Genomic DNA, 144,179 nt, shown 5'->3' on the forward strand with positions numbered 1-144,179 from the left:
CTGCTTGTCAGTGAAGTGGACTGGCAGATCCAAACTGGCCTGTTGAGTGAGAGTTTGCTCGTCAGTGCAGAGATGTCCCAGCCAGAGTTGACGTCTGCCTTACACCAGATAATCCTGGGATAGGTTGCAGCTCCCCATACTACATACGTACTGGTGAAAGTCAGGTCTGGAACGTATTACATCTTTAATTTTAAACGGTGATGTTATATGCAAGATAACAAGACCTAGCAGCTGTGATTAGCTTATTATTAAATTATCTTATAAATGTCAGTTTTCTATAACAACTTTCAATAATCATACTTAAACCAAAGTGCTACACATCTTAGTAAAACACAACATTTAAAAAAAAAAAAAAGTATTTACGCTAAGAAGGAATTATGTCTGATACAGCAGACTTTGTTCTAAATAAAAAATGAGACATGCTCAGGTCACTTGCCACTCTCCAGTGGTCTCTTTAGTAAAAACTACATTGTTTCCATTGATTAATCTTTGACCACAAAGTGCAAAACAAAAGAAAGAAAGAAAGAAAGAAAGAAAGAAAGAAAGAAAGAAAGAAAGAAAGAAAGAAAGAAAGAAAGAAAGAAAGATGAAAATGTAAATGAAAAGTGAAAATGCATTTAATTTACAGTCATGTGAAAAAGTAAGGACACTCAATGAAAATTATTGATTTTTTTGACTTATTAAAACAGGCAAACGCTGGATCTTTATGCAAACAGTGCCTAAAGATAAAGGTGATATACCTGAACAAAAACCACAAGGAAATTGCACTTTTTTGATCAATTATTTAACAAAAATGTCAATAGATACAGTATAATGGACTACTGGAGAAAAGTAATTACACCCAAGGTCTTGCCCCTTTAGTAGAACTGCCCACCAGTATCTGACATCGACGTTGTGAAATATTTGACTGTTTCTTGATGCAAAATTTCTTCAAATGTCTGTGGCTTTTCCTGCATGTATTGTCCATTTCAAGTCTCCGCAGAACATTTCAAAGGGATTCAGATTAGAACTTTGACTAGGCTAGTACATAACTCCCCATTTCTTCTTTTTGAGCCATTCCTTGTTGGATTTGCCAGTGTACTTTGAACCATTATCATTCTGAAAGGTTCAGCTTCAGCTATCAGAAGGATGGCCGCATGTTCTGCTTAAGCACACTTTGATGTGATGTAAAATTTATTCTTAACTCAGTGACTGCTAGCTGCCCTTAGGCACCAAAGTGACCCCAAAACAATAACATTTCTACCACAGTGCTTACAGTTGGTATGAAGTTCTTTTTTCTTTTTTTTATAACATTTTATTCATTTTATTAAAATCAGATAACATTCCATACATGCAAGTCAGGTTTAACAAAACTAGGTTCAAAACAAATCGACCCCCACCCATGAGAAAGAGAGCTAGGTCAGCAGAGTAAAACTTTAATAATAGTAAAAATGAGGTTGTTCTGCCCCCTGCTCACTTTGCTCGCCAACCCCCCGGCCAGGTGCTACGTGCTAGTGACTTCACAGATCTGCTGCTTACGTACGGGGAAGAGGATGTACAATTAAACAGACTGTTATTTTCATAGGAATTGTTACATATGCATAATAGAACTAACTATTTTACATTACAGCGAGTAATTAACCATAGAAAAAATAGAGTAAAACCTAATAAATTGAAAGAAAATTAAGTTTCATGTTGCGTTAGAGGTATTTGTTGCGTTATATGTTTTCATTCTGTTTGGCTTTGAAATTAACATGCAAATACTTTTTAAACTTACACCTTTACTGTAAAACTTCAGTAAAAAAAATTGTTTGAATTAATGTTTTGTCAATATCACATTGAATTTTGATTCCGTGTTTGGGCTTACATTGTGACAACGCAACGTATAACTGCTGTGAGTGAATATAGTTTCTTTCTCTCTAATAAATAAACCGACTTTTTTGAATGGTTGTCCCTGTGATTTGTTAATTGTCATAGCAAAAGCTATTCTAACGTGCAATTGTAAACGTTTTAATATGAATGGCATATCAAGATCTCCTTTGCTGTCTAATGTTATCCACAGAAGATGTAGTACATTTCCTTTCTTGTCACCTGTTAAAATTTTACATGTCAGAATTGTTCGACCAATTTGGAATAAAACTAATCTTGTCCTATTGCATAGCCCACCACTCAGACATCAATTACGATACAGTACATCCTTTTTCAACAGTAATTCGCTGGTGGAAGACCGAACGGTGTTAACGGTTGTAGACATTTTACGGGATACTGTAAGTTGATGTTTTCATCTTCCGCATGATCACCATTAACTTTTTCAGCACAGTCTATTGATACACATTTAACTAATTTGCTGTGTAACCGATCAACAATTTTCGTGTTAATTTGTTTTTAACGATTCATCGTTTCTCAGTGCTAGGATTGGCCATGTACTCATTTCTTCTGTTGATAACCCTTTGGGATGAAATTCTTCAATAAGATTTGGACATAGTAAGTCTTCTTTTATTGGGAACTTAAAGTGAGGAAAATGTAAACATTTATAAGAGCTGAGAGAGCAGGAACTGTGTCTGATAAAAGCATTCACATGAATGAGAGGTGAAAGGAACGTGGTTGAAAATGTTTGAGAGGAAGGCGGGACTTAAAAAAATCTCTTGGCAATAGTCTCTTCTCAAGGTTCTCTTTTATAATAGAGAGATATGTAAGTAAATAAATTAATAAAAATAAATAGAATTAAAAAAAGAGGGGAGAGAATCCACTTCCTCAATTTAAATGCTTTTTCTCAAATATTATTGATCAGATCCTGCCAAGTTTTGAAAATGTTTTGTATAGATTCACTAAGTGAGAATTTAATTTTTTCCAATTTTAGATAATATACAGTGCATCCGGAAAGTATTCACTTTTTCCACCTTTTGTTATGTTACAGCCTTATTCCAAAATGGATTAAATTATTTTTTTTCCTCAGAATTCTACACACAACACCCCATAATGACAATGTGAAAAAAGTTTACTTGAGGTTTTTGCAAATTTATTAAAAATCAAAAAACTGAGAAATCACATGTACATAAGTATTCACAGCCTTTGCTCAATACTTTGTCGATGCACCTTTGGCAGAAATTTCAGCCTCAAGTCTTTTTGAATATGATGCCACAAGCTTGGCACACCTATCCTTGGCCAGTTTCGCCCATTCCTCTTTGCAGCACCTCTCAAGCTCCATCAGGTTGGATGGGAAGCGTCGGTGCACAGCCATTTTAAGATCTCTCCAGAGGTGTTCAATCGGATTCAAGTCTGGGCTCTGGCTGGGCCACTCAAGGACATTCACAGAGTTGTCCTGAAGCCACTCCTTTGATATCTTGGCTGTGTGCTTAGGGTCGTTGTCCTGCTGAAAGATGAACCGTCGCACCAGTCTGAGGTCAAGAGCGCTCTGGAGCAGGTTTTCATCCAGGATATCTCTATACATTGCTGCAGTCATCTTTCCCTTTATCCTGACTAGTCTCCCAGTCCCTGCCGCTGAAAAACATCCCCACAGCATGATGCTGCCACCACCATACTTCACTGTAGGGATGGTATTAGCCTGGTGATGAGCAGTGCCTGGTTTCCTCCAAAAGTGACGCCTGGCATTCACACCAAAGAGTTCAATCTTTGTCTCATCAGACCAGAGAATTTTCTTTCTCATAGTCTGAGAGTCCTTCAGGTGCCTTTTGGCAAACTCCAAGCGGGCTGCCATGTGCCTTTTACTAAGGAGTGGCTTCCGTCTGGCCACTCTACCATACAGGCCTGATTGGTGGATTGCTGCAGAGATGGTTGTCCTTCTGGAAGGTTCTCCTCTCTCCACAGAGGACCTCTGGAGCTCTGACAGAGTGACCATCGGGTTCTTGGTCACCTCCCTGACTAAAGCCCTTCTCCCCCAATCGCTCAGTTTAGATGGCCGGCCAGCTCTAGGAAGAGTCCTGGTGGTTTCGAACTTTTTCCACTTACGGATGATGGAGACCACTGCGCTCATTGAGACCTTCAAAGCAGCAGAAATTTTTCTGTAACCTTCCCCAGATTTGTGCCTCGAGACAATCCTGTCTCGGAGGTCTACAGACAATTCCTTTGACTTCATGCTTGGTTTGTGGTCTGACATAAACTGTCAACTGTGGGACCTTATATAGACAGGTGTGTGCCTTTCCAAATCATGTCCAATCAACTGAATTTACCACAGGTGAACTCCAATGAAGCTGCAGAAACATCTCAAGGATGATCAGGGGAAACAGGATCATCTATACAAGGATCATCTATGGTTTTTTTTTTTTTTGCCTTACATAATGCTGTTGTGCCCAGACCTTTTTCTGTGTCACTTTTCTCTATTACACTGTATAAGGTGAAACATCTACATTGCTGTGAAAAGGTTATTCCTCCCTTCTTTATTTCCTCCATTATTGCAAATTTTTTGACACTGAATGTTTTCAGATCTTTAACCAAAATGTGATAGTAGAAAAAGTTTACCAAAGTGAAGAAATAATACTGTTTTTAACTTATGCATTTTTATTTGAATGAATAAAGTTATCCAATACTTTTCAATGATATGTGAAAAAGTATTTGCCCTCTCGTACTTGCTGACTGGCTTAGCCACCTTTAACTGCAATGACTGCAAACAAACACATTGATATCAGCCATTTTCTCTGTTTTGAGGGAATTTTAGCCCACTCTTCCTTGAAGAACTGATTTAATACAAAAACACTGGTTGGTTTATAAGCATGAATTGCTTATTTCACATCCTAACATAGCATCTCTACAGAGTTTAGGTCTAGTCTTTGACTAGACAAGCCTTCCATTTAGCCATTCTGATGTGAATTTCCTTTTGTGTTTTAGTTTATCGTCTTGCTATGTAATGGTCATGGTTGGCTCCACACTTTTACTGACATCATTTAAATGTGGAACCATCGATAACGTGACCAGGATGAGCCATGCAAATAAGGACACATGCAGTTAGCAGAAGCTGATGTAAAAGTGACTAAATACTTTTATTAAACAAAAACTCAAATAGGGGCTCAAAACCCTGAGGTATAAAAATCAGTGTTCTTCCTAATAGATTAATAATCTATTACATCAGGTGATGTGCAGAGGTTAAAAGTAAAAAAATAAGAATACATAGATCCATAAAATGAGGTTAAAATCCATTAAAGCAAACACAAGCCACAGAGCTATTTTCTTTCAACCAATTCTTCCTCTTCTTACCCCACAAGGGTCTTGCAGACAGAAGAGACTTCACCCCGACAGGTACAGTTAACCCAGGTCCTCGCCGTCAGTCCTTCAGTATCCACAAGGCACCATGACAAGTCTTGTTCCCTTGTCACCCACTGCCACTCCTCAACCTTACACAGGGGCCCTCCTAAAGCCTTTGGTCACTCCTGCTCTCAGACCCCTCAGCAGGAGTGACCCTAGGCTCCATCCTGAGTGCTGACCACATGCTTCTTTTCTTGGGCTCACTTTCCTGACTGCCTAACTCCACTCCACTTCGCACCAGCTCCTCTCCTCATCCTGCCATTTCCTTTTTCCTTTTACTTTAACCTTCTATCCTTTCATCTTCTTGTTTATCCTTTTTCATTCCCTGCAGAGACTCCCCCCTATTTTCCTGTATCTAGGCACAAGTGCTGCAGTCACTGACTCTGAGGTGTGAATGAAGCACTTAACTGACCTGCTAGCATCTGCACATGAATGAGCGATTAGCCAAGCACAGCAATCAACCTCAGAGAGACACATGTATGTTTTCTCAGGTACCTGTGCCGTTTTGGAGCCTAAGTGTACCGAATTGTGCATTTCATTTTAAAACACACACCGTCACGAAACCCTCTTCATCACATGCTGCACTTCATCATCAGTTCACAAACAAAGGACTGGATGTTCTGTTCTACTCAATAATTAATCAGTGTAGGGCGAAAATCATGGTTGCATCAATGATGGCAAGTCATCCAGGTACCAAGACATCCCCACACCAGCACCATCATGTCTGAATATGTTATGTTCCTATTGTGGAGTGCCGTACTTGTGTCTTGTCAGACATAATGAGACTGCCATCACTAAAATGTTCCACTTTTATCTCATCTATTCATAGAATACTTTCTCAAAAAGCTCACACATGACCCAGATGCTTCCTTCCATGTGAGTGTTCTCCTTGGACAGAACTGTTTTCCCCTTTTGCTACCCTCCAATGAGGCCCATTTTTTCTCAGTGACCTTTGCTGAGTCAAGAGAAGTGTGCAATTGTTTGATGACCCTTTGTGACTGGATAGATGATTCTGTGTGCTCCTGAAGCCATTATGCTGGCGCAGTCCTCCTGACAATATTCACTGCTGTTCTAAGTGTTTTCTATTTGCAGGCTGAGCTGTGGGTTGGTGGAGTTGCAGAGCTTTAGAAATGGCCTTACAGCTCCTTTTAAACTGATATCTTCAGGAATTTCCTTTGATTGTGAAATTATGTGGTTGTTGAATCTTTCTGCTGGCAACTTGACTTTAACTGTAGGGTTCAAAAAGTCTGTTGATTTTAATTGTCCCTTTAACTGGGTTTATTTTAACCAGGGAATAAGAGTTACCAAAAATCAATGTTATGGATTAAATGTCAGAAAACAATATTAGCAAACTAAAGAAATGAACAGTCATGACCTACAGAAGGGTAGCATAACAGCCCAAAGGAGGTCAGCAGAGTAGAAGGCACCAGAAACCTACAGTATGTTCAAATCTCAATCAGGGCGCTGCCTGTGTTAAATTTTCACAATTTCCCTTTATCCTTCTATCCTTCCTTGCTGGTTAGACTAGCTGATGACTTTAAATTGTCCTAAAACTTGTGCTAGAAAATGCCTAGTGATGGACTTGTCATGTCCTCAAAACTATTGATACAGGCTCCATCCCTGTGACACTATTAAGACAGTTTTATATTAGGGAAATGGTTATTCCTTTATAAACCTCAACACCTTTGATGTCAATTAATTTAAAATTAGCATGGTGCGCAGGTATTTTATGTCTCATCATTTAAAAATATTACAAATTCAATATAACTGCAGAGTGGGCCAATCAATATTATAAAAATTAAAGTATTACTAGGGGGCTTTGCCCCCTGCTTGCTTCGCTTGCCAACCCTCCGGCCTGCACTACGTGCCAGCCATTTCACATCTCTGCCCCTCACGTATGTGGTTTTCACTTTCACCAAACAACAAATCCTTTAATTCTCGTAGATAAGACTCTTCATTGGGAAGAAACACTACTTTTCCCTGATGGCAACACGAATTAGATGATCTACAAGTCTCCGACTTAAAGCTTAAATCCAAACAATATATTCAATCTCTTTTTGCTGTTCCGTTATTTCACCGAGTAATAATTTCCGTTTGTTTGTGCTAATGCAATCTTTTCTATCATTTTTTTGAGACTTTCGAATTTTAATACTTACATTATCACTAACCTGCTCTGCATGTGTATTGCGCCAACGTTTTTTAATTCTTTTTGACGTTCTACTTTGTCATCTACTCTTTGTCTTTTATTTCCTCCACCAGGCGTGGTTAAATCTCTTGGCACAAAGTCTCATCAGAGACGTGAAAGTATCTCTCTGAAAAAGTCACGTCTTGTCCCAGGCTGAAAAGTCTCATCTCGTCCCAGGATTTTTTTATTATGATAGAGAGATATCTCATGTGGAGCAGTGATTAATGCTTCTGTCTTTCATCTTCAGGGTCTTAGTCAGGACAATGCCAATGTAGAGTTTCTTGTACATTCTCGCCATATTTTCATGTGTGTTATGATGATATGTGATGACTTGGAAATCCATCTGTGGTTCCTGCTTTGCACCACATGCTCCTTAAGACCCACGTTTGGATAGCCATGTTGCAAAATAAATGGAGGGTTTTCTTAACTGATTTTCCACCTATCCCTCAGCTTTCTAAACCTGTTTGAAACAACCTGAGTTGAAAAGATTAGGAGACAGAGGAATTGTATAGCACTCAAAAAAAGTTTCAAGTAGGTGGCTCTTGTGAAGATCATTTGTTTCTCAGCAGCCCAACCTGAGCCACCATTCTCAGCCATGCTCCAATGTTGCTTCTCAGTGTCACGCTGCTCCTCCTGTCTCCTGTCTCTAACCCAGAACCATTCTCCATATTGACATCTACTGTCTCCGCACATCCCTCTGCTTACTCATGGTCTGGGGCACTGTCCATTTCATGAGCCAATCCGTACCAGGACCCTCATAGAGACTGTCTGAATACCTTGTGTCAAGGTCTCAGCAATGTTTGTGCCTTAACTCAGAAGTGTTTTATGTGCAGGCCTCACATTTTATGCTCTGCATAGACTCCTGTTATGGGTGACTTCCCTACATGGCTCTGCCCATCTTGCCATTCCAAAGGCACCTTAGTAGCATCCTTTTTTTCAGACAAGCTATTTGATGTAGGTGTGCTGATGTTTCTGAATGTTCATTTCTGGCTTGACCCAAACTGAAGCAATCCCACTTCAGCTTCATCAAGGGGATACAATTCCTTTCAGCAATCAAAATCAATATTAATGCACATCCAGTTCTCAATTGTGGGTCATTTCTACCACTTTCCCCTCTTCTGACACCAACATAAACACCAGAAAGAGGTAGAAGAAAGAACAATGGATTATCATTCATCTAACCTTACTTCTCCATATGGCTTTGTGGTGAAGCGGGTCCACAGCTCATCTCAAAAAGGCCACTTTTTAAATAAATAGTCACTGCACTCGCAGCTTAGTGAGAGGGTGTGGTAGTGTGGCTGAAGCAGTTCCCGGGGGAATTTGTGATGTGGGCGGTCCTCACTTAAGTGCACAGGTGAGGAGTCGTTTGCATCCGTAATTGTTGCCGGGAGCTGCTGATTGCCACACCTGATCCACGTCCCCGGATCATGTAATAGAAGTGTGAGGGAGATAGAGGGGAGGAGAGAAAGAAAAAACGGATGGATTTTAAGAAGGAAGAAGGCAGGAAGCAGGGAGGAGAAAGCCGGTGTGTGAGCGAGTGAATGTGCTTTCTGTAGAGAGAGAAAGGCAGCTGGACAGTAAGCCCTCGTGGGGTGTTTGGCCGGCACCCCGGGAGCAGTCGGTAGTGGTCGCTCCCGCTGAGCGTTAGTGAGGAGCAGGATTGACCAGAAGGAGGATGGCTCGCTGCACAAGGCTGAAAAGGCAGCAGGAGTCGGGACTTAGGAAGTGAAAGCCCCAGTGTGAGCGCCCTGGTCGCTGGGGAGCCCAAGTCACGGTCTGGTGAAACCTACTAGAGCCAGGGATCGGAAAAGGCGAACAGACCAGCAGTAGTAGAAGGCAGAAAGAAGGTCAGCTGCAGGTAGGGTGGGAAAAGCAGGGGAGTCACCAGTAAAAAGGCACTGGGATCTGGTTTTAAAAGGACGGCTTCCAGCCATTATTTTAACCTTGTTGTTTTTAAAGGATTTTTTCTATCGTATTTTACCCTCCACCCTTTCACCTGTTTTTATTGGATTATTTATTTATGGAACTTTGATTTGAACACTGTTTTTGATTTGAAGATTTTAAATAAAAGCACTGTTGCACTTTTTGCACCATCCCCTTGCTTTGTTGTGCCTCACTGTCCAGCTCATCGGTGGCATTACTGACGTTGTCGGGTTCAAGAGCTCCCAGAAACCGGATGGGAGCATGGAGTGGAACCCGCATCATCACAGGCTCAAGCCCCTTCTGACATACCACTTGATACCTTAGGAGCTTCTTGCTGTCTCTCTGTGAGGTCTAGTCTGTGTAGATTACATGTTTATTATGATATTTGGTGGCAGTTAGTCAATTAATCAACACTGAACATGAAACTAGTTCATCATACACCCTATGAAACAACCAGTTTATAATCACACTTTATATGATTTACATTAAAAATGTATTTTTTAAATAATGAAAATTATATTTAGGTGAATTGTGGATAGACAGCCAAGACACACAGCATACACATTTAAGTGTCAATCCTCTTTTTTGAAGCCCTATCAAGTGCTGGTTCTATCCTTCTGTCTGATAGAATTTGTTTCTCCATGACTGACAATTAGACTGGGGAGCAGCCGGCCCATGACTTAGTCACTGTCTCTTTATTAAAAAAATGTGCATGTCGGCTTCACTGGCAATTTCAAATTGGCTCCAATCTTTGTGTGCACTATTTGTATTTTGCCAACTGTTTGACCCCCTGCTTTATGTCTTTCTGCTACCCTGCACTTCAGACCTCTGACTTAAAGGAACAAAAAGTAATCAGTGGTTCACTTGTTACCCATTATTTGTCTTCAGTCATAGTCATTCTGCATTTTTTCTGTTTATTTTTCATGTGTCCACTAGGTGGTGGAAAATCACTAAATATAGGCAATTGAAAATTAAACCCACGCCTACACAGACAAAATGTAATTTACTTAGAAAATGGATTCAGTTCATTTTGCAAAACATTTCTGCATCCATTTAAGAATTTTTAAAACTAATAGTGAGATCTGAAACATACTGCAGTAGCAATCAGGCAAGAACTCATGTAAATAGGGTGGGGTCAGCTACCTGATTGATGGTAAACGTTTAAGCCCATGGTATTCTAAACAGAACTTTCCAGGGGTTGGTCACCTCATGCCATGTAGTCCAGCAGGTAAGGAGGGGAGTCGGACTGGGTCTCCCATGGAGATGCAAGAAGCCGAGGGAGCCGAAGTACTGGAGTTCAGGTAAAGGAGGGACTATTAGCAGCAAAGTGGTTGGGGTGTTAGGTGTTCAGAGCTTTAATAATCAATGTACTAGAGATGGGATTGCAAAAACAGAATCAAAAAGCAGCATAAAAAATAGGTAAATGCAAAATGGAGTAGAATCTGTGACTGTTATCAGAGTATGTGAAGACGGGACAAGATGAGGTAACAGCACATGCTGATCTGGGTGTGTGTCTTGTGGTCAGCTGGTCTCCTTGACAGTTCAAACGGCATCTTTCCTTTTCAGCCACAGCCAGTGGCTGCTCCTTTCAGAGGTGTTGGCCAGTTCTTTGATTGCTTTTTTGTGGGCCTGCCCTCTGACACTTACCTCCCTGAGCAACTTTGCAGAGGAACCGACTACAAAGCCCTTGCAACCACCTCATCTGGGTGTACCTTCACACTTTACTCACTGTCTTCTACTTCCACTGCTAACACAGCTTCTGAGTAACACAGCTTCTTATGTTCATGAGCTTCATCGACTGCATCCTCCCATAGGACTGTTACTTTAATGGAGTTGGACCAGAGGACCACATATGGTCACAGGGTGGTTGTTGCAATCTCCGATGGGAAAATGAGTCTCTGACCTAGGTCCACCCACATTTCCCAGTCCCTTTCTACATTTAGTGGTCCTGACTCATGAGGTGAGGGGTTTATCTTTGGTTTTTCCCCTTCCTGGATGAAGGATGGAGGTTGATGTGGCGCTGTCTGGTTGAAAGGTATGGCATTCATGGTTACTCTCTTGCACACAAGTTTTGATGCCAAGCATTTTAACACTTGATTGTGTTGCCAAGTGTATCTGTCTTGTGTGAGGCTGGTCTTGCATCCAACCAAGAACTGCTTGAGGATTGCTGGAGCTGGACAAAAAAGGACAATCCTTATCCTCTCCCAGCCAGAAATTTAAGTTTGTGGGAGAGGGCGGGGAAGTCTCATGTAGCCTTAATGGTAAAACTAAGTCTATTTGACTCCATGCTCCACAGTTCATTCTATGTGAGTTTCCGTTTCTCAACACCCTCCCACCTTGGACCTCCTGGCTGCTTCTTCCTGTCAGTGCACCTCCTCTAATATCATGGTCCAGCATTCATTCAAGGTTGCCCTCTGCCAGTTGGGTGTTTTTGTTCCCAGGTCAAAGCCTCCTCTACCTTGTTGGATGTGGCCTACTATTTCTCGATGCTGAAGGGCAGATGTAGCATCCAGCACAGCTCCTGCTGGTGTCGATTCCTTCTCTGTTGTCAGGGTAGGCACAACTCCTCTAACTACCATGTCCCAAGATTCTGTGAGGAACACGTCAAGCCTTGCTTTAGCACACTTGTCCACTAGGCTAGAGATTGGCAATGAGTGGCCTCCATACCCATAGATTTTGATGCTGCTGAGGCACTTCGATAACTCAAACCATTTCCTTACATGTGAGTTCACCAGCCTCTCCAGTCACTTGGCATGCGATAGTGTGACCTCGTATATTGTCATTGGCGATATGAGTAGGGATAGCGACCCAAACTGAAAGCACCACAGCTTCATCTTCCCTGGTGGAGCGATATTCTTAATTTGCTTGAGGGTGTTGACTGTACCCTGCCTGAGTTGTACCAGCTGCTGGGTGTCTTTAATTTCTCCATTAAAACTTTCTCTTGATGGGCTTCTCCAGGATTGTTGGAATTGGTTCATTATTGATAAAGAATCATTCATTTGTGACTTGGCCTTTGACAATTGATATGCTTTGAGATTCTTTTCTTTTCTACACTCTTTCCTTCACTTCCCTTGGCAAGCATTGTCTTTCTCCACCCGACTCCATGAGTGTGATAAAGAGACCCCATTTTTTACTGGACTTGGAGGTACTTCCAGTGCCAGAACATTGATGGAAGGAAGCGCTTCCAAAGACTGCCAAAGTAGGGATAGTCTTTCCTTGCAGCTCCCACTAGCGGCACCCCTGGAATCCTGCGGGTGTGTGCATGAGTACATCAGTCCAGAAGCGCTGCCACCTAGCATATCAAGAGAGCATACAATGTTGAAAAGCCATCTCCACTGGTTCTTTCATTATAGAGGCCTCTCAGCCATGTGTGGGTCTTCTGTCCAACCACAACAGCATGGCAGTCCGTCCAGATTTGCATGTCATACCAGACTGAGACATGGAATAGGGGTACATCCTGACCAGGACGTGGGCCCATGTCTGTTGTCATCTCTCTTTCTCTCTCTATATATATATATACCTGTATGTATACTGTATATATTCCATATATATGTATGCATAAATAAACAAAACCACAGTGATCTACCAGGATTAATCATGGAAATGCATGGGTTAAATGAAATTGTGCAGTTCAGAACAAGTTATTTTTAACAGCTAGTTGCACCAGATAGTTGTCACATATTTGTCTAAATGCTCTGTCAGTCCTGTAGTGCTCAGCCTTCTGGGCAGTACGCCCTCTGCAGAATGCAATGGTACATTCCAATAAGACCTTACCCCGCCTACTGACATGATGTATATAACCTTATGAAGTGTTAGTTAGCTTAGTCCTCACTGTGACATAAACAGAAGGCAGGTGTGTACAGTCTGAGCAAATGCATGAGTGTGTTGGTGAGAGGTACTAAACAGAGCACAGATTCTCCATGATCTCAGTGCTGGAGCCCTTGAGGCCCTCAGATTTGTGGGACTTGATCTTTTGTAAGACTGGTTGTGTTTAATTGTCACAAAATAATGAAAGGAAGACAGTCTTCATCAAATGAATGGGTAAAGAGGCTATGAAATCAAATTTAGAAGTGAAAAATGAATGTGCTCCTGTAGCCATATCTTAATAGTTTTGTATAGAAATACTCTTTTTGCTGTCTTTTACTAACTTTATATAGATGACCCATACCTGTAGTCATCTTTTTGACAGACATCATCTGTTCAGCAAATTTCAGAACTTTTTTTTATCAAAAAAACACTTTTATAAAAAAAATAATAATTTTATTAAAAAACTATCAGAAAAAAAGTAGTCATGTTCCAAATGGAACCTGCAACCAAGTTTAGGAAATGTTAATGTATGGAAGCTGACCCTGGGCCATAACAAATTGCACACAATTGGTTGAATTGTTGAAATGTAATTGTAGCAAACTGCTTTCAGCAGGAAGAAGGCTTCCTTTAATTGTAGTTGTTAGATGGACAGAAATTGGCTAATCATAATGGTAAATTGATTTGAGAGAGTAAATCTCAAATGAATATCATCAAGAGGGTGTCTGCATTATGTTCTGCTTACTAGCACAGCCAACACTTTCTAATTAAAAAAAAAGAAATTACATGAATATGTAATACCAGTAAGAGCACACTGCACGAATACACTTAACAGTTAATCTCTTGCCGCTAATCATTTGAGGAAAACAAAGTACGATGGTGTGATGGCATAGTGTCTAGTGCTGCTGCCTTACCTTGGGAACCTGACTTCAAATCTTGTGGCCATTTCTTCTCATGTCAGGAAGCCTTTTTTGGCTAGTGAGTAGAATTTTACCTGTTGGTTGCATGTACCCAGAAATGGTCTGGCGTTCCCATCAAGCGTGATTCTGTTTTGTTTACTGTGAGCTTGTCTTCATCAAAGGAGGCTCAAAAATAGATGGTTACAATCCTGTATTTATATGTCATTGAGTTCATCCACAAGTAAGGCTGCTCTGAGTACATCTCTAAAGCCATGACCATTGTCCTGCTCCCATTTGAAAGTGAATATGAGGTCACTTCTCTTTGCCCAAACCCTTTATCCGGTAAAACAGGGTCCGACTGGCTTTTGCTACACTGAGATTTTTTTAACTCCTCTGCTCGATCAGCTGTTGGCTTGCTGCTGCTGTTTTGCCGCGTGATCTGCACTTCGCTCACCTACGCGCCGCTGTGAAGATCCTCCAGCCTGCTTTTTGTAGCATCGCTGGAGACTCAGCTAAGAAATTATGAAAAATTTAATCTGCATTGCAAGTAGGACATGACGCCGACAAGGGGATTTAGACCCTGATACCATCAAATCCTAGAAATGCCCCAGGCTTTGACACTTTAAAAATTATTTTATTATGATAGGAAGACTAGTTCTGCTGCGGTGGGTTGGCACCCTGCCCAGGATTGTTTCCTGCCTTGTGCCCTGTGTTGGCTGGGATTGGCTCCAGCAGACCCCCGTGACCCTGTGTTCGGATTCAGCGGGTTGGAAAATGGATGGATGGATGGACTAGTTCTGTGAGTTGTATTTACAGTAATTTGGTGCATATGGATTCATTTATCTTCATGTTCAGAAGCAGTTAGACTGGTTGCTCCATCAGTAGGAATTATTCTGTGGCACTGGTCTTTCTACAGCCAGGCTTTTAATTCAGTCTCTTCAACTGACTGATCACAAGACCCTGTTGATGTTATTTTAAAATCTCTTTATTGTATTTATTTGAGTCTGTTTCATCACATCGCCACCATTTCATTCTCCCCTAGAGATCATCAGCTTCTCTAAAGTGAACTCATTTTCTAATGTTTATGCAACTAAAAAGAATCTAGAGAGCAAGTCACAGAACAAAGGGCAGTACATGGGTAAGAGGAAAACTCGCCAAATAAAGCAATAAGATAAAGCTGCTGCTTACAGTCAAGTCTGCCCTGGGCTCTCCATAATGATGACTTGAATATCTGGCTGCCCCCTTGTGGATGAAATGTGGTAAGATGTGGATGTGTGAGCTTAAAAAAAAAAACTGCAAGCAGCTGCTTTGGCTGGTGACTGTTGCCTTGTACCCGATGCTGTTGGGATAGGCTCTGGATTTTTGCTAGCTTGAATTAGATTAAATGGCTTTGTGAATTGTATCTTTTTCATGAACACCAATTACATGTTATCTTTTTAGTTGTTTCTCTGATATTGCAGTTTCCATGTCAGCATATGTAATGGTACTAGCCACTAGGTAATAGAATACATTTAAAAATATTTGATATCTCTTGCTCAGTGTGTACCTTCAGAACCTTTTCTCCATATCCTTGTACATCTGAACCTCTCTTGATCGGTGCTCCCTCTGTCGAGCCTGCTCCTGTAAAGCCTGTTTCTCAGACACTGTCAGTTTGAGATGTTATGCGTGGCTCCTCTCTGCCTTTTTACTTGAAGGTGATTCTCAGTGTGGCTGCTATGCCTTTACTCCTCCTTGTGTGTCTCACACTCCCACTTCTTCTTCCAATCGTGTCACTAAAGCTAAACCGACCAATCACACCAAAGCCAAACTAACCAATCATGTTGTTCTGAGGGACTGGACATACACACGGAGCATAGTGTTTTATTATATGAGGTGAGACACAAAAATAACCGGATTGTTAAAAAAAAAATGATTAATGAATTACAGCATTCTAAACATTGTCACCTTCTATATACTCCCCCTCCTGATCTCTCCACCCCTCCATACATATCTTCCATAGATTGAAACAGAGCTGGAAGTCTTCTTGCTTGAGGCTCTTCAACAGGCTTGCCGTTTCTGTCTTCACTTCATCCATTAAAGAAAAATGTGCTCCTTTCAGGTCACTTTTGATTTTCAGGAACAAGTAAAAATCACAGAGAGCTAAATAGAGGGAATGGGGAGGATGATCGAGGACAGGAATGTTTTTAACAGTCAAAAATTGCTTTATGGAAAAAGAGAAAATTTGTGAGAAATTTGATGTTGATTCACTGTTCGATTTTTTCACCGGACATTATCACGCCAACTCGTGTAGTGATTGTTGTGCAAATACTGACTGGGTTATTCACAGGATATACCTAGCCGGTCAGCAGTTTGAGAGGGCGTGTAGGAAGAGATATAGTTCTATGATTCACATCCAGCCGACCTCCAGACAATTTTCCAGGAAAGTCCCAAGCCCAGTCCGGTTATTTTTGTGTCTCACCTTGTATAGGAGATGGCTTAATTTTAAGAAAAATCTAATGATACAGTGCCCAGTACCTGGCTGTGATGGGTTATGCAGTGATTGGGTGTGGAATACAGAATTATATTTAATGTGCATATAGATATAATAAACATTAAATGAAATGTCATTGGATGGTACTAGAAAACACTGGGTTTGACATTTCTGGGGCTGGCCAAGATACATTTTTAATGAAGAATATTCACTCCCTTGGAATTTTTCACATTTTCCTGTTAAAAACATTGGATCAAAGTGGATTGAATGTGTTTTTTGACACTGATCAAATAATAAAACTATTTAATGTCATAGTGGAAGTCATGGAATTGGATTAAAGAAAATATCCACATCACTGAATGTCCCTTCGACCCCAGTGAAATCAGTAAGAAATATATTGTATAGCATATTATACATACATACAGTATATGTGAGCCTTTAGTCTCTGTGCCAGTCAGACCAAAATGTAAAAGTGTGTTAAAGATCAACCTTCTTTTGGTACACCATGCAATATTTCCACCTTACTTCACTTGCACCCCCATTTACTTCTAGTCTACAGATTCTTCCATGTTCCATTTGAACATTGTTCCCAAATGTCTACAGAGTCACACCAGGGCTTATTTTATCCATTTCCCCAACTATTGTCCATTACATGGTTTCTCGCAGACAGTGATTATCCTAGCAGTAATGGTGACAAGGCACATGAGACAGCATTCAAACGCATAGCCACTCTCTCACGTTCACATCAACTCAGTTAGGAGACCCCATTTAAACTAACAGGCATGTGGTTGTGTTGTGGAGCAAAACAGGAGGAAAATAGCAGGTGCAAAGGGGGATGATGCAAAGGCCACTTGGATAGTGACTGGGGCAGGCACAGAACTCAGGTGCCAAGATCTCAGAGGTGTCTAGTGGATGACAAGCTGGGGTGAGGTGGGCAACTTGGTGAAAATGGTGTGCTATTAAGTTTGAGGATCTAAATTGTTCAATGTGCATAAACGGTGGACATCATCACACGTGGTTTTCTCTTTCCAAATTCTTGCCCTTACCCTGCCTTTACACAACCTTGTTTTGTGTGTGTATGTGTGTGTGTGTGCGTGTGTGTGTGTGTGTGTAAACCACACTAGTTGTCAAATATGGAGAACAATTACACTGTATTTTGCTCAAATGTGTGTTCAAAAATTCCTTAATGTAAGCATTAAACACATTTCAGAAATAACTGTAGATGCTATCTCTGAATGAAAAAAAGGTGAAAGCTTCAGCTAAAAATCTTATTTTTAATAAAATTACAGGCATTTGGATTGAATTTGATTTAGTAGGCTAGGTAGACTCTTATAGACCTGCTACCTAGGAGAACTGAGTCATTTTCAATATTCTTGTAAACTAGGGGGCTTTGCCCCCTGCTCGCTTTACTCGCCAACCCCTTTACCCCCCTGCTTGCGTTTCCCGCCTTATGTGAAGAGGGCTGCAGAACCAAGGACACATATCCGCTCCTCCAAAACCATGGTTAAATGATGATACAATGGGATACAAATACATTTTTTTTAACTCCTCTGCTCGATCAGCTGTTGGCTTGCTGCTGCTGTTTTGCCACGTGATCTGCACTTCACTCACTTACGCGCCGCTGTGAAGAAAGGGGCTGAATGCACTCCAAGGAGACGTGGCCACTCCTCCAAAACCCCTCTTAAACGGTGATACAATGGGAAGCAAATACATTTTTTTTAGCTCCTCTTTGCTCGATCAGCTGCTGGCTTGCTGCCATGCCGTGTGATCTGTACTTCGCTTGTATGCCAATACCCCCCCTCCCTCCCCCTGCCAATGCCATGCGCCGCTGTGAAGAGTGTGGCTGAATGCCCACCAAGGTGACGCGGTCCCTCCTCTGAAACCCCTCTTAAATGGTGATAGATTGGGAAACAAGTAACAGTTGTTTTTTTTTACCTCCCCTTTGCTCAGTCAGCTACTGGCTTGATGCTGGCTTGCTGCTGCTTCCGTTCCATGTGATCGGCATTTCGGGTGGCGCTTCAAATATTTAAAAGCCTGTACAGCACCTGTCCTTTTGTCCTCAAACACTATGCAATCTCTTTTTGCTTTTCCGTTATTTCACAGAGTAATATTTTCCGTTTGTTTGTGCTAATGTGATCTTTTCACTCATTTTTTTGAGACTTTTGAATTATCATACTTCCATTATCTCTAGCCTGCTCTGCATGTGACTTGCTTACAAAGGTTGTAAGTATGATGTGACGTGCCCGTCTCGCGGGATGTGAAAGTGTTTCTCTTCAAAAGATCACATCTCATCGCCGGAAAAAGTCTTGTCCCAAGATTTTTTTTTATATAATAGAGAGATGTATCCTCCAAGGGGTGATCCAGGGGCTGGGGTAACCCACAAAGCATCATGAGCAGCCTGGAAATGACACATGATCAATGATTGAGGGGTTTGGGGAACTGGTGACCCCCATGAAGCAACGGGGGCCGGCATGCTGCTGAGCAATGAAACACAGTCAACGAGCTGTGTCCCCTGATAACACCTGCAACTGCAATTCAAAAACAGATGTGCTACACAGTTTAAATTGCTGCGCTATTGTCAGGACCGGCAGCAGGAGAGATGGGCTGAGTGTAAGTAGCAGGTGTTGCTTCCAATTCAGTCCCTCTTGCCCCCCGACCCCGTCCCTGTCAAAAATGTCAATCAAACCTCAAAATCATTGACGTTTCATAATCGGGACTTACACAGAAATCAATATCAGACCTTGTTGTTCTCTCTGGGTTGTTGAGAGGTCCAAATTCCATTCTCTTAAAAAGGTTATTCACTTAAACAAACACACTACCCACAGGAAGGAACGCATTTCTGCAGCTCCTCCACAGGTGACAATTTTCTGAACAAAAGCTTAAGCTATAAAAATGTTATAGGCATTTGGATGGAATTTGATTTAGTGGAGTGAGTCAAAGTCCAAATCAAATGCATTCCAATTGGCATGCGAATGTTAAAAAAAAACTTCTTGAAAATACTAGAATACAAATGGAACTGGTGTTGAAGAAAATCTAATCAGATAATGGAAAGCTGTGACATGGGCTATCCTGGCATAGCAGGAGAGTTATTTCTGGAGGGAACAATGAAGAAGATTAGAAAGACCCCAGAAGTAGAAAAGCTCAGGGACAAGTTGAAGAACAAAAGATACAGTTGCGTCTAGCTATGACAGCAACATGATTTCAAGACCAAGACAGAAGCCCAGTCTTCTGAAGATATTGTCCTCTGGCTAGTAGTAAACATTTGGACCATTCATCTTTTGTGCTTCCAAGTCTGAACGTATCATCAGATGTAACACTGCCTGCAGTCAAATCTTTTGTGAAGATTGTGGTGATACTGCAGTCTATAGTTTTGCACAGTTGTGGTCATAGTGAAACTGTTTGGGTGTTATAATCAGGTTCTTTTTTCTGGCATTTTCTGAACTGTTATAGGATGTTTTTTTGAACCATCTTGTTTTAAATATTGGAGAACCCAATTCTACAATTTAATCTCTTTTTAAGAATGTCTGTCTTGAAATTAAAAATTGTTCAGGTTTTACCATGACACCATCAGATTGATCAGTGGTTCACAATCTATTCTATGCATTGTTCATCCATCCATTATCCAACCCGCTATATCCTAACTACAGGGTCACGGGGGTCTGCTGGAGCCAATTCCAGCCAACACAGGGCGCAAAGCAGGAAACAAACCCTGGGCAGGGCACCAGCCCACTGCAGTTCCATGCATTGTGCCCTTAGAAAATGTTTGATTTATGTTCGCACCCCAGTCAAAATTTCACATTTCAACCAGAAATTAACTCTAGGTGAACAGAAAGCATCAAGCGCTATGTGGAAAAGACACATAATCAGCAATTAAGGGGTTTGGGGGACTGGAGATGCCCATGAAGCAAAACATATTTTGATTTATGTTCGTATCCCCCACATTTAAATACAAATTGACCGATTGACCAAGTGCTTAATTGTTCATTTTTATTTTATTTTTTTAATTAAGAATGCATTTTGTGAACTAAATGCCTATACTTGCTGGTTTATATGTTTGTAATGGCACAGTGCTTATGTGAATCATGTAGTTTGCTTAACTGCTCAATTCACACTCCCTGTTATCAGTTATTTCCTCCTATTAAATATAAACTTAAAGAGTATTGAACTTGTTGAGAGGTTTACTTACCTCGGCAGGAACATTCACGTCTCTGGTGACTCTTCCTATGAAGTCAGTACACGGATTGGAAGAGCATGGGGGAGTCATGAGGTCACTGGAAAGGAGTGTGTGGCACTCTATGCAAAAGGACGAAGGTCTAAGTCTTTAGAGTCTTGGTGCTTCCTGTCTTGCTATATGGTTGCGAGACATGGACGCTATCCAGGGACCCGAGACGAAGACTGGACTCCTTTGGTACTGTGTCTCTTCAGAGAATCCTTGGGTACCGCTGGTTTGACTCTGTGTCAAATGAGCAGTTGCTCATGGAGTCCTGAATGAGGCACATTACCTGCATTGTGAGGGAGCGTCAGTTACGGCACTATGGCCATATGACGCAAATCCCCAAGGGTGGTCCGGCTCACAAGATACTCATTATTGAGGACCCAAGCGGCTAGACCAGGCCAAGGGAACGTCAACATAACACTTGGCTGCGGCAAATAGAGGATCATATCCAAATGGTGGGACTGGACTGCATGTCTGCCTGGGGGATTCCCAACCAGGATCCCGAACTGTTTCATTGTGTGGTGGGTGTGGAAACTCGCTGTATCAGTGCATTCTCCCTAACCTATTAACCTATAAATTTCTTTTAGGACATCTGGCTGTCATCCTTGTACTTATCAGTTGGTAGGTACATGGGTTTAGAGAGTAACTTGAAAGTAAAGTAATTAGTAATGTAATTTCTTTTTCCAAGAGTAATGAGCAAATGGTGCACTTTAGCTCAAATTACATTGACATTTAACTAGAGTATTCTAAGAAGTGTTAGGCTTCATTTTAAAAATAAGTTTTGAGTGTGTAAATGTGATAAATATGCATTATTATTATTATTATTATTGGGTTCCTATTCCAGCATACTTTTGTAATGAACACTTGCCATGATGGACTCTCAAAGGTTTCAATCATTATTTTAATTATATCTGCCATAAAGTAGCTTTTCACAAAAAAGTTGGTGGATTCTGCAACAACAAACAAGATGGATGGGCAGTGAGAGAGTTTAATAAGCTTCTTAGATTGATGCATGATACACCCAACAGTCACCTAACCTGCATAATCCAGTGCTTTGGCACAGGTCTATTCCAAAAGAAGCAAACTCTGAATGGGATGCCCATCTCACACTCACACATCCACATTTAGACTGAGCCACACTAGAGTCACCAATGAACTGAGCACAAGCATCTTTGGGATGTAGGATGAAAACCCACACAAATATGGGAGAACCTAATCTCAACAAAGATGACGTGACTGCTGTATTTAGTATTTGACTTAAGTATTTTCTAAATAAAGAAAATTAGTGGTTCCATCTTTAAGTAAGGTGTAGGTGTACTTTGGGTAGGTGAACACTATTTTGAAGTTATGAAGACTTCATTATGAATTTCATCAATCATTTCACTGCCTAACACCATTGCCTACAAGCTTCGATCAGGCAGAAAATGGAGCCATTTGCAAAATTCTAACAATTTTTATCTCAAAACTCAAGAGCAAATGTAACAAAACATATTAAGAGTTTAATCTTGGGGAACAAAAGGAAATTGAATTGATAATTGGCATAGGAAAATAAGGACAGTGGTGGAAGATGTTGATTTGAAGGTACATCCTTGGATGAAAATGCTAAGGCTCATTTGAAAGCTGGTATAAAGTAGATCTCACATAGATTTTAGAAAACATTTGTTCAGTAAGTACATTGTATGTGCATTGAAACAGTTAAGTACAGTTACAGAAGGAGGTATCATCTTGGAGGTCCGTCAGATCTCAACTCCGTATTATTTTGTTTAACTAAAATGGTGGACCTGTATTAATGCTTTCTAGGACTTACAAGGATCACAGGGCCACATCCAGCACATGGCCATGGCAATGGCATAGCCATCCAATGCCATATTAAGGCAAATCCCAATGGGAGCACTGAATTTGTGACTGTTGAAACAGGGGACATCAAAGGGCACCATCTTTAACAAGGTGAGCCTTATGCAAATGGATGTTGAAATGGCTAAGAGTGTAAATACATCACTGGTAAGGGGAAAACTTCAATGAGAAATGGACTGCGTGGCTAATAATACATAAAAATGGTGCTGTAATCTAAAGTGTGGTGTTCTTCCACCTCTGTTAATGTTTATTCTTTCCTGGAAAAGACATTTATACAGCTATCTGCATCATGGTTTGTATCTCCTACAGCTTCATCTTGTCACAGCCTCCAATTGCAAAGTTAAATGACCTCAGGTAGTATATGACAAAGTCAGAAATAATCTTCACAATCTGAGTAATTTCAGAACAATAATTACACATTGACCATATTTTCACAGTTGATTTGTTTATAATCAGTCTTTGGCTTTCTTTTTGTTTATTTCTGAACATTAGAACAATCTAGATGAGAACAGACCAATGAGCCCAACAAAGCTTGCCAGTCCAATCCCCTTAATTCCTCTAAACAAACATCAAATCTAGTCTTGAAAGTCCCTAAAATCTTACTGTCTACCACACTACTTGGTAGCTTATTCCAAGTGTCTAGGGTCCTCTGTGTAAAGAAAAACTTACTAATGTTTGTGTGAAATTTACCCTTAACAAGTCTCCAACTGTGTCCCCATGTTTTTGATGAACTCATTTTATAATAACTGTCTCGATCCACTATACTAATTCCCTTCATAATTTTAAACACTTCAATCATGTCACCTCTTAATCTTCTTCTGCTTAAACTGAAAAGGCTCATCTCTTTTAATCTTTCCTCATAATTCATCCCCTGTATCCCTGGAATCAGCCTAGTTGCTCTTCTCTGGACCTTTTCTAGTGCTGCTATGTCCTTTTTGTAGCCTGGAGACCAAAACTGCATGCAGTACTCAAGTTGAGGCAACTGAAGTCCTTAGGGGTGCACTAAAAGAAGGAAAGTTTGAATGAAATTTCCTTGCATGATTCGCTTGTGTTGATATAAATATGCATTGGCAAAAATGTCTATCGACCTCACTTTGAAATTTTTCATATTCTACTGGGTTTCCATTAGGACTTTCATTTGAGATTTTTCTTAACTGGCTAATGTTTTATCTCTGAAAAAAATAAAATGAACACAAAACCATGCAGATCTATCTAATTAACTTATAAAAAATAATTTAAAATGTCCGATTCTTAAATAATCCTTTGCTGTGACATACCTAAATAGCCTTGGGTGCAAGCGGTTTGTCTTTAGAACTTATTTAGTTAAAGGATGGAGACTTCCTGTGTGTCATTAATGTTTTCCATGGCTTCAGGTTATGCACACCCACATCTATGAGCCTTTTAGCTGAAACTGCTTTCTTTCATTCGTTTTAGCATTTGCCTTCAAAGCCTTCCAAAGGAAAAAAGTTCAAAGATGCCCTGCAGTTCAGATGACATCGGTGTCTATCTGTCAGCTCTGGAAGATGAGAACAGGACTCTGTGGGATCATCTTGCTTGGTACCAGAAGATCTTTGAGTTGAGGGGCCCTCGGCTGCTACATGAAGCTGAGCTGCTTGCATTCAAAGAGCAGCTGGAATTTCGGGTGGAACAAGAGAAGCAGGACTTGAAAGACGCGTATGAGGCCTGGATAAGTCAGATAGTCCAACACTATAGCAAGATGCTGCTGCAGAAGGAAAGGGAAATCCTCTGGGTCAAACTGGCAGGAGTGGATAAAGAGTTTATAAACGTAAGTGATGCCTGTGGACCACTGCTGGCTGGCCCACCACTTTTTTGTGCGTGTGTGATCTCACACTGAAAAGTGGGTAGCATACTTTCCAATTTAAACTTTTTTGTTTTTAATTGTACTTTGTTTAAAAATATACATTATTCATGGAAGACTTAAGGGCCTAAAACAGTTGAACTATATCTCTGTGGAAGCCATATTGCTTGCAAATTCATTGTTCATTTCCTACTACTGTGAGCCTTGCTCCTTCATTGATCCAGGGTTTGAATTTTTCACCCAGTCATTGTCGGCTGTAGTTTACATTTTCTTCCTGAGTGGGCTTTTCTTCTGCATCTCCAAAGACATGATGGGATCTTTGGCCCAGGATGGACTGTGTGATGGGCTTGGCCTGGATCCTGACTTGTGTTTGATGCTGCCATGATCTGTCTTTCACCCTGATAGATAGATAGATAGATAGATAGATAGATAGATAGATAGATAGATAGATAGATAGATAGATAGATAGATAGATGGTGGCACGGTGGCGCAGTGGGTAGCGCTGCTGCCTCGCAGTTGGGAGATCTGGGGACCTGGGTTCGCTTCCCGGGTCCTCCCTGCGTGGAGTTTGCATGTTCTCCCCGTGTGTGCGTGGGTTTCCTCCGGGCGCTCCGGTTTCCTCCCACATTCCAAAGACATGCAGGTTAGGTGGATTGGCGATTCTAAATTGGCCCTAGTGTGTGCTTGGTGTGTGGGTGTGTTTGTGTGTGTCCTGCGGTGGGTTGGCACCCTGCCCAGGATTGTTTCCTGCCTTGTGCCCTGTGTTGGCTGGGATTGGCTCCAGCAGACCCCCGTGACCCTGTGTTCGGATTCAGCGGGTTAGAAAATAGATAGATAGATAGATAGATAGATAGATAGATAGATAGATACTTTATTAATCCCAATGGGAAATTCACATTCTCCAGCAGCAGCATACTGATACAATAAATAATATTAAATTAAAGAACGATAATAATGCAGGTGAAAAACAGACAATAACTTTGTATAATGTTAAAAGTTAACGTTTACCCCCCCCGGGTGAAATTGAAGAGTCGCATATTTTGGGGGAGGAACAATCTCCTCAATCTGTCAGTGCAGCAGGATAGTGACAGCAGTCTGTCGCTGAAGCTGCTCTTCTGTCTGGAGATGACACTATTTAGTGGATGCAGTGGATTCTCCATAATTGATAGGAGCCTGCTGAGCGCCCTTCGCTCTGCCACAGATGTTACACTGTCGAGCTCCATGCCAACAATAGAGCCTGCCTTCCTCACCAGTTTGTCCAGGCGTGAGGCGTCTTTCCTCTTAATGCTGCCTCCCCAGCACACCACTGCGTAGAAGAGGGCGCTCGCCACAACTGTCTGATAGAATCTGCAGCATCTTATTGCAGATGTTGAAGGACGCCAGCCTTCTAAGGAAGTATAGTCGGCTCTGTCCTTTCTTGCACAGCGCATCAGTATTGGCAGTCCAGTCTAATTTATCATCCAGCTGCACTCCCAGATATTTATAGTTCTGCACCATCTGCACACAGTCACCTTTGATGATCACGGGGTCTATGAGGGGTCTGGGCCTCCTAAAATCCACCACCAGCTCCTTGGATTTGCTGGTGTTCAGTTGTAGGTGGTTTGAGTCGCACCATTTAACAAAGTCATTGATTAGGTCCCTATACTCATCCTCCAGCCCATTCCTGATGCAGCCCACGATAGCAGTGTCATCAGCGAACTTTTGTATGTGGCAGGACTCTGAGTTGTATTGGAAGTCTGATGTATATAGGCTGAACAGGACCGTAGAAAGTACAGTCCCTTGTGGCGCTCCTGTGTTGCTGACCACAATGTCAGAGGTGCAGTTCCCAAGACGCACATACTGAGGTCTGTCTTTAAGATAGTCTACGATCCATGCCACTAGGTATGAATCTAATCCCATCTCTGTCAGCTTGTCCCTAAGGAGCAGAGGTTGGATTGTGTTGAAGGCGCTAGAGAAGTCTAGAAACATAATTCTTACAGCACCACTGCCTCTGTCCAAGTGAGAGAGGGATCGGTGTAGCATATAGATGATGGCATCCTCCGCTCCCACCTTCTCCTGATATGCAAACTGCATAGGGTCAAGGGTGTGTTGAACCTGTGGCCTCAGGTGGTGAAGCAGCAGCCTCTCCATGGTCTTCATCACATGTGATGTCAGAGCAACAGGCCAAAAGTCATTCAGCTCACTAGGACGTGATACCTTTGGGACTGGGGTGATACAAGATGTTTTCCAAAGCCTCGGGACTCTCCCCTGTTCCAGGCTCAGGTTGAAGATGCGCTGTAGAGGACCCCCCAGTTCCGATGCACAGACCTTCAGCAGTCGTGGCGATACTCCATCTGGACCCGCTGCTTTGCTGGCACGAAGTCTCCTCAGCTCTCTGCTCACTTGCACTGTTGTAATTAAGGGTGGGGATGTTTCTCCTATGCTGGTATCAGCAGAAGGATGTGTGGAGGGTGCAGTACTCAGAGGTGAGAGTGAGAGTGGGTTAGGGTGGTCAAACCTGTTAAAGAAGTTGTTCATTTGGTTTGCTCTCTTCACGTCTCTCTCGATGGTGGTACCCCACTTTCAGCTGCAGCCAGTTATGATCTTCATCCCATCCCACACTTCCTTTATGCTGTTATTCTGCAACTTCTGCTCCAGCTTTCTCCTGTACTGCTCCTTCGCCGCCCTGAGCTGGACTCGGAGTTCCTTCTGCACGCGCTTGAGCTCATGCTGATCACCGTCTTTAAAAGCCCTTTTCTTCTGGTTCAAAAGGCCCTTGATGTCACTTGTAATCCATGGCTTGTTGTTAGCATAGCAGCGTACAGTTCTTACTGGAACTACAATGTCCATACAGAAGTTGATGTAGTCAGTAGTGCAGTCAACAACTTCCTCAATGTTCTCACTAAGAGATCCCTGCAGGATATCCCAGTCTGTAGTTGCAAAACATTCTCTAAGAGTATTCTCAGCCTCCGGGGTCCACTTCCTGAATGATCGTGTGGTTACAGGTAGGACTCTCACTTTTGGTTTATAGTGAGGCTGAAGCAGAACCAGGTTATAATCTGCTTTCCCAAGCGCAGACAGCGGGGTGGCGCTGTATGCGTCTTTAACGTTTGCATACAGTAAATCAATAGTCTTATTTCCCCGGGTGTTACAGTCCACATACTGGGAGAATGCAGGTATTGTTTTGTCCAGCGTCACATGGTTAAAGTCTCCAGCGATTAGCACAAGCGCCTCTGGGTGCTGCGTTTGTAACTTAGCAACAGCAGAATGGATGATGTCACTCACTGTCTCCACGTCCGCCCGAGGAGGAATGTATACAATAACAACAATGACGTGTCCAAACTCTCTGGGCAAGTAATAGGGACGCAAACTTACAGCCAACAGTTCGATGTCCCTGCAGCAAGTGGAGATTTTGACGTTAACATGTCCAGAGTTACACCACTGTGTATTAACATAGAGAGCGAGTCCTCCTCCTTTGTGCTTCCCACAGGTACTTGCATCTCTGTCCGCTCTAACTGTGCTAAACCCGGGTAGTTCCACATTAGCATCTGGGATGGTGTTAGTTAGCCAAGTTTCTCAAAAACACAACAAACTGCATTCTTTGTAGGTTCTGACATTTTTCACCAGCGCAGCCAGTTCGTCGATCTTATTTGAGATTGAGTTCACATTCCCCAGAATCACAGAAGGCACCGAAGGCTTAAAACGCCATTTTCTCGCAAGCCGCTTCATTTTTAGCTTAGTGCCCGCTCTGCTGCCACGATACCGCCTTCTTACCTCGTCGGGTAAATAGGGAACCACACCGGCATTGGCATTTGTTCTCAGCGCTCGAAGTTGAGTACTTGAATAGGCGAGTCTCGGCGTGTAAAAATCCATGCTTATGTTGTAAAAGTAAGTGTGTCCAGTGAACAAATCCACATAAAATAGAGTGATAGGAGTGATCAATAAATAAAAATAGAAAAATAAAAGTAGAAAAGTACACATACATATACAGTCATACACGGAGCTGCTGAAAAGGCTGCCACTCTCGGTGGCGCCGGATGTAAATGAACTGGATTAAGCAGGTTTGTCAATGTAGTGTGTCACAAACTCCACTCTGAGTCATAACAAGGTTTGGGGCAGCCACCCATATATTTGGTATCCTGGCTGCAAAGTTGCAAAAATGTAAACAGCACTGATGTGCACAAAACTGAGTCCAAAACAGAACTGAGGGAATAGGGAAAATGTGGAGGCTTTTAAAGGGGAAGACAGGAAGTGAGGTCAAAGGGGTCGGGCTCACAAGGGTCTTCAGCCATAGGCTCGAGTCCGGACGTGACATCACAGGGGCTGGAACCAGCAAGGTCTTCCTCCATAGGCTAAGACCCGGAAGTGACGTCAAGAGGGCCAGGTGGAATCGCCCGTGAATGGTCTGCAGGAAAGGGAGAAAAAGAGTCAGGGCACTCTGCCACATCCTGGTCTGATTCGGAATTGCCCTTACTCAAGCCCTTTAGCTGCCTCCCATGCACACGTGTGTGACAAGTGTTATGGTAAATCATATCAGTAAAACTCCCATTTTTCAAACTATTTGGGATTTACTAGCTTGTTCCAGCTTTTGCAGCTTTGCTTAAGCCGATAGACTAATGGACTTGACTATTATGCGTGTGGGGCGGCACGGTGGTGCAGTGGGTAGCGCTGCTGCCTCGCAGTTGGGAGATCTGGGAACCTGGGTTTGCTTCCCGGGTCCTCCCTGCGTGGAGGTTGCATGTTCTCCCCGTGTCTGCGTGGGTTTCCTCCCACAGTCCAAAGACATGCACGTTAGGTGGATTGGTGATTCTAAATTGGCCCTAGTGTGTGCTTGGTGTGTGGGTGTGTTTGTGTGTCCTGCGGTGGGTTGGCACCCTGCCCGGGATTGGTTCCTGCCTTGTGCCCTGTGTTGGCTGGGATTGGCTCCAGCAGACCCCCGTGACCCTGTGTTCGGATTCAGCGGTTTGGAAAATGGATGGATGGATTATGGGTGTGATAAACTGGACAAATATTTTTTTATGATATTAAGGCTCCCAGGAGGCACAATCACACCACACATCACTTGTTTACCCCAGGCATGTCAAACTCACTACCATTGGTGGGCCGCTTCTACTGCCATACGTGCGTCAGCGGGCCGTACTGTAACAAATACAGAGTTACTGTAGCTTTCTTTCCAATACTGAAAACTTTAAAAATGTAAAAAGTTTAAAGAAAAGCAATTTATTTCCATGCAGTCTCCATACAACAGTGTAGAATTAGATTCTTAACCTCTTAGCTAGGTCCTTATTATATTACTAGGCTCACCCGCCTTTTAAGGCGACCGACTTTTATCCTCAATGTGTGTGCGCTCCATGTGTACATCAGGCATGTAAGTGTAGGGAATGAGAACATCAAAGTGCCCATTCATAACATCTCCCGAAAACCTAAGTTTTTTTATCCCCTCGAGTGCCTGTCCAAACTTGGAGTGTAGGACTCCATAATAATATACTTGAAACTCATAGGGGAACAACTCTCCTGCTGCCATTAGCTCAGAAATGGTACCATAAGTTTGAGACTTTGACATTTCAGTGAGATACTGAAGCTCATTTGTATAAGAGATTCCTGACGGCATCATTGTAAATGGCTGAAACCTTGACCAATTACTTAACACATGTCATACAATGTCAGCCCAAATCTGTACCGCTAAAGACGGAGTTTCATGCACTAAATAAGCTATAGATGAGAATAAGCAAGCACCATCTCCCCTGATACTTACTACGCGGTGAGGCATTTGTACTCCATCAACATTAATTATTTCCAGAGACATAATTTTGTCTATTTTTCCAGCGCATCGCGCTCAAAAGCAAGGGAACGATGGGAGCACCAGACCTCTGCTCACATCGCGTCGCTTCGTACCGCAAGCCGCAAGCAGTAAGTCTGTGATAAGCGGAATACCGCTACCCTTTGCACTCACGGGACGGAAAAAACAATTCCGAATGCTTTTATATAGTGTCTTGATGATTGATATTCATTATATTATATTCATTGCTTATATAGGAGCCTTATAGTGTGAGATTTATTTCTTTTGTCCCGACTCTTGGCATCTCGTTAGTAACCAGTTCGTCAATATCAGGCTTGAAATCTTGTGCAGCTGCAACTTTTATGAGGGATGAAAGGTGCTCGACGGTAAGTCTTTAGCGATGTGGGGTTTTGGTGGCTTTCATTAACAAAAACAATTGATGCCAATTTATGGATCTGCACATACGAGGGTGGCAGGTAAGCATACAAGCCTGGCACACCAACTTCGTTGTATTTTGTCTTCAGAATAGAATCTGACTGCAGTTCAATCAACTCCATTTGGATATTCTCAGGCGCATTCTCAACGTTGTAAGAGAACAGCGCAATGCCCTTTTTGTGTGAACTGAAATCACGAAAATGCTCACTGAATTCATTGCTTAGTAATTCAAGTTGGAAAACAAATCCTCCAAAAATCAAGTTTTACTTTACTAAGTTTACTTCAAAGTTTATATTGTAAAATAAGCCGATATGCAAAAAGCCACCTGACCTACAATAATTTTACAAACTCCATCCATCCATCCATTTTCCAACCTGCTGAATCCGAACACAGGGTCACGGGGGTCTGCTGGAGCCAATCCCAGCCAACACAGGGCACAAGGCAGGAACCAATCCCGGGCAGGGTGCCAACCCACCGCAGGACACACACAAACACACCCACACACACACCAAGCATACACTAGGGCCAATTTAGAATCGCCAATCCACCTAACCAGCATGTCTTTGGACTGTGGGAGGAAACCGGAGCGCCCGGAGGAAACCCACGCAGACACGGGGAGAACATGCAAACTCCACGCAGGGAGGACCCAGGAAGCGAACCCAGGTCTCCCAACTGTGAGGCAGCAGCGCTACCCACTGCGCCACCGTACCCGCCTTTTACAAACTCAAAATCACAAAAATATGTTAATAAACAACTCACCAACTTCTCGCGTCCACTTCAGATCTTCAGCTGTAGTCTGCACTAATTGTTCGTTACAATACTAGCACAAAATTACATGAAACTAGAGCAAAAAAACGTGAAAATATGCGGGCTATTACTACTCGTGATGGTCAGTTCTGCCCAGTGGCCAGTCTCAGCAGCCCAGTCAGTAGTGTAGCCTTAGCAGGGGCGGCTCTAGGCTCGTGGCGGCCCTGGGCAGAGAAAGAATCGGTGGCCCCTTCGCCTGGCAATGTCAATACGGTATCTTATGCACGGCGGATGGCCACATCCGTTGCGGACACTGCATAGCTGTCTCGTGCTCATGAGACGCTTCTATATACGCGTGTCCGTAACTTGAAAACCAAGTGGCGGCCCATGATATTGTCATTACGGCAAAACATTATAATACTACATATAGCTTACTGCTCCGACTCTAGCGACATTTGTAAATACAGTGTACTAATTAACAAGAAACATGTTTTTCGGCCACATTGCCGTCAGCAGTGTCATTATTTTCTCTTTCTGTTTTATATTCAATATATATTGGCGTGGCCGTACCTGGGATTTGGCGGCACTGTTTGCACATGCCTAAGGCCACCCCTGCTGCAGTCTAGCACTTCAGTTGTGACGTTGCGGCTCATTAACTTTGGTCAAGGCTCGTGGCAATACTAGCAGATGACGTTTCCGGTACCGTAATGCCATGGGAAAACGCGCTTTTGTCAGAAGGCAGAAGTAAGAAAAGTCAATAAGTAACACCGAAGATGCAGAATGATTCAATCTCAAACGATAGTAATCATTTTGTACAAGTTCAGTGCTAACTAGGATCTGTCATGCGGGCCGCACAGATTTCTGTTGCGGGCCGCATGCGGCCCAGGGGCCGCGTGTTTGACATGCCTGGTTTACACCATCAGAACTGGGCCATGATGCACTGGACAGGTGTGTCCATTGGATTGGATTAGTGCAATCATTTGGAGAATCATTCTATTTTCATTTTTCTCTTGCTATCGCTAGTGGAGATTATGGACAGTCTAGAAATCTAGACCAGATGGTTGATGGTAATTGTCCTAGACTGAATGACAGGTTAATGAATGAACAGTGGAAGACTGACTGCTGGGACAATATGTTCCCCCAGTATACCACTGTGCTGTACCTGAAATGGGCCACTGGAGAGATCTCTACCTGCCCTTATCCCTCTGATCCATAAGTGCTTCTGAGGTGTGCCTGTGACATACTGGAAGCACTCAAGGGTCCGACTTAAAAGGAGTTCCTCCTCCTTGGTTGGATGTGTTGGAGCTGGGAGTGGAGTAGGATAAAGTGGAGTAGAGGAATAATTGTAATGTGAAGTAAAGCCTAACTGAGGAAAACAAAGAGATGTCCTGTTTCTTCCACAACATGAATGTAACGATGGACTGGAATAGACTGGTTTGAGAATGTTAAATTGTTATTATGTATATATGAAGCCATACTTATTATAACCTGTTTGGCCTAGTAGTGCAGAATTTGTTTAGTGGTGTTTCCCCACAGGTTCATAGCCCTTTGCTCAGAATTCAGTCCAGTTACTACCTGGGTGGTGTTTATATGCTTTGGCTTCCTCTCTGAGTTGCAATGTGAGTGTCTGTGTGTGCAAACAGCTTTTGTCCTGCCCAGTGCTCGGGATGTTATACCCAAAATATGCATGTTTGAAAAATGAATGAATGAATGAATTATAGCCTATCGATATTACAGTTTTAATTGATTTGACACATCCATCACCCCGAAAACAGCATTCTCACAACTGTGACAGCATTTCCCAAAACAGTTGCAGCACCACAGCTATGCAAAAGCTCTAAAACACTCAGAATGCTCACTATATGCACCAAAAAATGTACAAAGCTGGTCAGTCTAGTGACCAAATAGTTAAGCCACTTACAGTATGTCATTTACAGAGACTTATACCACAATATGCTTTTTCTGTTTATCCAAACTTGGCAATTGGAATACTGCTGTCATGACAAAGGTAAAACCAGTAAAATATAATGACATGTAACTGTAGAGCATATTTACACTATATACACATACCTTTATTTATCAAGTTACAATAACTATTGTAAACCTATACAGGAAATGGAAACTTTCTGTAAAAACAAATGTTTTTGAACTGTAGAAAGTATTCCACTCAAAAATATCCTGCAACTGAAGCAGACCCCCTCATGGGGCATCCATTCTTTCCTTGCCTTCAGCCTGCACAATTGGATACACATCACACCTTATAGTTTGTCTTTCGAGGCACAGGGTGAAAAATCTTTTAACATGTTGTACCTATCCATGACGAGCTTCAGATGTAACGTCTTCACAGCCAGTCCTCATTGCCTCTAGCAATGACATCTGATATGGAACTGGTTCTCGTACGCCTTTGCACCTCCATGTGGAAAAAAAAGTTGGGCTAAAGCAGGGTGAATATGGTGGCAGGAAACAAGTAGAACATCCTTGGATGGCCATCACACTAAGCTTTTATTTGAGTAGAGTGGTGAAATCTTACATTGTCCCGAACCACAACAACATTTAGCAGGCCTGGTGCAACCACTCCTCTCTCAATTTCAGGAATGAGAACATTGAATAACCCATCCAGAATAGCAGACGCTGATCTGTACTGAAGAGCCCAATAGCTGTCCCCCTCGCCCTCCATGTGTTCTTGGACCCCTTTCCACTCAACATGCCCTCTGTCCCTGTATGACAGGTTGATGATCTACACACTGCAGTAACACACAAAGGGGCAGTTTATATGCATGAGAGTAAATGAATCTGAGGATACAAACCTGTGACAGAGCCATGCTTTCAATTCTCTGACACGCATGAAACACAACTAGAAACATTTACTCTGTGCTTCTTCCCCCCAGCTTTGCCCTGTGCGGATTATGGAAAAGCTGCATGCTTGAACTGTTTTATATGCTGTCATAAACAGCAATGACCTTCTATTTTCAGTGTGACAGAGTTGGTTTTTGATGTGACCGATGATTGCTCTAACCGTTATGATGAGTTGATTGGACTCAAATGAGAAATGCATTACACAATAAAGAATTTTTAGAGTTGGCCAATATGAGCCTCAGCATTTGCAGTTTGTAAAACTCCAAAGAGAAATGGGACTGTGCTGTGACCACATGTGCAGTTGTTGTGAGGATTTGGTGACCAGTTGTGAGAATGCCGTATTTGGTGTGAGAAATGTGTCAAATCGATTGAGAAAAACTGTAAGACAGCAGTGCACTTAGCCAGCAGTAATAACTTCTTTTTGGACTGTGAGTGGATTTTCAACAGATCGTTGATTCTAGTCTTCTTGCTTGCATACGCTTTATATCCAACTAACATTTCGAACAGGGTGCCATCTATTTTTACGCATCATACAATTAAGCAAGCTCTGAGTCATTACAGCCTGGTTTGGGTCTTGACACTGGATTCACAGATCACATGGTGAGGATTGTGTCATATTTTAAGAATCTAGCACCATTTCAGTTCTTTCCCTTAAAAGTTTGCCACAGGCAGAATCCCACCATCAACATGTTTTAAAGCAGGCAAACCGGTCCAAATCCTTTACATTTTAAAGTTTTTTTTTTCTAAAGTGTCCACTGCAGTGGGGAGAAATGGTGGATTTAAAATGTCAATAATACAAAAACACTATTTATGATTAATTTGAGAGAGAGAGTGTGTGTGTGTGGCCAGATTTGAAGAGCGGTGCCATCTATGTTGTCTGGATCGTCTCTTGGTAAACACAGATTCGATGAGAAAACTTCAACAAACATTTGGATGGCTTCTTATTTTGCCAGAAGTTGGCAATGATTATTAAATAATAGTGCATGTAACAGCTCCAACGCTTATATAGTACACCGGATTTGGGTGTGAAGAACCCTTTTATGCTTAATTTGAATGGCACTAACTACAGTAATAGTTAAGTGCACTAAACTGTCTTTCAAGTCATTAGTCCCATAATTACTATTAGAAAACAGAATAATGTACACTGTGCTGCCCACTAGTTCTGCTGCCATGACAATCATTCCCAACCAACTTGTAGCTGGTCAAGGTTATGAGTGAGCTGGTGGCAATCCTGGCAGCATTTGGGTACAAAGCAGAAACAGAACGAATAAAACTACATTTTTAAACATTTGATATAATTTCACAAGGCCTTTGCAGCAGATGAAGGGTTAGGGTTGCGTAGGTCTATTTTGTACAATTTCAGCTAATAAAAGATTTGTATGGATCATTGGATGACTCAGCTTGGTCAGTTATTTGTTCCCACTAGCTGACGTGAAACTGGCAATGCTTTTCATTCACACATCCAATCAAAATGGATGACTGAAAAAGTTCAGAAATATGAGTTACTGAGCCAAAGCAGCAAGAATAAAATCAGGCAGTCTGTAATATGTGCATTACAGTGAAACTTGGAAGGCAAATATAAACAGGGTAAAAGATGGTTAAGACCTGCTGAAGGGGTAAGTCACCATGTTACATTCAATGATTGGAAAGTTTGACATATTGACCAACACGAATAAATAGATTTGGAGGAAGCTGCACGGGATGTTCTCAGAATGACCAGGGGTGTGTTTGCACGCTTCAAGCACCATGAATTTATACATATATACACCATGAATTTGACATTTATATGTCAAATGGAAATAGCTTGCAGGACTGGTCAGTCTCTGTGGTAGGGTACAGGCTGGGTCGGATATATGACACCCATCCAAGACCCTCATGTAACCAGACGTGCAGGTAAATATTACTCTGTACTGTGAACTAAAGAAAATTATAATTCAGAGTATGTAGCCACTGCTTGAAACAGTGGTGTTCACTTCATACTAAAAATTCAGACAGTTCTTATTGTGAAGTACAGCAGTCCAAGTGAGTGAATTTCCTATAATTCCACCTTCAATTACTTTAATTTAATTAAAGTTGAAGGAAAAATGTAATATTTCTACAAATATAAGCTAAATACAGTATATGCCTAATGACTTAGTCCTGCTTACTTGAAGTTACCCACACTATGTTGTGTGGTTCTATTTTTCTTTTACTTGTTTAAGACTACATAATGGCAAAACTTTCCTTTACTCTTTAAAAAGTGATGCAGTAATCCTAATTGATTCATAACTGAGGGCAAAGATGGTTCTTCCAGGTATTATAATATTTATCCTGCAAAGCCACAGTTGGGACCACTTTGGGACATCATTTAGTGCCCTTTAGAGAATGCACAGCACACTGCAAAGAGACCTGGCATGCGTATACAGCGCATCCGGAAAGTATTCATAGCACATCACCTTTTCCACATTTTGTTATGTTACAGCCTTATTCCAAAATGGATTAAATTCATTTTTTTCCTCAGAATTCTACACACAACACCCCATAATGACATTGTGAAAAAAATTTACTTGAGGTTTTTGCAAACTTATTAAAAATAAAAAAACTGAGTAATCACATGTATATAAGTATTCACAGCCTTTGCTCAATACTTTGTCGATGCACCTTTGGCAGCAATTACAGCCTCAAGTCTTTTTGAATATGATGCCACAAGCCTGGCACACCTATCCTTGGCCAGTTTCGCCCATTCCTCTTTGCAGTACCTCTCAAGCTCCATCAGGTTGGATGGGAAGCGTCGTTGCACAGCCATTTTAAGATCTCTCCAGAGATGTTCAATCGGTTTCAAGTCTGGGCTCTGGCTGGGCCACTCAAGGACATTCACAGAGTTGTCCTGAAGCTACTCCTTTGATATCTTGGCTGTGTGCTTAGGGTCGTTGTCCTGCTGAAAGATGAACCGTCGCCCCAGTCTGAGCGCTCTGGAGCAGGTTTTCATCCAGGATGTCTCTGTACATTGCTGCAGTCATCTTTCCCTTTATCCTGACTAGTCTCCCAGTTCCTGCTGCTGAAAACATCCCCACAGCATGATGCTGCCACCACCATGCTTCACTGTAGGGATGGTATTGGATTGGTGATGAGTGGTGCCTGGTTTCCTCCAAACGTGACGCCTGGCATTCACACCAAAGAGTTCAATCTTTGTCTCATCAGACCAGAGAATTTTCTTTCTCATGGTCTGAGAGTCCTTCAGGTGCCTTTTGGCAAACTCCAAGCGGGCTGCCATGTGCCTTTTACTAAGGAGTGGCTTCCGTCTGGCCTCTCTACCATACAGGCCTGATTGGTGGATTGCTGCAGAGATGGTTGTCCTTCTGGAAGGTTCTCCTCTCTCCACAGAGGACCTCTGGAGCTCTGACAGAGTGACCATCGGGTTCTTGGTCACCTCCCTGACTAAGGCCCTTCTCCTCCGATCACTCAGTTTAAATGGCTGGCCAGCTCTAGGAAGAGTCCTGATTGTTTCGAACTTCTTCCACTTACGGATGATGGAGGCCACTGTGCTCATTGAGACCTTCAAAGCAGCAGAAATTTTTCTGTAACCTTCCCTAGATTTGTGCCTCGAGACAATCCTGTCTCGGAGGTCTACAGACAATTCCTTTGACTTCATGCTTGGTTTGTGCTCTGACATGAACTGTCAACTGTGGGACCTTATATAGACAGGTGTGTGCCTTTCCAAATCATGTCCAATCAACTAAATTTACCACAGGTGGACTCCAATTAAGCTGCAGAAACATCTCAAGGATGATCAGGGGAAAGAGGATGCACCTGAGCTCAATTTTGAGCTTCATGGCAAAGGCTGTGAATACTTACTGTATGTATATGTGCTTTCTCAATTTTTTTATTTTTAATAAATTTGCAAAAACCTCAAGTAAACTTTTTTCACGTTGTCATTATGGGGTGTTGTGTGTAGAATTCTGAGGAAAAAAATGAATTTAATCCATTTTGGAATAAGGCTGTAACATAACAAAATGTGGAAAAAGTGATGCGCTGTGAATACTTTCCGGATGCACTGTATATGGCTACTTGGGATAATGCAACCCATGTATCAAAAAGGACTTGGGCAAACCTGCTTATTAATTAAAACATAGAAACTACTGTAATTTTTGTTAATTCAATATGCACACCAATAATTTCTTTAACTACATTGCTATTAACCCTGACCATCTATCTCTCAGGCTCAAAATTCTATGTAAAGACAGGTTTGTGTCTTGGATTAGGTTGTTTTCATCTGATGTAAAGTCCGAAAAAATGCTCTGGACAGTATTCTCTTGCCTTCTACTTGTTGTGTCAACAAACTGGCAGATAAAAATTTTGAGCAAAAACTTAAAGATACACAAACAAAACAAACAAAAAAAAAAAGTATAAAGCGAAACAAAACTGAAACCCAATACTACGGTCAATAAACAGGGTTAAGAGAACAAGAGGGTAAAAATAAAAAGTAAGAGCACAATGATAAACTTTGACAACTTCAGAGAGTTGGTATCTGCAGATCAGATAACAATTTGCACTCATAGCCATCCTTTTTGCTTTCTGTCCTCCCCCACCATAACCTATCATCTACTGGTGAAGAGAGAAACCTTTACATTCGTCAAAAATTCAGATCTCTGAGGACGGTCTAGAGCTAAAAATACAAAAAATCAAAACTTAAAGCCTGTTATGAGATGACGATGTGCTGATTAGTTTTTGAGCCAATAGAATGAGGCGCTCTGGAGGAACCCTCAAATACCGTAATTCTGCAATTAATTATGAATTCTTCTCCACAATTGCTATCATAATAACCTATTTTGTGATCAGAAAGATTCGTATCAGAGCTGTAAATAATTACTGAAATGTTATAGAATAGTTTGGGTAACTTGGTTCCTAGGGCGCAATGCCTATTGATGCTTACAACCGAATATTTATCTTGTCACATTGACTACACATGGGTCCTGACTTCAGAGGCCACACTCCTTGCAACACTGGAAGCAGATCCAACAATGGAAATAAACACTGGTGTAATTTAAGGACACAAATCAAACCAAATCATGACACTACTGGATAAAATAATATTATGCTGCAAGAAAATAATCAATACAGTAATCCCTCACTTATCGCGGGAGATAGGTTCCAAGGCCGACCGCAATAACTGAATTTCCGCGAAGTAGGGACACCATATTTATTTAATGTGTATTTGGACGTTTTTAAACCCTTCCTGTATTGTTTACAACCCACCCTTTACTCTATTAATAACAGGGACAACTGCTAAGCAATATGAAATCGGTAGATAAGTTTACACTTACTGTATAGCGAAGTACACGTAGCTATATATGACGTGATGATGGTGATGAATATGCTGCGCAGTAAAAATGATGACGATGATGGTGATAATCCCCTGAATGCAGTAGCAAGAGCACGTTAATGCTGAATGAGTGAGATGAGACTTCCTGGTTAATGCAGCACTCCGTCGCTGAGCCAATCAGCAGCACACAGGAACTTAACTACGTGCTCTGATTGGGTAGCTTCTCAGCCATCCGCCAATAGCATCTCTTGTATGAAATCAACTGGGCAAACCAACTGAGGAAGCAAATACCAGAAGTAAAAAGACCCATTGTCCGCAGAAACCCACGAAGCAGCGAAAAATCCGCGTTATATATTTAGATATGCTTACATATAAAATCCGCGAAGTCGTGAATCCACGAAAAGTGAACCGCGAAGTAGCGAGGAATTACTGTATTCATGAGTGGGGCGGAGCCTTCAACCAAAGTACAGTGGCGACTGTGTGGATCAGGAATTCAGACAGTCACCTTCTCATGTTCATGCAACAGAAAATAGATTAAAAACAAAAGTGTGCAAAGAAATATACTTCTACTGTCCTAATTGCAATGGCGGGCTGTGCATTGGTGACTGTTTCAAAACCTATCACACAAAGGACGTGTACTAAATCTGCATCAGTAGAGCAGTGGAGACTAGACGTACCTTTCCTACTGTATTTATGTTGACATTTTGATATTTGCATGTGTTTGGCTAGATTTTCTGGGAGTAAACATAACATTAAGGAGGTTGAAGAAACAAGTTTGACTCAATGATTAGCAGAGCTATCTTCACAGCTTCAGAAGACATTTGGCCAGTCACTATCTGTGTGGACTTTGCATTTGTGTCCATGTGGGTTTTCTGGGGGTTAACTGTGAGAATCAACTGGCCCTTGACGTCAATATGTCCATAACTAGCTTCTGTGAAGGACTGCCGTTAAATTTGGGGTTGTTTTCTGCTTTGCAGCTGTGATAACTTCTGTCCCAACTCCTATGAACCTGCACTAAAAAAAACTTTATATGTAAAAAAATTTAAATAAATATATTATTTGGAAGGGTGGCATGGTGGCGCAGTGGGTAGCGCTGCTGCCTCGCAGTTAGGAGACCTGAGTTCACTTTGCATGTTCTCCCCATGTTGGCGTGGGTTTCCTCCGGGTGCTCCGGTTTCCTCCCGCAGTCCGAAGACATGCAGGTTAGGTGCACTGGCGATCTTAAATTGTCCCTAGTGTGTGCTTGGTGTGTGGGTGTGTGCGCACCCTGCGGTGGGCTGGCGCCCTGTGTTGGCTGGGATTGGCTCCAGCAGACCCCTGTGACCCTGTCGTTAGGATATAGCGGCTTGGATAATGGATGGATATTATTTGGAAATTACATGTACAGTAAGACAGGTTCTACCAACCTAAATTCATAAAAGCCAATGTTTACTGTGTAAATCAAGAGGTGCTGGAGCTCACAGTGACTGCCTGGGGACAGAATGGGGGTGTGGCCACAACAGCTATTTGGGCATTTAAGGTTGGATTACGTCACCAGACTAATAAACACATGAAATCAATCCTGTTTAAATGTATGCTACTATGCAGAAATTATCATTTCACATGAACATTTTGGAAATATGAATTGTTCTGTGAAGCACACTTAGCCTTCTTCATCCTCCCACAGCAGCGTATACAATACTGAGCCAGAGTGAGCTTTTAATTTCTTTAGCTACACTGACCTTATAATTTATTTTGACTTGTGTGGTTTCCAGTGTCCTCAACAAAATGAACTTGGCTCCTTTTATAAAGTTTAATATTTAAACATTTTAAACATCAAATATTTTAAGTAGAGTTTGGGGTCATGGTGTGGCATTAAGAGTTCCTGGAACACGGAGGGATCGAAATCAGAGGTAGAGACACTGAGCGTTAAGCAAAAAATAAGTGCAGATAAAAGCAACTGCTTATTTTCAGATATCAACAATTCTTATTTCACTTTACAGATCAGAAGAAGGAGATCAAGGAAACCTACCAAGCATAACTGGACATATCAGGAGACAAGTAAGCATTTGGTGCCCTAGCTCAGCCACTGCCAGGCTGCTTTTCTGATGCCAGACAATGTTATTCATTATACAGAACTGTATCGATAAGCATCAGGGCACATTCAGCATTTTTACATTTAGAAATTACTGTTACATTCGTTTAGGACTCCTGGTGGAGCTCACACACCTTTAACTGCCCCTTGCTGCAGAATGTGTGGACATCAGCTGGGGGTTGGGTTAGGATGTGTGACCCCGCCTTTGTAGCATTATCCTCATTTGCATGGTTAGCTGTGGGTGGGTCAGAGTGAAGAAGACACAAATCTGACCTCACCCCACCCCGCTCACCAATGACAAGCAAGCTTCTCTCAAACTGCCAAACCAGTTAGTAATCCTTCATTTCTACCACTGTATGCCTTATCCCGTTTGTATCAATAGTGTTTGCTTTATGCTCATTTACGTTCCTCGTACAAACGCATTTGTATTTGCTCTGCATCTTCAGTTCATTTGAATCAGTTTTGTTTTTGTTTTGTTAAGGGCAGAAAACTTGCACAGAGAAGGCACAACTGTAAGTGGAACAATTTTTTTCTCTTGTATACTGTATTTAAAAGTGAATTACTGACACTTTTTCTAGCAAACCCGGTTTCTTGAAAGTAGTCTAACGAAGGTGTGGAATACCAAATTGACAAGTGTTTTTTTAATTCAGGAGAAACAGTTGAGGCGCCCTCTTTCTTTTACTTTCAGAAAACCTGCTGGGCAATAATTGCCTAATTTCCATTTTTATTTGTAGGGTTTTGATTGTGAGAGGTATTACAAAAATATTTTAGGAAGCAGTCTGTGTCTTCTGTATAATACAAGCAAAGTGCGTCTCAACATGACACATTGTGCACTATAAACAACGACATGATTTCATTTGGCAACTGGCGTAGCGATTATCTATATAAAATAGCTTTGTTCTATTTTTATCAAGCAGTGTAGCTAACTTTGGGACCTTTTGATTTTGAATTGATCATTTTTAAATGTTCATGGAACAGGAATTGACAAAACTATGTTGGAACGAGGAGCCAGCACTTGCTAAGCATGACTCTTCAGCAATGCTGAACTCACAGCCCAGGGTTCAAACCCCAGTCTTTCTGTGCAAACTTTCCATGTTATTCCCTGGCTTATGAAGGATTACTCTTTCTTAACAAATCTTTGACTGTTAAGGTAGCTGTGTGAATGTTAGAGCTGCTACCTCACAGTTAAGGATATGAATTTAATATCCAGCCATCGTCTTTGCATGTTCCACCTTTACTGGTGCACTTCAGAAGAGGATATCCACCTGAAGCTAAGAATGTTCAGGCCTGGCCAGTACTTCGATGGGGGACCGTCTAGGAAAAGCTTGGGTTGCTGCTGAAAGAGGTTATGGTGAGGCCAGCAGGGGGAACTTATCCTGTCGTTTGAATGGGGATCCTAATGTCCCACTGCAGTGAAGGAGACACTGTACTGTAAAAAATGGTGCTGTGCTTTGGATGAGATGTAAAATCAACGTCCTGACTCTCTGTAGTTATTAAAGATGCCTGAGCATCCTTCATAAAGATCCCGTTGTTCAGGCTAAATTGCCCTCCATGGCCTAGTTATTCTGGCCCCCTAAACATCTTCTTCTCTCCAATATGCTCTCTCTCTCTCCCACCCTTTCTCCCCGTAACAGGAAATATGTGGTGAGCACACTGGTGCAAAATGGCTGCCTTCGCATCATCTAGGTGGATGCCACGTTAGTGGTGGTTGAAGTGGCTCCACACTCACTATGTAAAACGTTTCGAGTTGTAAGAAAAGTGCTATATAAATCCCCATGTGTTAAAATTAATTGGGCACTTTACAATTGGATGAGACTGGTTGAGTATAGTCATATGCAGAAGATTGTTCTGTCATCCTGTTCAGAATTGGTATCTGGCTTGTGCCCTAAAATTCCTCTTCTGGTCAGTTTCATACATTGGGGTTACGTCTTGCACAGTACGCAAGTCACTAGATAGTAGCCTTTATAGCTCAACTCTTCATTACTGAAGCTTGATCCACAAGGATGATTCTGAATGCTGCCAGAACCGAAATGAATGGATAGATGGACACAGAAAGTAGTTTCTACTAAAGGTTCAACACGTCTCTATGCACTTGAAATACCATTTGGGCATTTTTGTTTCTGTATGTTAAATACTATATAAAAAGTGCAGGCCCTGGAGTGAGATGCTAAGTTCTTATAGTTATCAGAAATGGAAATTAAATGGAGACATAAGCAAAGCGTTTTAAAAATTTTGAAAGAAATAAATACAGTGGATACCGGCTGTTACTTTAAAATAAATTCTTTAACGAGAACACGGGGGTCACAAATTGAAACATATGGGTAAATTTCATATAAACAAGTATTTTCTTATACAAAGAGCCACAGACGTATGAAATAAATTACCAAGTTGGGCGGTAGAGAAGAACTTTAGGCACCTTCAAATCTCAACTTGATGCTATTTTAGATAATCTGTTGGGCTGAATGGCCTATTTTTATCACAATTGGTCTAATGTTCTAAATATTGTGCATTGGAATGTTTTGCGGAAATCAATTTTTCTCTAATATTTGAAGGTTTCTCTTCAATATTTATTGCAGGGAGAGCCTGACTGAAGAAGTAGCTGAACCCATATCCACATCAGGTGAAGACAACCTGAAATTACAGACAAACTTGTAGAATCATGAATCTCAAGGAAATATCCATAATAATGTAACAAATCATTAAAATGTAATGTCAGCCAACTTGCCCTTTTCTGCTGCCACTTGTGAATTCCCTCACTACATGCATTAACTGTTACCTCAAGTTTCCTAGGCTTTATTTCTAATCTGTACTTTAATTTAACAGGACTAAAAAAAGAAAAAAGCAACTGTGTGTGTGTATTTAATCACTGTGGTGGATTTTTTAAAAAATTCTTTTGTATTTTACTGTTCCAAAAATATGCATTACATCACAGGTATTACAGCATGACAAAAATAAATTTTAAACTAAATTACGATCTTTAAAAGCCTGTACAATCAGAAATATAATCAATTCCATTTATCTCTGAAACAATTACGATTTGTAATCATAAACTACACTAAAACCCCCACCCAAAACCGAGAGACAATTAATAACAAAAAGAGACCCACTGTGTTATACAACCTCTTAATGAAAACAAAAGAAGCTCAGCAGAGGTGGTAACAGGAGCCCAGCAGACTTGTTTTAACATAACATTTTATGAATTCTTGTCAAATTCTAAATAAATGCTGTACAGTTCCACTGGATAATATACAATATCTTTTCCCCTTTGAGATATCTGAGATTAGGATTCTTCCAATAAACCAGATTAGCCAATTTGCTAACAATGTCAGTTTACCAGTTTATAATCTAAGATCATCTAGAATAACCTCCAAACACTCCTTTAAGAGGATTTACAATGAACATATATGGTAGATAAGAAAAGATTGTTTCCAAAAATGCATTTAATTTTAAAACATATGCCCGAGCGAGGCTGAGGCCACCTGGCACTGTTCACAACTAGGGACAACCCTAGATAAATTTTAAATTATTTGAATTTCGAGAGGTATGTCCTGTATTTAATTTTCAGATTAATTACAGCAAGCTTTGCACAAATTGACAAAGAATGAATTTTAGAGTGGGATTATTGAAGATTGATAAGAGAGGTTCCTGTTCCAGAACGGCAGAATGTAGTTTAACTGTGAGTGATGTAAAAATAATTGATAAAGTCGAGAAATGCTGCCAAAATTTTTCTCATTACGAATTCAAATATTTCTAAGTGTGAGCACTGGTGGAGGGTTAGAGAAATTAAGCAAATTCTTTTTTTTACAAAATTCCTAATTTGTAAAAGGAAAAAGGAGTGTGTTGAACAAATCCCACACTTAACAACAAAGTTGATCAAAACATGCAAAAACATATTAATATAAAGATTTCTAAAACTGTAAGATACTCACTGTCTCCCATAATTCAGAAAAGGCCTGAATGCAGTTATCCTGTAATGGAGCAGCAGTGTCTTTTCCTTACAATGGTTTCCACATTGGATCCATATTTTAAGTGACTGAAGCACAATCTAATTATTAAGTAAACTGGTGAAAATTATTAATGACCAGAGCATGGAGAACATACAGAGAGGTTTTCTTATAAGAGTTTCTTTCCAGTTCCAACTAAACAAGTGCTTTATTCCTATCTTTGTTCCCTTTTTCATTGCCTCAAATTACAAATGCAGTAGAATAGCTGAAAGTCAGCTAGCGCCATCCCACCATCTTGGTTGGTTCTTTCCATGAAACTGCCAAAATTGTTTTTAAGGATCTTTAAGCTTCCTTGTAACTGTAATTACCAGACACTTGAACTATACTGAAACAGTCAGCAGAAAGCTTTCTAATACAGTATACTATTACATTCTAATGAGTTTACTGGAAAAAACAGATTAATTTTAAAACAATAAATCTTGCAAGTAATTTAACAAATTTATTAAGAAGGGCAGTTATTCATTTGCTGTCAGTAATGAACAGAACAGTATCATCTGCATAGAGGGATATTATTTTCACCAATCATTGTCTTATAGTTCCCTTAATTTCAAAATTTTGCTGAATACAAATGGCCAGTGGTTTCAAAGTAATGTAAGTCGCACTGGATGTAGTACACAGCCTTCTCAGGTTGCATGTTCTAATCTGAATTAATCTCAGTGTATACTGTACTGTTCTCCTCCACAGAAGCTTGCTTCTGGGCTGGAGTAAAGTAATTTGCTAAACAGTAAAAAAAAAAATCTTCATTATATTCTATTAAAATCTTCTGTCTAGAGATGCTACAATTTCTGGGACCTTAGTTGCTGAAGAGTGTACAGTACAGCACAAGACTAGTTTGGTCTTGTGATATTATTATAGGGAAGACTGTCAATTCTTTCAGCTATATCTTTGGTCAATACTTTGAAATCCTTATTCCAAAGGGTCTTAATTTTTAATTGAGAAGAGAAACTATCAACATCTGGCATAGGGGGTGGTGTAGGATATTGTTAGCTATGTTTGAAGAAGCAAACAATGACATTAACAAAGCAAGTTTAGCAGGCATATTTTTTTTTGTTTGTTTTTTTAAATTCTGCTGGTAAACTATCTGGACCTGTAGCTTTATTTCTTTGCAAGCAATTCAAAGCTTCCTGAATTTTAATGGGCCTCCTTGGTTTGTCCAGATCCTCTAAAAGAACCATGCTAAGATGTCCATCCATCCATTTTCCAACCCGCTGAATCCGAACACAGGGTCACGGGGGTCTGCTGGAGCCAATCCCAGCCAACACAGGGCACAAGGCAGGGAACCAATCCCGGGCAGGGTGCCAACCCACCGCAGGACACACACAAACACACCCACACACCAAGCACGCACTAGGGCCAATTTAGGATTGCCAATCCACCTAACCTGCATGTCTTTGGACTGTGGGAGGAAACCGGAGCACCCGGAGGAAACCCACGCAGACACGGGGAGAACATGCAAACTCCACGCAGGGTGGACCCGGGAAGCGAACCCGGGTCTCCTAACTGCGAGGCAGCAGCGCTACCACCGCGCCACCGTGCCGCCCATGCTAAGATGTGGTAATTCTAATTTATCAAGAAATGTACTATCATGAGCTTCTATTTCTTTACAGTCTGGCATCTACAAAGACTAAAATCTTGTTAGTTCTTTTCCCCATGCTCATAATTTGTGAATTTCCCCTTGGGATTAATCCATTTAGGTATGTATTTTTTTTTTGGTAAAATAAATAATATAAAATTGTCTCCTCAGATATATTTTCAACACATCTCAAAGTGTTCCTGCAGATGTGGGCTGAACTTGCATTAGCCTGCAATTCTTTTATAGTCAGGGCTCAACCCTCTTTCAACTCTACTTGTAACTAAAGAGACATTTACTGTATATCAAGATCCTTATATTCCAATAATGTAAAAGGTATTTATTAATTTCATTATTTTTTTTACTAAAGAAATTAAAGAATTTTAATAATAACTATAAATATAACACACATACTTCATCAAGTACAGCTTTTAATAGGTCAAAGACCCCCCATGGACAAAAAGAATTTGTTTTATTATATAATTACTTGATTACAATTTTTAACTCTAAAACATAAAAAATCAATAGTCTTAAATACTATAAAACATTGTAAAAGTAATAATTTTGAAAAACATCAAATAACAGTATAAATCTAAGAATTATTTTTAGAACATTATGATTAAAATATGTTCAATTTGTTAAAGTACACATTTTCACCTTTATTCTCGTGTTATTTTCATTCAAAATCACCACAAACCAGTTATTTCTCTAACAAAATCATAAAACAAAGGGGTTTTATGTAAGCAGATGAATACTTAAACTCAATTACAGTTTTGGTTACAGCTTGTGTTTTTTAATTAAACAATATTAATTCTTAGCAGAAAAAAAAACGCTGCACTGAAAAAAAAAAAACAGTCAGTAGTGTGAAGGACACATGGTTTGTTCTAGAATAAATAGAAACTTATGAATGAAGACAATGTTAGGTTTAAAACAGCCTGGAACCATTGGTGTTAAGACCTATCAATATACACAAAGACACAGGAAGAAAGATGAATTCTGTAGCAATACTACTTGAATCTGAAAAAATTGTGCAGGGTTATCATTTTTAATTACTGTTTTTTAATTACTGTACCAGTAAACATTGCAGAAGTTAATTTTAATGTAGGATTTTATTCTTATTACTATACAGTTACAGTATGTTCATGGTAGATAACTTATTATAAAATATTGAAATGAAAATAAACTGAACAATCTTTTAATAATTTTGTGCTCAAAAATTTAAATTTTGCACCTTCTCCCCCTTTGACTTTTCTGCTACTGCCTGGATGCATTCAATTGTATTTTTTGTTATTCATCAAAAAAAATAAAAAAATGTACTAAATAATGTCAAAGTGAATAAATATATTTTTTAAGCTAATCATTAAACAATAAATAAATGAGGGTATAAATGTCCATGTGCCTTGAACCATACTACTACTTCCCTATGTTTTGGGCAAATTCAGTTATTCCATATTTTCTGCTTTTTTAAAATTTAGACTATATTTTGCTCAGAGGTATTTTGGTGCCACAATCCTAAACTGAATTAAGCAGGTTTGAGAATGCCTTTAAAATTCCATATTGTAGAAAAATACCAAGTAAATAGTCTAATAACTAAGAGCTTCTCATAACCTTTGTATACAGGAATAGCTAAAATCAACAACAACAGTTTTCACTAAAAATACAAAATTCATATTTCAGTGATCATGTAACATACCATGCGACAAAATAATCCTTGTGCTTAAATAACATAAAATAAACTCACTTAAATGCTCTCTATATACAATTTATTTAATTTATAATTTTTTCACAAACTTTAAGGGAATTCTTTAAGGTAACTATTAAAAGAAAAAACTAATAATTACAAAACAAAAAAATCTAGCAGTGGGAAGGAATGTCTCTTATGATTAATGAATGGATGTAATGAAGAGCATTTGTTTCACCCATATTGTGGTATAATGTGCTTGCATTAAAATATCTGATTGAAAGAAACACTGGGATGATAAGTCTTTAAGTTTTAAGCACAGCATTTTAAATCACAAACTGGAACAGAAGCAATATAACTTTAACTGATTTTTTTAACACAAAAAAATTCCATAGAATTCTATTACATAACTGTATAAACCTTCATCGTGTATCACTAATAGCCAAACAATATTTCCTTAAATGATGTCTAGGCAGGTGGAACATAGATCTAACTTTTCACTTACATCCTTAGAATAATTTTTATAATCTTAACAAAATTAAAAGCAGACTGATTTTTACAAATTTTATTAGACTTAGCAATTAAACATTAAATGCATATATAAACAAAATGTTAGAAAATCAGGAAAGGATTTTATTTAAATATGAATGAAAAACCTAAACAGTTTACACAGTTTTGTCATGACAGTAGTGTACGGTTGTCAGAACTAACACCACTATTAAAAAAAAAAGCTATCAAATCTATGTAAAGAAAATTCTTACTTGAAGGCAAATGCTGACATTTGATTGTAAAAGAACAGTCTTTTTCTTTTTAACCACACACTAAAACAACAAGTGCACTTAACCTTGTTTATGTAATTGTGAACAGTTTTGTAAGGTTTCGTGTAAGATTTACAGGTATGTGAAGTGTTTAGGTTCCACTTTTCTCTTTCATCATGTCAGTTTCCTTGCAAAGAAAAGGAAGGAGTATCAGTGCATGAGTCATAAGTGCTGCATGTAACGCACCACAAGCAAAAAAGCAAAAACAGTAATAAAGAACCATACAAAGGCTGTTACAAACGTGCATGTAGTAACACTTAGAACTTTTAAATTACATTCAGATATTTCCTTACTTTTAATCTTAGCATTCAAATTCTAATTTTGTTATAATCTGATAGCCCTATAGTACAGCATTATCTCACATCTGCATACATTTTACCTTAGGAAAAGAAAATTACTTTTGAGATCTTTATTTATAAACCTAAAAATATCAGATAAATATCCACATACTTTTTTATAAAAAGTATGTGTGCATGTTGCAGGCTGACTGATATGAAGTTATTAAAATTGCTGTTTAATTCCTTTACTTGCTTGGCCTTCATTTCCAAAGAGCATCAATAGAGCTAATAGTACTTCACTGCTTTAAACAGAAATTACAAAAATAAACTGAGACCACTAAACTGACATTTTCACATGAATGGAATTGGAGCTCTGTCTTCTCCCTCAGTTGTATTGCGGAGTAGTATTTGTCAATTCTTTGCTTCAACTCAATGTTTTTCCAAAGTTTTTTTAGGTTTAGGTGAAAGCAAAAAATGAACATCTAATTAGCAAGTGTAGTGGTGTGAAGGGTAGTCTGAAGGTAGCAAATGCAGTTACTATAGGTAGTGTTTGACAGGGGTGCATTAAGCTGATGTTGTGTATGTAAATTTAGATATTAGCAATGGAGTCATTTTGGGGAAATCAGGAAAGTTCTTCTACTTAAATGCAGATGGAGGTGTACGTACAGTAGTGACTGCAATTGTATGAGATGTACAGAAATATTTCCAGCAGTTGTCTGCTATTCAGACAGGAGTCTCTCTTTCTCTCTCTAAAGAACAAAGTTTATGAAACTGTGTGAGGAGGAGTATGATCTACAGTAATTAGACATGGCCAGTGAAGCAAGGCTGAAAAGAATGGACATGAGAATGAAATGATGGATGTATGGAATGTCACAGAGTGAAAGAAAAATTAACACATCATTAAAAGAAAGACAACCAGCCAAACTGGGTAAACACAGAAAATGTCTATTAAACCAATGATGATTGAGAAACTCTTTGGCATCTCAAAGCTACTGGGTAATTAATGAATACATTACTAAATATGAACAATATAAAAATCTGATCAAATACACATCATGAAAATGTTTTATATTTTGTTCCTTTCAAAATGCCATTATTTTGAAGGATTAGTTTTTAAGGCCAAACTATGGTATCCAAAAATCCATTTGTGGTACTGTGTCTGTACCTGCTCATACATTTCCAAGTGTAATTGCTCTATAGCTTACTGCAATCTTTCACATAGTGCAATTAATTCTTTCTTTTTAGTTGTATTTTTGGAAGCAGCACCCTCTACCGTTGATTTATGTCAACTTCTATTTGCAACAAATACACCGCTGGCAACAAGCAAGAGATGTACCTCGACCCATGTAAATGATCCGAGTTAAAAAGAGCAATCAGGAAGAATGACCACCTGAAGAAATATCACTATTTACAGTCCCAGGGTAATGTAATTAGAAATGCTAGTTGTCACATAACAGCCCTGTAACAGCTTACAGTTCAAAAAGATATCAGTATGGTACAGCTTACATGTATTTAGTTGCAACAGGAATTCATGACATGCAATTTTCCTATTTCTGAATTAATCTGCACCATTGGATATACAGTAGGTAAGTAAATATACAGTAAATCAAAAAAGTAAGCACTGACATCTAATGTAGAAAATATATAAATATTTAAGAAAGTGCTTCCCCCACTTAAGATTTCAGTGCCTGAAGTAAATAAAAAAAATACAAAACAAAGCTGAAAGACAATTGCACAGAGGAGACAACTGGAAAAAAAAGTGTACAAGCCATACATAAAGTGCTTTTTGAACTCTTGATTAGTAAGGAATTAGGCAAATCTAACCTGAAATGTTTAAGCTGTTGTACTTAAGCTATACTCCCAAACTCCCTGACACACTTCTGAATTTGGCAATGTTAAAATATGAGTGGAATTAAAGGTCAAGTAAAGAATAAGGTGAATGCTCTTAGAAAATCCAGTATATTATCCCAAGATATCTTGTGCAAGAATTAAAACACCCTTTTCGATTTAGAGAAATGTATAAACTATAACAAAGTGTTAGCTCCATCCATCCTCCTTTTACAAAAGGGCAAACACACAAGTAAGACAAAAATGAAAAGTAAGTTGTCTTCCAGTGACTTTTCAGAATGACATTAACCTTAAATTAAATTTTGCTAGTGCATATTTACAGTATTATGGACATACATATTGTACACACACATGCATGCTGCGTATTATATACTGTAGAAGTAATAGAAGCATTATACTAAACAAAATGTTTAACAGCAGTCTATTAATCAAGTAACTTGAAAATATATATTTTAAAAAGTACATTTAAATTTAATTTGTATCAAACACTCTGTTTTCCAACAATCTGGGAGAAAGAAGATGATGTCCAAAACCTGCACACTGTCCTATACAGTAGAACTACCAGCTGATGTTGTTGCAGATAAAAGAAAATAACACATTATCATCAACTTAATAAAACCAATATGAAAAGACTTAATTGTGTACCTTAGTTTATTAAAATACATGAACTAATGAACAGATAACAGAATACAATTAAAACTTGTAATCCCATACTAATAAATTATGAAAAAAAATTGTGAATGTTTATAAAATGTGTAATAGAAGACAGGCAGAGAAAAGGCATTTTTTGTATTCACTATTTCACCACTATAGCTTACTATTTTGACTTCTGTGATGCTCCAGCACATAGAGAATATATCGAAGATTATGTTTTCTTTGTAAAAATAGTACAAAACATGTGCATCTGCAAGGGGCATTACATTCAGTTTGTCAAATTTTTTTTTAATGTAACACTATTAATATCATTATTAGTTGTTGACTATAAACCTTGGTCAGTACTATTATTGAAAATGTGTATCTGTACATAAACACTTAAAAGGAAAGTTATCATCAAGGAGAATTTAAAAATAACTTCTCAGAAAGTAAAAATTAAGTCTCTTGGATTTATTTTAGTTTGTGACACTTTTAAAAATTAAGTCCTCAACAAAAGAATGTTTCCTTTCAATGTTCCTTTAAGTAATGTGTGATAAAAACACTAACCCAGTGGTTCTTAACCTGGGTTCGATCGAACCTTAGGGGTTCGGTGAGTCAGTCTCAGGGGTTCTGCACCGGGAGGTCAAGACATGCACCCGACTCATATGATTCGTATGACACACCCTGCTTGGTCATCATTAGCTGTAGGTAATTACGCTACATTGTTCGGCCAATCGGTGCTGCAGGGAATTTGGTGCACTCAGTAGTCGACTTGTGACTGTAGTGATAGTATGTCGTGAGATTTCTTTCTTAATATTTTAATCCATACTAACTATGTCGAACAAAAAAAGAAAGTGGTTGGACGAATATGTACAACATGGATTCACATATATAACAGAACGTGATGGGAGTCAGCATCCTATCTGCATGATTTGTAATGCCAAGTTAAGCAATTCTAGTCTAGTACCGGCAAAACTAAAAGAACACTTCCTTAACCTACATGGAGATGGGGAATACAAGAACACAACACTTGCTGAATTCAAGATAAAGAGAGCCAGATTTGATGAAAAGGCCACTCTGCCTGCTCTCGGTTTTGTACCCATCAACGTCATAAAAACGAAGAAAAGGAACAGACTTTGTTGTGAAAATGACATGAGAGTGGCAACTGCCAAGGTGAAGCCACGCATTTCTGAACTGGTCTCTCAAAGGCAACAGCAGAAGTCACACTGATTTGCAGTAAATATTCATTATTATTGTAGCCTGGTGAAAATTAGGTGATGGGTGTGTGTTAAAATGATAAACATAGCATAATACAATAAGTTTATTATTGGAATACATAAGTTTAAAAATTAAAATCATTTCAGTGTGGTAGTATTAAAAAAGGTTATGTCCTTGTGAAAAGGTATGTAATTTGTTGTGAATTCATGCATTATATTGGTTTTGTTCTTTGAACTCAGTGATGTTAATACACGATTCATTTTGTAAACCAGTAAAACATATACCTATGTCTTGAATTTGAAAAAAATCATATTTTATTTTTCAATAAAGAAGGGTTCGGTGAATGTGCATATGAAACTGGTAGGGTTCAGTACCTCCAACAAGGTTAAGAACCACTGCACTAACCTAACTGAATAATAAGGCTGCTATTTTTATGTACGATATATGTCATGTGCTCACTTCTGCCTTAGTTATTTTCTTTTAAATAAAACTATTGAACAACTAAAACAACCTTGAAAGAGAAGAGCTATAGATTTAAATTCTGTTAGGTTTCCTAAAAATTTATACCATTTTATATTATAACTGATACCGCAAAGATCAATCACAATGAGAAATACACATATTTCAGATCCACTCCTAGATCTATAAAATTTTTTCAAACTGCAATGTTACTGCATATGCTGTATGACTAGAATGAATACAACCTCCATATTTGTATGTCTCCTGTCCAGCAAGTACCATGAAACACACTAGCTTATTAAAACATCCAAACATCCTGTATCAAAATATAATACTGTCAGGACTCTTATTGAAATTTTATTTTTTAGACATAAAATGTGCTTCCACCTTTGTTTAGATTATTTTGACATATTGATTTATACAAAGTGCATTACTTAAATTTTAATATGATTTTGATATTTTCAGATTTAACGTATTGGTTATCCATTAATTCACTTATTTTAAAAATATATAATTTAGTAAAACACTGGCTACAAATTCAGCCACATTAAATAATGGTACCTACCATGGTGGATAGTAAAGACAATTGATCAAATGAGTTTACAATGACGTATTTTAAAATTTCCCACATAAGACTTGTTTTTTTGCCTTAACAATTTAAAACAAAATATTTCAACTGTAGAAATTACCCATCACCCTTATTAAATAGCCTTGGTGCTAGTAAATCAGACAGCCTCATCCAACGGTTTCTGTTCCTCAGGGGTGTCAGGTACAACATTGCAAAGTTTGTCTGTCTTGTTCCCATTTGGAGTTTCTGGAGGAGAATTTCTGCGAAAATGCTTTATAATGGTGAAGGCAGCAGCTGCAAAGTAGCCCAGGCACAGTAGTGTGAAATAGCCAAAATAAACAAAAAACTGAAAAACAAAAAACAAAAAAAATTAATGTGTACAGAGAATTCTTTCCAAACACACTACCAATCATTCTCTTTTTTTGCCAGTACTAACAAGCATATTTTATTTATATAGTGTCTTTCAGTTATAGTACAGTTATTATGTTATAGTACAACTGTGGAAAAGTAGAGAAATAGAATAAACAGCTTGCTCACAAAATCAAAAATCTTGTTCTTCAAAGTCCAATAGCATTGTCAGTAGGCTATCTTTTCAAATGATCTTTTTAAAATTTACTCTGGAACTGTAACTTTTATTACAAGAATCATTTAACTGACATTGTTCTATTCTTGTTAGAAAAGTCACCCAAAAGTCTAATATAAACTTCAAATAAAACTGCCTCTATCTTCAAGTTCAAAACAGACTAACACTCCGTTTCAGGGAATATCTTTCTTCTACAAAAGACTTATAAATGAAACAGGTAACCCAGTATTTGTTTCTGTTATGAAGTACATTCCTTATTTATCCTTGGACACTTCTCTTACTGTAACACTTGGAATTATGAATCAGATTACCCCTAAATATGAGTCATGGCATATGAAATTGTTCAGTTTTACCTGTGGGTGCACAGCCAGGCCAAGCACACTCTTATCGGCAACTATGATGGTCATGATTGTCTTTAAGACGGTACTAAGGAAAGTGTTGACTCCAAAAACCAATGCACAGAGTTCCTTAGATAATGATGACGCAATCTGGAATCTTTAAACAAAGGGTAGTTTTCAATCAAATGCACAATACTTTCGGGAAAAACAACCAAACAGCTGAAATTTCATTTAACGCTTGTTTTTATGATATACGTCTCTGTTTTATTTTCATTATTGTGGAGGTATGAGTGAGTGTGCCCAATGCATTATTAGTTTGGTATCCAGGACAGATCTACACTTTGCTTCAAGTGCTAATCTGACTACTGTCACCTTTTATAAGGCAATATGATTTCTGGAATGTGGAGAACAAGGATCAGGAAACTGACTTATACAATTATTAGATAGTATTACAATTGCTGAAAATATTAAACACATTCTTAGTAATCTATCCTTATCTTGTAAATAACACAGTCCCGTTTTTTTTTTGTTAGCAAACACTGCCTTTGTGTACATATGTCCCATCATGACTTGAAGGGCATTAAGCACCTGCACATCAGGAAAGACACATGGATTTGCTAGTTGCATGGGAATAATGGGGAAAATATTAAAGCAACTGGCATTGGCAAGCCCTAAAACATTCAAAAGGTAACAAACACAAGCTTAAGTGTAAAATCCATGGCGCAATAATATCTCAATGATTTTTATGAATCTGGGCAACAGCTTTTCTGAAGTGTATCTACAATTCTCTCTCCTACTGTGGAGTTAGAAAATGCTGTCTTGCACCCCCTAACGTTCTCAGACGTATTAATTTCCCTACATACATTCTACTTCTTTGTTAGCTTAGCTGACCATGAGAAGAGCTTCAGCAAATATAAGACTCTCTACAGATAAGACTCTGTAAGATGAACAGCAAGTGCCTCACAATCCTGCATTTCAGTGTGGTTGAATATCAGAGATGGAAATAAGACAGCTAAGCACATTTCCAAGTTAAAACAAATCCCACTGATTAAGTGCATTGAAAGGATTTTAGTTGGATGAATGCTTTAAATTACAGATTACACTTTTATTCATAGTTCTATTTTTCAATTATACTTTGAACTTTAATTGATTTAATCATTCTTTTATTAATTTCATTTGCATGCATTTGATGAAATTTCTCTATTGTGTTACTGTAGTTGATAATGCATAAAAATCCAAATAAAAACAAACAAAAAGGAAAATTAAAAATGGGGAAAAAATAAAATGGAACTTGATGGAAAAAATTATTTAATGGGACCCTACCTTTAATAGAATAAGGAGATTTAGAAAAACGATGATTGGACCTTTTAAACATAAATCTAAATTACATGAGGATGCATTTTAAAATTATTAGTAGACTAATACATTTATTTAAAACTAATCTGACATGGAAAGCTCTAGGGCAGGGCCACTGCTATGTGTATGTAAGAGGGTGACTGTCCTCTTTAGACTGTGGAGAGTATGGGCTGCAACTGTTTAGCAAGGCATAATATATTGATTTGTCTATTTTAGAATCTAGTACACTAACATAAGTCACACTACAATACTGTTGCTCTTTGTGTCATAAATTTTACATTTTTATTTTCTGTTGTACAGTTTGAATATACTCATTTGATAATTTTGCACCTAATTACAAACAGTAATTTTACAAAATGTAATTTTAAAAGGCTGAATTCCTAAAAGCTTTACAAATAATGACAGTTGAAAAAAAGTAGTTACTATAGGAACCAACTTTGTAAAGATATAATTAACTTATTTTTTGTATTTGTCCTACTGTATGTGAAAGGATCCATCCATTTTATTTCCTTTTTGTTACATTACAGGTTGCAATACAAGGAAGAAGCTGACCCTGAGTTTAGGGTAACATTGTAGGCCTCAGTTAAGCAATCTGACAAGTTAAAGGGTTCCTACTGTGTGATTATACAATTATTAAAAATGTTAACATTTAAATACATAAAAAATATTTGCACACTAAACACCACAAACTTGAATGTTGAGCGGTTTTGAATAGTTTTACATCAACTTTTACAGGCACTAAAAAAAAACATTCATATACATCAAACAAGATCTTTGCACTGGAAAAGACAATACTAACTTGAAATCAATTCAGAATATCTGTTTTTTTACACATTCACAACTTATACTGATGTTAAAAGTACTCACATGGCAATAGGAACAAGAAACTGATAGAAACCTCGGAAAAGCACATAAGCAATATAGCACACCCAGATGTTGGATGTGGTGTTCATGAGCAGCAGGAGGCCGGCCTGGACGGTTGTAATAATGGCAATCACAAGCTCAGACCATAGAAACCAACGCATTTTTACATAACCAGCAGCAAAAGAAGTGATGGCACCTGAAAGGGGGCAATATTTAGGACAGCATGTTAATACACTTTGAATACACGTGTTAATACACTTTGAAAATAAAGCAGAATTCAGGTTTACAAGAACAAGTATAAAGAAAGCCAAAATTTCCTTCAGTACAAAATTACTTCACATATTTAAATAAATTCTTGTATGAATATTTTCTTTGTTAGCAAACAAACACACCTGCAAGCCCACACCGCTAGTAGCCTCCATGCTATAGATAATTTACTCACTGGTCTATGTGAGGATTGCACATCCTTCCTGTGTTCCACTTGGTTATCCCCCGTTACTGTGGTTTTCTCACACATCCCAAATCTGTGTTTATAGGTTAACTGTCATCTCTAAACCGAATCACTGCATGTGTGTGCATCTTGTCATTGAAACGTACACTATCAAGAGTTAATTCCTGCCTTATATTTAAGGGGTTGGCAGTGGCTCCATCTCTGTGGCCCCACAGTTGGTCAAGCATCCATTCATCCATCCATCCTCTTCCGCTTATCCGAAGTCGGGTGGCAGGGGCAGCAGCTTGAGCAGAGATGCCCAGACTTCCCTCTCTCCAGCCACTTCTTCTAGCTCTTCTGGGAGAATCCCAAGGCGTTCCCAGGCCAGCCGTGAGACATAATCCCTCCAGCGTGTCCTGGGTCTTCCCCGGGGCCTCCTCCCAGTTGGACGTGCCCGGAACACCTCACCAGGGAGTCGTCCAGGAGGCATCCTGATCAGATGCCCAAGCCACCTCATCTGACTCCTCTTGATACGGAGGAGCAGCGGCTCTACTCTGAGCCCCTCCCGGATGACTGAGCTTCTCACTCTATCTTTAAAGGGAGAGCCCAGACACCCTGCGGAGGAAACTCATTTCAGCCACTTGTATTCGTGACCTCGTTCTTTCGGTCACTACCCATAGCTCATGACCATAGGTGAGGGTTGGAACATAGATCGACTGGTAAATTGAGAGCTTTGCCTTACGGCTCAGCTCCTTTTTCACCACGACAGACCGATGCAGAGCCCGCATCACTGCGGATGCCGCACCAATCCGCCTGTCGATCTCCCGCTCCACTCTTCCCTCACTCGTGAAGAAGACCTTGAGATACTTGAACTCCTCCACTTGAGGCAGGATCTCGCTCCCAACCCTGAGAGGGCACTCCACCCTTTTCCGGCTGAGGACCATGGTCTCGGATTTGGAGGTGCTGATTCCCATCCCAGCCGCTTCACACTCAGCTGCGAACCGATCCAGAGAGAGCTGAAGATCACGGCCTGATGAAGCAAACAGGACAACATCATCTGCAAAAAGCAGTGACCCAAACCTGAGTCCACCAAACTGGACCCCCTCAACACCCTGGCTGCGCCTAGAAATTCTGTCCATAAAAGTTATGACCAGAATCGGTGACAAAGGGCAGCCCTGGCGGAGTCCAACTCTCACTGGAAACGGGTTCGACTTACTGCCGGCAAAGCAGACCAAGCTCTGACACCGGTTGTACAGGGACCGAACAGCCCTTATCTGGGGGTCCGGTACCCCATACTCCCAGAACACCCCCCACAGGATTCCCCTAGGGACATAGTCGAACGCCTTTTCCAAGTCCACAAAACACATGTAGACTGGTCGGGCAAAATCCCATGCACCCTCCAGGACTCTGCTAAGGGTGTAGAGCTGGTCCACTGTTCCGTGACCAGGACAAAAACCACACTGTTCCTCCTGAATCCGAGGTTTGACTATCCGACGGACCCTCCTCTCCAGAACCCCCGAATAGACTTTTCCAGGGAGGCTGAGGAGTGTGATCCCTCTGTAGTTGGAACACACCCTCCTGTCTCCCTTCTTAAAGAGGGGGACCACCACCCCGGTCTGCCAATCCAGAGGCACTGTCCCTGATGTCCATGCGATGTTGCAGAGACGTGTCAACCAAGACACCAAGACCTACAACATCCAGAGCCTTGAGGAACTCCAGGTGTATCTCACGGGGCCCTGCCACCAAGGAGTTTTTTGATCACCTCGGTGACCTCAGTCCCAGAGATGGGGGAGCCCACCTCCGAGTCCCCAGGCTCTGCTTCCTCATTGGAAGGAATGTTAGTGGGATTGAGGAGGTCTTCGAAGTACTCCCCCCACTGACCCACAACGTCCCGAGTCGAGGTCAGTAGCGCACCATCCCCACCATACACAGTGTTGACACTGCACTGCTTCCCCCTCCTGAGATGCCGGACGGTGGACCAGAATCTCCTTGAAGCCGTCCGAAAGTCATTCTCCATGGCCTCTCCAAACTCCTCCCATGCCCGAGTTTTTGCCTCAGCAACCACTAATGCCGCATTCTGCTTGGCCTGCCGGTACCTATTAGCTGCCTCCAGAGTCCCACAGGACAAAAGGGACCGGTATGACTCCTTCTTCAGCTTGACAGCATCCCTCACCGCTGGTGTTTACCAACGGGTTTGGGGATTGCCGCCACGACAGGCACCGACCACCTTACGGCCACAGCTCCGGTCAGCCGCCTCAACAATAGAGGCACGGAACACGGCCCATTTGGACTCAATGTCCCCCAACTCCCTCGGGACGTGGGAGTTGAAGCTACTTCTGACAGGGGGCTCTGCCAGACATTCTCAGCAGACCCTGACAACACGTTTGGGCCTACCAGGCCTGACCGGCATCCTTCCCCACCATCAAAGCCAACTCACCACCAGGTGGTGATCAGTTGACAGCTCCGCCCCTCTCTTCACCCGAGTGTCCAAGACATGTGGCCGCAAGTCCAATGACACGACCACAAAGTCGATCATCGAACTGAGGCCTAGAGTCAGATCGGGGGGGCCATTTCTCCCAATCACACCCTTCCATGTCTCACTGTCATTGCCCACGTGAGCATTGAAGTCTCCCAGCACCCCCTCCAGGGACTCCAAAAAGGGTGGGTGCTCCGAACTGCTGTTCGGTGTATACGCACAAACAACAGTTAGGACCCGTCCCCCCACCCGAAGGCGGAGGGAGGCTACCCTCTCGTCCACCGGGGTAAACCCCAATGTACAGGCTCCAAGTCGGGGGGCAATAAGTATGCCCACACCCGCTCGGAGCCTCTCACCGGGGGCAACTCCAGAGTGGTAGACAGTCCAGCCCCTCTCAAGGAGATTGGTTCCAGAGTCCAAGCTGTGCGTCGAGGTGAGCCCGACTATATCTAGCCGGAACCTCTCAACCTCACGCACTAGCTCAGGCTCCTTCCCCTTCAGAGAGGTGACATTCCACGTCCCAAGAGCCAGCTTTTGTAGCCGAGGATCGGAAGGTCAGCTTTTGTAGCCGAGGATCGGAAGGTCCCCGCCTTCAGCCACCACCCAACTCACACTGCACCCGACCTCCTTGGCCCCTAGGTGGGAAGGGGGACCCACGTTGCCTCTTCGGGCTGTGCCCGGCCGAGCCCCATGGGTGCAAGCCCGGCCACCAGGCGCTCGCCATCGAGCCCCACCTCCAGGCCTGGCTCCAGAGGGGTGGCCCCGGTGATCCGCGTCCGGGCAAGGGAAAACACCGTCCAAATTTTTTATTCATCATAGAAGGTCTTTTGAACAGTTGGTCAAGCATGTTAAGAAAATGAACAGACTTTTTGTCTTGCTATAAAGAACATTTTATGCACTAACAGAGATAGGAAAAGGCAAGACAGGTGGCGCAGTGGTAGTGCTGCTGCTTTGCAGTAAGGAGACTGTGGAAGATTGTGGGTTCGCTTCCCAGTTCCTCCCTGTGTGGATAGCGCTTTGAGTACTGAGAAAAGCACTATATAAATGTAATGAATTATTATTAAGACCTGGCAGAGTGTGCAAACTGCAAGCTGTATTTGAAAACTAAAACGTCCACAAAATATATGAATAAAAGAATGTATATTTATAGCATTTACTTTAATAATTTCATTGTAGTTTCATTGTAATTGTTGCCGATATCCCATTCCTACTTAAAAGTGGCACATAGCATGTCCTTTATGACTATCCTGTTCGGAAACCATTGCCTCAGAAACAGCTGTAGTTAGTGAACAGATGAGGGACCTAACTTTATTTTTAGACTATAGACCACAGAAAAGCTGAAAGAATGTGTACAAGGGCCACATTATAAATAGATAACATAGTTTAAAATGACCATTCATAGCTTGCTAAGTATTTACAAATCGTCTTTTCTCCATAAACTGCCACAATTTTTTTTTAATTTACTGTCCACTATGGTAATAAAGTTTAGGCCAATCAAGTTTATTAAGCTTGAAACACTGAATCACAATAATTAGAAAATCACAATGTAAATCAAATCAGCAACTAATATAATATTGAATCAGGAGGTCTCTGCTGATTCTTAGCCCTAACAATTAACCTCACATACACTTTTTGGGTTGTGAAAGATACAACAAAGTATAACTAAAGTTGTCTCAATTTTTACTTTCAAGTCGAAATGAACAAATTACAATATGCAAGCTTTCGATGCTGCCTAGGCCCCTAAATTAAGCTGTCTTGAAAGCTTGCATATTGTAATCTGTTCAGTTAGCCAAAAAAAAGGTGTCATTCATTTCAATGCATCCATTATTGCTAACATAATACAACATCCTACTACTACTTACAATCTTTCATTTTTATTCAACTAAGGAATTCATACATACTATTTCATCACCATTATCATCGGCAAATCCCTTTAGCATGTGCACGGTTGCAATTTTCCATGAAGCCATTATGTCGCTGTGTGAGCAACAGGAGGTCCATTTACTTTTTCTTGTCACCTACTACATCTTTGGTTTATGCTAGTGCCAGTCATCAGCTTCCAAGATCTTCCTCTACATGCTTTGTCCAAGTTTTCAATGTTAATGTGAGCCGATGATGTTGGTTCAGAACTTCCGTGGTACTCTGAATGGGAAACTATTTTCTCCCATACATCACACTTGGTTCAACCAGTGCCACTGTGGTCCATTGTGTTTTCTCTGGTATGATTGACAGCATATTTAGATTTGTTAGTTTGCATGTGGACTTGCAAATTCACTTCATAGACCTCTCGTCTGAAACATTTTTGACTCTTTATGTTGCTGATAAACATGCCACAAAGGAGGACTAAAAGGAGGATGTGCATTTTTCTTGAAATAGTAATGCTCGATTTACACTATGTAAATTAATGAAAATAGTTGCTAGAGGACCCTATACAAATTTGTACACTAGCAAAGACATGGTTTTCTAAACTTGCTCTCCAAAACTAAGTTGTTTAATTTCATGCAGTTGCTATAACAGCACAGCACTCAAATGTATTGATGTGAGCCATCTGTCGATTACAGCTTTGTCTTGTCTGTATTTATCACAATTAGTGTGCTTAAGTTTGGATGTCAGGGAGGATGCTGGAGGCCTCGTTTTCATTGTCTGTGAAAATCCTACTATTGTTGGCATACATGAGATCCTTGATAAACTGCTCTTCACTGGACACCATGTCTGCCATTAAAAACTTTGCTCATAACAAAGTCCACAACCAGTACTGAACAAGAGCTGTAATAACACACAACACTCTTGCACGCTTCTGTGTACTAGAATAATCCTCTGACAGCTCACCTTTGATGCACATTCTGGTACTTGAATCTTTGTGCATCTACTAGAAGATGTTTACAGTTTTTACCCAGGTTGTTCATCATATGTTTTTTGTTTCTCTATTTTCTGGAAGCACAGTTGGATATTCCTTATACTTGGCCCACAATTGATAATTTATCTATGGTGGTTTGACATGCTGCAGTTCAGGCACTGCTTGACTGTGAGTTTGTTGAAGGTATTCTCACAACAGACTTAATCACTGACTTGCTGAAAATTCTAATTTGCTGACTGACTTAAAGAAACTTATTTTTCCCATGTACCTAACACAGAGTTGTCACAATATCGTATACTAGATATGGTATTCATGACAATGGACTGCTTCCTCCATTTACATGGCAAGATCTTTCCAGTATGCTTTTTAATCTAATTTTGAGCATCATCTGTACCCAGTGTGCCATATTTGCCAGTTTGCATTGTTTGCACTGTTCGCCAAAGTCAAGGCACTAACCTGATATTCAACCTTGTCTTCATCTTTGTAGAGTGGAGTATACATTTTTGGCATACTTTTTCTGTTTTCAAATATTAAGTTGCCTCATGCTCATTGCTGGCAGGTTAAAACCCAAATGAAATTGGTGCCTGACTGCAGTGGGTGTCAAATGGCAGAGGCATTTTAGTGTAAATTGTATCCTTGCACCCGACAGATGATAATCAGATACACATCAGATATGCATTCTGCCGCACCCACTGAACATACGTCTTTGAGTGAGATAAAGAAACAAGTGTTGATTAACAGTTATTTTTATTATGTGAGTTGATGTTAAAATCAGTTGCTTCCTACAAGTAAATTCATTGCATGTATAAGTTAGAAGGCTCTGACAATTAGGATTTATCTCTCTAACTTGAAAATAACCAAGTACAGGCTTCCAGCCTTGCAAGTTCCCTTCAACATGGCCAATGAAATCACCAGCAATTAGATCCGATTCCAAGGCTGGCTGGAGCTAATCTTGTCTAGCTAGTCTATTGTTGCATATATGTACTGTAAATACATTTAAAGATGGCTAACGTGTCTGAAATTGGTTGGAAAGCCAGTACATTTTTTACATGCTTCACAATCTACTGCAAAGTCCTTTAATGTGTTTATCGTCACCAGAGTAGTACATGGTCACCCAATCATCCTTGCCAAGAATTTGAACTTGGATTGTTTTCAGTTAATCTTAACTACTCATAATGCAACATTCAAAATACTATTTCCTTCTGTGTAGCATATTCTCCGTGTCGAATGTTCTAGGTCACCTTACTGATTCGTTTACACTGGCCGCCTGCTCTTCTCTACTGCCAGACAAAACTCTTACCTCCGCTCCTCTCCCAACTCCAGCCTCAACCAAATGAGAAGCTGAGGTTCATTTTAAAGTCTGACCAATGAGTACCTGGTTTCCGAAGTGGTTTTGTGTCAGCCTGACCTCAATTAAATAATACAGCTGCTTCTTGACGGTTCCCCATAGTGGTCCCCTAAGTAATCTTCTGCCAGGGCAGTTTGCTCAGACTACAACTCCAGGCCAAACCTGTACGAGTCCCACCTGAGGCAGCAATTAGAGGTCTGTTGCCATCCAGCAGGCTGGGTAAATATGCTACCCCTATTTACTGCCTCCCTCCGCGCTCTCTCCATTTTGTTGGCCTCTCATCCATGAAAAGTACCACCCACTGTCCTGCCTCATGTATAACGGCGTGCGTAGAACTAACACTATAACATGGCGTAAGCACAAAAGCGGGAATGTGCGTACGCACAGAAAAATCCAGATGCAGGAATCTGTACGTACGCAAACTTCCACGTTCTTCCGATACATAAATCCCGATCAGCGTGAAAAGTAACGCACATGCACGCGCCTTCTGTCCCGCCACAACTCCTCCCAGAATTACACCTCTTTGAATATGCAAATCAATATAAATGGCCTTCTGTGAAAAGACAATGGGAAAAGCACGGGGGAAAATATAAGAATTTCATCGAATACCAAGTGGAGGCAAAGGAAAAACGTACTATTTGTTGGTTTAAACAGTGGTATAATCAACAAAAGGAAGTTGATCGAGTGACAGAGTGTCGGAGAAACTCGAAAGCTCAAGTTCACAAAGTCGCACAGTGCCCAAAATAAAAAAGAAATCACATATCAAAGTCGCCATGAAAAGGCGAGTCGTAGCCCACTGTCTGAGTGTCATATGAAAGCTTATTAGGGTACAGACAAAAAAAAATAGGCACACAGTGGGGAAAAAAGCAAGAAATGTCAACTTTAATGGCAATATAAACTACGTGATTAAAGTGGAAATTTCAAGATTAAAGTAGAACATCATAAACTTCATCTTAAAATCGTTTAATTTACTAGTTTCTCAAATCCCATTTTAACTAAAGTAGCACGTTAAATGCTTTGTTCTGTATTTGATCTTCTATGTGCTCTGTGTGTGAATCACTACCTGCTTCTTAAACGGGCTTTCTCTTTCTCCGACAGGACACATAATCCATTACATTCGTGATATTACAGCTCTCTGAATAATTAAAATACTGAGATGTATACGTGATATCTTTTTCATGATGATAGGAATGAAAGCATGTTATTAAACATGGGAACACGGTGGCGCAGTGCTTGTTCATGTCTCACGTAAGAGGCTTGCAGCGCTATGCGTGACCTTCAATGAAATAATTTACCACAGCAGTACTGTCTCTTTCAAACGTACTAACCTCCAATTCCTGTCCTTTTCTTTCTCCAAATACCCAATCGCCACACAATCAGCTATCGCGTCAGCGCAAGAATACAACGCAATGCAGGAACAATCCCTGAACTAGCTAGCGCTGCGGCACCGTGTCCTCACATGTTTAATTATTAACAATACTGATTATTTAAATGAAGTTAAAGTTTTATCTGTATAATAAAATCAACATATTTTGCTGCATTTCATCTTAAAAATGATATCGTCATCATATGTAAATACGCGCTTTATAAAGTGCCGCAGGTTGTGCAATATTATAACTGTAGTGCAAGTTTACAGTGAGGTAATTGTACTTATAAGTACAAACAGTTCTACAAGGAGCACTTGATGGACTGATTGAGTGCGTTTATAGTTCTTGGGATGAAACTTTTTTTAAACCGCGAAGTCCGTACAGGAAAGTCTCTGAAGTGTTTTGCCGTGGCAGAGGCAGCGTCTGCTTCATGCTGTGTACCGATAATTCTCTTTCCGATCAGCTGCTGCTGTGATTCCCCACTCAGATACAGTGATATAAATACTCCGAGTGGTGCAGTGAGAGTAATATGGAAAAAGATGATCTGCTGTGGCAACCCTTAACGGGAGCAACTGAAAGAAGAAGAAGATGCAGTGAGAGTTACAACGCTAAAGCAGTTATGGTATTTGGAATACTATGGCTATTCCCTGGACCATTATATTGCTGCAGGTTAATTACAATCAGATGCATTACACTAATAAACAATATGCAGTTAGTTTCAGTGTATTTATAAAGCCGCGTCAGGAATGTGGAGCTAAGAAAGAAAGGGTGACCACGCAGGAACAGTAGCACTGTTTTGACGCTGGGTGCCGCCAGTCTGCAAAACCGAGCGGAGAAATTGTGTACGCCATGGTATGAGGTACCATGGAAATGTGCGTGGCTTTACGCCAAGTTTAGGTTTTATACATCGCGACTTGAGCGTGGAAACGTTCGTACGCAACATTTCTGTGCGTACGCACCATTTATACATGAGGCCCCTGGAGAGGTTGGCAGACACAGTATAAACTATACTTGTTACACTTCAAAGAGTGAAAGATTTTGTTCAATCATTTACTATTCATTCACAAAAGGAAAATGTGAAATTCATTGGCCCTAAACATATCAGATAATGTGTTCTTGAGTTTACGTAATGGAAGTAATTTAAGGGATATACTGGACTACCAAAGGTGTGTTTTGTCTCCCCCTTCTGGGAATGATTTTCAAGAAGAGTTGCAGCTTTCAATCTTTTTGGATGATGCAGCTGAAAGAACTCTATAGAGTGTACTTATGTTTTTTTTTTTCTGAGGAATGTGAAGAAGTTCAAATGAAAATTCCAAATTAGAGTTGATGTTCCTAAATCCCCCCCCCCCCCCCCCATTCCCTTGTCTATTTAAATATCCTGACAATTTATTCCTTCTATACTTAATAAGGTTATCAAGGGTCAGGCACATCTTTAACTAGTTGTTGGGCTGTCATGTGCTCTTTTAACAACTAGCTCCCCCCCTTCCCCCCAAGAAGGGGAACTGTAGCCAGAATTTTACAGCAGGATGGATCATGTGGTTACTCTTGTCAGTTTAAAATTCCAGGTGTTTAAGTGGCACCCAATGTCATTTAAAAACAGGTAACGTCAGACAATCCATTCTAGATTTTAAAAATCAGCCTTGCTCTCTTCGACTACAGTGATGAAGCATGTCCCATTCTGGGAGGAGACTTAAAAAGCATTCAAGCACTTCACTGCAAGACAACCCATTATTGTAAACTGCCCACTACTTCCATCTGCACTTTACTGATAGCACCCTAAAATATATTTAAATACATGTAATGCTCTACATGTAGTACACACATCAAATTAAAATCACTGTTGATGTCACAAATACAAACACTCCAGAGATGTCAGATAAGAAACACAAAACAGCATTCCCTGAGCGATACTTCCACATTTAAAAAGGTAAAACCTTGTATTTAGTTGCCTTAACACTAGAATTACCAGAGCCTACGAAAAAACTCGTAAATCCGTCCCACCTTAAATCGCGTCTTAAAGCCATTCGCACATCTCCGCCAGAGTCTTTTGTCATCTAAATGTGATGATAAACAAAAGCTACTAGCAGCCAGCTATTCCATCCCCCCACCGACTTAGAATGAACTCCTAGCTCATGCCTTGCCTTGATTTGATTATTTGGGATTGAAGTGGAGTTTTACAGTGGAAATAATTCGAGCGTTATTTGGAATACACGCATTTCATGTGTGTTCCGTTTCTACAGTATAGTAGGCTGTGCAAACACATTTTTAAAACAGAAACGTTTTTCATATTCTAATAGTAAATGACAAAATGTAGGCATAAACTATATAACGTATGAAGCCTGAAGTCCATATATCAAAGAAACACTTTCACAAAAGGTACAAATAAGAGAACATGTGTGCTTTTCTTCAAAAATATAACTGCACAAAAAAAAAAGCCACGTTAGCATGCCACATTGACACTCTTTGTACTACTGCTGCGGTGGCGTAATGGTATCAGCTCCTGACTGGGGATCAGAGGGTGGCGAGTTCGATCCTGCACGGCTCCACTTCGAGAAGTAACCTGCTCTTATTCTTACAATTTTAGAATCTATAATAATAAAAGGCAAAGTCCTCACTGACTGACTGACTCACTCACTGACTGACTCATCACTAATTCTCCAACTTCCCGTGTAGGTGGAAGGCTGAAATTTGGCAGGCTCTTTCCTTACAGCTTACTTACAAAAGTTAGGCAGGTTTCATTTCGAAATTCAAAGCGTAATGGTCATAACTGGAACATATTTTTTGTCCATACACTGTAATGGAGGAGGCGGAGTCACGTATCGCGTCATCACGCCTCCTACGTAATCACGTGAACTAAAAACAAGGAAGAGATTTACAGCACGAGTCACACGCGGGAACGAAGGTAAATGACGTTAATTTTTGACTGTCTTTTAATACTGTGTAAGCATACATATTAACACATGTGCAATTAAACGTGTGCATTTACGGGGTGATTTCTCAGGCTTAAAAGCTCACCTTTTATCAAACGCGGGAACAAAGGTAACTGACGTTGTTCACTGTCTTTTAATACTGTGTAACCATACATATTAACACATGTCCAATTAAACGTGTGCATTTACGCGGTGATTTCTCAGGCTTAAAAGCTCGCCTTTTACTAAAAAGGTAAATGCAAAACTATTTTCAATCAGTTTATTGAAACGCTCCCGTTAAGGATTGCAATAACATATTCGCGAGATAAAACAACGAAGTAGGGGGAAATGGAGGAACAGCCGCAAACAGCGAAGAGCAAAAAATTTATTAAACAATTGAGAACGGAGCGAGTTAAGCATACAAGCATGTTCATAAGGGAAACAAAGCACGGTGTAAAACGTAAGTTTAAATTAAGTTTATAGAAACGCTCCCGCTGAGGATTGCAATAACATATTCGCGAGATAAAAGTTTAATGAGAAGACACGAGGTATAAACAAACCACACGCCGTGGCGCAACGTTAGGGGCAACAGTTTCAACCATTCTATGATCTGCTTCTCGCAACTGAAAGACGGCACATGGCGGATGTTAGCTGACTTGCTGACCGCAACGTTAGGGGCTTCAACTATGGCGCTGACGCCACATCTCAGTGCCAACACTTTGCAGACTGTACTTAAAAGACACGCCCTCCTCACTGGACAGTTAAAAACACCAATCAAACTAACGATGACATCAAGTATTACCCAATCAAAACTAGGAAAGGAGGCATCTTCATAAAATGCGTGTGGGATGATTTGCATGAGACGCTGCTTTAAAAAAAAAATGATAAAAAAAATACGGGATAAATCCCGTCCAGTATTGATTCAAAACGGGACGCGCAATTTCATTCTCAAACGCGGCACGATTCCCTATTTTAAAGGACGGGTGGCAACCCTACAGTGCCAGGTAACCACCCATACAATCACATTGTGATTCAGACTAGGAATGCAATGAATGTAATTACCCCGATCTACATACAAGGCGAAAGTCTTGCAACATTCAAAGATGATGGTTTGGGATAAGTACACCATACAACATAAAAGAGCTTATGAAGCCTTGAACCGAAAAAAGCAAGATCTCAGAGATCGTACAAAAAAAAATAGGAGGTAATGTCGTTTTACTCGCTGTACATTTTAGTCAAACATTACCAGTTATTCCACGAGGGAGAGCAGCAGATGAACTCAACGCGTGTTTAAAATCCATGCGTCTCCCACGCTCTGTTATATGTCGCGTGTTCTCGGGTAGGTGCACCAAAACATTTATACATTTAAGCATGTAATGGGCAAACAAAAAATGAGGTATACCCGAAGGCACTGCAGTAGTACTTAATGTAACTTTACTTCTTAAATTTTAATGTTTTACTGTTTAATAATTTATACGCTTCTTATATGTTGTTCAAATTCTTTTATCAAAATACCACTGACAGCGCAATGCACGATAACATGGAGTGAATACACCATACGCATCCGCCCACGGCTGCCCTGCTGTGCGCAGATAGGAGTTGATTCTACAATAAAATAAAATAAACATAAAAAGAGTAAAACAATCATCACCCATAAACCGTGTTTGTGTGTATATATGTGTATATATATATGTTGATATGTGGATGTGTATATGTATATATATATATATATGTACATATGTATATATATGTGTATATGTATATGTATATATATATGTTTATATGTGTGTGTGTGTATTTTATATATATAAAACACAGCAACACTCATAACAATGACAACACAATTACATTGACAATCATGTTACGTTATTTTTAAAATGTTTCCTTTTTTTTTCAAAACCTCTTTAACACACTACTTCTCCGCTGCGAAGCGCGGGTATTTTGCTAGTAACAACATAAACTTCATTTCAGTCTGTAACAGCCGGTGTAACTTATGATACTGGTAAAGGTTAGCTTTTTTTTTTTTTTTAATTCACTTTTCATTCTCGCAGTCGATGCATACTAACGCCCCCCCCCCCCCCAAAGGGTTCTGACACATAAACGTTGGCGAAGCTGCCTTCCTTCGTATCTCACCGTCACTTGACTTTCTTTTTATTCAGTGTTATTGAGTGTTCCTGCCAGTCCCCACATGTTGCTGTATGCTGTTTCTTTTGTACTCCAGGACATGCAGAGGAGAGAATGATTTCACATTATTTATGCTGTTTTCACATAAAGACTGCAGAATACTCGTGACTGCATTCTCGTACCAATGCACTTTTTCCATCACCTTTTCCTGTAAGAAGCAATGTACTCACTTCTCTCTATGCTGTGGTTTCTATTATACACCTGAAAGAGACAATATATGTGAAAACTTCATCGCACTAATGCAATATTATTTGAAAACGAACAGTGTCAGATCAGGTGTGAAAATTTTATGTGAGCTACGAAGAAGGCAGCTTCGGCAGCGTTTATGTGTCAGAACCCTTTTGGGGGGGGGGGGCGTTAGTATGCATCGACTGCGAGAATGAAAAGTGAATTAAAAAAAAAAAAAAAAGCTAACCTTTACCAGTATCATAAGTTACACCGGCTGTTACAGACTGAAATGAAATTTATGTTGTTATTCTAAAATTGTAAGAATAAGAGCAGGTTACTTCTCGAAGTGGAGCCGTGCGGGATCGAACTCGCCACCCTCTGATCCCCAGTCAGGAGCTGATACCATTACGCCACCGCAGCAGTAGTACAAAGAGTGTCAATGTGGCATGCTAACGCGGCTTTTTTTTTTGTGCAGTTATATTTTTGAAGAAAAGCGCAATTGTTCTCTTATTTGTACCTTTTGTGAAAGTGTTTCTTTGATATATGGACTTCAGGCTTCATACGTTATATAGTTTATGCCTACATTTTGTCATTTACTATTAGAATATGAAAAACGTTTCTGTTTTAAAAATGTGTTTGCACAGCCTACTATACTGTAGAAACGGAACACACATGAAATGCGTGTATTCCAAATAACGCTCGAATTATTTCCACTGTAAAACTCCACTTCAATCCCAAATAATCAAATCAAGGCAAGGCATGAGCTAGGAGTTCATTCTAAGTCGGTGGGGGGATGGAATAGCTGGCTGCTAGTAGCTTTTGTTTATCATCACATTTAGATGACAAAAGACTCTGGCGGAGATGTGCGAACGGCTTTAAGACGCGATTTAAGGTGGGACGGATTTACGAGTTTTTTCGTAGGCTCTGGTAATTCTAGTGTTAATCCACTTTCTGAACCGGTCTTTTCCATTATAAAGATGTGTTGACTAAAGCAACAGCAATATGAGTAAGGCAGGAATAAACATGAAATGGGTTGCTAGTCCTTCAATGGACATACTCCTGCACATCGCATTACTGGAGTAGAAGAGCAATAATTCCTAGAAAATCCAAGGATATACATTTGTAAAATATCAATAAATAAAGAACAACCTCAGACTTCCTGAACTTTTTTTATACAATTGATCATTTTTCACTATACTTTAAAAACTTACCTAGTAAAGTTGATGCAGCATCCACTCCTCCATTATAAACCTTCCTATTTTCAATGGCTGGGTACACTTCATTCCAAAGTATCTGAACATAATATATAATCAGGTAATAGCCAGTTGAATTTAGGATCCACCAAATTGACCACAGTCGTAACTGAGGTTTTCTAACTACATTCACAAGTTCCTTCAACATTTCAAATAAAGTAGAATTCTTCCAGGAAGCTGTTGTCCTGGAAGGGGAGGACACAAGGTTGTTGGAACCTTCCTTCTCTATTTCAGTAGGCAAAGCAATATTTTGCTCCAGTACTTTCCTGTTGAAGAACATGCTTCGCTTAGGCCAGGGTAAAAAAAGTGCCAATAGGAATGAAAAGACCACAAATCCCAATGATATCTTACTAAGATTGATATATGTGAATTCTCCAATGGACACAAACATCTGTCCCAGAACCGAGCTAGTGAAAACTCCCATCAAAACAGAGGAGCGGGAATAGCTTGCCACTCGCTGGTACAATGAAGGTGTGACGAGTGAAAAGATGTAGGAAGAGTAGGCCACCCGAGCTGCCATGGTAATTCCATAGAAGAACTCCATGAACTGCATTTCTAAAAGATTAGTGCCAAAGAGAAGGATTAACCATATGGAAATATGGCTGAGGCTCTGCAAAATTAGTACCGGTTTGTACCGAAGAAAGTCTGTGAGCAGAAAAACTGGAACCAAAACTGCCATGTAAGAGTATGATAATACAGGAGTAATCTCATTGGTTACCTGTAGTGAAACAAAAAAAAAAATGTAAACGTGTTGGATATTCTAAAACTACTATAGTACAAGTATCTGATCTGAAACACACAGAATTTAAAAAGTAATGCAAGACATCTGTGTTATGACTCAAAACAGCATAACAACAGCATTAATATTTCCTGAACAAAGTGCTGTTTTGTGAAGATAAATTCAAAGATGGCTATTTTGTAATAGATAACAGGTAATAAAGAAGCAAAGGTTAATTGTAATATGCAGCTAGAAAAACCAAAATTATGTTACTAAGTGGTCTCATATTAAAATTAACTAATCTTGTTACTTCAATTCAACTATCCATCCATCCATTATCCAACCCGCTGAATCCAAACACAGGGTCACGGGGGTCTGCTGGAGCCAATCCCAGCCAACACAGGGCACAAGGCAGGAACCAATCCCGGGCAGGGTGCCAACCCACCGCAGGACACACACAAACACACCCACACACCAAGCACACACTTGGGCCAATTTAGAATCACCAATCCACCTAACCTGTATGTCTTTGGACTGTGGGAGTCAATTCAACTAATTAAAACAATTTAATTGAAATAAAATTAAAGACCACTTTTTACTTCAGACCACCCAAAGACTAGGAGACAAATGTCGTCTTTTTACTATAAGCATTCTGGAGATGGTAAAAATCTAAGCATAAAGAACAGAAAAAAGGCTGGGAAAACTGGAGGGAACTTAGGAAAGTGGTTTAGATATTTCATTTTTAATACAGTATTATGATCATATTTTCACCACTGTAAACATTTAATGGCTTTGACATTTACATTTTGAATTGCACTTTCAGTTAAGACTTGACTGCTTTATGCCAAATAGAGAAACAAAATACAAAAGAAATAAATTACATTTTAGTAAAAGTGTCAATAGCAACTGGAAGTAATGAATAATACTAATATACACAACTTGAGCATTTCTTCCAAGATATGTACTCTATAATATTAACTGAAGAAGAAAAACATGATTAAGCAGCATTTTTTTCACTGGACATTTATATCTCAGGTATATGCATATGTACTAAATTTAATTTCATGCTCTTCTTTTAGACAAAGACTTCTATTAGTTCCTTATTCACTAAAAAAGACAAACCCAGTCTGATTTTAAACATTTCTAGTATTACACTGTTTATGACTAAATAGTTTTCTTTTTTTATTGACATGTTTTACAGAATATATTCCAATCTTGAATCACCAAGTTTCAATGTCTTAACAATCTTCAACTTTGATACTGCTCACAGTTAGTTATCTATATCTATTCAAGTTCAGAAAATTACTTTTTCTTTTATAGGGTCACAGGTAGCAGGATTATATGTCAACAGTATTTGGTCCAGGGGCGAGGTCAGTGTATGGACAGACACTCCCACAGACTCTCAATTTTCACTAATAGTTGAATAATCCATTACAACTTTGTAAGTTTAAGTGTGACAAAAACACATTGTAAAACATAGCATGGATGGATAGAATTCTATTTGTCTCCAGGGGAAATTTGTCTTTTTACAAAAGAGTTTCAAATAAACAAACAAACAAAATAAAACAAAACACACACACAATATGGTTTGAACACACACCCGAATTACCAAAAAGAAAGAAAACGTTTTACTTGGCTGTCACAGTTACAGTAAGGCATTATGCAGGCATATTGCGCTTGGTATATAGGAGCCCCAGAAACGTTTCTTGATACACTTCGGCTAAATGAGTCAAGAGAAGCATGAAGTCACAGAAAAAGCAGACAAACTTACTGATAAAATTCAGGTGTTTTCAATGACAAAGAAAGTGAAAAGGACTACAAAAATCAGAAAAAATTGGAATGGTCAGAATAAATTGCCATACCAACGGTGATATCTACAAAATAAAATGTAGTATAATGTGCAGATAGTAAGGCACTCATCTATATTCAGTTACCTTTCATGTAATGCTGATGGGGTTACCAAAAAAGTGCTAAGTGGAAAAAAAAATTTGAAGGCTGAAAACTAGAATTCAATAACTGCTTACATGCATCAACATTTTGTAGGCTAATTTAAACTAAACAGATTTAACTGAAAACAAACACATTTGGACTAGAGAAATAAAAATCTGGACTAAGCTACATGCATGTAGAAATAATGTGGCATTGGTGAAACCCACCTATTGCTCTCTTTTACCTTGCACAAGGTGAGCCAAAAAGAAGTACCACATTTCAAATGTTTATTCTACAAAAACGCAACAAGATAATATACATTTTATTATGACACAAGAAAGGGTATACAAAATAGATTTTTTTCAGTGTTTTAAAAATGATGTCTTCAAGATGGAGGCCATCATTAGAGATACACTCTTCAAGACGATTTCTGAACACTTTCGTGATTTGTTCAGCCACTTCAAGGGGAATAGCGTCGATTTCGTGGTGAATAGCGTCCTTGAGGGCTTCAAGGTTTGAGGTCAGTGTATATATACCTGTGACTTGAGATAGCTCCACAAGAAAAAACTGCACAGAGTGAGATCAGGCAAACGTGAAGGCCACCCAACATTGCAACAAGATCAGCTTCCCTGAAAACATCTCCAGCAAACCTTGCGTGAATCTCCACATCATATGAGCTGTTGGTCCATCCTGTTCAAACCAGGCATCCACCACATCCATTTCTTCCATTTGGGGCTGCAAAAAGTTCTGTAGCATTTCAATGTAACGTTTTTGAGTGACAGTGACCATTGCTACCCCCTCCTCAAAAAAGTAAGAGCCTACAATGCCAAATTCTGCAATGGTGCATCAAACTGTAACACGCTCACTGTGCAGGGGTCTCTGATGAAGTTCACGAAGGTTTGCTTCAGTCCAATAGCAAAAGTTTTACTTATTTACGCAACCATTCAAATGGAAATGTGCCTCGTTGGCTGCACATGACGATGACATCTTGATGAATGGTTTGCAGAATGTTTGTGCACAACTCTCTATGGCTCTCCCAGTCTCTATCAGTGAGCTCCTGCACTGCCATCATTTTATATGGATGAAAATTAAGGTCCTCATGCAAAATCTTCCTCAAAGACATGTTGGAAATTCCTAAGGCAGAAGCATGTTTGCGCACTATAACATCAAGGAGATGGCAAATTTGATGCCCTATCAGCTTGGATGTTTTCAGGTGTTTGTAAAGTCTGATGATGGCCTGGAGATTTTCTGTTCAAAATTATACCGGTCTGTATATTTAGCCACCCACTGAAGAATTGTTCTGGGACGTCACCGTTATGAGGAATGCTTAAGTGCGCTCAGAAGGTACGTTGCATAGTGATGATGGATTCGTTGTTTTTGAAGAACGCTTTGACAATGAAAGCATGGTGCACAATGGAACAACACATGTTGCAGACTGAAAACTACAAGGGTTCACCTATCAAAGGACCACCACCCAAACCCACTGGGCTGCCTCTTCCTCACATAATGACACTGAGAAATGTGGTACTTCATTTTGACTCACCTTGTATATACATCATGTACATAATCTTTAACTATATAATTTGTCAAGTGTCTTGAGTCACAGATCACATGATTTCTTACCACAGGGTGAGACAACCTGCTGATCATACAAGTGAAAAAATATTTAGCTACTAGCCAACCCGCGGCGTAGCATACGCCGCATAATTATTTATTGATGGGTGAACACTTCCTGAAAGACACAGTTGTCCAAATGGGGTGGGTTTGAGGATATGACTGTAAGTGAATGAAAAGATGGAACTCTGGAGAGAGCAACATACAATTGTCCGTGACTGAAAACTGGTTTTGGCAGATACAGGCATATCATTTTGAAAGTTTGGCCCTGTGCCTTATTAATTGTCATTGCAAAGGCCAATCTAACCAGAAATTGCTGGCAGGAGGTTTCTGAGAAGCATAATGACTGAACCAATTTTAATTTTGAGTTTATGCAGAGGCATGCCAGTGGGAGTAAGACTATTAAGAAATTCTTCGGGGAATGAAATTTGATCTGCAGGATCGTCTGTGACGATGGAGTCAATGCTGGTGAAAGTCACTTCGTCGGTAGGGATACGTTTCAGCACTTGTTCATTAAGTTGTAGCGAGTCTTCGTTGGTGACGCTTAATATAGCTCGCGTGCTGAGTTGTTCCAAAGTGACAGTTGAGAAGTCGATGTCACCATATAGTTGTTGAACGGGATCAGAAATAAAAGGAAAACAATGTGAAGGCAATGTCACAGGTGTTCCATTTTTCCCCGTCTCCAACATCGAGGAGCCATGGCGGGGCTCTGTAGTGCGTATCCCATGATGCTGGAGGAGGGTTAGAGTTGGCGGGCGGGGCGCTGCATTGCGTGCGTGCATATCCCATGGTCGAGCGACTTGGTGGATTATATACAGAAAAGCAGCCGGAACCGAAAAGATTAATGAAAAGTCAACGTGGCTCAGAGGTGCATGTGGACTGTAGCAGAGACGAAAGCAACTGAGGCGTTGTTTGGCGAGTGTGCCTGCCTCGAGAGCGAGGGTGGACTCAGGAGGAAGGTTAGAGTTGGCGGGCGGGGCTCTGTCGTGTGTATCCCATGGTCTTAGAGTTGGTGGGTGGGGCTCTGTGAGTTGGCAGGCGTGGCTCTGTCTTGCGTGTCATGGTCGGCTGCTTAGTGAATTTTTGGTGGGCGGGGTTCTGTGAGTTGGTGGGCGTGGTTCTGTCTTGCTTGCCATGGACTTGGTGAACTTTTATAATATATATATATATATATATATATATATATATATATATATATATATATATATATATAGATGAAAGCATTGGTTTCCTTTTGATTTGAATAAATGCCATTTTTAAACAGGTAGGATTTTTGCACTGTAGGTTGATTAAGATAGACCAGCTAACAACAGAAAGAGTCCCAAGTGGGGATTCAAGACATTTGCCATTTACTACACTTACATTACTAATAAACACAATCGAAAGTGTGCATCTTTGTGCTTTATTAAATGTGATTTTGTGCACTGTGAAACTGTACATGTTAAAGTCAACTATATAAAAACATTAACAATATATATATATATATATATATATATATATATATATTATATATATACATACATATACATATACACACACTACTAGTGAAACACAGAGACCTCAAGTCTCATCCATTTTTCCATCTTGTTTGTTTCTAAATTCTGTATCCTACACTGGATGCTCAGTAGATGGCAGTGCTGCTCTTCTACCTATTATGGCATTATTCATCACATCATCTGCAACTTGCTTAATGCTTACCAGATTGTTCTGGAGTTTTTTCCTTCTGCCATGTCACTTCACTTCCCGATCACTTATGAAACCCACGAGTACAGGTCAGTTTGCTGAGGTTGCAGGTGCCTAAAATTTTTTGAATTACCAGAATGTATCAGATCATATGCTTTCAATCAAGATCAAGGTGCTAGCCCAAGTAGTTTGTGTGTAATCATGCAACAGACAGGCGTTTTATATGTATAGATGAAAAAGGAGTACAACTTTTTTGTGTTAAGTAAGCCTAAATTTTTTTTAGTCTCTATAAAACCAAAGGAATTGATTTTGTCTTTAAAAAGTAACTGAACATGTAATGCTTACAATACAGAATGTGTGTCATAAAGTGACTATTGCTCAAATATTGTCTATGGTATAAAAAAAGTTTATCATTAACACAGCTACTGCAATATAGTCATTCCTTACAAATATTTGCTGTTCTCAGTTTCTTTAAAGAATAGGCATTTACCTACATGCACTTAACCTGTACTGCAAATACCATTCTTAAAGCTCACGAGACACATATAAAATGGAAAAGCATTTTGAATTATCCTTTATTTTTAACTCTGCCTGATCACAAGCCAGTTGAAAGGCAGTTTTACAAAACAGTAAACAAGCAGATAATAGTTTACAGAGGTATTATTTACAACCATTACCATCAATTACAGACATAAGAAGCAGTGTACAGAATATAGCAGCTGTTTAAATCTTATTCTCGCAAGCCAAACAAGTTGAACTGGAAATTAAAGGTTCAAGTTTTAACTCAAATCTCTTTCGCTTAGGACACAAAGTAAATGTAAAAGTGTCATGTTACAATTATACGTTTTATAATTTTGTGTGTAAATCATGTTCTTTTATGATTCTTATCAAGTGGCATGGGTCTTACTACAAAACTTTAATAAAAAAATAAAAATCATAATAATCAACTGATATATTTTATTGCAGATTTTCCTTTGAACATGTTACTATACAACCTAAGACGATATATTGAGAGGTTGTGTGACTATTTCATGTGCTCAAGAAAAGCACAAATTATAAAATCTAAATAACTTGTTAAATGTATTTACAATATAATTATATGGGTGGCACGGTGGCGCAGTGGGTAGCGCTGCTGCCTCGCAATTAGGAGACCTGGGTTTGCTTCCCAGGTCCTCCCTGCGTGGAGTTTGCATGTTCTCCCCGTGTCTGCGTGGGTTTCCTCCGGGCGCTCCGGTTTCCTCCCATAGTCCAAAGACATGCAGGTTAAGTGGATTGGAGATTCTAAATTGGCCCTAGTGTGTGCTTGTGTTTGTGTGTGTCCTGCAGTGAGTTGGTACCCTGCCCGGGATTGGTTCCTGCCTTGTGCCCTGTGTTGGCTGGGATTGGCTCCAGCAGACCCCCGTCACCCTGTGTTCGGATTCAGCGGGATGGAAAATGGATGCATGGATGGATGGATGGATATAATTATATAAGAGTGTGCTACAGATATCAAAAAGCAGTATAAATTTTCAAACGTACCAATATATGTGCCTTTACTTATACCTACCTGGTAAGAAGTTGTTACTGTAATAGAAAACAAGAATGGCAACAGGTATAAAATAAATAAAAATAGTAAAAACACAAAATAGTTGTTCTTTATTTCCCAAATTGCATTTTACTGCTGTGCAATATGCATTGTATTTAGCATAGACAGATAATACATACAAGATCAATGGAATATTGCAATGTGTTAAATCTCCATAACCACAGGTATATATAGTATAATTCATAGTAAATAATGCAAAGGGGGTGCTTAGACTTCAACCAGAAAACCATCTACTGTATATTCAGGCTTATATATCACACAGGAAATAAAAATGACGGAAATGGTACAAAAAACGACAAGATATTTACACGGTTTAAATGCTGCATTGCAGCACTTACATAATATTCTGCTTCAAGTACAACAATCTAGACAAAAAATTAAAAGCCTTGTGTTTGAATTAAAGTACAGATTAAAACTGGAAAAAAAGTTGCCACCAGTGTATTGTCATTATGCGGACAGCTGTCTAAAACTCGAGACCTTAATAATAATTATTTGCATTTATATAGCACTTTTCTTACTACTCAAAGCGCTCAGCAATTGCAGATTAAGGGCCTTGCTCAAGGTCCCAACAGAGCAGAGTCCCTATTGGCATTTACGCGATCCGAACCGGCAACCTTTCGATTTGTCAGTGCAGATCCCTAGCCTCAGAGCCACCACTCTGCCTTCACCATACTATTCCACTTGGAGCTTCAGGCCACATGTTGTGCATTACAAGACATTACTGAATAAAAAAAATGCATACGCACATCTGTGAGAACTCAAATACACTCCCTAAAAATGGTGGTACATTTTTCAATGCAAATCAATAGAAACTTGCACTAGCTACAATACCTGTTGTTGCCCCATTCACATTAAAGTATTTCTTGTAAGATTCCAGTAGCAGCTTACATCAGCTTAGAGAAAAACTCGCTCTTCCATGCAAAAGTGCTTCAATTGTGTGATGTTTTAATGCTTTTGTGCATGTAAAATGTATGTTTAACAGATATTAGGGGACTGCAGAAGGTACAGGTTTTCATTCAGGTAGTTTATTAGATAATAACCAGTTATGACTAATAATGGAGCAATTTTCTTTTGCATGAAATTTGTTTGCCTTGCTTTTAAAGATTAAAAATCCTTAACTGTTTTTTTTCATCCTTAACCTGCAGCCAAGAAATAATGAGCAAAGCAAGCTAGCAGATGAGCAGCTAGCTCAATCCTATGCGCACCCATGTCCACTGTACAAGATCAATAATAGAAAAATAAATGATTACAGAAATATTTCAGTTCTGGTCCACAAAACATTTTGATGGTGTTCTCTGAGAAACAAAATTAATATTTTTGGAAATTGTGTTATGGCAGAACGTTGGCACCAAGAACCCATATAATTTAATAGTTACACATAATGTGACTCTGCATCAGTGGATTTGCTACTCCTTTGGGACTGCTAATATGACCAGAGTCACTGAATTGATTCCTACTGCTTTGTTTCTGAATGCAGTATATATTTCATTTGACAAATTACAACCAATGTGTTTTTTAAGATTTTACCTTTGTTTATTATGTATATACAGATTTATCACAGTTAATGGATATTGAACTGCTTGTATCAACAGTCTTGTTAACTGTGAACAGACTTTAGAAGTCCATGACTATGCACGCACATGGTATTAAAGCAGCCCAGAAAAAAAATATAAAGTACATGTATAATGGTTCTGAATGACATACAGGAAATCATCAACATATTGACTGCTAATTAAAACCTGAAGCCCTTCACGATCGGAGTTAGACACCCCTGACTATTGCAAAGTCCACTTAATTTCCTTAGAATGTTAGCACAAGACTTTGACTCAAGCCATTCTAAAACTCTCATTTATTTATCATTCTGTTGTGGATTTTCTTTTGAGTTTTGGATGCAGATTTGCCCTTACTTCACTATTTTTGCAAGTGCCATGGAGATGAGATGATTTCTAACCGGTTTCTATACCATGTTTTTTCAAATGACTTTTCCCTGGTGTTCCCAAGTTCTAATGCTCCTCAACAATTATGGAAAAAGCTGCCTTTAGATATTTTGATGTAGACCTTGTTGAAGGCTTTTTTGAACAATTTGGGGTTAGTCTACTCGTGGAAGATTTCTAATTCTTGATTTTTCCTATCTGGAAATAACACCTTGCAATACTTAAAAATTCTATTGAAACTGCTTTACAATCCCCATTTTTCACATTGTCATCAGCCTCCTGTTCTAAGCTCTTTTGAGTTACTATTTGTATAAAATTGATACACAGGTTCCAATGTAATCAGTTTATTGGAAGAATAAAGAAAAAAAAAGTACTCCCTGAAAATTACAGTTTTTATTGAGCAAGTACAAATTGTAAACCCATACTATTATATTATAGCACCTTTCAAATAAGGATTAAATACTGTATTTATGTATATTAAAGCATACAATACTTTTTAGGCAATGTATTTACTCCTGGGAAAGCTGAATATATTCAAAAATGACATTTTTTAACGCACACAAAATTTAAACTTTATTTAAGTAACATCCTTCATATTTGACATCAACATTTTACATCAGAGGGCATGCAACCTCAAAGAATAAGTAGTGACTCTGGATGTTGTGATGGATGGTTGTGGTCCTTTCCCTGCCAGGAGACCAATAAACTGGAAGGACTGGGGGAGCAGATGTGCACAGGACACTGTCTCCCCCGGAGCGCTAGATGGCAGCCCCCAGTCTTGCAGTGGTACCTCAGATTCCCACAGGGCTTTCTGTCAGTTTGCTGCAGCCCTGCTGGGTTGGGTGGATGCCGCCTGGGGGAGCTGTGGGGGTGTCAGAGCCCTGCTACATTCAGCTTTCACCACACCTGGGAGTGATTCTAGATCCAGCTAATGAAACATCTTGAGCACTCCCAGGAGCAGAATAAAGGAGCTGCCTCACTTCACTTGGGGAGCCAGAATCGTGAGGAAGAGGACAAAGCTTGCCAGAGGAGGAGTGGAGGTGGAATGTGGAAGGGAAAAGGAAGAAAAGACTCTGCTGCATTGTGCTTAGGTGTGTGGGAACTGTGCTACTGTGGAGAGTGAAAGAAAAGTGCTTCCCCACTATAATAAAGGTGTGTGGTATGGCAAGACTTGTGTCTGCGTCTGTCTGTTTCGGGGCAGGAAGGCAGAAAAACATTTAAGAAGTGCTAAATTTGCAAAAAAAACTGGAGTGACTTTCACTAATGCTGAACCCATTTTTTTTTTTAACCCTGAATTATATGGTTACAGGGTACTGAAGGTAATTTAGGCTGCAGGGTGATGCATAACAGGAACCAAAACCACAATATCATCCTTGTTGCTTCCTGGCTGTGGTGGTATAGCCTTCCCATCAAGAAACTGAAATTTTCAAAAAAAAAAAAAAAAAAAAAAAGGATTTTCAGATTTTACTTAACACCTTAATGTAAAAAAAAGAAAAAAAAACTCTTTGTAAACAAAATATGATTATTTCTTTGTGCTTTAGGTACAGTAGAGTGAGTATATTCACTAAAATTTCTTTGCTAAAATCCTTAATTTTTGATCCTGTGATATAGCAGTTCTTAGTAATATATTAGATATATTTTTATCTATAATTCTAAATTGTACTATACTTGAGTATAACAAATGGTATACAGAAACAGGGGTGCAGGAATAGAAATTAAACAGTTAATCTGCAGCAACCATGGCTGCACAGAACTCTAAAATCTCCATTTTTATTTATTTTTTTTCTGCTCAAGACTTGCATGTTGCAGGTTTTGGGGTTTTATTTTTGTACATTTAACTTTATTCATTAGCAGACAAATGGCACCCTGCTCAGGTTTGGTTTCTGCCTTGCTCTTGTCCCAATGAAGTTGAATACTGGAATAAGAAAATTTTTGATTTTTAATTAATAATGGCTGCCTCACTTATGGCGATTTCCACAAACATCCTAAAGGTCAATTACCCTAAGTAAGAGTGAGAGTGTGTGTCAACAAGTGTGCCTCGCAAAAGGCTAGCACTATGCCCAAGACTGCTAGGATAGACACTGGTTAAACTTGATAAGCTGGTAAGTAAAATAAGTGCATAGATAGTTAACATGCAAATTGTGCTGCCATCAATGTTAAATGAAAGCAAACCTTTAAAAGTTAAAATAAAGTTTCTACATACACTAAAGCCATTTCTTTTAATAAGGTTATACTGTATTTATGAAATTGTTTTATTTCCTTTCACTTCATTTCCTTTAGTTATTTCAGCATAAGCTCACCATAAACATTTTTATGAAAATGGCTTACCACCTTTTCAGTTTAACATTGTAGAAGTTTTGCTGAACAGATAACAATGTTGAGCAACACTGTTAAAAGGACAAAATATTCTAACAATCAATGACCAAGTAAATGATTAATTTGATTAGTTGGCAGATTATACTGGATAACAATATTGAAAAAACAGGACCACTATGGACGTTTTGTAACATTCAGGAAAGGTATGATTATTCAATAAGAAATAAAATCAGCATATTAAAGGATAACATCCATCCCCATTATGTTAGCAAACAAAATATGTCACACAAAAAGCATTTTACTGTGAGATCAAAATGCATGAACATAGGCTGAATTAAGGCAATCACTATAGTTATCACCAGTGAGGTTTTAAAAGAAATCAAGAAAACAATCTGATTTGTCAGCTTTTGATAGAATTAAATCATTCAGTTTAGAAATAGCAACTTGATGTGAAATGCTAATTTCACGTGTTATTTACAAAACCCAGCCACAGGGGATGCACAAACCAGTGTGTTTCTTTGTGCCGATCCCAAACCTGGATAAATGGGGAGGGGTTACGTCAGGAAGGGCATCTGGCGTAAACTTTTGCCAAATCAAAATGCGGACAACAATACAAATTTCCATACTGGATCGGTCGAGCCCCAGGTTAACAACAACCACGACCACCAGTACTGTTAGCCAACAGGGTGCTGGCAGAAATTGGGCTACTGTTGGCCGAAGAAGAAGAATAAAAAGGAGAAGAAGATGGGGGAGACGTGTCCGGGGGCTGGAGGAGAGGAGTAAGGTAAAGAGAGTGGAACTAAGGGTAGGAACTTTGAATGTTGGCAGTATGATTGGTAAGGGGAGAGTTAGCAGATGATGGAGAGAAGGAAGGTTGATATATTGTGCGTGCAAGAGACTAAATGTAAGGGGAGTAAGGCCAGGTGAATCAGAGGTGGATTCAAATTGTTCTATCATGGTGTGGATAGGAGGAGAAATGGAGTAGGGGTTATTCTGAAGGAACAGTATGTCAAGAGTGTTTTGGAGTTGAAAAGAGTGTCAGACAGAGTAATGATTATGAAGCTGGAAATTGGAGGTGTGATGATGAATGTTGTTAGTGCATATTCCCCGCAAGTTGGGTGTGCAATGGATGAGAAAGAAGATTTTTGGAGTGAGTTGGTTGAAGTGATGAACAGTGTACCCAAGGGACAGAAAGTGGTGATTGGAGCGGATTTCAATGGACATGTTGGTGAAGGGAACAGAGGAGACGAGGAGGTGATGGGTAGGTATGGTGTCAAGGAGAGGAACGAAGAAGGTCAGAGGATAGTGGATTTTGCCAAAAGGATGAACATGGCTATGGTGAATACATATTTTAAGAACAGGGAGGAACATAGGGTTACGTACAAGAGTGGAGGAAGATGTACACAGGCAGATTACATCCTATGCAGAAGAGTCAATCTGAAGGAGATTGAAGACTGCAAATTGGTGGCAGGGGAAAGTGTAGTTAAGCAGCACAGGATGGTGGTCTGTAGAATAAGACGTTGAAGATCAAGAAGAGGAAGAGAGTGAGGGCAGAGCCGAGGATCAAATGATGGAAGTTGAAAAAGGAAGACTGCAAGGTTTAGTTTAGGGAGAAGGTGAGACAGGCACTGGGTGGTAGTGAAGAATTACCAGACAGTCAGGAAATGACAGCAGATGTAGTAAGGGTGACAGCAAGAAGGGTGCTTGGTGTGACATCTGGACAGAGGAAGGAGGAAAAGGACACCTGGTGGTGGAATGGGGAAGTACAGGAGAGTACACAGAGGAAGAGGATGGCAAAGAAGAAGTGGGATAGTCAGAGAGATGCAGAAAGTAGACAAGAGTACAAGAAGATAAGGCACAAGGTGAAGAGAGAGGTGGTGAAGGCTAAAGAAAAGGTGTATCATGAGTTGTATGAGCGGTTGGACACTAAGGAGGGAGAAAAAGACCTGTACCGATTGGCTAGACAGAGGGACCGAGCTGGGAAAGATGTGCAGCAGGTTAGGGTGATAAAGGATAAAGATGGAAACGTACTCACAAGTGAGGAGAGTGTGTTGAGCAGATGGAAAGAGTACTTTGAGTGGCTGATGAATGAAGAAAATGAGAGAGAAGAGGTTGGATGATGTGGAGATAGTGAATCAGGAAGTGCAATGGTTTAGCAAGGAGGAAGTGAGAACAGCTATGAAGAGGATGTAGAATCGAAAAGCCGTTGGTCCAGATGACATACCTGTGGAAGTATGGAGGTGTTTAGGAGAGATGGCAGTGGAGTATTTAACCAGAATCTTGGAAAGTGAGAGGATGCCTGAGGAATGGAGAAGAAATGTCCTGGTGCCGATATTTAAGAATAAGGGGGGATGTGCTGGATTGTTATAACTACAGGGAGATAAAATTGATGAGCCACAGCATGAAGTTATGGGAAAGAGTAGTAGAAGCTAGGTTAAGACGTGAGGTGATGATCAGTGAGCAGCAGTATGGTTTTATGCCAAGAAAGAGCACCACAGATGCGATGTTTGCTCTGAGGGTGTTGATGGGAGAAGTATAAAGAAGGCCAGAAGGAGTTGCATTGCGTCTTTGTGGACCTGGAGAAAGCATATGACAGGGTGCCTCGAGAGGAGTTGTGGTATTGAATGAGGAAGTCAGGAGTGGCAGAGAAGTATGTAAGAGTTGTAAAGGATATATACGAAGTGAAGGGAAGTGTGACCGTGGTGAGGTCTGCGGTAGGAGTGACGGATGCATTCAAGGTGGAGGTGGGATTACATCAGGGATCGGCTCTGAGCCCTTTCTTATTTGCAATGGTGATGGACAGGTTGACAGACGAGATTAGACAGGAGTCCCCATGGACTATGATGTTTGCTGATGACATTATGATCTGTAGCGATAGTTGGGAACAGGTTGAGGAGACCCTAGAGAGGAGAGGATTGAAGGTCAGTAGGAATAAGATAGAAAACGTGTGTAAATGAGAGGGAGGTCAGTGGAATGGTGAGGATGCAAGGAGTAGACTTGGCGAAGGTTGATGAGTTTAAATACTTGGGATCAACAGTACAAAGTAATAGGGATTGTGGAAGAGAGGTGAAAGAGAGAGTGCAGGCAGGGTGGAATAGGTGCAGAAGAGTGTCAGGAGTGACTTGTGACAGACGGATATCAGCAAGAGAGAAAGGGAAGGTCTACAGGACGGTAGTGGAACCAGCTGTGTTATATGGGTTGGAGACGGTGGCAATGACCAGAAAGCAGGAGACAGAGCTGGAGGTAAAAAGAGTTAAAGATGCTAAGATTTGAACTGGGTGTGACAAGGATGAAAAGGATTAGAAATGAGAACATTAGAGGGTGTGCTCAAGTTGGATAGTTGGGAGACAAAGTCTGGCGAGATTGCGTTGGTTTGGACATGTGCAGAGAAGAGATGCGGAGTATATAGAGAGAAGGATGCTAAGGATAGAGCTGCCAGGCAAGAGAAAAGTGTTCTAAGGAATCATGTATAAATAAATACGATTAACGAGCTTGTTAGGCTGAATGGCCTGTTCATATCACAGTTGTTCTAACGCATGCTTGTACTAGTTAGAAGTAAAACTGTAATATTAGGTTTATAAGCACAAAAGAAAAATATGCAACTTTTCATTTCAAATAAATCTCTTAATGTGTTTTTATAGGAAACCTATATGGTACAAAAAGGAAGATTATAACTACTGATCTACAGCCCCAACATTAACCACTTTTAGTAATAGTGTTTTTTATTTGCCTTATTTTTACAAAATGTTTCTCAAAGTATGATTATTATATAACTTGTACCAAACCAGTATCACTTTTTTTTTTCCCCAAACATTCAGGTTCTTAAAAATAGATAATTAACTCTATATGAATGTCTATACATACACAAACACTATATAATAAAAAAAAAATCCTGGGAGAGACACTAGGGAGACAAGATGTGATCTTCTCGGAAGACAATTTGACGTCCCGCGAGTGACACTTTAATGTCAGAGACAAGGCTGTGAGACAACATTTAAAACAAGTTCACGGACATCTAACCAAGCAGTTGTTGGAATGCTTTTGGCAGACAGACATCATGTGCTCCCAGCTCTTAAAACAACAACAAGCAGAATACGCAGCTTGCCAGCAGCAGAAAGCTGGCAGATGATCCGACTGCTTCTTCTTAGCATGCGTTCAGCACTCCCCCAAAACCGCCAAACCCCCCCCCCCCCCACCCCCCACCCCCTCTTCACAATGCGAGCGGCATAGATGCAAAGTGGCAAAAGGACAGCTGCTGTACAGGCTTTTAAATGATCGATGTGCATTGCAACTAAAATAACAAGTAGCTCGCCAGAGGCAGAAAAACAGTAGATGATCCGACAGAATCTCCTTAGCATGTAGCCAAACCTCCAAATATACAGTGATGTCCATAAATATTTGGACAGAGACAACTTTTTTCTAATTTTGGTTCTGTACATTACCACAATGAGTTTTAAATGAAACAACTCGGATGCAGTTGAAGTGCACACTTTCAGTTTTAATTCAGTGGGTGAACAAAATGATTGCATAAAAATGTGAGGCAACTAAAGCATTTTTTTAACACAATCCCTTCATTTCAGGGGCTTAAAAGTAATTGGACAAATTAAATAAGTGGAAATAAAATGTTCATTTCTAATACTTGGTTGAAAACCCTTTGCTGGCAATGACAGCCTGAAGTCTTGAACTCATGGACATCACCAGATGCTGGGTTTCCTCCTTTTAATGCTCTGAAAAGGCCTTTACTGCAGCGGCTTTCAGTTGCTGTTTGTTTGTGGGCCTTTCTGTCCGACGTTTAGTCTTCAACAAGTGAAATGCATGCTCAATTGGGTTAAGATCAGGTGGCTGACTTGGCCATTCAAGAATTTTCCACTTCTTTGCTTTAATAAACTCCTGGGTTGCTTTGGCTGTATGTTATGGGTCATTGTCCATCTGTATCATGAAACGCCGCCCAATCAATTTGACTGCATTTAGCTGGATTTGAGCAGAGAGTACGTCTCTGAACACCTCAGAATTCATTCGGCTCCTTCTGTCCTGTGTCACATCATCAATAAACACTAGTGTCCCAGTGCCACTGGCAGCCATTCACGCCCAAGCCATCACACTACCTCCACCGTGTTTTATAGATGATGTGGTATGCTTTGGATAATGAGCTGTTCCACGCCTTCTCCATACTTTTTTCTTGCCATCATTCTGGTAGAGGTTGATCTGGAAAAACATTCTTTGGACAGATGAAACCAAGAACTGTGCTGGCTTTTTTAGATGTTCTTTAGCAAAGTCCAATCTAGCCTTTCTATTCTTGAGGCTTATGAGTGGCTTGCACCTTGCAGTGCACCCTCTGTATTTACTTTCATGCAGTCTTCTCTTTATGGAAGACTTGGATATCGATACGCCTACCCCCTGGAGAGTGTTGTTCACTTGTTTGGCTGTTGTGAAGGGGTTTCTCTTCACCATGGAAATGATTCTGCGATCATCTACTACTGTTGTTTTCCGTGGATGTTCAGGTCTTTTTGCGTTGCTGAGTTCACCAGTGCTTGCTTTCTTTCTCAGGATGTACCAAACTGTAGATTTTTCCACTCATAATATTGTAGCAATTTCTCCGATGGGTTTTTTCTGTTTTCGCAGCTTAAGGATGGCTTCTTTTACCTGCATGGAGAGCTCCTTTGACCGCATGTTGTCTGTTCACAGCAAAATCTTCCACATGCAAGCACCACACTTCAAATCAACTCCAGGCCTTTTATCTGCTTAATTGATAATGACATAACGACGGACTTGCCCACACCTGCCCATGAAATAGCCTTTGAGTCAATTGTCCAATTACTTTTGAGCTCCTGAAATGAAGGGATTGTGTTAAAAAAATGCTTTAGTTGCCTCACATTTTTATGCAATCATTTTGTTCATCCCACTGAATTAAAGCTGAAAGTGTGCACTTCAACTGCATCCGAGTTGTTTCATTTAAAATGCATATTTTATATATATACACAGTACTGTGCAAAAGTTTTAGGCAGGTGTGAAAGAATGCTTTCAAAAATGTAAGTGTTATTCATTTATTTTCATCAATCAACAAAATGCAGTGAATGAACAAAAGAGAAATCTAAATCAAATCAATATTTGGTATGACCTCCCTTTGCCTTCAAAACAGCATCAATTCTTCTAGGTACACTTGCTAGTTTTTGAAGGAACTCGGCTCGTAGGTTGTTCCAAACATCTTGGAGAACTAACCACAGGTCTTCTGTGGATGTAGGCTTCCTCACATCCTTCTGTCTCTTCATGTAATCCCAGACACATTCGATGATGTTGAGATCAGGGCTCTGTGGGGGCCATACCATCACTTCCAGGACTTCTTGTTCTTCTTTACGCTGAAGATAGTTCTTAATGACTTTGGCTGTATGTTTGGGGTCGTTGTCCTGCTGCAGAATAAATTTGGGGCCAATCATATGCCTCCCTGATGGTATTGCTTGATGGATAAGTATCCGCCTGTATTTCTCAGCATTGAGAACACCATTAATCCTGACCAAATCTCCAACTCCATTTGCAGAAATGCAGCCCCAAATGTTCAAGTAACCTCCACCATGCTTTACTGTTGCCTGCAGACACTCATTATTGTACCGCTCTCCAGCCCTTCGACCAAACTACTTCTGCTATAGCCAAATATTTCAAATTTTGACTCATCAGTCCAGAGCACCTGCTGCCATTTCTCTACACCCCAGTTCCTATGTTTTCGTGCATACTTGAGTCGCTTGGCCTTGTTTCCACGTCGGAGGTATGGCTTTTTTGACTGCAACTCTTCCATGAAGACCACTTCTGGCCAGACTTCTCCGGACAGTAGATGGGTGTACTAGGGTCCCACTGGTTTCTGCCAGTTCTGAGCTGATGGCACTGCTGGACATCTTCCGATTTCAACAGTAATAAGCTTGATGTGTCTTTCATCTGCTGCACTAAGTTTCCTTGGCCAACCACTGCGTCTACGATCCTCAACGTTACCCGTTTGTTTGTGCTTCTTCAAAAGAGCTTGAACAGCACATCTTGAAACCCCAGTCTGCTTTGAAATCTTTGTCTGGGAGAGAACTTGCTGATGCAGTATAATTACCTTGTGTCTTGTTGCTGTGCTCAATCTTGCCATGACATGAAACTGTCTTCCACAACCTCACCTTGGTAGCAAAGTTTGGCTGTTCCTCACCCAGTTTTAAGCCTCCTACACAGCTGTTTCTGTTTCAGTTAATGACTGTGTTTCAACCTACAGGTGACATTGATGATCATTAGCACCTGTTTGGTATCATTGGTTGATCATACACCTGACTATAATCCTACAAAATCCCTGACTTTGTGCAAGTGTACTTATAAGAATTGATGCTGGTTTGAAGGAAAAAGGCAGTAACACCAAATATTGATTTGATTTAGATTTTTCTTTTGTTTGCTCACTTTGCATTTTGTAAATTGATAACAATAAACATTATTTATATTTCTGAAAGCATTCTTTGTTTACAGCATTTTTTCACACCTGCCTAAAACTTTTGCACAGTACTGTGTATCATATATATTATATATATAGAAAAATAATATATATTATATATATATATATATATATACACACACACACACACGCATGTACGTGTATATATACATACACATGAGAAAAGTAACAATTCCCGACAATGGACAGGATTTCACTACACACATGAAAATAATTCTACAGAACTTGTTAATGGTCCAATACAGCATACAGGTGAAATATTTAATAAGAAAAATATAAAATTAACAAAAAAACAAAATTATCACACAATAAATATTATATAAATAAAGCAAACAAAATGTGTAAAAGATTAAAAAATCTCATCATTATATACAATTTACTGAACTACTTTAGAACACATCTTTTTTTTTTAAATAAAACTATATACATAATAATGAAAAAAGCAATTTAAACCTTGTATATACAAATGTACGTTATTCACTGAAATACATGATACATTACAATTGATGTAAGTACTATCAATGGGGCAATAATCATAAATTCACAGATTACTGGAGTATGTCAGGGAGGAGTAATATTTTAAGAAAAAAATATATTTCTAAAAATATTAACAATAATGCATCCAGCAGTACCAAGAACCATCATTATTCAAAGTAATAAGATACATCATTGTAAGAAATTAAATAAAAAATAATCTCCCACACTACCCAACCCCCCAGAGATTAGAACAAAAAGAATTTCTTAAAAATGCAGAAATTCTTTACTATTCTTACCTGTTCTTTAGTAAAGTTCTTTTCAAAACTCAGAAGAAATGGAGTGATGAAGCTCTCACCAGGTTTAATCTGAACTACGAAGCCATAAAAACAAAGAAATATCACAGACCACTTCCAGCGCTGATTGATTTGTTCATTCTGTTGAGAAACGTTTGTTTCATGATTTGAGGAGTCTTCTGTCAGGGCCATTTTAAAAAGTTAAAGTATTTAACTTTTTTTCATAAAAAAAATACTTTTTAATAAAAAATATATATAATAATAGACAAGTGACAACCTTTATGATTCCTCGGTTTTGCCTGCAAAACTTAGAAAATTCTAGAAGTCTGTTATACTATGTATAGGAGAATGTAGTTGCCATAAATCCTTGGACTAAAAAATAGTTCAGATATATACTTAAGTGCACCTTGTTATAAAATGTTGCAAGCATCTCTTTAGCTATTAAATGAAACGTATTTTTGTAAACGTAATGCTTTCAAATTTGATAAGGAATTGATTATATATAGGGGGCACTCAAACCATATTAAAATGGTTTCTGTTTGTTAATTTGAAGACTGCATAGACATTAAAAAGGAAATATTAACATTTGAGGAAAAAAAGTATTAAATAGTGTGGGGTATATATATTCAAACTTATTTATTTCATCATTCAGCTTAATCCATTTTGTTGGAAGGACTTCTAGTTTTCTTTACTCCACCATGTACAGTTGTCATATCAAATTTGTATCTGGAAAAAAATAAAAAATAAAATTAATGAATAGTTAAAAAATACCTTGTTCACTACATTATCATGCTATTATTTAAAATCACCACTGGTTTAACTTAAAGTTAAAAAAAATCACTTCTTTTTCAGATCAGAAAAGGCTCTCATGATTAGTACACTTATCCCATTCTGAATTAGTTCAGAAATTAAAACACCTAATTTGTGCTTGTTTTGACAGCAAGATAATTAGTTATTGACCAATCCGCTGTGAGTTGTAATCACTTTAATTTGTGTCCTACATCTGAACAAATGAGTTAAAAATTACAGAAAAATAAATCGTTTTTTTAATGCAGTTTGAATACCAATATAAAGGACATGGCTACACCTGCCTGTTCAACTCTCCATCCATTTTTTACTGGCTTAAATGAAACTGAGGCTATTTAACAAAAGTTACTAAGTGACCTGTTCTGTACGTTCATTTCAAAATAAAATTTAAGCATTTAGTGTTTCTGAGTACAAGGCAGACCACACTGATTATTCATTCAATCTTGAAAGCAGGCTTGAAAAGCAGAATCGTTTTAATGTGTAGTTAGCAGGGCAACTCCAAACTTGTATCATTCTTTAGGTTTTTGAAACCAAAGTAATTTTCATTGGTATAAAAACTAAAATATTATAATTAAAATATATTGAACTTATTTGATTAATTTGGAAGAGTTAGGAGATCAGTTCTTTTTAATGTCTCATTCATATTTAGAATGCAGAATAAGCATTAATAAAATCACTCAAGTGCAGCACACTGAAAACACCAAAATAAAGGCTATTTTACAAAAACTCTGAAATAATTGGCAATAATTGATATTACAGAAGTGAAATTTGGAACTCCACAGCATAAAATTTTGTAATTTGAATTAATTTGATTTTCCTATTAAATATTACCCTTCGGTAACAGATATTACCCATCTAGTGTTTCCTCCATACACTGATATAAGCATAAATCTCCCAACAGAAAGATGACAAACCTGACAAAAAGACATGCTGAAAACCTGCTCTGAAAAATGTGTAGCTACAAAAGAGTATATGTAAATGAAAATATCCTGAATAATCTTGCCATTCACCAATTTACGTGTCACTGATATCATAATGTTAGAATTTTTATTTAGCATTGATTTTAAGCAGTGATGTACTTTTATTACTGAACAGAAAATAGCAGTTAATAAACTGAGTACATGCAAGTAAATGGCACATTAAATCAGGTAGTCCATAATAATCATATCTTTCTTTATAAATGCTGCACTGAAATTTCCCCCATTACTTATCATGAGTAGAAATAACATGTCTGGCATGAAAGAGTGGGTGACAAGGATGACAGTGCCCACCAGGAGTAGTGTGTCTGTTAAAGGGTGTGAGATTTGTGGGAGGCATTTGGCCCTAAGTTAGATCTGTTTAAAAGCTCCTATTCTGGACCGTTAATTCTGCTCAGCAGATACAATAATAAAATTAAAATAGTCTAAAAAAAATGCTTAGCTGGTCTGGATTATTTTATGATCAGGTGTTGTCCATTTTGCTTCTTAGGGAGTTTCTCAGTGTTTTCCTGATTGCATTCCACATACCACAGCATGCCAACACCAGGATTTTGATGGCTGTGGATACAGTACTATGAAAAACACATACTTGCAGTACATTCTAAGAGATTATCCTGTGTTGACTGTAATTTCAAAAAAGCCAATTTAACCAATAGGCTATGGTTTTCAGTAAAAACAAATTGGACTGTCCTCTCAGAGTGAGAGGTGTGTTACTGTCTCAAGTAATTACCTCCAGGTCTTGTTCACGAGTTAGGGGAACGTGATGGTGAGTGCAACAGATAAATCGGGGAGGTAAGCACAGTTATGCTCTCATTATACAAATCTGTAGTGGTGAAGAAGGACCTTAGCCAGAAGGGAAAGGTCTAGATTTGCAAGTTGATCTATATCACTACCCTTACATATGATTATGAGCTTTGGGTAATCACAGAAAAGGGAGAGATCATGGGTCCAAGCGACCGAAATGTGCTCTTTCTGCAGCATGGTTTGTCTCTCTGTTAGAGATAGGGCGAGAAGCACAGACATCTGAGAGAGGTTAGGTATAGAACAACTGACCCTCCACATCGATAAGAGTCAGTTGAGGTGGTTTGGGCATCTGATATCTAAAAGGTTTTACAGACATGACCAGCTGGGAGGAGACCCCAGAGAAGACCCAGGAATCGAACTACAAAACAGAGAAACCTGGCACCCAACAAGTCAGTTCAAGTCATGACAGGTGTGGTGTGCATTGATAGGTATTAAAAAGCAGATGTCTAATTTATGTTATCGTAATATCTTAGCTGTATTAATAATAGAATAATGCAAAACTGAGAAGACACTCGTGGACTAGCAAGAGGCTAGGTTTTTTCTAATAACCTAACTGACAATACAAAGGATGTGTGGATGGGAACCAAGAGCACTCTGTTTTAGTCACTGTTAATCGGGCAGAGCAGAACAGTTCTAGAAGTGTGGCACTTTAAATACAAACTAGGTAAATGGAGTGCCAAAAAACCTGGACATGGCATTTCAGGGGCTCAGTGATTTCAATAGGTGGTCACAGTGTCTGATCATACATGCTATTTGATCAAGTGATCAATTAATCTCAGCAGAATCGTAATGCAGTTAAAAAAAAAAAAACTCCAGCAATCAGAATAAGAGGAATATGGGAACACTCTGTGCGGCTACGTTGCCTTAGATAATGCAGCCATTCATAATATCAAGGAAAATCATGAACAAACTATTTCATAGTTTTTGAAAAAAGGCACTATTTAAACAGTGAATGGTATTGTGCAGAGCTCTAAATCAAACACATGTATGTATTCTAATAAAGCATGTGCAGATCTTATAAATACAAGCAAACAAGGAATGAGTTGCGCAAATAGACACATCTTTCCTTGGCTTTGCTATACAAGAGTTTAGTGTCCTGGCAAGATGCAGTTGCACTGCCGTTTTCTCATGATAGAGCCTGAAGGCATTCACTTCTTTCTCGGTTATGGTCTTTCATATCAAAGTACATCACCATATGATGATGAGCTCAGTGAAAGAACTATACACGATACACTCTGAATGAATGGCACTCCTTTCTGGGGTCATTCCTCCTTGTAGTATGCCAATCAATTAGTATTTTACAGCACCCTTCACTGCAGCCACCATCCCTTGAGCACCCCACAAGGAAAAAAAAAAAAAACACTATACGGCATAACGCAAAATACAAGATTCATTACAAGATGATTCCAGTCCAGCATAAATCATATGAAAATAATGAAACAGTGGGAAGAACTCCACATACTCGAACAAAATATAGAATAATAAACTAAAAATAAATTGGAGTTAACTGTCAATAACAATTGATAGCCTCGTTAAACAAGTATTATGATGACAGATGGGGGTCTATTACACCTTTTATTATACCTTCCGGGTTCAGAGAGAACGCTACCATTTGTGACAGAAATCGATTCTGCACTCTGCCTGACTGATACTCCTATTTCAGTAAAAACGCATGGTTATTTACTGCGAAGAAACAGCTAATTACTATGAATGTCTGACCTAAAGGATCCTAAAAACTAGTGCTGTACAAAAAAAGATTACTGCAAGTGGCAACTGTATTACTTTTTCAGTACACGAGGATAACTCATGGCTATCTGAAACTCATAATGACACGTATCAGAAACAATTCACAAATAAATACATATTCAGTCAAACCTGGGGGAACAAACATGCAAAATGAAAACTCTGAAAAACAAAACTCGCACTGTGTATGTAATCCTTTCAAAGGCAGAACTGTTACCGATATGTAGTCTACTTAAAGTTAATATGAAAAGGCGAGTTAAGACTTATTCGATGATCCGAACATGAAGATTACGTGAACTGTGTATTCTAGGAAAATGGCATTGCTCAAGAGTGACTGAACTTTAACTTGTTATATTCATACAATACAACTTTCACTAAAATTAAATAAATTGTTACACTAATGTGTCAAAACGACAAATTAAAACGGCGCGAACCATAATAGTCGTAAGCTACGGAAAAATGCTGCATAGCATTGAATTCACCTTACAAAGCACGGCCTCCAGTGAAGAGCTCGGTTGGAAGGAAAAACCGTTGAGAAGTGGGTACATTCTTTTTCGTTAAATAACACGTAACAGTTACCTCTTACACTGGTGCACTTGCGGAGTAAATGCAGTTTTATCTGATTCTTAATAGAGCTCTACGGAACCTGTCAGCCCACTGTAGTTGTTTCTCGTCGCCTATTTAAAAGTCTTTACAGTCTTCACATTTTATTTAACAGGCTCTTTTTAAATGTATCGATACACGTGGCATCATTCAGTTTTAATTTCTCCTTTAAAATAAATAAACCACCAAGGTATACTTACCTGAAAACTGACACTGCATGTTTTCCATTTCGAGTACTTGTATTCCTTTCCAGTCTCCCTTTGAGTGTCTAAGATTTAAGACAATAAGTACTTGGCTGTCCAAGCGCAGGAACTGGGTCAAAGGTCTTGCGAAATACAATTCCCAGAAAGCAACGCGAAGAGTAAACGGTTGTTGGCAGAGGTTTTGAAAAGCAGCCAAAGCAGCTCTCGAGGTTCGCCTTTTTCTTAAGATGGTTTACCTTTTTTGTGTGTCTTTTATAAAAACATGTGCAACCCTGAAACTCTGAACACATGCTCTGTTCGCGACTGCTCTACGGTAAACAGCGCGCTGTGAATTCTGGGTAATTTTGACCAATTTGATCGAGCAAGAAATACCGTATTTACGCGGCTGGAAGAGGAGTGTTTACATTGATACTTCTGTGTAGTATAGGCTCCTACATGACGACCCTAAATTGGATTACGAATGTTATAAGGTAGAACATCTACTACATCAAATACAAAATAGCAGGTTTTCTTCTGACAAGCAGATTACAAAGGTAATGAATAATTTGACAAATAATATACTCACTTCATATGCCACAGCACAAAAAAAACTTAAATCTATCTTTTGAACTAACTGTAAAAGATCTTATTCATAATACTATATTTAAAGAGATAAAGTCTAAAAAACAAAATTACTGGAGTACTCTAGTAGAGCAATATGAAATAAAATACATACACAAAACATATAAAAACTAATAAAATAGGCAATGTATTTAATTTTATGGTGATTTTAAAAAATGGTTAGAGACTAGATGGTTAACATGACTCTGCTTTAATTATGTAATTTCCCCTCAGCTAGTTAAATAAACAGAGGGTATATGTATTTTTGAACAAAAATTGCAAACGAGTTAATTGTAGAGAAATATGAGAGAGTAGAATAGTATTGCAACAGCACTGACATTTACAGTACATCAGCCGGGAAAGACAGGACAAAGAATGATGTAATTGCTGAGTCAAATCAGCTGTTTCATTTCAAGCTGCAGGGGAGCCAATGAAAAGGGCATGCATGCCTGTTATAGTCACTCGATCACTGTTGTACTGTGCCATAAACAAGCAATTCTTAGCAGGATAGTAAACTATATACAAAAGAAATAAAATGAGAAATAATCAATTGGGTCAGCACTGGCAAGAACTATGCAATACCATTTTTATGATATAATAGCTCTGCTTACTTGTCAAAGACAGGTAATTGAATAAATCATTTTTAGAAATTGATATCTGTTGCCCTATGTGTACCCTTAGCATTTCTCCTGTGCTCTTTTTCACTGTCTTCATGTGTGTCAAGCTCTCATCCCCTATTACCTGTTGTGAAAACATAATTTGTATTCTTGCAAATACTTCCTGTCTTTGAAGGTGACTTGGGTTGTTCTTCATTGGTATTTAGTGACAAAACATCGCTTAGTAAGTTATTCATTTAGTTGTCTTTGAAATGCTGTCATGTCAAACTGACCAATCAGAACTAAGTCAAACTGACCAATCATATCGAGGACTGGACTGGACACACACACACACACGTACACACACACACGTACACACACACACACACACAAAGAGTAGCATTTTATTATATAGTATATTGATAAATAATCAGCACTAGGAAGAATAGTCCAAAACTGGACAAGAGAGGGTTCAAATAATCAGTTAAGATCTCTAGCGATGATCCAGCCAGTGTTAGTAACATTTAACATAATGTACTGTACAACAAAGAACTCTAATCAAGTTCAGTCAGTCATTTTCTAACCTGCTTAGTCCTGAACAGGGTCACAGGGGTCTGCTGAAGCCTGTCCAAGCCAGCACAGAGTGCAAGGCAGGAACAAACCCTGGACAGGGCACTGCTAATCAAATTCTTTCATTAAAAAAAAAACAAACTTACATGTATGTATCCAGTAGCAATCTTAAAAGTGTTATTTTGTGAACAGCCAGACATTTATACTTCTAAGATATTTCTTTAGTGAGTAAGAAACACTGCCCTGTTTGAAGGTACAAAATTATTTATATAGATGGGAAGGTAGCATACAGTGCCTTTAAAAAGTATTCACTCCATTTGAAGTTTTCAAATTTTATTATACAGCACTGAATCACAGTGGATTTAATTAGGCTTTTTTATGTTTATCAATAGAAAAAGACTAATGCTAAGGTGAAAACAGATTTCTACAGAGTGGTGTAAATTAATTACAAATACAAAACATAAGATAATTGATTTCATAAATATTTGCCCCCCTTATTTGACAAGCCTAAATCATCTATGGTGCAGCCACTTGGTTTTAGAAGTCACAGAACTTGTTCAATGGAGATCACCTTTCAAGGAGTTTCAATTGACTTTAGTATAAATGCACCTTATCTGAAAAGTCTGGGAAACTGATGATTTTTATTTCTGAGCATACTATCCAAATCTTTTGTAAAGCAGAGCTCATTAATATTTATCTGATTTTCATATTTTTCTTTTCAAATACATTATTGAAATAGATAATGCATAATGGACATGGAGGTGTAGACATAATGAAGTTGATGTTCATCTGTTGGTTTGCCATACTTCTCATTATTGTTTGGCTACTGGTTAAAGAGAAAAGAAACAATTAAAGAGTTCAGAATATTAGTAAGCAAATGAAAACAAATGATGTGTGTTCCACTAGCGATTAAGAAAATGACTGGAAAGAAAACCAGCAGCCAATGAGACCCTCCAGTATTTGAATTCAACACCCCTGTCTGACCGAAAGTTACACACTCATTCACAGTATGGAGGAATTGGTGCTGCTGCTGATGGGAGCCACACAATTATTGCAGTGAGTACCAGAGACATTTTGGCTAAATCAGAAATAGCTTATCTAACTAAACCAAATCTGTTCTGTTTTCCATGTTTCTAAAAGGTCTCAGGGTCTTAATGCAATCTTACACTTTTTTTACCTTGCCTACCAGTTTCAAATTAGCTAGAGATTGTTGCTGTGTAAAGTAGTATAATGCAATGTCTGCAAGTTAGACTAATCTGGATATTAGACAGGACCTAGTCAGCACACAAAGACCTTGTCACCTTGTGATCAGTGGTATTGATACCGTACTGAACATAAAAAATGTGATTGAAAAAAAGTTACTCATCCCACAAGTGCTCATTAAGAATTTGTCATTTTAAGCCCTAATTTACTTGTCATGCTGTTGCTGCCACGCATATGTAAAAAAGGAAAAACACTCTAAAAATTTTGCATTTTTGAATGTAATTGTCATACAATCATTCATCCCACCATGGATATACACAAGCGTTTGGTTCAGGCTATTTTTAAAAGGGTTAGGCATTCATTTTTCTGTATAGGCAGCACATTCCACAGGCTAATCCATATGAACTTCCTGAACTTGATTTACTCCTGTTTGAACTTGTAAAGGAAATATAACGTTCTGAAAGAAAAGCATCTTGGTCATGCTCTTCAAGAATTTAAAACCTCCTTAGTTCAAGTATTTTGCTTAATATAGGTATACTGTACATCATGCTTGTCTTTTTTGAACGTTTCCAGACACTGCTATGTCTACTTTGCAATAAAAAAATGTAAACCGTATTCCACTGTCCTCCATATGAACTTACTCTAATAGAATACATAAATACATCTAAAATAAGCAACTCAATATTTGTAATTGTATTCCCACAAAACCTGTTGCTAATCATAGACTGCTCCTGGTCTTCTTCTTATATAATATGCTACTGTGGCTGTCCGTTTGTCTGTCCAGGATTTTAAATCACCTGTAGCTTGCAAACCGTTTGACCTATTGACCTGAAATTTGGTGCACATATACTACGGGATGTCTACTATCCGCTTTCGGGATGATGATTGACCTTCAAGATCATAGGTCAACACAGGAAGGTCAAGGTCAAAAATCAAATAATCTGTAGCCTGAAATTTGGTACACATATACAATGCTGAAACTCTGCACTACAGCTTTATATTAAAAGCAAAGAATTTTGGAATTATTACTCTTTTTATTTTTATTTTATTTTATTGTAGAATTAACTCTCGGCAGTGGCCAGCATGGCGTGTGTGTGGCACATGTGTACCGGCGCCGTTCTTATCCCTATCACCTTCACCATCACTTCCCCTACCTCTTCATATCTTAGATCATTCTTGAGGCAGATTGAAGACTTAAGTGCCAGCTTAAGTGAAAAATTAAGGAAAACATACTAATTAATAGCAACACAAAAACTGACTACGTCTGTATTAATGTGAAAAGATGCCAACTAAAGAAGAGAAGATGCGGGCCAGTACGGTGGAGAAAAGAAGAGCTGTTCAGGGAGCATCAAGCCCATCAACCTCTGAGCATAGGAATGCGAAATGTACAGAGAAAGAGTATGAAAACTATGAAGAGCACACTCAGCATTTACAACAGGCTGATGCAGAGCAAAAGAGAATTGCTCAAGCAACTACAGTTAGGTCCATAAATATTTGGACAGAGACAACTTTTTTCTAATTTTGGTTCTGTACATTACCATAATGAATTTTAAATGTAACAACTCAGATGCAGTTGAAGTGCAGACTTTCAGCTTTAATTCAGTGGGGTGAACAAAACGATTGCATAAAAATGTGAGGCAACTAAAGCATTTTTTAACACAATCCCTTCATTTCAGGGGCTCAAAAGTAATTGGACAAATTACAGTAAATAACTGGAAATAAAATGTTCATTTCTAATACTTGGTTGAAAACCCTTTGCTGGCAATGACAGCCTGAAGTCTTGAACTCATGGACATCACCAGATGCTGGGTTTCCTCCTTTTTAATACTCTGCCAGGCCTTTACTGCAGCGGCTTTCAGTTGCTGTTTGTTTGTGGGCCTTTCTGTCCAATGTTTAGTCTTCAACAAGTGAAATGCGTGCTCAATTGGGTTAAGATCAGGTGACTGACTTGGCCATTCAAGAATTTTCCACTTCTTTGCTTTAATAAACTCCTGGGTTGCTTTGGCTGTATGTTTTGGGTCATTGTCCATCTGTATCACGAAACGCCGCCCAATCAATTTGACTGCATTTAGCTGGATTTGAGCAGACAGTATGTCTCTGAACACCTCAGAATTCATTCGGCTGCTTCTGTCCTGTGTCACATCATCAATAAACACTAGTGTCCCAGTGCCACTGGCAGCCATGCATGCCTAAGCCATCACACTGCCTCCACCGTGTTTTACAGAAGATGTGGTATGCTTTGGATAATGAGCTATTCCATACTTCTCCATACTTTTTTCTTGGCATCATTCTGGTAGAGGTTGATCTTGGTTTCATCTGTCCAAAGAATGTTTTTTTCCAGAACTGTGCTGGCTTTTTTAAACATGATAAACATGATAATTGTTTAATAAAATCTTCCATTAAAGTGCACAACATAAATACTGTAGTTACCAATCTCGATGCATGTAGAAAATCTAGGCAATACGGCATAAACACCAATAATTTAATTAAAATTACTACTTTAGATGAACAATGTATTAAAACTATAAAAACAGATTATAGATTAAACAAAAAATACACACAGAACGGCGCTAATAGAAATAACTTAGTTCCTGTTCCAAATATCAATAACGCACATAGTACTCATCTCTGCCCCTCCGAAACATTAAATATGGCACTATTAAATATTAGAGCTTTAACTAACGACGTTTTTTATCAACGATCTTATTAGTGATAAAAAAATAGATTTTATTGCACTAAGTGAAACGTGGCTTAACTCAGATGGCGCAGCTGTTTTAATTGAATTTGCGCCTCCGGATTACAGTTTTACTCGTGCAGATCGCCAAGGAAAGAGAGGCGGTGGCTTGGCAAACATTTACTAAAGATGTCAGTTTTGGTAAATTCAAGTCCTTTGAGTATCTCGCCGTTGTTATCCATGGAGATTCTCATGTTCTAGTACTATCCGTGTATAGACCTCCAAAATTCAACACGTCTTTTTTTGAGGAATTCCCTGACTTAATGTCAATTTTAATTACGAACTATGACACACTCTTAATAGTCGGCGACTTTAATTTTCATATAGATAATCAGTGTGACCAAAAAGTAAAAGAATTTATGAACCTCCTGGACTCTTTCAATTTGAGACAGCTCGTTAATCAGCCTACACATAAAGCAGGTCATACGTTAGACTTAGTGATTACTAAAGGACTAAAAGTTAATATAAAACAGGTCATTGATATTGGTCTATCAGACCATTTTCTTCTACTTTTTAATATAGAAATAATGATAGAAAACACTCATGAGAAGCATATTGTTAAAAAACGCTTCTTTGACTCATCAGCAGCTTTAAAACTTACAAACATTCTAAGCAGTCAGTCCGTTTATAGTGCCAACTATAATAGTGAGGATAATGAAAATAGTAAGGTGGAATGATTTAATACTAAGGTAAGAGCTGCTGTTGACATAGTTGCACCTGAAAAGACAGTTAAAAAATCTTCTAGCATTGTTATACCATGGAAGACCCAAAGAGTGTCTAATTTAAAGAGAGCATGCCGTAGAGCTGAGCGTAAATCGAGGAAGACTAAACTAACTATCCACTATGAAATATTAAAAGTTAAAATAACAGAATACAATAACACAGTCCGTCTTGAGAGGCGCTGCTATTTCTCTAAGATTATAAATAACAATGCTAGTAATCCCAGAATCTTATTCTCAACGATTGATCGTCTGTTAAACCCAAATAACTCAAAGGAATGCATCCTAAGTACTTCAAGTCAAACATGTGAGGCTATCACTGTATTTTTCAATCAAAAAATTAATGATATTCGAAATAACATAGTATACAGTATATCCCCAACACTAAGGATCCTCCTAAACCCCAGTATTCTGTTATAAACAAATTGAACTGTTTCACTAGGATAGATTTACCTGATTTACATAAAATAATTTCTCAAATGAAACCCTCCACCTGCGTCCTTGACCCAATACCAACAAATTTTTTCAAAGAAGTGTGCTAATTGATAATGTTCTTGACATAGTAAATTCATCATTAGATACGGGGGTCTTCCCAGACTGTCTTAAGACTGCTGTAGTTAAACCCCTACTTAAGAAAAATAACCTTGACCCATCTGCTCTTGAAAATTTTAGACCCATCTCTAACCTGCCTTTCTTAAGAAAAATTCTAGAGAATTCAGTCATTATGCAGTTAAATGAGCACCTTAATAAACATGCTATTCTTGATAAATTTCAGTCAGGTTTTATAACAAATCACAGCACAGAAACTGCACTTGTTAAAGTAGTAAATGATTTGCGGGTAAATGCAGACAGAGGCCATTTATCTGTTCTCATCCTCTTAGATCTGAGTGCCACATTTGACACCATTGATCATAATATTCTTAAGAATTGCCTTAGTCAGTGGGTGGGCCTCTCTGGCAGTGTCTTAAATTGGTTTGAATCCTACCTGGCAGGGAGAAAATTCTTTGTTAGTTGTGGTAATTACAACTCAAAGACACATGATATCCTATATGGTGTTCCACAGGGCTCTATCCTGGGTCCACTGCTTTTCTCAATCTACATGCTTCCATTAGGTCAGATTATCTCAGGGCACAGTGTGAGCTACCACAGCTATGCTGATGACACACAGCTGTATTTATCAATAGCGCCTGATGACCCCGAATCTCTTGATTCACTAACACAATGTCTGACTTGTATTTCAGAATGGATGAATAGTAACTTTCTCAAGTTAAATAAAGAGAAAACTGAAATCTTGGTAATTGGCAATAATGGATACAATGAGGCTATTAGAAATAAACTGGAAGCATTAGGATTAAAAGTCAAAACGGAGGTAAAAAGCTTAGGAGTAACTGTTGACTGTAATCTAAATTTTAAATCTCATATTAATCAGATCACTAGGACAGCATTTTTTCACTTAAGAAACATAGCAAAAGTTAGACCTCTTATATCATTGAAAGATGCTGAGAAATTAGTTCATGCGTTTGTTTTCAGACGACTAGATTACTGTAACGCACTCCTCTCTTGACTACCCAAAAAAGACATAAATCGTTTGCAACTAGTGCAGAATGCAGCTGCTAGAATCCTTACCAGGAAAAGAAAATCCGAGCACATCTCTCCAGTTTTGATGTCACTACACTGGTTACCTGTGTCATTCAGGATTGACTTTAAAATTTTGCTTATGGTTTATAAAGCCTTAAATAATCTCACCCCATCCTATATATCGGAATGTCTGTCGTCTTATATTCCAAATCGTAACCTCAGATCCTCAACTGAGTGTCTCCTTAGAATTCCAAGAGCAAAACTTAAAAGAAGTGGTGAGGCGGCCTTCTACTGTTATGCACCTAAAATCTGGAATAGCCTGCCAATAGGAATTCGCCAGGCTAATACAGTGGAGCACTTCAAAAAACTGCTGAAAACACATTACTTTAACATGGCCTTCTCATAACTTCACTGTAATTTAATCCTGATACTCTGTATATCCAATTCATTATAATAACCATTCATGGTGGCTCTAAAATCTGTACTAACCCCTATTCTCTCTTCTGTTTCCTTTTCCGGTGTCCTTTTGGTGGTGGCTTGCACCACCACCATCTACTCTAAGTACCATGATGTTCCAAAAATGATGGATGGATTAAAAGGCAGAAGTCTGTATGACCATCAGCATCAAGTGACTCCGTGAGAACCCTAACTACAAAAAGGACTATTTCGTTTATGTTAGGTAGAATGCCCAGAGGGGACTGGGCGGTCTTGTGGCCTGGAACCCCTACAGATTTTATTTTTTTCTCCAGCTTTCAGGAGTTTTTTTTTGTTTTTTCTGTCCACCCTGGCCATCTGACCTTACTCCTTTTCTATGTTAACTAATGTTGCCTTATTTTAATTTCTTATTTTGTCTTTTATTTTTCTTTTCTTCATTATGTAAAGCACTTTGAGCTACTTTTTGTATGAAAATGTGCTATATAAATAAATGTTGTTGTTGTTGTTTAGATGTTCTTTAGCAAAGTCCATTCTAGCCTTTCTATTCTTGAGGCTTATGAGTGGCTTGCACCTTGCAGTGCACCCTCTGTATTTACTTTCATGCAGTTTTCTCTTTATGGAAGACTTGGATATCGATACGCCTACCCCCTGGAGAGTGTTGTTCACTTGGTTGGCTGTTGTGAAGGGGTTTCTCTTCACCATGGAAATGATTCTGCGATCATCCATCACTGTTGTCTTTCGTGGACATCCAGGTCTTTTTGCATTGCTGAGTTCACCAGTGCTTGCTTTCTTTCTCAGGATGTACCAAACTGTAGATTTTGCCACTCATAATATTGTAGCAATTTCTCGGATGGGTTTTTTCTGTTTTCGCAGCTTAAGGATGGCTTCTTTCACCTGCATGGAGAGCTCCTTTGACCGCATGTTGTTTGTTCACAGCAAAATCTTCCACATGCAAGCACCACACCTCAAATCAACTCCAGGCCTTTATTCTGCTTAATTGATAATGACATAACAACGGACTTGCCCACACCTGCCCATGAAATAGCCTTTGAGTCAATTGTCCAATTACTTTTGAGCCCCTGAAATGAAGGAATTGTGTTAAAAAAATGCTTTAGTTGTCCCACATTTTTATGCAATCGTTTTGTTCACCCCACTGAATTAATGCTGAAAGTCTGCACTTCAACTGCATCTGAGTTGTTTCATTTAAAATTCATTGTGGTAATGTACAGAACCAAAATTAGAAAAAAGTTGTCTCTGTCCAAATATTTATGGGCCTAACTGTAAGAGCAAAGAACAGACCATATAACGAAGACAGGCCGACACTGAGCAAAAGAGAATCGCAAGAGCAAATGAGACTGAGGAAGAGGCTAATCCATGTTGGCAATCAGTGGCCAAACGTGCCAGAATTGCAAAGGCAAATGAGGCAGAACAAAATGCTATCCAGTGACAACAAAGAGACACTGATTGCGTGAGAATAGCTAGAACACTTTCAGTCAAGTGTAACGTACAGTGTGCCATTACTGGTGCCTTTATATACAATTCTCTATTCTTGCTTTTGTATATGCAATGCTTTTTACTTACTAGTAACCACTAAGTTCAATGTTTTAATTGTAACCTTCATCGTGTATTGGATCAAATGCTTTCAGGGAATCCATATTACTAAAACTGTAAGTTATTCTTTGAATTTAGTGCATGTTTTACATATTTAAAACTCTTCTAAACTAATCTGACTATAGATACTTTTGCCAAAGCCATACAGATTCATTAAAATAATTTTGTTATTCATTAGATATACCTAACCCAAAAAATTATCTGCTATACTTCCTGGCCTTTTATTAGCTTGATCTGATTTGTTACCATTTTTCAAAATTGCAAAAACATTTTCATTTTCCAATGACTAGACAGGAAGCCCACCTGTTTCCATTGATTTATTGCATATTCTTTCCAGTTTAGTACATGTAAATTATTTACTTGCCATCTGGCCTTGGTGATTTAATCACCTTTAGTGCCCCCATCTTATTAAAATCCTGTGTTTTACGGACTTTAATGTTGTCCTTTCCACTTTGTCACCTGCTATCAATTGCCTGTTTCTGTCTATCAAGATTTTTTACCTCTTCCCATGAACTGTTATTTAGTAAATTTAATGTAATATTTATCTGTGCTCTCCATTTTCCACCATTTTACATCACGGTCTTCTAACAAACTGTATTTGAATAAGTGCTGCACATATTTAAACAAGAGACATTTCATTATTATTGTGTGGTTCCCTAATATATTCTTCTTTTTATCAGTTTTCATTATTTAGTGACTTTGTCTCACATAGCCACGTCGATCTCATAATTTTTGTTTTGTCAAAAATCCTGTGTATTTATCGATTGTTTTCAGACAATGTGGCATAGTGGGTAAGCAACTGAACTTAAAATCAGAATCCTTCCAGTTTTTTGCTAACCTTGTCCTGAGCAAGCTGCTCAGTCTGACTTTGGTAAAATTGTAAAAATATATGTAGTGTAACAAGGTGCTATATGGGCGCCAACCCGACACAGACTGACACCGTGAGGCACACATAAAATAAATAAACTTTTTTTTTTTCTTCACCTGTGGGGCACGTCTTCCCCGTGACCGCCACAGGCACAACACAGTCCCAAGTACAGCAAACAAAACACCACCACTCCTCCATCAAGCTTCGTCCTCCTCCTCCCGACTCTAGCCCCTGAGTGGTGGTTGCTGGGCCTTTTTATAGTCCACCCGGAAGTGCTCCAGGTGGTTGATTGCCGAGTTCCAGCTGCACTTCCCGGTGTAGCGAATACGCTGCCCATACAGGCCCAGGAGTCCCAGCTGCAGCACCCCCTGGCGGGGACTGCAGGACGAGGAGATGGTGTCATCTGGTTCATGGGCCTGTCCTGTGGAAACATAACTGAGAAATTGGGAGGAGTTGTCCCGACGTCCACATCCTCTGGACATCCTCCAGGGACAACCCCTCCAGCCATGACCACAGTAGCCGCATTCGTAACAACGCTGCTCCCCTTTAGTCCGAACCCTGCGGGATCAGAAGCAGGACTGGAAATCCTGCCCCGATGTCCGCCCAGCTGAGTGTTCATGGTGTCTCCGCCCCTTCACAGCACAGCCCTCCACTGTCTGCGAGCAGACCGCTCACGCTGCGCACTGTCAGGAGTCCCCTTCTTCTTTTTCCGGGTCCTCCTCCTGCTCTGGGGCACACCGACGGTCTGGGTCCCCTTACGGGAAGAAGAGGGACCCCATGCCATCTGTACCCCCCTTTGGACGCCCACGAAGACTGGTGCCGGCAGACAGGGCAAGGCTGTTTTGCAGCCGATATCTACCAGCTGCCTCCCTGCACACTCCTGTGCTGTGCTGTCAGTCATCGCAGCTGCGTCTCTTGTAGGAGGCAGGGTTACTTGGCAAGCAGAACTGACCAATACTGCCGCCTTTTCGCTCCGCCCTCCCCTTTCTTGCATGGCACAGGTGTCACTCACCTGTACCGCCGCATCACACAGGCTGGAGAATCGCTGCCACAGCCACCCAAGAATGGCCCCTAAAGGCACACCAAGCTTCTTCTCCAGCCTCTACTTAGTCTCCTGCAGAGTCTGCTATACCTGAAAAAGGGACTGCATGGGTATGAGGATGCCCTCCAACTCCCGTATAGCCCAAAGCAGGTTAGTTTCACTGTAGGGGGCCCGCAGGCCCCTTTGGGTGTTCTTCAGGATTGGGGTGAAGGTTCACCGTCCCCGCCTGTATGCTTTTATCAGCGGGGAGCTGACACACACCCTTCACCCCCTTACCTGACACGGTGAGGTCTTCTTGGCTCTCCAGCGCCCCCTCCTCCAGCAACATGACATCATTGGGGTGAGACTCCCTGCGCTCATCCTCCAGCCGTTGTCTCTCTGTGAGCAGCGAGCCGAGGTCAAAGTCAGTCTCGCTCTCTCTCCATTGCTTGCCTCGCCGTCGTCCCATGGATCGACGTGCTTAGGCCAACAGCGCGGATCCGATGGTTCACCATCTAGGAGGTAGGCATATAAAAATGCGGAATAACCCCTGGGCCAATCACCCCCAGGTCCAGCACCTACCTCCTCACGGATCCCGCCTCCCAGAGTTTTTGTGTTTCGGGTGGCCTCAGTCCGCAGCATGCCGACCTGGGCTGTCTTAGTGACGGCTTGCGAGCTGGCACCCGCTGCTTTGGGAGCCCTCCTGGATCTCTTCCTTCCCATGGATGGTGCGGTGTATTCACAGAGCCTTCTTTGTTTTCCACGGATCCCCTGCCTCATGTGCACGCTTTGGTGCGCTGTCTCAGGGGCGCGCTCTATGCTCTTATTCGCTAGGCGCGTGTCTCACGCCGCTGTGCCGGTTCGTTACAGAAATTTAAATGCAGGTCCCTGCGTTCCAGACGGCCAGGAATCCTGCCGACTATGCCACTGTAACATGGTGCTATATGGGTGCCGACCTGACACAGACAGACATGGACTCCAAATGTTCCAAAACATACACGTTTTATTTTCAGCACAACAACACAGTGCACAAACTAGCCACAATAATGCTCTTTCTTCTCTCTCTTCTGCTGCCTCCACTCCTCGCACACAAGCTCTGTCCTCTTCCACCTGACTCCAGCTCCTGGAATGGAGTGAGGTGACAGCTTTTATAGCACACCCAGAAGTACTCCAGGTGCTCCCCAATTAACAACTGGTAGCACTTCCAGGTGTGTCGGAAGTGCTGCATAGGCATCAAGCTCCTCTTCTGGCAGCACCTCCGGTTGTGGCAGAAGTGCTGCGGACCACAGTTCCGGAGCTGTCCAGGCGCCCCCTAGTTATGGCCACATCCTCCCATAAGGTTGAGCTTCCAAGCTCTGTGGCCCCCATACAATCCAGGGAAGTCACCCTCTTGCATTCCGGAGAAAATATAGCTCCTCTCCCGGTCCTTGCCATCTCTAGGCGTCCTGGTGGGGCAAGGTCCCCGTACCTCTATCACAGTAGTTAAAAAAATTGTACTGTATTTTGATTTGTAATGTGCCTTGGATATAGATATGAACCAAATGTAAAATGATGATAATAGCATTCATTTTATACCTGCATTTATTTTAGCCTTTTCCTTCTTATAGCCTTTTCTGCTGCACCTATTTAGCCATTTAGAAATTATCAGTTTTTAGATTATTTTATTTGTATTGCATATGTATTTTTAGTTTGTGTAACTGGGATTGTTTTCTTTAGTAAGTTTAGAGTAATGTTATTATGGTGTTTTATTCTATGATGATTTGAGGTGTAATAAGGTGCTATATAGTGCCCGACCCGGCACAGACTGACGCAGAGGCTCATGTAAAATCAACAAACTTTTTATTTTTCTCTTCAGCCGTGGGGCACGCCTTCCCCTTGTCCCACAGGCCCAACACAGTCCCAAAAGCACTTGGCCAACACACAAACACTTTTTCTCTCCACCTTGGCACCACCACTCCTCCCAGGCAACCTCATCCTCTTCCTCCCGATTCTGGCTCCTGAGTGTTGGATGCTGGCCCTTTTTATAGCCCACCCAGAAGTGCTCCAGGTGCTTGATCACCTGTTGCTAATTGCATCTCCGGGCAGGACTGTAGAGGTGTCCAGGTGGGCTCTGGGATCCATGCAGCACCCCCTGGTGGCCATCCCAGATCCCCACAGGGTTGTGGAGAACTCCATCTCCCATGAAACCCTGTGGGAAACTGAGGCACCATTGTCAGCCAGGGAGGCTGCCACCTGGGGGAGGTAGTGAGACGCCCATGGTTGCTCTCCCAGAACATATGTGGAAGGGGTGTCCCGGCCGGGCATGGGACCCGGCCGCCCGCCACATTGCCCCTCTCTCAAATGAGCCTTGTGGGACTCATCGGCATGCCCTGCGAAGGCCAGTTCTCTCCAGGACAGGGAGTCGGCGTCCTTGGCTCCATGGCTCTGCCCTGTGGAAACAAAAAGAACAGGTCTGGGGGTGCTGCCACGACATCTCTGCCACTCAGACGTCCTCTCTGGACAACACCTCCAGACGTGGCCACAGCGGCCGCAGTTGTAGCACGGCCAACCCCCTCCAGCTTGACTCTTGCGGGAGTGGAAGCAGGCAGGTAACCCCTGCCCCTTTGCCCACTCAGCTGACGGCTCACGGTGTTTCCACCCCTCGACAGCGAGAAGCCCTCCCGTGCCCGCCACAGAGGGAATCTAGGCCCATTTGTAATCACCCTCTCTAACAATACATATTTGTTTACCATCAAAACCCTTCTGAACAGATTTCTAGAAATAAATTGGAATTGTGAAATGGGATATGATGCATACATACAGTGTGGCGCAGGGTGATGCCCTGGTGGTTGCTTTGCAGGAGTTCCATCTCAGTCTTGTTCCTTGTTGCCCTTTATATTCTTCACTTCTTGAAAAATCTATTGCAGGACTGATGGTTTAACCAGCAATTTTTATAACTACCTAGATGATGTCCTCCATCTTGATTAGTTTGTGATTTTGTTTTAAAGTTCTCCTGTCAGTTTTAAAAGATGATGCTTTGGTCTGTCCCATCTTGAGACAGTTAATAAAGGCAGTCTATAGAAAGTCTTCACTGTCTGAAGGAGTGTTCCCATTCTTTGTATTTCTGATGTCATATTGTCCAGCATGAAATGCTTTTCTTTCACCACATAAGAGGTTCTGAATTTACATGTACATCATTTTAATTGAAACATTATTCCCTTTTTTTGTAAAGTATAATTGGATTACCACATTGATTTTCAATACCATGGGGAGGAAAACCATCAAGCTGAGCAAAAATGCGAAGTATGTTTCACATAGTGAGGGTCACAGAGTGCTTTGACATTCATTTTCTTCAAAGAAAGGCACCTCAAAATGTTGTGACCTAAGTTGCTTGTTTGTGATTGAACAAACTACCACATTTTCTGCCACACAAGCAGTTATTTCACACATACAGTAACTCATCTAATGTGGACACACAGGATGAAATTTTCTAGAAGATGTTTGTTCTTCGATTGAGAATATCTTTATATCATCCCTGATTTTTATCATCTAAATAACATTTTGTTCTCTTTAGCCCACTGTTTTCGATTTTTCTTCTTGCATTTGGTTTTGCAGAATATATTTGAATAAACCTTTATTATAAGAATCTGTTTCTGTTTAGTTGTACTAGGGTATCAATAAATGCCATCCATTCATTTTCAAATCCTCTTCCATTTTTTGAATTTATAGCGTTTGGCCTCATTTTGGTGTACAGTCCACAAAGCCTACTTCTTAAGTTTCAGGATCAGACCTACTTTGTTTTATTGCCCACTTAATGTTTTCACGCCTTTTTAGAGTTTTGTGGCCTAGTGTTTGAAGTGAAGCCACTCTTAACTTTAACGGAGTAGTCATAATCATAACGAAATTCAGTGATGCTACTGGATGTTATCTGATATAGTACTGCTCACACTTCAATTTAATTCGGTTTTATTGCCCCAAGAGGGAAATTTGGTTTGTTAGCAGTGTCACACACGTGTGAGTAGGAAGGAGCTATATGCACCAAGAGAAGGTAATTTCACGCCAGTCCAAGGGGTGGCAGGATGCACTAAACCTTCTTCTGTTGCATCTGCAGTCCAAACACAGGAAAACCCTGCCTGATTCACCCTTGATTCACCCTTGATGATGTCACTTCTGGTTCCAGCGCCCTGAAAAATGTCCTTTCCGGTTCTGTTGACCCAAAGAACATCACTTCCAGTTCCGGCACCCTGAAGAATGTCATTTCCTGTTCTTCTGTTTCTGGCCTTTAAAGCTGCCATAATTTTACTAAGAAGTCATTTCAATTGTGGACTCCAACCTATGCACATCAGTGCCATTTACATACCCTTTTGCAGCCAGGGATATTATACAGGTGGCTGCCCCAAACCTTTTTTTGAGTGTGTCAAGTCTGTTTATTTCATAGCAGGTTTTACAGAAAGGCCATGATATAACATTAAAAACACAAAGTAAACAGCCAACAAACAAACTCAATACAAATAAAATATAGCAGTGAGCATAATACTTATTGTGGAACATTAGAGTAAACATATTAGAATAAACTAACATTAGGACTTGAGTGAAGATTGATGCGAATGTTGACTGTTCATTCTGTGATTATAAGCCTGTGGAGGTTTATTAAAATTGAACTTCTTTAGAACATTAATAGCATTTGGAATGAAAGAGTATTGGAACCAGTTGCTTGTTAACCTTGGAACCTGTGATCTGACAATGGAAATTTAGAATGCAGTGTGCGAGTCCTGTCTGGCAAAATACATTCTGCTTTCTGTAATACTTGCTTTTTAAACAGATCTGTGAAATTGGACTGTTCAGATGTTATTTTACTGCTTTGTTTTACAATTTGATTTGTTTCATTTTTGACATTAAGATTTCTAAACCAGACCAGCAGAACAGAGGTGAAGACTGACTCAATACAACTTTTATAAAAAAGTGGCATAATGGTAGGACTCACATTAAAAAGACTCAGTTTCCTTAGACAGAAGAGGTGCTGCTTTCCCTTTTGCAGATGGCTTTTATATTTTCATTTAATGTCAGTTTTGAATCTATAAATTTCCCCAAATCTTCATAACTTTCTACAATCACCACTGTCTGGTCTTGGATCATTTCTTTTGGGTGAAGGCTGTTTCCCCGAGAGTGATCCAGCTTGTAAGATCCTCATTGTTGGGGACCTGAGTGGTTGGACCAGGCCAAGGGGTCGCCCACGTAACACCTGGCTGCGGCATATAGAGGGTCATTTCTGGAGGATGGCATTTCTCGTGCGGCACTTTGAATGTTTAGAAGCCTGTACAGCAGCTGTCCTTTTGTCTCACTGCCTTGTCTCTCTTCTCCCCCAGATATCCTCAAACACTATTCTATCTCTTTTCACTGTTCCGTTATTTCACCCAGTAATATTTTCCATTTGTTTGCGCTAATGCGATCTTTACTATCATTTTTTTGAGACTTTTGAATTTTCCTACTTCCATTATCTCCACCCTGCTCTGCATGTGTATCATGCCAATGTTTTTGAATTCTTTACGAAGTTCTACTTTGTCATCTACTCTTTGTCTTTTTCTGGCCCTGGGCGTGGTTAAATCTCTTGGCACAAAGTCTAGTCTCACCGGACATGAAAGTGTCTTTCTGAGAAGGTCATGTCTCGTCTCTCTGAACAGGTCTCGTCTTGTCCCAAGTTTTTTTATATCATAGAGAGACCTCTGTGCAAGAAGGTGGGGCAGAGTGGCATTAAATGATGATAGCAAGTCTACAAAACAGAGGAGACTTTGAAGAGTCTTGATGCCCTTTAAGTGGTTATTCAAAAGGTGAAGCAAAGTGACAGTGGTGTCCTATGTTCCCCTCTTAGGCTGGCAGAGAAAATGAAGTGGATCTAAAATATTCCAATTTTTCTTTGTCAGCCTTCTCTTTAAGTTTTTTAAATAATTTCATTGCCAGTGATGTTAGAGCCTGAAGTCATTTAAGAGGACAAAAAAAGGCAAACAGACATCCTCTACAAAAAATTTTAACTGCCTTCCACTAAGATTATCTGGCCCAGGATTTAGTAGTTTTTATTTTAAATATTCCCTATATTCTTTTGTACAAAAAATCTCTCCTGTATCAAAAACTGATTTAAGCATTACGCTTGCTCAGTGAAATCAATATGCTCAAATCTTGAGTATTCTTTTTCATCTTTTCCCACGTCTATATGGGGCCAATGGGATCATTGCCGATTTTCATTGGTTTGTGCCTAGTTGTTTCCTTTCTCTGCTTTTCTTTCTTTCTTCTTTCACCATTTCTCTTTCCCTCTTCTTGTTATTCTCCCTCATATATGTTTTTAAAAGTCTTTAATTTCCTCTCTCTGGAGAAATCGGGAACCTTCCTCCATGGCACTTTTCTCTTGCACAAGTGTTTTAGATTCCAGGTCTACCTTTTCTTCTTCTGTTGAGAGGTCATACCATTCTTGCTGAATCTTTTCTGGTTTTGACCAACTACCTATCGGTGAGATGCTTGGTGTGTCTTCAAAGATTGTTTGGATTTCTTTTGCTTGCACTCTTGTAGTTTGTAATCTCCCTTCTACATTTTTATCTAATTCTTTTATTCTATCCAACTCTTCTTTGGGCAGGGAGAATAGGAATATTGTGTCTTCTTCATGGGTTTTACTCTCGCCATCTTCAGGGACTGTGCTTGGTGTCCCGGTTTTAACTTTTGCCACTGGTGTCAAAAAAGTGCAAGACTTACCACCTCTTATTTCTCCTCTTCATCTTCTTCTCCCAAGTCTATGTGAATCACTATTGCCTCCTTTGTTTTAATTTTATTCACATAGGACTTTGGACTGTCTTTGATGATGTGGTTTTCCCAGTCACATAGGTTGTACAGTTGTTCTTCTGGGGAATTGTTCTGCCAGGGCAGAATCAATCCCAGAAGCTCCGCGATACTGAGATTGGTGACAGAACAAAGCCTGCTTACTTTCACTACTATCCCCAAACAGCTGTTTAACATGCAGCAAACAAGCCCAGCTGAAAAAATCCACCACATATCAAATAAACAGGAATAAGACCATACTGTCACTGTCACAGTATGGTTTTAAAGTACGGGTCACTCCTAGAAAGTCACTATTGTTAGAACTACTCCCAGAAACTCTACAATACCATGGTCATGCCTCAGCCCAGTGGGGCAAATCCCACCTGTCTTGGTCACTAATTATGAAAACGTTTTTAATGCTATACTGGTCAAAAGTTTTAGAACACCTTGGTTTTTCCCATTTTTTTTTTCAGATTTCATAAGTTGAAATGCAATGAAAGACCAAAAATGGTGAAAGGGTACGCAGTAAACTGCCAGAGGTTTAAATTTAAAGTTTGCAAAAACTGAAAGGAAAGGAAAACTCAAAATATTACAAAAGAGCTTTCTTCAGGGAACAACTAATAGGTTACAACCTATAGAGGTTTTGCAGCAATTGAAGTAAACTAAACCTTGCAAATTGAACCAAACAATTTACACAGGTGTCCCAACTTCTGTTGACTACTTCAAAACCCTCTGTCAGTGTTAAGGCGTTGGGACTGATTGTATCACTACACCCTGCAAAGTACTAGTTGGATAATATTATACTGTAGAAAGTTGTAAATTTCGGTGATTATGGCAACAAAATGGCAATTAACTATTGAAATCAGACAGAGCATTATTACCCTTAGAAGTGTAGGTCTTTCATTTAGAGAAATGGTAAAAACAAAACCAAAGAGACAGTGACCTCTGTCCCTGACTATCCAAAGACAAGTGGAACATACTCTGATAGGAAGAGATCCAGCAGAGCCAAAGTCACAAACCAATCAGAAGACAAGCTTCTGAGGGTCACCAGCTTGCATGATAGGGGGCTCACAGCACAACAGCTTGAAGAAGAGATGAATCCAAAGGGTTACCAGACTCGGGTGATTATATCAGCCAAAGGTGGCTACTTTGATGAATTAATAATGTGAATAAAATTTTGTACCAAATTCCTTGACTTATTTTTTTCTCTGCCATTGTTTATTTCTTGTATGCTTTGATTTCATGAAAAAGGAAGACACTAAAATGAGCAAATTGCCATAAAAATTAGTTGTTTTACAAGTTTAGACAGGTAGTGTATACAGCAGACGGTCCCAGATGAGGAAGCCAACCCCACACCCTTCTGAAGGGTGCACCACAGCCACAGTAGTGGATATTAATAGACAGGTTGAAAGGAAGGAGGCATATCTGCTTCAGACACCTATCAAGGCTTTGTAAGAAAAACTTCAAGGTGTGTTTTATCTCTCTCTGTTCCTGCCTAATTACCTCTTTCCTACATGATGGGACAGTGGGATATCTTATTTCACAACCAGTCCAAGAAGCTTCACAATACTGTTATTGAGCATCAGGGTGACAGAACAAAGCCCGATGATTTTGACTGCTATTCCCAAACATCTGTTTAACATGCAGCAAAGCCCAGCTGAGAAAAACCACCACATATCAAACAAACAGGAATAAGACCCCACACACCCACACCCACACCCAAACCCACACCCACACCCACACCCACAGTTATGACAAAGAAACCATTAAGATATAACAGGGTTTAGGTGTGGCAGGCCTGACGGGGTAACTCCTTGAAAGTTGCTTCTCGAAAATGGGACTTCTCTGGGTTAGAGGCTCCCTTAGGGGAAAAAATCAGCAAACAGGTGGGAAAGGCAGCAGAGGTGGCTGACACGAGAGACAAAACAAAAAATAGGAAAGACAAAAGAAAGTAATGGGTGTTAGACTTTCACAAAAGTCAATACCTCATTTGCATAGGCTGATAAAAGAGCTATTTGATAGGTAAAACACAGCCGGTGCTGGCCAATCTAATTTCCTAGCCAGCTCGTTCTTGGGTAATGGGCTGGTGGGACTTGTTTTGTTAGAACTATTCCCGGAAACTCTACAATACCGGGGTCATGATTTGGCCCAGTGGGGCTTACCCCACCTGTCCTGGGCACTAATTACGAAAATGTTTTTAATACACTACCTGGTCAAAAGTTTTAGCTTCAAAAAGCTTCATTTTTCCAATTTTTCTTCAGATTTCATCAGTGAAAATGCAATGAATGACCAAAAATGGTAAAAGAGTAAGCAGCAAACTGCCAGAAGTTTAAATTTAAAGTTTGCAAAAACTGAAAGGAAAGGGAAATTCAGAATATTACAAAAGGGCTTTCTTCAGGGAACAACTAATAGATTGCAACTTACGGATATTTTGCAGCAATTGAAGTAAGTAAACTAAACCTTGCATGTTGAACTAATATGTCTGTAGTACTAGAGTGTTGTACCGTGTTAGCCATTATGAATGTAGAGAAAAGTCAAGCAAAATGACACTTTTTATTGGCTAACTGGTGTCATTTTGCTTGACTTTTCTCTATGTTGAACTAAACAATTTGCACAGGTGTCCCAACTTCTGTTGACTACTTCAAAACTCTCTGTCAGTGTTAAGGAGGAGTTGGAACTGATTGTGTCACTACACCCTGAAAAGTACTAGTTGGACAATATTACACTGTAGAAAGTTGTACATTCCAGTGATAGTGGCAACAAAACGGCAATTAACTAATGAAATGAGAGGCACAGCATTATTATCCTTAGAAGTGTAGGTCTTTCATTTAGAGAAATGGTAAAAAAAAAAAAATCAAAGAGACAGTGAGTACCACTGTCCCTGACAATCCAAAGACAATTAGAAAGTGGAACATACTCTGATGGGAAGAGATCGAACAGAGCCAAAGTCACAAACCAATCAGAAGACAAGTTTGTGAATATGTGAATAAAAGTTTGTACAAAATTCCTTGACTTATTTTTTTCTCCACCATTGTGCCACTGAGCACAATTCCATAGAAAGGAGGTGTTGTAAAAGTTTAGACATGTAGGGTATACAGCACATATCCCCAGCTGAGGAAGCCCAACACATATCAAACTGACAGCAATAGGATTGCACACACAGTCATCATTAAGAAACTATCAAGATGTAATATGGCTTAGGTGTTGCCTGCCTAGTGGTGTAATTTCTAGAAATTCTCTTCTCACGCATGGAACTTCTCCACGTTGGAGGCACCCAAAGGGGAATAAAACAATAAGCAAACAGGCTGGAAAGCCAGCAAAGTTGACTGAAACGAAAAACAAAAAAAAAAATAAGAAAGACAGAAGAAAGTAATGGGTGCTAAACTTTCACAAAAGGCAACACCTCGTCCTTTGTTAATGAGCTGGTGGGACTTCTTTTATTAGAACTACTCCTGGAAGCTCTACAATACTGGGGTCTTGTCTTGGCCTGGTGGGGCAAACTCCACGTGTCTTGACTACTATTTCTGAAAATATGTATGAAACTGACAGGAATATGACCACACACACACGACCACTAAATAGAAAATACCAAGGTGCAATGTTGCTTAAGTGTTTCCGGCCTGGTGGGGTCACTTGTAAAAAGTCACTTCTCTGGGTTGGAGGCACCCCTAGGGAAAAAAATACAGAAAGTAGTCTTAAAAGCCAGCAGAGGTGTTTGAAATGAGAAACAAAAAAAAGAGGAAAGACACCAGCAACCTGAGAAAGTAATTGGTGTTAAACTTTCATGTGACTGGTTGACAAATTAAGTGACAAATGTCTTACTGCAGAACATGATCCTAGAATTTAATAATTAATCCAAACAAGTAAAAAGTTCTTCAAAACTCAGACAATGGCAGAGATGAACAGACTTGCTGACAGTCACCAAAAGAGCAGCGCCCATCTATCAATCTCTTTTTGTACATCTGTCATATATATCGCCCTTTCTATTTCTTTGTTATTTAATAGCCATCAATTTTTTTCTTTAGATGCAATTTCATCTTTTGTTCCTTTTTCCTTCTCCCCATCTCAGCTTCTGATGTGGAAAATCTAAGCCTTCAGTGGCATTTAGTTTCCTGGTCAGCTAAATACTGCATCTTCTATTTGGTTGCTGTGTTCTATCATTTAATGAACGGGAGATATATTTGCAATCAATAATGTATAGATGTGTTCTATTTATTTAAATCATACTGACTTCATTGTTATGACCTACAGTACAATACGTAAAGCTCAGTCAGTCAGTAATTTTTTAAACTGCTTTGTCATGAACAGAGTCACAGTTTGATTAGGGGTTTTAGAACCTTTACCAGCTAGCATAGGGCACAAGGCAGGAAGACACCTTGGACAGGGTACCAGTCCATCGCAGAGATACAGGTCAGATCTACTTCAAGGATATTACATCTTTATGAATGGTAACTAATTTAATTTATTTTCAAAACCCACTTTTTCCAGTATAGTCACTCTAGCACTGGTCGCAAGATGTATTTGTCAGAAAAAAAGGGTTGGGGAAATAATGTAATGATTCAAACAGTCCGTTTGTTTTGCTGCACCTATCCTTTTTTCACCCTGGCAGAAATGAGTGAAAGGCATGAACCATCTTCAGACAAGGAGCCTCACACATACACTCCCACACTCCTACACACCAGAGTAGTTTAATATCTTCCATCAGCCTAACATGTATGCCTTCAGTATGTGGAAATAAAAGAAGAATATCTGCATAAAAATCCACTCAGACAAAGGACAAATGTGCAAATTGAACACTGTGACTGGACAGGTCTTGGATCCAGACTCCTGTTATTGTACAACCTACCACATAGATTTTACTAATGGAATAATCAGCATTATAACCCAGCTGCAAAGATAAGCAATTCACTGAAATAGCACATTTTATCCACAAGTGTTATATCATGGCTAGGTTAAAGGTAGACTTATTGTCAGCAGATTTAACAGAGGAAATTGTACACAACTCTTTCTTCATCATGTTAGATACAGAATTCTTTATTTTGCTAACAAAAAAATAGAACTTTTTGGTGAGCAATTATTTCTAAAGATGCTGGTCTTATTAAACATAAATGGCAGCAATCAGTGCAAAGGAAAACCTGATAAATTGTGACTTGACAGAAGAAAAAAAATGGCCAAGATTTGAAATTAATGGCATGAGAGAAATGGATAGTCTGAGATTAACCAAAAGGACAAAGCCAAAAAATGGGTTTGGGGACTAGAGTGTCTTCTTGTTTAATTACAAAATCATGAGCTGAAAACCAAAGCAGCACAGAATTCTAAACTTTGTTTGAAAGTTGGAAGCACAAACAGATTTTAAGAATTGCTTTTAAAAAAAGTTGATCCACCAAGTGATATTGAACCTGTCGATAGCTGACATATTTATACCAGAAGATGGATGATGTCAAAGCCATGACAGTCATGATCATGTGATCCTTCAGGAATAGCATTGTATAAAAATAAAACAGTCAAGACAAAACTTACCAGAATCAATTTGAAAACACTAAAACAAGTGAAACTGACGTATAAGTTTCTAAAACCTCAGGAAATTATATAACATTAGTAAGAAAAATGTATTAAACCCAAGAAAAAAATATGAATGCAGAATCATAAAAGCTAAGATGAAAGGTATGAAGTATTAGACACATTCCCCCATCTACTGTCTATGGGTGAATGTAATAACTGTTGGTTGTTCTCCAGCCAGTTTGAACCTAAGAAACATTTAACACTTTCATTACATTAAATACTAGTGGTATGGAAAATTATGATGTTTTCACTATAGGCTGTGTTTTACAAAATCACTTTGATTCATGCTGAAGTATTTGCATTAAGGATATAAAACTAACAATTTGGACTGCTGTTGTCCATTTGGTAGTGTACAGTGGAGTTCACAAAGATGTTCAATTGTTAAAAGAGATGCAAAACAACATTTGACAAAGGCAAATTTAAATATGACAAGTTTACTCCTGCTTCGATTTTTTAAGTAATTTTATTTAATAACCTTGCTGTTATTAAGTGTTAGTGTAGCCTATGGGGGGGGGGGGGGGGGGGGGGGTGCCTAAATTGCATAAAATCCTCTGTATTTAATCCACTGAAAAAGTTCTTCCAGTATTTGAAAAGTTATTTTCCATTTCTTTTTGTCATAGGGCAAAGAGATTGAGATTTGTCAATGATCAAAGAAACATTTGTCAAAGATCAAGGAGATTAAGTGTTTAATTTTTCCAGCAGATGGCAGTAGAATGTCATGACATCTTGTACCTATCCTTCCATATTTTAAATCTACTCATTTTATTGCAGGATTTGGGGAATTTGAAGTATTAGTTTTAAGATAGGAACTAATTCAGAATTTGACTATATTAACCTAACGTACTGTACAGGATGTCTTTGGAATATGGGAAAGATCTTATTGAACCTGCTCATTTTGTAAAAGGATTTGGGGAATTAGAAGTATTGGGCTTAAGGAAGGAAATAATGCAGAATGGGACCATTTCATCCTAACCTGTAATGTACAGTATGCCTTTGGAATGTGGGAGAGACCTACAGTACTTGCAGAAAAGGTATCCAGACATGGGTGTAATGTATAAATTCCATGCAGACAGGGAATTGGCTGGGAAAGAAACACAGGTTTCTGGAGCTGTATGCAGCAGTGCTAACTACTGAGTCACTGTGCCCCTTGTAATCTCTGTCAAACTTTTTTTTTCTATATAAATTAAAAAACTGTCCTTATGCCGAATCAGTTGTGCTTCAATTAAATCCATCAAGAACTGGTCTTCTTCAGCTCAGTCAATTAAAACCTGGTTGTCTAGGTCCCTGTCACACACATGTGGCAAAGAGACAAATTCAGAGCCTGTCGACTTGTAATTCCACCCCAAGCCAAGGGTTGGTACTGTTTTGTAACACTTCTCTCCTTCCCTCTGCAGATCCAGAAACCAACATCTTGTGGGCACATGACATCACTTCTAGACCTGCCCCTTCCACCACACTCACTTCATAACTGGCACCACTGCCATCTTTTCCCAATTTAATGATAAACTCCCATCTGGAAGACGTTTATCTGACTACATGTCAATGTGTGTGTATTACTTTGTTATACAAAAATTTGCTTCGCTCACCTCTGTGCTACACGCCAGCCACTTCGCGTCTCTTCTGCTCGCGTTGTGAAGAGGGGGGGCTGAACACACCCCAAGGAGACGTGGTTGCTCCTCCAAAACCCCTCTTAAATGGTGATATAATGGGAAACAAGTACTGTTTTTTTACCTCCTCTTTGCTCAATCAGCTGTTGGCTTGCTGCCGCTGTTGCTGTGCCGCATGATCAACATCTCGTCCATCGCATCAAACATTTAAAAGCCTATACAACAGCTGTCCTTTTGTTCTCTCTGCCTTGTCTCTCTTCTCCCCCAGACATCCTCTGCTCCTGTTGAGGGGTCCTGCTCCCGAGGCGCACCTCTATGAGGAGGAAGATTTTCTATTCTTTTAACTGAGAGATGGAAACAGTCCCCTCTGACTACACATGGAGCTCGATTCACTCCTGAAAGAGACTATGTTTGTTTGAAGTGTTTGAATAATGTTTCTGTCTCTAAAATCTCCTGTGTATCTGTACAACCTCTCTGACCCCAAGCATTGACAGTGTGTATGAATTTCACTTTCACCAAACAACAAATCTTTTAATTTCTTGCGGATATGCCTCTTCATTGGGAAAAAAACAACTACTTTTTCCCTGATAGCAACATGAATTAGACGTTCTACAAGTCTCCGACTTAAAATTTAAATCCGAACAATATATAAAATCTCTTTTTGCTGTTCTGTTATTTCGGCCGAGTAATAATTTCTGTTTGTTTGCGCTAATGCAATCTTTATTATCATTTTTTGAGACTTTCGAATTTTAGTACTTTCATTTTCTCTAACCTGCTGTGATAAAAACACAGACCAGACATCATAAAAAGGTTTGGGGCAGCCACCCACATAATATCCCTGACTGCAAAAGGATTTGAAATTGACAGAGATGTTCACAATACTGAGTCCAAAAAAGAACTGATTCCTTGGTGGTAAGATGGTGGCTTTAAAGGCCCATATAGGAAGTGACGTCATCAAAGGCCCCAGACTCGGAAGTGACGTTGTCTGGACCGGAAGTGATGTCTTCTGAGGTACTGGAACTTGGCAGGATTTCTCAGGAAAGGTCTGCAGGGAACTGAGAAAGACAATTAGTGCACCCCGCTGCCCCCTGGTCGGATGTGGTATTACCATTACTTAAGCCCTTCAGCTGCCTCCTACTCGCACGTGTGTGACAAGGCCCCCCCTTAAGCCCAGGACCCATCGGGGAAACCTGCACCAAGAGGTTGTGAGCATGAGAGGAGGGCATCAGCGTTGGTATGGAGACAGCCCTTACGATGAATGAGCGAAAACTTGTAAGGTTGTAGGTCAAGAAACCACCTAGTGACCCATGGATTCGACTCTTTGTGAAGGGCCATCCACTGTAAAGGAGCATGATCCGACACTAGAGTGAATTGTTGGCCCAAGAGGTAGTACCTAAACTGCATAATCGGCCATTTAATTGCCAGGGCTTCCCTTTCCACCGCCACGTACCTGGTCTCTCGATCCAGCAGTTTCCGGCATTAGGTACATAATGGGGTGTTCAACACCATCAACACTTTGACTCAACACAGCACCGAGGCCTGTGTCTGAAGCATCCGTCTGGAGAATGAAAGGGAGAGAAAAATTAGGAGCGATTAATACTGGTGCTGAAGTAAGAGCCTGTTTTAAGTCACAGAACGCAGCTTCCGTCTTGTCAGTCCATACCACACCGTTAGGAGCTCTTTTCTTCGTCGAATCAGTCAAGGGCACCGCTCTCTCAGAAAACCGAGGTCCAAACCGGCGGTAGTACCAGGCTAATCCGAGAAATGCTTGGACTTGCTGCTTGGTTTGCGGATGGGACCATTTTAAAATGGCATCTATTTTTGAACACTGTGGCTTCATGGTGCCCCGACCCACCAGGTAGCCCAAATATTTAGCTTCTTTCAGTCCAAAGAAACATTTCTTTGGATTGATTCAGAGCCCGGCTTCTCCTAGTGTCCGTAACAATGCTCTGACTTGCTGTATGCGTTCCTTCCATGTGCTGGAATAGATGATGACGTCATCCAGATAGGCAGCACTATATGCATTATGGGGTCGGAGCACTTTGTCCACCAGACGCTGAAAAGTCGCAGGAGCCCCATGTAACCCAAATGGAAGGACACAATACTGCCAGTGTCCGCTAGGGGTGCTAAACGCCATCTTCACCCTCTTGCGGAATCCGTTTAGTTAAAGGAATCTGCCAGTAGCCCTTTGTCATGTCAAGTGTGGTCAAGAACCTTGCTTGGCCCAGCCTTTCGAGGAGGTTGTCCACGCGAGGCATGGGATAAGCATCAAATTGGGAGACTTGGTTAAGCCAGCAGAAGTCATTGCATAACCTGCAACTGCCGTCAGGCTTACTAACCAAGACGATTGGACTGGACCAGGGACTAAAACTTTACTCTATCACTCCTGGTTCCAGCATTCACTTGATTTCCAGCTCCACTTCTACTTTCTTTGCCTCTGGGAGTATATAGGGTGCTCTCGGATGATAACTCCAGGCTCAGTCACTATGTCCATGCACAATCAGAGAGGTACTTCCAGGTTTCTCACTCACCACCTCTGGAACAGACAGGATAGCTGACTCCAGCTCCCCGTCTCTGTCTGAAAGTTAATTCCTTGCTGAAATTAAGGGTGTCTATTAGAGCAAAAGAATGAGCGTGGCTGAGCGGAGGATGGATTGGGATCCCTTTCTTTCCACGGCTTCAGCAAGTTCACATGATAAATCCGCTCGTTTGGTCAACGATTGGTTTGTTTCACCAAACAGTCGACAAGCCCTTTCCTCTCCTTAATTTCATAAGGGCCTTGCCAATGGGCGAGTAATTGGAATGGGAGGTGGGAACCAACACCATGACACAATCTCCTGGATGGAAATTCTCGGAGCTTTGTGCCGACGGTCATAATAATGGGCCTGTGCTGCTTGTGCCTCTTCCATATGACTTTTTAGAACAGGCTGAATTTTTCCAAATCTATCACGATATATTCCAATATATTTGTAGAGGGAAGAGCCTCTCCTTCTCGACCTTCTTTTAAAATATCTAATATACCCCGGGGTGAGAACCCCGTAGAGGCTTGTGGGACTTTCCGGTATGCAAATAGAATGAGAGGGAGGAGTTGATCCCAATTCCTCCCATCTCCACTGACCACCTTGCGAAGCATCTTCTTTAGAGTCTGGTTAAACCTCTCTACTAGACCATCAGTTTGAGGATGATACACTGTGGTCTTTAAGTGCTTTATTTTCAGTAATTTGGCCGTTTCCCTGTACGTTTCCAAGGTGAAAGGCATCCCCTGCTCTGTTAGGACTTCTTTAGGGAACCCAACTTGCGCAAAGACCCCTACAAGTTCCTGTGCTTTAGATGTAGCTGATCGCAAAGGAACAGCTTCCGTGTATCGGGTCGCATAATCCACGAGGACTAATATATATTTGTGTCCTCGGGCTGAGGGCTCTAAGGGTCCCACTATATCGATCCCTATTCTTTCAAAGGGAACGTCAATTAGGGGAAGGGGAACAAAAGGATTTGAAATTGACAGAGATGTTCACAATACTGAGTCCAAAACAGAACTGATTCCTTGGTGGTAAGGATGGCGGCTTTAAAGGCCCATATAGGAAGTGATGTCATCGAAGGGGCCAGACCCGGAAATGGCATAATTGAAGGGGCTAGACCCGGAAGTGACGTCATCAAAGGCCCCGGACTCAAAAGTGACATCATCTGGACTGGAAATGGCATCATCAAAGGGTCCCAGACTCCGGAAGTGACGTCATCTGGACCGGACGTGACTTCTTCTGAGGTACCGGAACCTGGCAGGATTTCTCGGGAAAGGTCTTCAGGGAACTGAGAGAAAGACAGTTAGTGCACCCTGCTGCCTCCTGGTCAGATGTGGTATTACCATTACTTAAGCCCTTCAGCTGCCTCCTACTCGCAAGTGTGTGACACTGTTCTGCATGTGTATCGTGCCAAACGTTTTTGAAACGACATTTACGACATTCTACTTTGTCATCTACTCTTTGTCTTTTATTTCCGGCCCCGGGCGTGGTTAAATCTCTTGGCAAAAAGTCTCATCATCGTGGAACGTGAAAGTGACTCTCTTCAAAACATCATGTCTTGTTGCAGGATAAAAAGTCTTGTCTCCCAAGATTTTTTTATCATAATAGAGAGACAGGGTTTGCCTGAGGGTGACCCAAACCTTTATCTTTGTTCTTTGTTTCATTGAGGGCCCAATTAATATTATTCTTTTCATTCTTCTAGGTGGTGTGGTTAGTTTTATACTTTATTTTTTCTTCTACATTTTCCCTGACTATTATTGGGGAGATTAGGTGTCTTTTTGGCGCTGTTGATTGCAATATTCCCTTTGTAATTGGTTTGCCTTTAGTTATCTTGTGATTCAATAAAAAATTGATCACAAAAAAATAATTAAATGAAATAACTCTTTCTGCCTCTGAATCATAAATTATATCCTCCTCACTACACTTCATGAGTAGATGCCTGCCAGCAACAAAAAAGTTAGAAGAATATTTTGATATATGTAAATGATCAAAGGACAGGCCGGCCACCATAAAACAGATGGGACAAGCAGCCCCAGGGGGTCTGTCAACATGCCACATGATTAAGGTTGCTTTGGTAATGGCAGTTAATCTTTTGCTTGGCAAACACTTTTCTTAGCACTTAAAATATATGACTAATGAAACAATCATAACAAGGAAAATATTAGTGTGTACGATTTAAGTGGAGAAAAAAATCCTATTAGAATGTTTACTTAACAGATAAACTATGAAAAATAAATGTTAATGAAATCAGCATTTTTTGAGTGACAGGTTAAAGACAACAGGAAAAGGACATAATAATCAAGGTGTAAAGGAGGCAACAGATTTAGCAATGTGTCCATTCTCTGTGCTATATGCATCTCTCTTTTAATTTTTTTGGTTCACTTTTTTCACATTAAACAGGGTCTTTTGGCTGAAGTCCTAAATCTTTTATGTTATTGACATTCTCATTAGTTTACAATGTGAAAGAAGCCCGGACATGACAGACACTGAGACAGCCAGAAGTCCCAAAACACGCACTTTAATTTTCACTCCTGCACACAGCACCAAACAAACACAAATCAGTAGTAAAGCTCACAGTCCTTTCTCTTCTTCTCCCTCTATTGCCGCCTTTATCCCATTCCTCGCAAGCTCTGTCCTCTTCCACCTGACTCCGGCCCCACTGATGGACTGAGGCAGCCCCTTTTATAACACATCCTGGTGTGGCGGAAGTGCCGCACCTGGAATTTCTTCCAGTTGTGGTGCATTCCAGGGCTACATAGTCCTTCGGGCACCCCCTGGCAGGCCCCAACAGGGTTGAGCTTCCAAGCTCTGATCCCGTGGCCCCCACGCAGACCCGGGGCAACTGCCCTCTTGTGGCCCAGGGGAGGCATTGTCCCTTTCCCGGTCCCTCCAGGTATCCAGGCTGCACAGGATCCCCAGCCATCCGCCACAACAAGTAAAGCAAATATGAAAGAAATGTGAAAATTATGAAGAAATTACTATATATGAGCCATGCTGCTGCACACTCTGTGTTTCCCAAGTTAGGTTCTCATGCTGTCTTAGGCATCTAAAGCTAATCATCTGTGAGACGATGGTGTGTAGAAGAGGGGTTAAAAAAATAAATGAAAAGGGAGAATACATAAACAGTGGAGAACACAAGGCACAAAAACAGTCAGAAGAAAAGAAAACCCTTATTAACTCTTTCCCTATGTGCCAGGGTGGATTGCTTCTCCACTTGCCTTCCACAAAGTACCTTTAATGGTTATTTCCCTTCTCACTGTTCTCTCTTCTAATCTCTCTTGATGGAAGATGACTGTCAGTTAGGCTCTTGCCATCCTTACTGACTCCGAATCCACTTGAGGTGTGTTGGAAAGGTATCAATTCAGGATTATATTCTCCACTCACGTCTGGAGTCAGGACTGTCCTCTGAAGCTCTTAGGATCGTCTGCCAAGAACTACAACAAGTGGCCCCAGATATCCCTTAAATTCTTAGACACAGCTAGCATTTGAAGTGGCAGGCAACCCTGTGGCAGCCGTTCCTTTCTAATATTCAGCAGGGGCCAAAATATTCTGTAAAGCGAGCTTGGGTTACTCACACTTCTAGTTCCAATGTTCTTCCTCCATGGAAGCCTTTGATGTGGAGGACTTTGCCAAGCATGGAAGGATAAAAAATAAATTCTCTAAAGATGGATTTAATGATGTGGAGTAGACTATAGATAGACTTGTAGACATACATATCAATTGCATATAAGCAATAACAAAAATGATTTAGCTAGAATTTATTAAATTACTTGGGCATAAACACAGGCGAAACTGCAAGGCTGAAAGATGAAGCCTTGGCATGAGAGCTTCAGGGCAAAAACTCAACATGAACTAGAAAAAAATATGAAAGGTACTTAAATATCAGGTAGACTCCTAAGTGAGGGCTGAGTAACTGCCACTGCTAATCAAAGAGAGGTGGATGGTGTAACAACAGACATGGGAGCAATTGAGGCATGATCATATGCTTATAATTCATGTTTCCATATCAGGACTCTTGAAACAACATTATTTGATACATGCAGATCCATTTCTTAAAGAAAGAACCCTGAAAAACCCACGATCCAAAGCATGCAGGTTAGGTGCATTGGCGATCCTAAATTGTCCCTAGTGTGTGCTTGGTGTGTGTGTGTGCGTGTGTGTGCGTGTGTGTGTGTGTGTGTGTGTGTGTGTGTGAGTCCTGAGGTGGGCTGGTGCCCTGCCCGGGGTTTGTTCCTGCCTTGCACCCTGTGCTGGCTGGGATTGGCCCCAGCAGACCCCCGTGACCCTGTGTTAGGATATAGTGAGTTGGACAATGACTGACTGACTGACTGACTGGAAGAAAGAATTTTTTATTATCTTATTTGATTCCATCCCGCTCCTTTTGGCATTGACCAAGACACAATGTACAAGAAAACAAATATATAAAATGGTTGCGATGCTTTGTTCTCCTCTTCTTTTACAATCTGTCTGTCTGTAATGTTAGGGATTTTCATCCATGTGGTTAGTTATTGTCTATATTCTACTCTTTATTGTTTATGTTCTCAAACACACATTATCATGACGGTCTATATAATGTTAGACTTTGTTTTATACTTCATTAATTTTGGCATTATTTTGTTAAAATTAATTCATTATGTTTTTTCATGGGTGACACAATTTTGAGTGGACACTACAATTTTGCGTTTCTAGTTTACATGGACACAAAAGTTTACACATGATTATTAGGCATTTAACAATATCATGGTAGCCAGACTTTAAAAGATGGCCCATGGGCATTAAATGGGGTCTGAATTTTGTTGATAAATAAAGGAATGACTTGGCAAGAAAACTTCTTTGAGCAATCTTTTTAGTTAGGTTCTTCTGGTTCTAAATATATATACATATACTGTATATTCACAATTTTGAATTTAGCAATCTCCCTAAAATTTCAAGCATAAGCTATTAACCTTTAGAGGTACTGACTTTCCAGTGTTTCTACTTTCCCACCTGTAAGACCACTAAACCTCAGTTATTTTGTCCATTTTGTATTTTATAAATGTCAGTTATTTTGGCCCATCTAGACATTTGTGGGAAAGTTCTGGGTGGCACAAACATCAACTTGCCAGTTGTAAATTAGTGCAATTAAATTTATTGCCAATAAATTCTGCTTGAATCTTTTCCTCTTATTATAATAACAATTATATAATTATTTTAAAAAGAATTAATGTTTCCACTAAGCCATAATGATTTGGCATGTAGCCAGAGGATGTTAAGGGGATAAATAAAGTGAGAACGAACACCTGCTCTTCTTTCTTGCTTATTGATATAGCCATCAGGTGTGAAGGGCCTGCAGGGAGACATCCCCTATGAGGTTGTAGGGTCCCTTGATCACGGGTTGATTGGATTGCAACCTTGTTGTTCAGAAGTAGAGTGTAGTTACTGCTATGGGGATACATGATACCCCGCCACACAGAAGGAATCCAGGCAGGACAAAGTGGATCCCAGTAGCAGCCTTAGGACTGACTGATCTCAAGTCATCGGACCCAGAAGGCACAAACTGCGGGCTGCGACTCCTGTGGACTGTATTCCAGAGGAACAATGGCAGAGAAATGGCTGTGTACAGTAAGTGGCATTGGAGTTGGGCATCCATAAAAATGAATCTTGTTGCACAGAAAGGGACTATGTTTGAGAGAAGTGCACCCCACCACATCTACAAAACAGTTAACTAAGCTTATTAGAGCAGCTAAGGTTTTTTTTGTCTTGTTTATTTGTATTTTCAGTTCTAACTATTAATTCCTTTCTTGTGTATTTAAATGTAAATGAAATAAGATTTTGTATATCTGTAACTTCCATGGTATCTTTCTTATTTTAAAATGTTTTGAATATGTCCACTCTTGTAATCACATGCATTATTATTATGAAAGGAATAGCATTTTCAACAGTGCAATAATATTATGCAAGGCAATTGTGTGCTAGTAACCGTTTCTGCTGTCAGTTAGAGGACAGACCTATATACATTTATTTTGGTCCCCTTTTCTGCTAGGGGTTTTTGTCCTATTTTTATTCTTTCACAGTCTTAAATTATAACTTGATCAAATTGAAAGAACTTTGATTTTTGAAGCTTTATAGTAGGCTGTGTATTGTATTTATTACTTTTACATAACAGAAACACCCAGCCAACACAGGGTGCAAGGCTATTACATTTCATGCAATTTACAATTTCACTACAGAGAATAAACAACTACTGAACATTACAGAATTCATGCCAAAAATTTACCAGCAATATACAGTCTCTGTTTTTTGGTATGTCTATCCTCTATTCTCTCTGGTTGTTGCCTAATACATTCTTTCTTCTGAAGCTCTCTGTTCTTGCCTGACCTGACCTCTCCAGCACAGGTTACTTGTTCTGGGTTACGGTAAGAGCTGAATTACTCCTAGCCTCACTGGAAATCTTCTGATTTATTCTTTCTCTGTTAATTTCCAGAAAAGCCAAGCAAAATGACACCTTTTATTGGCTAACTAAAAAGATTACAATATGCAAGCTTTTGAGGCAACTCAGGCCCCTTCTTCAGGGAAGATGTACATGTACATTACATCTTGCCTGAAGAAGGGGCCTGAGTTGCCTCGAAAGCTTGCATATTGTAATCTTTTTAGTTAGCCAATAAAAGGTGTCATTTTGCTTGGCTTTTCTCTACATTCATAATGGCTAACACAGTACAACACCCTAGTACTACTGTTAATTTCCAGAAATTCTCTTTCTTTCCCCTGGTGTTACTTTACCTGTCAGGAGTATGGATCAATGGATTATCTGGCTCCAATTCTGAGAGATGTGTATGGCTGGGAGCTGGCTGGCTAGAGGTCCACAGTGCCTTCTCTGTCTTCATTTCTAATTTGTCTCTTTTTTCTTTGTGTCTTGTCAGCTTTCGGGCTTGCTGTGCCTGATGTGCTTCTCTCCCTGTCATACATGGAGTCAATGAATTTTGATTCTTTTATTTGGGTACTGTGGAGGGAGTTGTTTTACTAGTTATGTTGATTGTTATTTTTTAACTTACAGTATATCTATGTTCATGGCTGTAGCTTCTTGTTAATTTTAATTAAAAAAAACAGCAGTGTCAACAATAATTTAGTGCTGTTCAAGGTGAGAATTAATTGTGAAGTTCTTATTTTAATTAAAGAGTAATAATATACAGTAGGTAACTTCATGTGAAATGCAGTCTAGCCATATGCTAAATATAGAAAAATATCATGAGCTACAGTACCTACCTTCTCAAGAAATGTTCTTGTAGATGGTGCTTGTAGGTAAAGGTAATGGTTTTGTCAATGTACACTGGAAATTTGTTATGTTTATATTGTAATATAAATTTGTTATGTTTATATAATAATATAAATTTGTTATGTCTATAATGTGAATAAATATAAGAATATTTATTCATCACAAGAAATCTGGGAGTATTAACTTAGTGACAAATGTAGTTAAACATATTTTATTGCCTGTCTAATATACAATATATGTTTATATTTTAGCATTAATGTAAAATCAAAGTACTAGAGTCAGCATCAATTCATATTTGAGGTTTAACACTAGAATTCCTGAAGCCTACAAAAAAACTTGTAATCCCAGCCCAGCTTAAATCCCTTCACACCTCTACCATCAGTGTCTTTTGTTTTGCAAATGCATCGATCAGCACAAGCAGCAAGCAGCCTGCTGTCGCATCCCCCGTCTTGATGGAGCTCAGCTTGCGGGCAAAAAGCTCTCCCAGCTCAAGTCAAGGCTCCTTAAATGCGTGTGGGGTGCCTGGAATTGTATGGAATAAATAATACAGTATATCGTTATTTGGAATACATGCATTTCATGTGTGTTCCGTGTTTACAAAGATCTGGGTAAGTGTAGGATGAAAGGAAATGCAAGAAATGCTAGAAATGCTAAACATATGCCTAAACCAGAAACTTTTTCCATGTTATACTAATAATGACGAGAAGTGTATAATGTGTGAAGACTTTAGTCCAAATATCAAATAAACATGTGTGCTTTTATTCAAGAATATAACCAAAGGAAAAAAGCATTTGATTTACATGTGGCTGTCAATGATTTAAAAACTCAAGCTCTCGAACCCGGGACCTTCGGGTTATAACTCAGCAGTTCTTACCTCTACACTATTCAAGAATATGTGTAAATTCCCTGTTGATTGACATCTGAGCTTGAGTTTTTAACTCTTTGACAGTATAACATGGAAAACGTTTCTGTTTTAGGTATATGTTCAGCATTTCTTGCCTCACATTTCCTTTCATCCTACACTTACTCAGATCTTTGTAGACACGGAACACAGATGAATGCATGTATTCCAAATAACGATATACTGTATTATTTACCCTACACAACTCTAGGAATCTCACATGCAGATAGGGAGCCTTGGCTTGAACTGGGAGAACTTTTTGCCCGCAAGCTGAGCTCCGCCAAGTCAGGGGCTGGGACAGCAGGCTGATTGCTGCTTTTGCTGATTGACACATTTACAAAACAAAAGACGCTGATGGTAGAGGCACGATGAGATTTATGGTGGGCCAGATTATGAGTTTTTTCATAGGCTTCAGGAATTCTAGTGTTAATGATGATCAGGATTCAGAGGTTAGCCTGCTAGAAGAACTATTGTTAAGAGCAGATAAATTTAAATATCTGGGATTAGTTGTAGTCCAAGATGGAAAATTAGATGCAGATGAACAATTGGAAGAAGCTATCAGGAATATTGTGTGATTGAAGAATTAAGGTGAAGGTCAATGGTAAGGTTTTTAAGACAGTGGTAAGACCAGCAGTGACATGGGGCAGAAACATGGGCAGTAAAGGAAGCGCAGGAGAAGAAGCTGGATGTGGCAGAAACAAAAATGTTGAGATTGATGTGTGGAGTTACAAAAAAGGGCAGGAATGAATGAGACAATCAGAGGTACAGCAGAAGCGATATCTAAGAAATCACAGGAAAGTAGGTTGAATTGGTATGGACATGTGATGAGGAGAGACCAATGAATATGTTGATAAAAGAGTGATGGGAATTAAAGTACCTGTGCAGGGGAAAAGAAAGAGAGGGAGGCCAAAGCAGAGGTGGATGCATACAGTGAAAGAAGAGTTTAAAGAAAAGGGCTTGACTGAGGAAGAGGTGCAGGACCCAGTTGTTTGGAGAAGGCTGATCAAGCACATCAACCCCACACAGAAGTGGGAAAAGATGAAGAGCATTTAGTAACATCAGAAAGGGTTATTATACATTCAATTGTATCTATCCATCCATCTATCCATCCATCCAATTTAGACAGTCAAAATTCATTATTTAATAGCTGAAGCCTATTGTAGAAACTAGGTTCAATTTCCACCCTTTGTATAATTCATACATTCTCTCCATGTTTGGGCATTGTTTGATTTCCTGCCCATTTCCAGAGACATGCATGTCAGCTTGTCTGGCATCTCTAAATTGGCCCTGTTAAACTGAATATGAGTGTATGTGTATGCACATGAGTTTAGCTAGCAGTGAAATGTAACACCTTTTGTGACTGGAAAATGCTCCATATTCCCAGTGGAGTGGAGAAAAGCTGGAATATAAAATGGTTTTATTGACAGATTTTAGTTATGACCCTTTACACAACTTTCTTTGTCTACTTTTTCAGTATCACAAGTAGTTTAGTGATGCCACATTGACATTGTTGATTTAAGAGCTCTGAATTAATATTATGCTTGGATCTGACTGAGTCTGTCTTCCTTTAATTAAAGGATCCTTTAAATTGGAAACTTTAACAAAAACATAAATATTTGAATTATAAATTGCAATTTTATAGTCCTTGGTTATTGCCTGGTGCAGTAGCACAATTTTATTTAATAAAGTAAAGTATTTATGCGCTCTACTACTAATTTTGGAATAACAGAGTTTACATGCATCTTCCAGTGGAAGTTAAAGTGATAGATCTGCATTTCTGTGTTTTTAGCTAACATTAAAAATGGTATCATAGTTCAATGACTATGCAAATAAGAATACAGAGGCTAGTAGGATTGCCGTCTGCCATTCTCTGACCATAATGTTCAGTTCCTTATATGACTTTACAATTAAGGCACAGACTTTCAGTTAAATACGTAAATTAATAAAATAGCTATAAAGGTGGTCTTGTTTTGAAAGATGGCCATACACATTATTTTGCATCCAAGCTTTATCGAAATTAAGGGAAGGATTTGTGAGAGACTTGTGCTCAAGCAACAGGTAAATTTTAAATTTTAGTCTTCGTTTAGTATTGCTTTTTCACTTTGACTATCCATGTTAATTCTGGAGACTCATTGTTATGTTTAGCATACCAACATTTGCAACAACTTGACTATTCTTTTGTAAACCCTTTAAGAAAAGATCTTGTGGATCTCTGCCGCTCTATTAAATAAACTGTCAAAGAGGTCTTGCATGTATAGTCTGTGAGCTTGTTTTTTTTTTTTGTTTTGTTTAGAATTGTGGTGTATTTATGCTTGTTAAGAGCTGGAGCTTATAATGTAAGGTTAATTCATAATGAGAATATTTGCCAAGAGTAATATTTTGAATGGTCTTTGATGGTACATGATTATGTACAATTAGTTTATTTCTGGAATTTTTCTTTTAATATTTTTGGGTCACGTTAAATGGTGGATAACTGAAACTGCAGATGTGGGGGTTCTACTGTACTCTCTTTATCTCTACCCACGGTTGGGTAAGCTTCCTCATCAAAATCATCTTTTAGGTTTACTGTTCTCACACTACAGACTATCTTCTTGCCACCTCCTTGCCAGTGACATAAGAGTGTTTAAACAATGGTGTTTCCCTCAAGACCTATAGCTTTGCCTGAACTGGTATGAAAACTGGCTTTCAAATTCAGTCCTGGAGGACACCCATAGCTGCAAGCTTTTTTTCCAACCATCCTTGTTTATCCCGGTAAAGACTTGATATATAAAGAAGACTAGCTTCTTGGGCAACTTCTTTTGTTAAGTATTCCTTTGATTTTTGATTTGCCTATCTTTTTAACTTCAAAATCTCCTTTGACCTTTGGCTACTGTGTTGTTCTTTTGATATATTTGAAATTTCACATTTAACTGAAGTAGAACATACATATTTTATTGCAGAACTGAAACATAATTAATTTATGACCATTAACTAAACAAATATATAATACTTCAAATAAAATTCATATACAACAAAATATGTAAAATGTAAAATCACAAAAATAACTTTTTCAAGCATTAAAGTAACAATTCCAAGTATTCAAATGGCTGCTTTTCTGATGATGGATCATAATTGCAACTTACCGATAGCAAGGCAGAGAGAAACAATAAAGTCTTTTTTAATTGGTAAACTACACAGCTCTGACATGTTCCAATCAGGGTCTGTGGTAATACATGCATGTTGTTGTTGTACTTTTAATCCTAGTGTCCAGTAGGGAGTATTGTAGTACCCCAAACATCAGACACAACCTCTCAGATACAAGTCATGAGTACAAATAAAAGGTTTTATTGTACAAAATACCTTATATAAGATTTTTTTGTAGTCATAGCACAATTCTTCTTTCTTTCCTCTCTCTCTTTCTTCTCCTCAACTCCTCCCAGGCAAGCTTTGTCTGTCATTCACACCTGACTCTAACTTGAGCTGGATGAGGCTGAGCGGCTTCTTTTATCTTGGACCAGGGAGTACTTCCAGTGCTAGTGCATAGCCAGCTGGAAGCACTTCTGGGTCAAATGAAGAGGATCTAAGGGTGTGGGAGGGAATGGCAACATGGAGGAGGTCTAACAGATATGGAGGGGCAAGGCTGTGGATAGCCTTAAAAGTTAACAGAAGAATTTTGAATTGAAGCCAGTGAAGCTGCTGCAAAACGGGAGTGATATGGTGAATGGAAGGGGCTCTAGTAATGATGCGGGCAGCTGAATTCTGGACCAGTTGAAGCTTATAAAGGGGTTTGTGAGAAAGACACAAAGAAAAGGGAATTGCAATAATCGAAACAAGAAGTGACAAGGCTATGAACAAGGTGGAAGCAGGCAGTCCAGGAGATGTTATTGATGTGGGACTGAAAAGACAGAGTACTATCACTATATATATATATATATATATATATATATATATATATATATATATATATATATATTGTCACGGATGAGCAGGGACACTGCCCGGCCGGGACGCCTGGATAGTCCCCAAGTTGGACAATACTTCTCCTCGGCCACGGGAGGGCAGCCGCCCGGGCCTAATTTGGGGCCACAGGAATGGAGCCAGGATACTCACCACTGTGAGAAGACGTGGCCACCGCCAGGGGGCGCCCGGACAGTTAGGGAGTCCTGGATGGCAGCACTTCCGCCACACCAGGAAGTGCTGCCGGAAGTAATCCCAAAGGCACCCGGTGTACTTCCAGGTGCTCTCCTGACACTTCCGCCACACCAGGAAGGGATGTCATGGGGAGCACCTGGGGCTCATCCGGGTCGTAATAAAAGGGGCCGCCTCCCTCCACTAAGAGAGCCAGAGTTGGGAGGAAGAAGACAAAGCTTGTGAGGAGGGCGAGAGGAGGTCGAAGGTGAAAGAGAAGAAAAGAAGAAGAGAGAAAGAGAGAGAAGGTTGAAGGTGAGAAGAGAAGAAAAGAGAAAGAGAAGAAGAAAGGGTTGGTGAAGGAAGGCATTGTGGTGCTGTAGGAAAATAAAGAAGTGTGTTTTGGACATTCTGGTGTCTGTCTGTCTGTGTCTGGGGGTATGCTTTCCACAATGGCGCCCAACGTGGGGCCCTCCTCCTGCTAAAAGGAGGGGACCCCGTTTTCAAAAAAAAAAAAAAAAAAAAAAAAAAAAAAAAAAATAAAAAATTTTGTGGAGGCTGCCCGCACAGCGGACGAAGACACACGTTTATTGTGGCACGCAGTCCTGCGCCAACGTCCCAGAAAACGCTCGCCAAAGACCACGCTTGACGGACGTTTAGCAGTATGGGGAAGAAGAAGGGCAAACGCGCCCCTAAGATAGCGACGCCTCTGCCCAACGTCGTCTTTCCGGACGCACGGGTTAACAGCTCAGCAGAAGAGGCCACCCAGCAGCAGTATGCTCAAGAAGACGGGAACCGGGAGGTAAGTCTCGCGTGTGACGGCGATACGCTTGGCGGGGCTTACCCTGTTGTCTCCTGGTCTTGCTTTTTAGCAGGAGACTGCCCGAATCCGCGTCTGTGGCCGAAGCACGCTAACCCCTGGAGTGATGGCGAGACGGAGACGGAAGACGAGGAAGAATCGCTACTGGTTGCAGAAGGGCTGCGGGGCGGAAGCTGCCCGGAAGACTCTTCCCCAATCGAGTCCGCTCATAGGGTGGAGGGAGCGTCGAAAGACCGGAAGTTCCTCCCAGAGACAAGCACAGGATTGGACGGGGTCTGTTGTATACCCGCCGGTGAAGACTTGAAGGCGGGACCAACGAACGTCAATCCTGAAACGCTCAAAGACCCAACGGAGCATGCGCAGGGGCTCCACGGCTCCCAGCCGGTAGGTGAGTGCAGAGAAGGCATGAATTCACCGCCAGCTGATGTTAGTGAATTGTTGTTGGCTGTATGGGACTTGGAGAAAGTCTTTCGTCCTATACAGCCTCTTCTACAGATGCTGAGTGAGGTAAAGGGCGTAATTAAGACACTGGAAGAGACTGCGGACGCGCCCCTGAGAACCATACTGAGATGGTTGAGGCGGCGTGACGTGGGATTCTCCTGCCAGTCCGATGTCGGGGTACAGGTAAGTAATACTGGTACCCAATATAATAATGGAAACCCTAGCGAAAAGGACCCGGATGTAACGGAAGGGATCCAAGTAGCAAGGGTTCCGACAGTAGATCAGGGGACGAGTACTGAGCCTGCAGTACGAGCAGAAACGCGGGGGCGGTGCCGGCTTGTTTGTGTCGGTACCCAGACCGCCCCGCGCAAGGAAACTGCGGCGCTCATAACCCGTTCGAGAGGTGTGCAAACAGCACAGGGTCCCTCTTTGTCCCATAAGGGGATCCAGGCTGTTACAGCACCCCAGAGGAACGGGAGGCCCCGGAGGAAAACGGAAGGGTCTCCCGCCAGGGCGAAACAAGACCACGAGAGCTCGCGTGCGGTGAGAGAGCTCTCTCCAAGGCAGTGGAGAGTTGCCCCAAGCCAAGCTGAAGAGATACAGGCACGGGCGTTCCCGTCCTGTTTTCAGGCCCGGAGGGCACCGGAAAGACAAGGGGTGCGCCGGTGTTACATCTGCCATGGAGTCGGGCATCTGTGGAGACGTTGTCCCTATGCCTTGAGCAGAGATGCCGTTAGGCGGCGTCGGGACGACGTCTCCGCGTCTGTTTCTTATTTTACAGGTCTGGACCGTGGAAGATGGTATTCCGGGACCCCGCCTTGGGACATTTCTATCCCTCGCGGGACGGGCCGCTTTGCCAGATGGGCTTCAGCTGGTGAGGGGGCACTGTCACGGATGAGCAGGGACACTGCCCGGCCGGGACGCCTGGATAGTCCCCAAGTTGGACAATACTTCTCCTCGGCCACGGGAGGGCAGCCGCCCGGGCCTAATTTGGGGCCACAGGAATGGAGCCAGGATACTCACCACTGTGAGAAGACGTGGCCACCGCCAGGGGGCGCCCGGACAGTTAGGGAGTCCTGGATGGCAGCACTTCCGCCACACCAGGAAGTGCTGCCGGAAGTAATCCCAAAGGCACCCGGTGTACTTCCAGGTGCTCTCCTGACACTTCCGCCACACCAGGAAGGGATGTCATGGGGAGCACCTGGGGCTCATCCGGGTCGTAATAAAAGGGGCCGCCTCCCTCCACTAAGAGAGCCAGAGTTGGGAGGAAGAAGACAAAGCTTGTGAGGAGGGCGAGAGGAGGTCGAAGGTGAAAGAGAAGAAAAGAAGAAGAGAGAAAGAGAGAGAAGGTTGAAGGTGAGAAGAGAAGAAAAGAGAAAGAGAAGAAGAAAGGGTTGGTGAAGGAAGGCATTGTGGTGCTGTAGGAAAATAAAGAAGTGTGTTTTGGACATTCTGGTGTCTGTCTGTCTGTGTCTGGGGGTATGCTTTCCACAATATATATATATATATATATATATATATATATAAGGGCGGCACGGTGGCGCAGTGGTAGCACTGCTGCCTTGCAGTTAGGAGACCCAGGTTCACTTCCCAGGTTCTCCCCGTGTCTGCGTGGGTTTCCTCCAGGCGCTCCGGTTTCCTCCCACAGTCCAAAGACATGCAGGTTAGGTGGATTGGCTATTCTAAATTAGCCCTAGTGTGTGCTTGGTGTGTGGGTGTGTTTGTGTGTGTCCTGCGGTGGGTTGGCACCCTGCCCAGGATTGGTTCCTGCCTTGTGCCCTGTGTTGGCTGGAATTGGCTCCAGCAGACCCCCGTGACCCTGTGTTCGGATTCAGCGGGTTGGAAAATGGATGGATGGGTATATATATAGGCACTTCCCTCAGGGCTCATACTTGCATACATATTTCATCTTTCAGAATACTACCATGTTTGGCTAAAATCTTTCCCTGAGTTACTGTACAGATAATTGTTTTCTGTTCATGATCTGACATTTTAAATCCAAACCATTTACAAACAACTGAAGAAGCACCCCTTTTTTCAACAATTTAGTCACTTGTTCCCATGTTGCCAACTCAGCCATTACCCATTTCTTTGTGTATTTGTGTTTGCAAATGGATACAGAAAACATATGCATTTCATTTCATGTAAAAGAGAAAAGCATGCCAGCATAATTTTATTGGCCACAGTAACCTTGCAAGTGTCATTAGTGAATGTATGAACCAGCTCAGTCACAGTCCACAACAGGGTACTTTTTCAAACAGCATACTTAATACAAAAATGAGAAAAAAAAATCAGTCAGAGAAAGACCTAATTAAACCATAAATCACCTATCTCCACATATCTTCTCTACTCTTATCCTGTTACTTGATTGAGCCCAGCCTCAACTAAAAAGCTACATTTCATAACTAAAACTGTTTAATATTCAGAACTGACAGCAGTGTAACCCATCTGAGTTTGGGTTTTTGTAGAAATCATTCTGGTCAGTACTCATCCTGCCAGTTCACAGGTCTCTTTCTGTTGATCACATTGTCAGATTACCAGTCTATTAAGATAAAGAGTGCCTGTTTCATATTTTAGCGATGTCAGTTTTGTTTTAGACATCTGCCTCTGCTTGTGCTTCCTGAATTTATTCAATGCTTTATTTCCCTAAAATGCTTTGTGGAATAATGTTTGCATATTTTAACACCCTGTACATAAATCAAAGTGGGGCTTGAAAGGATTTGTTAAGCATGCAATGAGAATTTTACCACATTAGAATGTACTTAAATACTGCTTAATCTGTAAAAGTATTAGAAAAAGATAATCCACCTTTATTTTGTGTTACTTTGATCTAGAAGTGGGTTTGTCTCATCTTAAGACAACCTGAAAAGTCCTAAAATATAATATAAAAGAAATCTATGGGCACGTGCAAGGAAATGATGCAGAAAAGATGGCTTGCCACAGACCTGTTTTTCCTACAACAGATGGGAAATAATGGGGGACCTAACAGCCAGCTTATGACATATAAAACATGGTGAGCAGTCCTTCTTTTTATTCCCTTTATCTCTGCATACACAACAATACTATTTGTTATGTTATATCTGCAAGCAGCCTGGATTGGGAAGTAATCCATGAGAATAGATGAAGGCCAAAAAAGGTTAATAGTGGGAGATCAAAAAAATAGGAGTGTCAAAGCATAAATGAGAGACAAAAATCATGGTAAAAAAACAAGAGCAAAGAGGTCGTTAGCTAAAATTTTGTTAGGAAAATATCGATTAGAAAAAAGCTTTTAAATCTGCAACATGAATGAGGAAGTGAAATCTAGAAGGATTTTTTAATCTGTCATATTGTGCCATAACTTCAGAGGACATGCTGCTAACAACAAGCACCTTTTCCCCATTAACAAGAGCTTCAAAAATGTGGCAAGTTAAATAAACAAGATGACAGATAAAATGGTGCAAAAATTAGTTGACCATCGATATGAAAAAAATAACCCGCAAATGGAGGTCAGAGTCAAACTCAGTGCATCATTAAACCCAAAAATGAGTATCTGGTTATCAGAATCGATACAGAAAATCATATAAACTCAAAAAAGGATCTTTATCCTACTATAACCTCTGATCACATCCATCCAGATTTAAGGGGAATTTTTTTATCAAATCATTCTAAATAGAGTGATGCATGAAGGTCATCAAACTAGATCCAGGAATGATCCTCAGGTCTGAAGCCCTTCCAATACACCATATGCCACAGCCAGGAAACATGAAATGTAAACTGGATCTTGAAGTGGACAGGTTGAGACAAACTGTAAGACACTGGGCCAAAATGTAAGGAAATTACAGAAGGTCCAATATATCTGGGAACTAATTTCCAGGACAGCACTCATAAGTGAATGTCCCTAGTTTCCCTACCTTCAAAACTGCAGAAATCTTTAAACACCTTTCAGACAGCCTTGGTGTCACAATCCCTCCTAACCAATTAACAGCTGTGTTTGGTGTACTCCCAGATGGGCTTAAAGTGGAGAAAGACAAACAAACATTAATTGCCTTTACTTTACTATTAGCACATAGACTTATCTTGCTCAACTGGAAGAATCCTAACTCTCCTATTCTAAGTCAGTGGGTAACTGATGTTATATACTATTTGAAATTGGAAAAAGTCAAATTCTCACTTAGAGGATCTTTGCAGAACTTTTTTAAAACCAGGCAGGATCTAATCAATAACATTTTAGAATAAGCACTTAATTTGGGGAAAAGGATTTTCTCCCCCTTTTTTTTTCTACTTTTAAAGTTTTACTCGCTGTATTTCTCATGGTTGGGGGTTGAT

At 40.0% G+C, this 144,179-nt stretch overlaps 1 protein-coding gene across 2 annotated transcripts; it reads right to left on the bottom strand.

Annotated features, from left to right (window-relative positions):
• Positions 1-48,458: 48,458 nt before the first annotated feature.
• On the bottom strand, positions 48,459-98,262 carry slc19a1 (solute carrier family 19 member 1). 2 transcript variants are annotated; one of them, XR_007935682.1, is made up of 7 exons: positions 97,945-98,262; positions 92,814-93,536; positions 72,749-73,508; positions 57,802-57,994; positions 55,594-55,735; positions 54,036-55,003; positions 48,459-52,974 (listed from the first exon to the last, which is right to left on the bottom strand). XR_007935682.1 is itself a non-coding variant. In XM_028807554.2 (6 exons), exons 2-6 carry the CDS (start codon positions 93,000-93,002, stop codon positions 54,815-54,817), a joined length of 1,473 nt encoding a protein of 490 aa, XP_028663387.1. In that variant the 5' UTR covers positions 93,003-93,536; positions 97,945-98,262; the 3' UTR covers positions 48,459-54,814. The 2 variants fall into 2 exon arrangements, 1 of the variants encoding a protein (XP_028663387.1); XM_028807554.2 differs by having other exon boundaries at positions 48,459-55,003.
• Between the last annotated feature and the right edge of the window lie 45,917 nt (positions 98,263-144,179).

The sequence above is a fragment of the Erpetoichthys calabaricus genome, chromosome 8, assembly GCF_900747795.2.
Source record: "Erpetoichthys calabaricus chromosome 8, fErpCal1.3, whole genome shotgun sequence".
In the NCBI taxonomy this organism is placed as follows: Eukaryota; Metazoa; Chordata; class Cladistia; order Polypteriformes; family Polypteridae; genus Erpetoichthys; species Erpetoichthys calabaricus.

What these genes read in the sequence shown, in the direction of transcription:
- slc19a1 (XM_028807554.2), bottom strand. Translation starts at nt 93,002, where the DNA reads ATGGCCCTGACAGAAGACTCCTCAAATCATGAAACAAACGTTTCTCAA. An exon ending in AGAACTTTACTAAAGAACAG is followed by an intron (nt 73,509 to 92,813) that starts GTAAGAATAGTA and finishes GTTTCACTACAG; the next exon opens with GTAACCAATGAGATTACTCC. An exon ending in TGCTGCATCAACTTTACTAG is followed by an intron (nt 57,995 to 72,748) that starts GTAAGTTTTTAA and finishes GCCCCCTTTCAG; the next exon opens with GTGCCATCACTTCTTTTGCT.